Raw genomic sequence first — 144,179 nt, forward strand, 5'->3', positions numbered from 1 at the left:
TTCTTTGTTCATTTGTTCATTTGTTCATTTGTTCATTTGTTCATTTGTTCATTTGTTCATTTGTTCATTTGTTCATTTGTTCATTTGTTCATTTGTTCATTTGTTCATTTGTTCATTTGTTCCTTCGTTCATTTGTTCATTCGTTCATTTGTCTATTCGCTCATTTGTTCATTTGTTCATTCGTTCATTTGTTAAGTTGTTCATTTGTCTATTCGCTCATTTGTTCATTTGTCTATTCGCTCATTTGTTCATTTGTTCATTCGTTCATTCGTTCATTTGTTCATTTGTTCATTTGTTCATTTGTTCATTTGTTCATTTGTTCATTTGTTCATTTGTTCATTTGTACATTTGTTCATTTGTTCATTTGTTCACTTGTTCATTTGTTCATTTGTTCATTTGTTCATTTGTTCATTTGTTCATTTGTTCATTTGTTCATTTGTTCATTTGTTCATTTGTCCATTTGTCCATTTGTTCATTTGTCCATTTGTCCATTTGTCCAATTGTTCATTTGTCCAATTGTTCATTTGTCCATTTGTTCATTTGTTCATTTGTTCACTTGTCGATTTGTTCACTTGTCGATTTGTTCATTTGTTCATTTGTTCATTTGTTCATTTGTTCATTTGTTCATTTGTTCATTTGTTCATTTGTTCATATGTTCATTTGTTCATATGTTCATATGTTCATTTGTTCATTTGTTCATTTGTTCATTTGTCCACTTGTTCATTTGTTCATTTGTTCATTTGTTCGTTTGTTCATTTGTTCATTTGTTCATTTGTTCATTTGTTCATTTGTTCATTTGTTCATTTGTTCATTTGTTCATTTGTCCATTTGTTCATTTGTCCATTTGTTCATTTGTCCATTTGTCCAATTGTTCATTTGTCCATTTGTCCATTTGTCCATTTGTCCATTTGTTCATTTGTTCATTTGTTCATTTGTTCAATTGTTCATTTGTTCATTTGTTCATTTGTTCATTTGTTCATTTGTTCATTTGTCCATTTGTCCATTTGTTCATTTGTCCATTTGTCCAATTGTTCATTTGTCCAATTGTTCATTTGTCCATTTGTCCATTTGTCCATTTGTCCATTTGTCCATTTGTCCATTTGTCCATTTGTCCATTTGTCCATTTGTCCATTTGTCCATTTGTCCATTTGTCCATTTGTTCATTTGTTCATTTGTTCATTCGTTCATTCGTTCATTCGTTCATTCGTTCATTCGTTCATTCCTTCATTTGTTCATTTGTTCATTTCTCCATTTGTTCATTTGTTCATTTGTTCATTTGTTCATTTGTTCATTTGTTCATTTGTTCATTTGTTCATTTGTTCAATTGTTCATTTGTTCATTTGTTCATTTGTTCATTTGTTCATTTGTTCATTTGTTCATTTGTCCATTTGTCCATTTGTTCATTTGTCCATTTGTCCAATTGTTCATTTGTCCAATTGTTCATTTGTCCATTTGTCCATTTGTCCATTTGTCCATTTGTCCATTTGTCCATTTGTCCATTTGTCCATTTGTCCATTTGTCCATTTGTCCATTTGTCCATTTGTTCATTCGTTCATTCGTTCATTCCTTCATTTGTTCATTTGTTCATTTCTTCATTTGTTCATTTGTTCATTTGTTCATTTGTTCATTTGTTCATTTGTACATTTGTTCATTTGTTCATTTGTTCGTTTGTTCATTTGTTCGTTTGTTCATTTGTTAATTTGTTAATTTGTTCATTTGTTCATTTGTTCATTTGTTCATTTGTTCAATTGTTCATTTGTTCATTTGTTCATTTGTTCATTTGTTCATTTGTTCATTTGTTCATTTGTTCATTTGTTCATTTGTTCATTTGTTCATTTGTTCACTTGTTCATTTGTTCATTTGTTCATTTGTTCAATTGATCATTTGTTCATTTGTTCATTTGTTCATTTGTTCATTTGTTCATTTGTTCATTTGATCATTTGTTCATTTGTTCATTTGTTCATTTGTTCATTTGTTCATTTGTTCATTTGTCCATTTGTTCATTTGTTCATTTGTTCATTTGTTCATTTGTTCATTTGTTCATTTGTTCATTTGTTCATTTGTTCATTTGTCCATTTGTTCATTTGTCCATTTGTCCAATTGTTCATTTGTCCATTTGTCCATTTGTCCATTTGTCCATTTGTCCATTTGTCCATTTGTCCATTTGTCCATTTGTCCATTTGTCCATTTGTCCATTTGTCCATTTGTCCATTTGTCCATTTGTTCATTGGTTCATTCGTTCATTCGTTCATTCGTTCATTCGTTCATTCGTTCATTCGTTCATTCGTTCATTTGTTCATTTGTTCATTTGTTCATTTGTTCATTTGTTCATTTGTTCATTTGTACATTTGTTCATATGTCCATTTGTCCATTTGTCCATTTGTCCATTTGTCCATTTGTCCATTTGTTCATTTGTTCATTTGTTCATTGGTTCATTGGTTCATTCGATCATTCGTTCATTCGTTCATTCGTTCATTCGTTCATTCGTTCATTTGTTCATTTGTTCATTTGTTCATTTGTTCATTGGTTCATTTGTTCATTCGTTCATTTGTTCATTTGTTCATTTGTTCATTTGTTCATTGGTTCATTTGTTCATTCGTTCATTTGTTCATTCGTTCATTTGTTCATTTGTTCATTCGTTCATTCGTTCATTCGTTCATTCGTTCATTCGTTCATTCGTTCATTCGTTCATTCGTTCATTCGTTCATTCGTTCATTCGTTCATTCGTTCATTCGTTCATTCGTTCATTCGTTCATTCGTTCATTCGTTCATTCGTTCATTCGTTCATTCGTTCATCCGTTCATTGGTTCATTTGTTCATTCGTTCATTTGTTCATTTGTTCATTTGTTCATATGTTCATTTGTTCATTTGTTCATTTGTTCATTTGTTCATATGTTCATTTGTTCATTTGTTCATTTGTTCATTTGTTCATTTGTTCATTTGTTCATTTGTTCATTTGTTCATTTGTTCATTTGTTCATTTGTTCATTTGTTCATTTGTTCATTTGTTCATTTGTTCATTTGTTCATTTGTTCATTCGTTCATTGGTTCATTGGTTCATTTGTTCATTTGTTCCTTTGTTCATTTGTTCATTTGTTTATTTGTTCATTTGTTCATTTGTTCATTTGTTCATTTGTTCATTTGTTCATTTGTACGATTGTCTATTCGCTCATTTGTTCATTTGTTTATTTGTTCATTTGTTCATTTGTTCAATTGTTCATTTGTTCATTTGTTCATTTGTTCATTTGTTCATTTGTCCATTTGTTCATTTGTTCATTTGTTCATTTGTTCATTTGTTCATTTGTTCATTTGTTCATTTGTACATTTGTTCATTTGTTCATTTGTTCATTTGTTCATTTGATCATTTGTTCATTTGTTCATTTGTTCATTTGTTCATTTGTTCATTTGTTCATTTGTTCATTTGTTCATTTGTTCATTTGTTCATTTGTTCATTTGTTCATTTGTTCATTTGTTCATTTTTTTCATTTGTTCATTTGTTCATTTGTTCATTTGTTCATTTTTTTCATTTGTTCATTTGTTCATTTGTGCGATTGTCTATTCGCTCATTTGTTCATTTGTTCATTTGTTCATTTGTTCATTTGTTCATTTGTTCATTTGAACATTTGTTCATTTGTTCATTTGTTCATTTGTTCATTTGTTCATTTGTTCATTTGTTCATTTGTTCATTTGTTCATTTGTTCATTTGTTCATTTGTTCATTTGTTCATTTGTTCATTTGTTCATTTGTTCATTTGTTCATTTGTTCATTTGTTCATTTGTTCATTTGTTCATTTGTTCATTTGTTCATTTGTTCATTTGTTCATTTGTTCATTTGTTCATTTGTTCATTTGTTCATTTTTTTCATTTGTTCATTTGTTCATTTGTTCATTTGTTCATTTTTTTCATTTGTTCATTTGTTCAATTGTTCATTTGTTCATTTGTTCATTTGTTCATTTGTTCATTTGTTCATTTGTTCATTTGTTCATTTGTTCATTTGTTCATTTGTTCATTTGTTCATTTGTTCATTTGTTCATTTGTTCATTTGTTCATTTGTTCATTTGTTCATTTGTTCAGTCGTTCATTTGTTCCTTCGTTCATTTGTGTATTCGCTCATTTGTTCATTTGTTCATTTGTTTATTTGTTCATTTGTTCATTTGTTCATTTGTTCATTTGTTCAATTGATCATTTGTTCATTTGTTCATTTGTCCATTTGTTCATTTGTTCATTTGTTCATTTGTTCATTTGTTCATTTGTTCATTTGTTCAATAGTTCATTTGTTCATTTGTTCATTTGTTCATTTGTTCATTTGTGCGATTGTCTATTCGCTCATTTGTTCATTTGTTCATTCGTTCAATTGTTCATATGTTCATTTGTTCATTTTTCCATTTGTTCATTTGTTCATTTGTTCATTTGTTCATTTTTCCATCTGTTCATTTGTTCATTTGTTCATTTGTTCATTTGTTCATTTGTTCATTTGTTCATTTGTTCATTTGTTCATTTGTTCATTTGTTCATTTGTTCATTTGTACATTTGTTCATTTGTTCATTTGTTCAATCGTTCATTTGTTCATTTGTTCAGTCGTTCATTTGTCTATTCACTCATTTGTTCATTTGTTCATTTGTTCATTTGTTCATTTGTTCATTTGTTCATTTGTTCATTTGTTCATTTGTTCATTTGTTCATTTGTTCATTTGTTCATTTGTCCATTTGTTCATTTGTTCATTTGTTCATTTGTTCATTTGTTCATTTTTCCATTTGTTCATTTGTTCATTTGTTCATTTGTCTATTCGCTCATTTGTTCATTTGTTCATTCGTTACTTCGTTCATTCGTTCATTTGTTCAATTGTTCATATGTTCATTTGTTCATTTGTACATTTGTTCATTTGTTCATTTGTTCATATGTTCATTTGTTCATTTGTTCATATGTTCATATGTTCATTTGTTCATTTGTTCATTTGTTCATTTGTTCATTTGTTCATTTGTTCATTTGTACATTTGTTCATTTGTTCATTTGTTCAATCGTTCATTTGTTCATTTGTTCAGTCGTTCATTTGTCTATTCACTCATTTGTTCATTTGTTCATTTGTTCATTTGTTCATTTGTTCATTTGTTCATTTGTTCATTTGTTCATTTGTTCATTTGTTCATTTGTTCATTTGTTCATTTGTTCATTTGTCCATTTGTTCATTTGTTCATTTGTTCATTTGTTCATTTGTTCATTTGTTCATTTGATCATTTGTTCATTTGTTCATTTGTTCATTTGTGCGATTGTCTATTCGCTCATTTGTTCATTTGTTAATTCGTTCATTGGTTCTTTTGTTCACTCGTTCATTTGTTCATTTGTTCATTTGTTCATTTGTTCATTTGTTCATTTGTTCATTTGTTCATTTCTTCATTTGCTCATTTGTTCATTTGTTCATTTGTTCTTTGTTCATTTGTTCATTTGTTCATTTGTTCATTTGTTCATTTGTTCATTTGTTCATTTGTTCATTTGTTCATTTGTTCATTTGTTCATTTGTTCATTTGTTCATTTGTTCATTTGTTCCTTCGTTCATTTGTTCATTCGTTCATTTGTCTATTCGCTCATTTGTTCATTTGTTCATTCGTTCATTTGTTAAGTTGTTCATTTGTCTATTCGCTCATTTGTTCATTTGTCTATTCGCTCATTTGTTCATTTGTTGATTCGTTCATTCGTTCATTTGTTCATTTGTTCATTTGTTCATTTGTTCATTTGTTCATTTGTTCATTTGTTCATTTGTACATTTGTTCATTTGTTCATTTGTTCACTTGTTCATTTGTTCATTTGTTCATTTGTTCATTTGTTCATTTGTTCATTTGTTCATTTGTTCATTTGTTCATTTGTTCATTTGTCCATTTGTCCATTTGTTCATTTGTCCATTTGTCCATTTGTCCAATTGTTCATTTGTCCAATTGTTCATTTGTCCATTTGTTCATTTGTTCATTTGTTCACTTGTCGATTTGTTCACTTGTCGATTTGTTCATTTGTTCATTTGTTCATTTGTTCATTTGTTCATTTGTTCATTTGTTCATTTGTTCATTTGTTCATATGTTCATTTGTTCATATGTTCATATGTTCATTTGTTCATTTGTTCATTTGTTCATTTGTCCACTTGTTCATTTGTTCATTTGTTCATTTGTTCGTTTGTTCATTTGTTCATTTGTTCATTTGTTCATTTGTTCATTTGTTCATTTGTTCATTTGTTCATTTGTTCATTTGTCCATTTGTTCATTTGTCCATTTGTTCATTTGTCCATTTGTCCAATTGTTCATTTGTCCATTTGTCCATTTGTCCATTTGTCCATTTGTCCATTTGTCCATTTGTCCATTTGTCCATTTGTCCATTTGTCCATTTGTCCATTTGTCCATTTGTCCATTTGTCCATTTGTCCATTTGTCCATTTGTCCATTTGTCCATTTGTCCATTTGTCCATTTGTTCATTTGTTCATTTGTTCATTGGTTCATTGGTTCATTGGTTCATTCGTTCATTCGTTCATTCGTTCATTCGTTCATTCGTTCATTTGTTCATTTGTTCATTTGTTCATTTGTTCATTTGTTCATTTGTTCATTTGTTCATTTGTTCATTTGCACATTTGTTCATTTGTTCATTTGTGCATTTGTTCATTTGTTCATTTGTTCATTTGTCCAATTGTTCATTTGTCCATTTGTCCATTTGTCCATTTGTCCATTTGTCCATTTGTCCATTTGTCCATTTGTTCATTTGTTCATTTGTTCATTGGTTCATTGGTTCATTCGTTCATTCGTTCATTCGTTCATTCGTTCATTCGTTCCTTTGTTCATTTGTTCATTTGTTCATTTGTTCATTTGTTCATTTGTTCATTTGTTCATTTGTTCATTTGTTCATTTGTTCATTTGTTCAATTGTTCATTTGTTCATTTGTTCATTTGTTCATTTGTTCATTTGTTCATTTGTTCATTTGTTCATTTGTCCATTTGTCCATTTGTTCATTTGTCCATTTGTCCAATTGTTCATTTGTCCAATTGTTCATTTGTCCATTTGTCCATTTGTCCATTTGTCCATTTGTCCATTTGTCCATTTGTCCATTTGTCCATTTGTCCATTTGTCCATTTGTCCATTTGTCCATTTGTTCATTTGTTCATTTGTTCATTCGTTCATTCGTTCATTCGTTCATTCGTTCATTCGTTCATTCCTTCATTTGTTCATTTGTTCATTTCTTCATTTGTTCATTTGTTCATTTGTTCATTTGTTCATTTGTTCATTTGTACATTTGTTCATTTGTTCATTTGTTCGTTTGTTCATTTGTTCGTTTGTTCATTTGTTAATTTGTTAATTTGTTCATTTGTTCATTTGTTCATTTGTTCATTTGTTCAATTGTTCATTTGTTCATTTGTTCATTTGTTCATTTGTTCATTTGTTCATTTGTTCATTTGTTCATTTGTTCATTTGTTCACTTGTTCATTTGTTCATTTGTTCATTTGTTCAATTGATCATTTGTTCATTTGTTCATTTGTTCATTTGTTCATTTGTTCATTTGTTCATTTGTTCATTTGTTCATTTGTACATTTGTTCATTTGTTCATTTGTTCATTTGTTCATTTGTTCATTTGTTCATTTGTTCATTTGTTCATTTGTTCATTTGTTCATTTGTTCATTTTTTCATTTGTTCATTTGTTCATTTGTGCGATTGTCTATTCGCTCATTTGTTCATTTGTTCATTTGTTCATTTGTTCATTTGTTCATTTGTTCATTTGTTCATTTGTTCATTTGTTCATTTGTTCATTTTTCCATTTGTTCATTTGTTCATTTGTTCATTTGTCTATTCGCTCATTTGTTCATTTGTTCATTCGTTACTTCGTTCATTCGTTCATTCGTTCAATTGTTCATATGTTCATTTGTTCATTTGTACATTTGTTCATTTGTTCATTTGTTCATATGTTCATTTGTTCATTTGTTCATATGTTCATATGTTCATTTGTTCATTTGTTCATTTGTTCATTTGTTCATTTGTTCATTTGTACATTTGTTCATTTGTTCATTTGTTCAATCGTTCATTTGTTCATTTGTTCAGTCGTTCATTTGTCTATTCACTCATTTGTTCATTTGTTCATTTGTTCATTTGTTCATTTGTTCATTGGTTCATTTGGTCATTTGTTCATTTGTTCATTTGTTCATTTGTCCATTTGTTCATTTGTTCATTTGTTCATTTGTTCATTTGTTCATTTGTTCATTTGTTCATCTGATCATTTGTTCATTTGTTCATTTGTTCATTTGTGCGATTGTCTATTCGCTCATTTGTTCATTTGTTAATTCGTTCATTGGTTCTTTTGTTCACTCGTTCATTTGTTCATTTGTTCATTTGTTCATTTGTTCATTTGTTCATTTGTTCATTTCTTCATTTCTTCATTTGCTCATTTGTTCATTTGTTCATTTGTTCATTTGTTCATTTGTTCATTTGTTCATTTGTGCGATTGTCTATTCGCTCATTTGTTCATTTGTTTATTTGTTCATTTGTTCATTTGTTCAATTGTTCTTTTGTTCATTTGTTCATTTGTTCAATTGTCCATTTGTTCATTTGTTCATATGATCATTTGTCAATTTGTCCATTTGTTCATTTGTTCATATGTTCATTTGTCCATTTGATCATTTGTTCATTTGTTCATTTGTTCATTTGTTCATTTGTTCATTTGTTCATTTGTTCATTTGTTCATTTGTTCATTTGTTCATTTGTTCATTTGTTCATTTGTTCATTTGTTCATTTGTTCATTCGTTCATTGGTTCATTTGTTCATTTGTTCATTTGTTCATTTGTCTATTCGCTCATTTGTTCATTTGTTCATTTGTTCATTTGTTCACTTGTTCATTTGTTCATTTGTTCATTTGTTCAGTTGTTCAGTTGTTCATTTGTTCAGTTGTTCATTTGTTCATTTGTTCATTTGTTCATTTGTTCATTTGTTCATTTGTTCAATTGTTCAATTGTTCATTTGTTCATTTGTTCATTTGTTCATTTGTTCATTTGTTCATTTGTTCATTTGTTCATTTGTTCATTTGTTCATTTGTTCATTTGTTCATTTATTCATTTGTTCATTTGTTCATTTGTTCATTTGTTCATTTGTTCATTTGTTCATTTGTTCATTTTTTTCATTTGTTCATTTGTTCATTTGTTCATTTGTTCATTTGTGCGATTGTCTATTCGCTCATTTGTTCATTTGTTCATTTGTTCATTTGTTCATTTGTTCATTTGTTCATTTGTTCATTTGTTCATTTGTTCATTTGTTCATTTGTTCATTTGTTCATTTGTTCATTTTTCCATTTGTTCATTTGTTCATTTGTTCATTTGTTCATTTGTTCATTTGTTCATTTGTTCATTCGTTACTTCGTTCATTCGTTCATTCGTTCAATTGTTCATATGTTCATTTGTTCATTTGTACATTTGTTCATTTGTTCATTTGTTCATATGTTCATTTGTTCATTTGTTCATATGTTCATATGTTCATTTGTTCATTTGTTCATTTGTTCATTTGTTCATTTGTTCATTTGTACATTTGTTCATTTGTTCATTTGTTCAATCGTTCATTTGTTCATTTGTTCAGTCGTTCATTTGTCTATTCACTCATTTGTTCATTTGTTCATTTGTTCATTTGTTCATTTGTTCATTTGTTCATTTGTTCATTTGTTCATTTGTTCATTTGTTCATTTGTTCATTTGTTCATTTGTTCATTTGTTCATTTGTTCATTTGTTCATTTGTTCATTTGTTCATTTGTTCATTTGTCCATTTGTTCATTTGTTCATTTGTTCATTTGTTCATTTGTTCATTTGTTCATTTGTTCATTTGATCATTTGTTCATTTGTTCATTTGTTCATTTGTGCGATTGTCTATTCGCTCATTTGTTCATTTGTTAATTCGTTCATTGGTTCTTTTGTTCACTCGTTCATTTGTTCATTTGTTCATTTGTTCATTTGTTCATTTGTTCATTTGTTCATTTCTTCATTTCTTCATTTGCTCATTTGTTCATTTGTTCATTTGTTCATTTGTTCATTTGTTCATTTGTTCATTTGTTCATTTGTGCGATTGTCTATTCGCTCATTTGTTCATTTGTTTATTTGTTCATTTGTTCATTTGTTCAATTGTTCTTTTGTTCATTTGTTCATTTGTTCAATTGTCCATTTGTTCATTTGTTCATATGATCATTTGTCAATTTGTCCATTTGTTCATTTGTTCATATGTTCATTTGTCCATTTGATCATTTGTTCATTTGTTCATTTGTTCATTTGTTCATTTGTTCATTTGTTCATTCGTTCATTGGTTCATTTGTTCATTTGTTCATTTGTTCATTTGTCTATTCGCTCATTTGTTCATTTGTTCATTTGTTCATTTGTTCACTTGTTCATTTGTTCATTTGTTCATTTGTTCAGTTGTTCAGTTGTTCATTTGTTCAGTTGTTCATTTGTTCATTTGTTCATTTGTTCATTTGTTCATTTGTTCAATTGTTCAATTGTTCATTTGTTCATTTGTTCATTTGTTCATTTGTTCATTTGTTCATTTGTTCATTTGTTCATTTGTTCATTTGTTCATTTGTTCATTTGTTCATTTATTCATTTGTTCATTTGTTCATTTGTTCATTTGTTCATTTGTTCATTTGTTCATTTGTTCATTTTTTTCATTTGTTCATTTGTTCATTTGTTCATTTGTTCATTTTTTTCATTTGTTCATTTGTTCATTTGTTCATTTGTGCGATTGTCTATTCGCTCATTTGTTCATTTGTTCATTTGTTCATTTGTTCATTTGTTCATTTGTTCATTTGTTCATTTGTTCATTTGTTCATTTGTTCATTTGTTCATTTGTTCATTTGTTCATTTTTCCATTTGTTCATTTGTTCATTTGTTCATTTGTTCATTTGTTCATTTGTTCATTCGTTACTTCGTTCATTCGTTCATTCGTTCAATTGTTCATATGTTCATTTGTTCATTTGTACATTTGTTCATTTGTTCATTTGTTCATATGTTCATTTGTTCATTTGTTCATATGTTCATATGTTCATTTGTTCATTTGTTCATTTGTTCATTTGTTCATTTGTTCATTTGTACATTTGTTCATTTGTTCATTTGTTCAATCGTTCATTTGTTCATTTGTTCAGTCGTTCATTTGTCTATTCACTCATTTGTTCATTTGTTCATTTGTTCATTTGTTCATTTGTTCATTTGTTCATTTGTTCATTTGTTCATTTGTTCATTTGTTAATTTGTTCATTTGTTCATTTGTTCATTTGTTCATTTGTTCATTTGTTCATTTGTTCATTTGTTCATTTGTCCATTTGTTCATTTGTTCATTTGTTCATTTGTTCATTTGTTCATTTGTTCATTTGTTCATTTGATCATTTGTTCATTTGTTCATTTGTTCATTTGTGCGATTGTCTATTCGCTCATTTGTTCATTTGTTAATTCGTTCATTGGTTCTTTTGTTCACTCGTTCATTTGTTCATTTGTTCATTTGTTCATTTGTTCATTTGTTCATTTGTTCATTTCTTCATTTCTTCATTTGCTCATTTGTTCATTTGTTCATTTGTTCATTTGTTCATTTGTTCATTTGTTCATTTGTTCATTTGTGCGATTGTCTATTCGCTCATTTGTTCATTTGTTTATTTGTTCATTTGTTCATTTGTTCAATTGTTCTTTTGTTCATTTGTTCATTTGTTCAATTGTCCATTTGTTCATTTGTTCATATGATCATTTGTCAATTTGTCCATTTGTTCATTTGTTCATATGTTCATTTGTCCATTTGATCATTTGTTCATTTGTTCATTTGTTCATTTGTTCATTTGTCCATTTGTTCATTTGTTCATTTGTTCATTTGTTCATTTGTTCATTTGTTCATTTGTTCATTTGTTCATTTGTTCATTTGTTCATTTGTTCATTTGTTCATTTGTTCATTTGTTCATTTGTTCATTTGTTCATTTGTTCATTTGATCATTTGTTCATTTGTTCATTTGTTCATTTGTGCGATTGTCTATTCGCTCATTTGTTCATTTGTTAATTCGTTCATTGGTTCTTTTGTTCACTCGTTCATTTGTTCATTTGTTCATTTGTTCATTTGTTCATTTGTTCATTTGTTCATTTCTTCATTTCTTCATTTGCTCATTTGTTCATTTGTTCATTTGTTCATTTGTTCATTTGTTCATTTGTTCACTTGTTCATTTGTTCATTTGATCATTTGTTCATTTGTTCAGTTGTTCAGTTGTTCATTTGTTCATTCGTTCATTCGTTCATTTGTTCATTTGTTCAATTGTTCAATTGTTCATTTGTTCATTTGTTCATTTGTTCATTTGTTCATTTGTTCATTTGTTCATTTGTTCATTTGTTCATTTGTTCATTTGTTCATTTGTTCATTTGTTCATTTGTTCATTTGTTCATTTGTTCATTTGTTCATTTGTTCATTTGTTCAGTCGTTCATTTGTTCCTTCGTTCATTTGTGTATTCGCTCATTTGTTCATTTGTTCATTTGTTTATTTGTTCATTTGTTCATTTGTTCATTTGTTCATTTGTTCAATTGATCATTTGTTCATTTGTTCATTTGTCCATTTGTTCATTTGTTCATTTGTTCATTTGTTCATTTGTTCATTTGTTCATTTGTTCAATAGTTCATTTGTTCATATGTTCATTTGTTTATTTGTTCATTTGTTCATTTGTTCATTTGTTCATTTGTTCATTTGTTCATTTGTTCATTTGTTCATTTGTTCATTTGTGCGATTGTCTATTCGCTCATTTGTTCATTTGTGCGATTGTCTATTCGCTCATTTGTTCATTTGTTTATTAGTTCATTTGTTCATTTCTTCAATTGTTCATTTGTTCATTTGTTCATTTGTTCATTTGTTCATTTGTCCATTTGTTCATTTGTTTATATGTTCATTTGTCAATTTGTCCATTTGTTCATTTGTTCATATGTTCATTTGTCAATTTGTTCATTTGTTCATTTGTTCATTTGTTCATTTGATCATTTGTTCATTTGTTCATTTGTTCATTTGTTCATTTGTCCATTTGTTCATTTGTTCATTTGTTCATTTGTTCATTTGTTCATTTGTTCATTTGTTCATTTGTTCATTTGTTCATTTGTTCATTTGTTCATTTGTTCATTTGTTCATTTGTTCATTCGTTCATTGGTTCATTTGTTCATTTGTTCATTTGTTCATTTGTCTATTCGCTCATTTGTTCATTTGTTCATTTGTTCATTTGTACACTTGTTCATTTGTTCATTTGTTCATTTGTTCAGTTGTTCAGTTGTTCATTTGTTCAGTTGTTGATTTGTTCATTTGTTCATTTGTTCATTTGTTCATTTGTTCATTTGTTCATTTGTTCAAATGTTCAATTGTTCATTTGTTCATTTGTTCATTTGTTCATTTGTTCATTTGTTCATTTGTTCATTTGTTCAATTGTTCATTTATTCATTTGTTCATTTGTTCATTTGTTCATTTGTTCATTTGTTCATTTGTTCATGAGTTCATGAGTTCATTTGTTCGTTTGTTCATTTGTTCAATTGTTCAATTGTTCATTTGTTCATTTGTTCAATTGTTCATTTGTTCATTTGTTCATTTGTTCATTTGTACATTTGTTCATTTGTTCATTTGTTCATTTGTTCTTTTGATCTTTTGTTCATTTGTCCATTTGTTCATTTGTTCATTTGTTCATTTGTCCATTTGTTCATTTGTTCATTCGTTCATTTGTTCATTTGTTCATTCGTTCATTTGTCTATTCGCTCATTTGTTCATTTGTTCATTTGTTCATTTGTTCATTTGTTCATTTGTTCATTTGTTCATTTGTTCCTTCGTTCATTTGTTCATTCGTTCATTTGTCTATTCGCTCATTTGTTCATTTGTTCATTCGTTCCTTTGTCTATTCGCTCATTTGTTCATTTGTTCATTTGTTCATTTGTTCATTTGTTCATTTGTCTATTCGCTCATTTGTTCATTTGTTCGTTTGTTCATTTGTTCACTTGTTCAATTGTTCATTTGTTCATTTGTTCATTTGTTCATTTGTTCATTTGTTCATTTGTTCACTTGTTCATTTGTTCATTTGTTCATTTGTTCATTTGTTCATTTGTTCACTTGTTCATTTGTTCATTTGTTCATTTGATCATTTGTTCATTTGTTCATTTGTTCATTTGTTCATTTGTTCATTTGTTCATTTGTTCATTTGTTCATTTGTTCATTTGTTCATTTGTTCACTTGTTCATTTGTTCATTTGTTCATTTGTTCATTTGTTCAGTTGTTCAGTTGTTCATTTGATCATTTGTTCATTTGTTCATTTGTTCATTTGTTCATTTGTTCAATTGTTCAATTGTTCATTTGGTCATTTGTTCATTTGTTCATTTGTTCATTTGTTCATTTGTTCATTTGTTCATTTGTTCATTTGTTCATTTGTTCATTTGTTCATTTGTTCATTTGTTCATTTGTTCATTTGTTCAGTCGTTCATTTGTTCCTTCGTTCATTTGTGTATTCGCTCATTTGTTCATTTGTTCATTTGTTTATTTGTTCATTTGTTCATTTGTTCATTTGTTCATTTGTTCAATTGATCATTTGTTCATTTGTTCATTTGTCCATTTGTTCATTTGTTCATTTGTTCATTTGTTCATTTGTTCATTTGTTCATTTGTTCATTTGTTCATTTGTTCATTTGTTCATTTGTTCAATAGTTCATTTGTTCATTTGTTCATTTGTTTATTTGTTCATTTGTTCATTTGTTCATTTGTTCATTTGTTCATTTGTTCATTTGTTCATTTGTTCATTTGTTCATTTGTGCGATTGTCTATTCGCTCATTTGTTCATTTGTGCGATTGTCTATTCGCTCATTTGTTCATTTGTTTATTAGTTCATTTGTTCATTTGTTCAATTGTTCATTTGTTCATTTGTTCATTTGTTCATTTGTTCATTTGTCCATTTGTTCATTTGTTTATATGTTCATTTGTCAATTTGTCCATTTGTTCATTTGTTCATATGTTCATTTGTCAATTTGTTCATTTGTTCATTTGTTCATTTGTTCATTTGATCATTTGTTCATTTGTTCATTTGTTCATTTGTTCATTTGTCCACTTGTTCATTTGTTCATTTGTTCATTTGTTCATTTGTTCATTTGTTCATTTGTTCATTTGTTCATTTGTTCATTTGTTCATTTGTTCATTTGTTCATTTGTTCATTTGTTCATTTGTTCATTTGTTCATTTGTTCATTTGTTCATTTGTTCATTTGTTCATTTGTTCATTTGTCCATTTGTTCATTTGTCCATTTGTCCAATTGTTCATTTGTCCATTTGTCCATTTGTCCATTTGTCCATTTGTCCATTTGTCCATTTGTCCATTTGTCCATTTGTCCATTTGTCCATTTGTCCATTTGTTCATTTGTTCATTTGTTCATTTGTTCATTTGTTCATTTGTTCATTTGTTCATTTATTCATTTGTTCATTTGTTCATTTGTTCAGTCGTTCATTTGTTCCTTCGTTCATTTGTGTATTCGCTCATTTGTTCATTTGTTCATTTGTTCATTTGTTCATTTGTTCATTTGTTCATTTGTTCATTTGTTCATTTGTTCATTTGTTCATTTGTTCATTTGTTCATTTGTTCATTTGTTCATTTGTTCATTTGTTCATTTGTTCATTTGTTCATTTGTTCATTTGTTCATTTGTTCATTTGTCCATTTGTTCATTTGTCCATTTGTCCAATTGTTCATTTGTCCATTTGTCCATTTGTCCATTTGTCCATTTGTCCATTTGTCCATTTGTCCATTTGTCCATTTGTCCATTTGTCCATTTGTCCATTTGTTCATTTGTTCATTTGTTCATTTGTTCATTTGTTCATTTGTTCATTTGTTCATTTGTTCATTTGTTCATTTGTTCATTTGTTCATTTGTTCATTTGTTCATTTGTTCATTTGTTCATTTGTTCATTCGTTCATTGGTTCATTTGTTCATTTGTTCATTTGTTCATTTGTCTATTCGCTCATTTGTTCATTTGTTCATTTGTTCATTTGTACACTTGTTCATTTGTTCATTTGTTCATTTGTTCATTTGTTTATTTGTTCATTTGTTCATTTGTTCATTTGTTCATTTGTTCATTTGTTCATTTGTTCATTTGTTCATTTGTTCATTTGTTCATTTGTTCATTTGTTCATTTGTGCGATTGTCTATTCGCTCATTTGTTCATTTGTGCGATTGTCTATTCGCTCATTTGTTCATTTGTTTATTAGTTCATTTGTTCATTTGTTCAATTGTTCATTTGTTCATTTGTTCATTTGTTCATTTGTTCATTTGTCCATTTGTTCATTTGTTTATATGTTCATTTGTCAATTTGTCCATTTGTTCATTTGTTCATATGTTCATTTGTCAATTTGTTCATTTGTTCATTTGTTCATTTGTTCATTTGATCATTTGTTCATTTGTTCATTTGTTCATTTGTTCATTTGTCCACTTGTTCATTTGTTCATTTGTTCATTTGTTCATTTGTTCATTTGTTCATTTGTTCATTTGTTCATTTGTTCATTTGTTCATTTGTTCATTTGTTCATTTGTTCATTTGTTCATTTGTTCATTTGTTCATTTGTTCATTTGTTCATTTGTTCATTTGTTCATTTGTTCATTTGTTCATTTGTTCATTTGTTCATTTGTCCATTTGTTCATTTGTCCATTTGTCCAATTGTTCATTTGTCCATTTGTCCATTTGTCCATTTGTCCATTTGTCCATTTGTCCATTTGTCCATTTGTCCATTTGTCCATTTGTCCATTTGTCCATTTGTTCATTTGTTCATTTGTTCATTTGTTCATTTGTTCATTTGTTCATTTGTTCATTTGTTCATTTGTTCATTTGTTCATTTGTTCATTTGTTCATTTGTTCATTTGTTCATTTGTTCATTTGTTCATTCGTTCATTGGTTCATTTGTTCATTTGTTCATTTGTTCATTTGTCTATTCGCTCATTTGTTCATTTGTTCATTTGTTCATTTGTACACTTGTTCATTTGTTCATTTGTTCATTTGTTCATTTGTTCAGTTGTTCAGTTGTTCATTTGTTCAGTTGTTGATTTGTTCATTTGTTCATTTGTTCATTTGTTCATTTGTTCATTTGTTCAAATGTTCAATTGTTCATTTGTTCATTTGTTCATTTGTTCATTTGTTCATTTGTTCATTTGTTCATTTGTTCATTTGTTCATTTGTTCATTTGTCTATTCGCTCATTTGTTCATTTGTTCGTTTGTTCATTTGTTCACTTGTTCAATTGTTCATTTGTTCATTTGTTCATTTGTTCATTTGTTCACTTGTTCATTTGTTCATTTGTTCATTTGATCATTTGTTCATTTGTTCATTTGTTCATTTGTTCATTTGTTCATTTGTTCATTTGTTCATTTGTTCATTTGTTCATTTGTGCATTTGTTCATTTGTTCATTTGTTCATTTGTTCATTTGTTCATTTGTTCATGAGTTCATGAGTTCATTTGTTCATTTGTTCATTTGTTCAATTGTTCAATTGTTCATTTGTTCAATTGTTCAATTGTTCATTTGTTCATTTGTTCAATTGTTCATTTGTTCATTTGTTCATTTGTACATTTGTTCATTTGTTCATTTGTTCATTTGTTCATTTGTTCATTTGTCCATTTGTTCATTTGTTCATTTGTTCCTTCGTTCATTTGTTCATTCGTTCATTTGTCTATTCGCTCATTTGTTCATTTGTTCATTCGTTCATTTGTCTATTCGCTCATTTGTTCATTTGTTCATTTGTTCATTTGTCTATTCGCTCATTTGTTCATTTGTTCAGTTGTTCATTTGTTCATTTGTTCACTTGTTCATTTGTTCATTTGTTCATTTGTTCATTTGTTCAGTTGTTCAGTTGTTCATTTGTTCATTTGTTCATTTGTTCATTTGTTCATTTGTTCAATTGTTCAATTGTTCATTTGTTCATTTGTTCATTTGTTCATTTGTTCATTTGTTCATTTGTTCATTTGTTCATTTGTTCATTTGTTCATTTGTTCATTTGTTCATTTGTTCATTTGTTCATTTGTTCATTTGTTCATTTGTTCAGTCGTTCATTTGTTCCTTCGTTCATTTGTGTATTCGCTCATTTGTTCATTTGTTCATTTGTTTATTTGTTCATTTGTTCATTTGTTCATTTGTTCATTTGTTCAATTGATCATTTGTTCATTTGTTCATTTGTCCATTTGTTCATTTGTTCATTTGTTCATTTGTTCATTTGTTCATTTGTTCATTTGTTCAATAGTTCATTTGTTCATTTGTTTATTTGTTCATTTGTTCATTTGTTCATTTGTTCATTTGTTCATTTGTTCATTTGTTCATTTGTTCATTTGTTCATTTGTTCATTTGTGCGATTGTCTATTCGCTCATTTGTTCATTTGTGCGATTGTCTATTCGCTCATTTGTTCATTTGTTTATTAGTTCATTTGTTCATTTGTTCAATTGTTCATTTGTTCATTTGTTCATTTGTTCATTTGTTCATTTGTCCATTTGTTCATTTGTTTATATGTTCATTTGTCAATTTGTCCATTTGTTCATTTGTTCATATGTTCATTTGTCAATTTGTTCATTTGTTCATTTGTTCATTTGTTCATTTGATCATTTGTTCATTTGTTCATTTGTTCATTTGTTCATTTGTCCACTTGTTCATTTGTTCATTTGTTCATTTGTTCATTTGTTCATTTGTTCATTTGTTCATTTGTTCATTTGTTCATTTGTTCATTTGTTCATTTGTTCATTTGTTCATTTGTTCATTTGTTCATTTGTTCATTTGTTCATTTGTTCATTTGTTCATTTGTTCATTTGTTCATTTGTTCATTTGTTCATTTGTTCATTTGTCCATTTGTTCATTTGTTCATTTGTTCATTTGTTCATTTGTTCATTTGTTCATTTGTTCATTTGTTCATTTGTTCATTTGTTCACTTGTTCATTTGTTCATTTGTTCATTTGTTCATTTGTTCATTTGTTCATTTGTTCATTTGTTCATTTGTTCATTTGTTCATTTGTTCATTTGTTCATTTGTTCATTTGTTCATTTGTGCGATTGTCTATTCGCTCATTTGTTCATTTGTGCGATTGTCTATTCGCTCATTTGTTCATTTGTTTATTAGTTCATTTGTTCATTTGTTCATTTGTTCATTTGTTCATTTGTCCATTTGTTCATTTGTTTATATGTTCATTTGTCAATTTGTCCATTTGTTCATTTGTTCATATGTTCATTTGTCAATTTGTTCATTTGTTCATTTGTTCATTTGTTCATTTGATCATTTGTTCATTTGTTCATTTGTTCATTTGTTCATTTGTCCATTTGTTCATTTGTTCATTTGTTCATTTGTTCATTTGTTCATTTGTTCATTTGTTCATTTGTTCATTTGTTCATTTGTTCATTTGTTCATTTGTTCATTCGTTCATTGGTTCATTTGTTCATTTGTTCATTTGTTCATTTGTCTATTCGCTCATTTGTTGATTTGTTCATTTGTTCATTTGTACACTTGTTCATTTGTTCATTTGTTCATTTGTTCAGTTGTTCAGTTGTTCATTTGTTCAGTTGTTGATTTGTTCATTTGTTCATTTGTTCATTTGTTCATTTGTTCATTTGTTCATTTGTTCAAATGTTCAATTGTTCATTTGTTCATTTGTTCATTTGTTCATTTGTTCATTTGTTCATTTGTTCATTTGTTCATTTGTTCATTTGTTCATTTGTTCATTTGTTCATTTATTCATTTGTTCATTTGTTCATTTGTTCATTTGTTCATTTGTTCATTTGTTCATTTGTTCATTTGTTCATGAGTTCATGAGTTCATTTGTTCATTTGTTCATTTGTTCAATTGTTCAATTGTTCATTTGTTCATTTGTTCAATTGTTCATTTGTTCATTTGTTCATTTGTTCATTTGTACATTTGTTCATTTGTTCATTTGTTCATTTGTTCTTTTGATCTTTTGTTCATTTGTCCATTTGTTCATTTGTTCATTTGTTCATTTGTTCATTTGTCCATTTGTTCATTTGTTCATTCGTTCATTTGTTCATTTGTTCATTCGTTCATTTGTCTATTCGCTCATTTGTTCATTTGTTCATTTGTTCATTTGTTCATTTGTTCATTTGTTCATTTGTCTATTCGCTCATTTGTTCATTTGTTCATTTGTTCATTTGTTCATTTGTTCATTTGTTCATTTGTTCATTTGTTCATTTGTTCATTTGTTCCTTCGTTCATTTGTTCATTCGTTCATTTGTCTATTCGCTCATTTGTTCATTTGTTCATTCGTTCCTTTGTCTATTCGCTCATTTGTTCATTTGTTCATTTGTTCATTTGTTCATTTGTCTATTCGCTCATTTGTTCATTTGTTCGTTTGTTCATTTGTTCACTTGTTCAATTGTTCATTTGTTCATTTGTTCATTTGTTCATTTGTTCATTTGTTCATTTGTTCACTTGTTCATTTGTTCATTTGTTCATTTGATCATTTGTTCATTTGTTCATTTGTTCATTTGTTCATTTGTTCATTTGTTCATTTGTTCATTTGTTCATTTGTTCATTTGTTCATTTGTTCATTTGTTCATTTGTTCATTTGTTCATTTGTTCATTTGTTCATTTGTTCATGAGTTCATGAGTTCATTTGTTCATTTGTTCATTTGTTCAATTGTTCAATTGTTCATTTGTTCAATTGTTCAATTGTTCATTTGTTCATTTGTTCAATTGTTCATTTGTTCATTTGTTCATTTGTACATTTGTTCATTTGTTCATTTGTTCATTTGTTCATTTGTTCATTTGTCCATTTGTTCATTTGTTCATTTGTTCCTTCGTTCATTTGTTCATTCGTTCATTTGTCTATTCGCTCATTTGTTCATTTGTTCATTCGTTCATTTGTCTATTCGCTCATTTGTTCATTTGTTCATTTGTTCATTTGTTCATTTGTTCATTTGTTCATTTGTCTATTCGCTCATTTGTTCATTTGTTCATTTGTTCATTTGTTCACTTGTTCATTTGTTCATTTGTTCATTTGTTCATTTGTTCAGTTGTTCAGTTGTTCATTTGTTCATTTGTTCATTTGTTCATTTGTTCATTTGTTCAATTGTTCAATTGTTCATTTGTTCATTTGTTCATTTGTTCATTTGTTCATTTGTTCATTTGTTCATTTGTTCATTTGTTCATTTGTTCATTTGTTCATTTGTTCATTTGTTCATTTGTTCATTTGTTCAGTCGTTCATTTGTTCCTTCGTTCATTTGTGTATTCGCTCATTTGTTCATTTGTTCATTTGTTTATTTGTTCATTTGTTCATTTGTTCATTTGTTCATTTGTTCAATTGATCATTTGTTCATTTGTTCATTTGTCCATTTGTTCATTTGTTCATTTGTTCATTTGTTCATTTGTTCATTTGTTCATTTGTTCAATAGTTCATTTGTTCATTTGTTCATTTGTTCATTTGTTCATTTGTGCGATTGTCTATTCGCTCATTTGTTCATTTGTGCGATTGTCTATTCGCTCATTTGTTCATTTGTTTATTAGTTCATTTGTTCATTTGTTCAATTGTTCATTTGTTCATTTGTTCATTTGTTCATTTGTTCATTTGTCCATTTGTTCATTTGTTTATATGTTCATTTGTCAATTTGTCCATTTGTTCATTTGTTCATATGTTCATTTGTCAATTTGTTCATTTGTTCATTTGTTCATTTGTTCATTTGATCATTTGTTCATTTGTTCATTTGTTCATTTGTTCATTTGTCCACTTGTTCATTTGTTCATTTGTTCATTTGTTCATTTGTTCATTTGTTCATTTGTTCATTTGTTCATTTGTTCATTTGTTCATTTGTTCATTTGTTCATTTGTTCATTTGTTCATTTGTTCATTTGTTCATTTGTTCATTTGTTCATTTGTTCATTTGTTCATTTGTTCATTTGTTCATTTGTTCATTTGTTCATTTGTTCATTTGTTCATTTGTCCATTTGTTCATTTGTCCATTTGTCCAATTGTTCATTTGTCCATTTGTCCATTTGTCCATTTGTCCATTTGTCCATTTGTCCATTTGTCCATTTGACCATTTGTCCATTTGTCCATTTGTCCATTTGTCCATTTGTTCATTTGTTCATTTGTTCATTTGTTCATTTGTTCATTTGTTCATTTGTTCATTTGTTCATTTGTTCATTTGTTCATTTGTTCATTTGTTCATTTGTTCATTTGTTCATTTGTTCATTCGTTCATTGGTTCATTTGTTCATTTCTTCATTTGTTCATTTGTCTATTCGCTCATTTGTTCATTTGTTCATTTGTTCATTTGTTCACTTGTTCATTTGTTCATTTGTTCATTTGTTCAGTTGTTCAGTTGTTCATTTGTTCAGTTGTTCATTTGTTCATTTGTTCATTTGTTCATTTGTTCATTTGTTCAATTGTTCAATTGTTCATTTGTTCATTTGTTCATTTGTTCATTTGTTCATTTGTTCATTTGTTCATGAGTTCATGAGTTCATTTGTTCATTTGTTCATTTGTTCAATTGTTCAATTGTTCATTTGTTCATTTGTTCAATTGTTCATTTGTTCATTTGTTCATTTGTTCATTTGTACATTTGTTCATTTGTTCATTTGTTCGTTTGTTCTTTTGATCTTTTGTTCATTTGTCCATTTGTTCATTTGTTCATTTGTTCATTTGTCCATTTGTTCACTTGTTCATTCGTTCATTTGTTCATTTGTTCATTCGTTCATTTGTCTATTCGCTCATTTGTTCATTTGTTCATTTGTTCATTTGTTCATTTGTTCCTTCGTTCATTTGTTCATTCGTTCATTCGTTCATTTGTCTATTCGCTCATTTGTTCATTTGTTCATTCGTTCCTTTGTCTAGTCGCTCATTTGTTCATTTGTTCATTTGTTCATTTGTTCATTTGTCTATTCGCTCATTTGTTCATTTGTTCGTTTGTTCATTTGTTCACTTTTTCAATTGTTCATTTGTTCATTTGTTCATTTGTTCATTTGTTCATTTGTTCATTTGTTCATTTGTTCATTTGTTCATTTGATCATTTGTTCATTTGTTCATTTGTTCATTTGTTCATTTGTTCATTTGTTCATTTGTTCATTTGTTCATTTGTTCATTTGTTCATTTGTTCATTTGTTCATTTGTTCATGAGTACATGAGTTCATTTGTTCATTTGTTCATTTGTTCAATTGTTCAATTGTTCATTTGTTCAATTGTTCATTTGTTCATTTGTTCATTTGTCCATTTGTTCATTTGTCCATTTGTCCAATTGTTCATTTGTCCATTTGTCCATTTGTCCATTTGTCCATTTGTCCATTTGTCCATTTGTCCATTTGTCCATTTGTCCATTTGTCCATTTGTCCATTTGTCCATTTGTCCATTTGTCCATTTGTCCATTTGTCCATTTGTCCATTTGTCCATTTGTCCATTTGTCCATTTGTCCATTTGTTCATTTGTTCATTTGTTCATTGGTTCATTGGTTCATTGGTTCATTGGTTCATTCGTTCATTCGTTCATTCGTTCATTCGTTCATTTGTTCATTTGTTCATTTGTTCATTTGTTCATTTGTTCATTTGTTCATTTGTTCATTTGTTCATTTGTTCATTTGTTCATTTGCACATTTGTTCATTTGTTCATTTGTTCATTTGTTCATTTGTTCATTTGTTCATTTGTTCATTTGTTCATTTGTTCATTTGTTCAATTGTTCATTTGTTCATTTGTTCATTTGTTCATTTGTTCATTTGTTCATTTGTTCATTTGTCCATTTGTCCATTTGTTCATTTGTCCATTTGTCCAATTGTCCATTTGTCCATTTGTCCATTTGTCCATTTGTCCATTTGTCCATTTGTCCATTTGTCCATTTGTCCATTTGTCCATTTGTCCATTTGTCCATTTGTTCATTTGTTCATTCGTTCATTTGTTCATTCGTTCATTCGTTCATTCGTTCATTCGTTCATTCGTTCATTCGTTCATTTGTTCATTTGTTCATTTGTTCATTTGTTCATTTGTTCATTTGTTCATTTGTTCATTTGTTCATTTGTTCATTTGTTCATTTGTTCAATTGTTCATTTGTTCATTTGTTCATTTGTTTATTTGTTCATTTGTTCATTTGTTCATTTGTTCATTTGTTCATTTGTTCATTTGTTCATTTGTGCGATTGTCTATTCGCACATTTGTTCATTTGTTTATTAGTTCATTTGTTCATTTGTTCAATTGTTCATTTGTTCATTTGTTCATTTGTTCATTTGTTCATTTGTTCATTTGTCCATTTGTTCATTTGTTTATATGTTCATTTGTCAATTTGTCCATTTGTTCATTTGTTCATATGTTCATTTGTCAATTTGTTCATTTGTTCATTTGTTCATTTGTTCATTTGTTCATTTGTTCATTTGTTCATTTGTTCATTTGTTCATTTGTTCATTTGTTCATTTGTTCATTTGTTCATTTGTTCATTTGTTCATTTGTTCATTTGTTCATTTGTTCATTTGTTCATTTGTGCATTTGTTCATTTGATCATTTGTTCATTTGTTCATTTGTTCATTTGTCCACTTGTTCATTTGTTCATTTGTTCATTTGTTCATTTGTTCATTTGTTCATTTGTTCATTTGTTCATTTGTTCATTTGTTCATTTGTTCATTTGTTCATTTGTTCATTTGTTCATTTGTTCATTTGTCCATTTGTTCATTTGTCCATTTGTCCAATTGTTCATTTGTCCATTTGTCCATTTGTCCATTTGTCCATTTGTCCATTTGTCCATTTGTCCATTTGTCCATTTGTCCATTTGTCCATTTGTCCATTTGTCCATTTGTTCATTTGATCATTTGTTCATTTGTTCATTTGTTCATATGTTCATTTGTTCGTTTGTTCATTTGTTCATTTGTTCATTTGTTCATTTGTTCATTTGTTCATTTGTTCATTCGTTCATTGGTTCATTTGTTCATTTGTTCATTTGTTCATTTTTCTATTCGCTCATTTGTTCATTTGTTCATTTGTTCATTTGTTCATTTGTTCATTTGTTCATTTGTTCATTTGTTCATTTGTTCATTTGTTCATTTGTTCATTTGTTCATTTGTCCATTTGTCCATCTGTTCATTTGTCCTTTTGTCCATTTGTTCATTTGTTCATTTGTTCATTTGTTCATTTGTTCAATTGTTCATTTGTACATTTGTTCATTTGTTCATTTGTTCATTTGTTCATTTGTTCATTTGTTCATTTGTCCATTTATTCATTTGTTCATTTGTTCATTTGTTCATTTGTACATTTGTTCATTTGTTCATTTGTTCTTTTGTTCTTTTGTTCATTTGTCCATTTGTTCATTTGTCCATTTGTTCATTTGTTCATTTGTTCATTCGTTCATTCGTTCATTCGTTCATTCGTTCATTCGTTCATTTGTTCATTTGTTCATTTGTTCATTTGTTCATTTGTTCATTTGTTCATTTGTTCATTTGTTCCTTCGTTCATTCGTTCCTTCGTTCATTCGTTCATTCGTTCATTCGTTCATTCGTTCATTCGTTCATTCGTTCACTTGTTCATATGTTCATTTGTTCATTTGTTCATTTGTTCATTTGTTCATTTGTTCATTTGTTCATTTGTTCATTTGTTCATTTGTTCATTTGTTCATTTGTTCATTTGTTTATTTGTTCATTTGTCCATTTGTCCATTTGTTCATTTGTCCATTTGTCCATTTGTTCATTTGTTCATTTGTTCATTTGTTCATTTGTTCATTTGTTCATATGTTCATTTGTTCATTTGTTCATTTGTTCATTTGTTCATTTGTTCATTTGTTCATTTGTTCATTTGTTCATTTGTTCATTTGTTCATTTGTTCATTTGTTCATTTGTTCATTTGTTCATTTGTTCATTTGTTCATTTGTACATTTGTTCATTTGTTCATTTGTTCAATCGTTCATTTGTTCATTTGTTCAGTCGTTCATTTGTCTATTCACTCATTTGTTCATTTGTTCATTTGTTCATTTGTTCATTTGTTCATTTGTTCATTTGTTCATTTGTTCATTTGTTCATTTGTTCATTTGTTCATTTGTCCATTTGTTCATTTGTTCATTTGTTCATTTGTTCATTTGTTCATTTGTTCATTTGATCATTTGTTCATTTGTTCATTTGTTCATTTGTGCGATTGTCTATTCGCTCATTTGTTCATTTGTTAATTCGTTCATTGGTTCTTTTGTTCACTCGTTCATTTGTTCATTTGTTCATTTGTTCATTTGTCCATTTGTTCATTTGTTCATTTGTTCATTTGTTCATTTGTTCATTTGTTCATTTGTTCATTTGTTCATTTGTTCATTTGTTCATTTGTTCATTTGTTCATTTGTTCATTTGTTCATTTGTTCATTTGTTCATTTGTTCATTTGTTCATTTGTTCATTTGTTCATTTGTTCATTTGTTCATTTGTTCATTTGTTCATTTGTTCATTTGTTCATTTGTTCAATTGTTCATTTGTTCATTTGTTCATTTGTTCATTTGTTCATTTGTTCATTTGTTCATTTGTTCATTTGTTCATTTGTTCATTTGTTCATTTGTTCTTTCGTTCATTTCTTCAATCGTTCATTTGTTCATTTGTTCATTTGTTCATTTGTTCATTAGTTCATTTGTTCATTTGTTCATTTGTTCATTTGTTCATGTGTTCATTTGTTCATTTGTTCATTTGTTCATTTGTTCATTTGTTCATTTGTTCATTTGTTCATTTGTTCATTTGTTCGTTTTTTAATTTGTTCACTTGTTCATTTGTCCATTTGTTTATTTGTTCACCTGTTCCTTTGTTCATTTGTTCGTTTGTTCATTTTTACATTTGTTCATTTGTTCATTTGTTCATTTGTTCATTTGTTCATTTGTTCATTTGTTCATTTGTTCGTTTGTGCATTTGTTCATTTGATTATTTGTTCATTTGTTCGTTTGTTTATTCGTTCAGTTGTCTATTCGCTCACTAGTTCATTTGTTCATTTGTTCATTTGTTCATTTGTTCATTTGTTCATTTGTTCATTTGTTCATTTGTCCATTTGTCCATTTGTTCATTTGTTCATTTGTTCATTTGTCCATTTGTTCATTTGTTCATTTGTTCATTTGTTCATTTGTTCATTTGTTCATTTGTTCATTTGTTCATTGGTTCATTTGTTCATTTGTTCATTTGTTCATTTGTTCATTTGTTCATTTGTTCATTTGTTCATTTGCTCATTTGTTCATTTGCTCATTTGTTCATTTGCTCATTCGTTCATTTGTTCATTTGTTCATTTGTTCATTTGTTCATTTGTTCATTTGTTCATTTGTTCATTTGTCCATTTGTTCATTTGTCTTTTTGTTCATTTGTTCATTTGTTCATTTGTTCATTTGTTCATTTGTTCATTTGTTCATTTGTTCATTTGTTCATTTGTTCATTTGTTCATTTGCTCATTTGTTCATTTGTTCATTTGTTCATTTGTTCATTTGTTCATTTGCTCATTTGTTCATTTGCTCATTTGTTCATTTGCTCATTTGTTCATTTGTTCATTTGTTCATTTGTTCATTTGTTCATTTGTTCATTTGTTCATTTGTCCATTTGTTCATTTGTTCATTTGTCCATTTGTTCATTTGTACATTTGTTCATTTGTTCATTTGTTCTTTTGTTCTTTTGTTCATTTGTCCATTTGTTCATTTGTTCATTTGTCCATTTGTTCATTTGTTCATTTGTTCATTCGTTCATTCGTTCATTCGTTCATTCGTTCATTCGTTCATTTGTTCATTTGTTCATTTGTTCATTTGTTCATTTGTTCATTTGTTCATTTGTTCATTTGTTCATTTGTTCATTTGTTCATTTGTTCCTTCGTTCATTCGTTCCTTCGTTCATTCGTTCATTCGTTCATTCGTTCATTCGTTCATTCGTTCATTCGTTCACTTGTTCATATGTTCATTTGTTCATTTGTTCATTTGTTCATTTGTTCATTTGTTCATTTGTTCATTTGTTCATTTGTTCATTTGTTCATTTGTTCATTTGTTTATTTGTTCATTTGTCCATTTGTCCATTTGTTCATTTGTCCATTTGTCCATTTGTTCATTTGTTCATTTGTTCATTTGTTCATTTGTTCATTTGTTCATATGTTCATTTGTTCATTTGTTCATTTGTTCATTTGTTAATTTGTTCATTTGTTCATTTGTTCATTTGTTCATTTGTTCATTTGTTCATTTGTTCATTTGTTCATTTGTTCATTTGTTCATTTGTACATTTGTTCATTTGTTCATTTGTTCAATCGTTCATTTGTTCATTTGTTCAGTCGTTCATTTGTCTATTCACTCATTTGTTCATTTGTTCATTTGTTCATTTGTTCATTTGTTCATTTGTTCATTTGTTCATTTGTTCATTTGTTCATTTGTTCATTTGTTCATTTGTCCATTTGTTCATTTGTTCATTTGTTCATTTGTTCATTTGTTCATTTGTTCATTTGATCATTTGTTCATTTGTTCATTTGTTCATTTGTGCGATTGTCTATTCGCTCATTTGTTCATTTGTTAATTCGTTCATTGGTTCTTTTGTTCACTCGTTCATTTGTTCATTTGTTCATTTGTTCATTTGTCCATTTGTTCATTTGTTCATTTGTTCATTTGTTCATTTGTTCATTTGTTCATTTGTTCATTTGTTCATTTGTTCATTTGTTCATTTGTTCATTTGTTCATTTGTTCATTTGTTCATTTGTTCATTTGTTCATTTGTTCATTTGTTCATTTGTTCATTTGTTCATTTGTTCATTTGTTCATTTGTTCATTTGTTCATTTGTTCATTTGTTCAATTGTTCATTTGTTCATTTGTTCATTTGTTCATTTGTTCATTTGTTCATTTGTTCATTTGTTCATTTGTTCATTTGTTCATTTGTTCATTTGTTCTTTCGTTCATTTCTTCAATCGTTCATTTGTTCATTTGTTCATTTGTTCATTAGTTCATTTGTTCATTTGTTCATTTGTTCATTTGTTCATGTGTTCATTTGTTCATTTGTTCATTTGTTCATTTGTTCATTTGTTCATTTGTTCATTTGTTCATTTGTTCATTTGTTCGTTTTTTAATTTGTTCACTTGTTCATTTGTCCATTTGTTTATTTGTTCACCTGTTCCTTTGTTCATTTGTTCGTTTGTTCATTTTTACATTTGTTCATTTGTTCATTTGTTCATTTGTTCATTTGTTCATTTGTTCATTTGTTCATTTGTTCGTTTGTGCATTTGTTCATTTGATTATTTGTTCATTTGTTCGTTTGTTTATTCGTTCAGTTGTCTATTCGCTCACTAGTTCATTTGTTCATTTGTTCATTTGTTCATTTGTTCATTTGTTCATTTGTTCATTTGTTCATTTGTCCATTTGTCCATTTGTTCATTTGTTCATTTGTTCATTTGTCCATTTGTTCATTTGTTCATTTGTTCATTTGTTCATTTGTTCATTTGTTCATTTGTTCATTTGTTCATTGGTTCATTTGTTCATTTGTTCATTTGTTCATTTGTTCATTTGTTCATTTGTTCATTTGTTCATTTGCTCATTTGTTCATTTGCTCATTTGTTCATTTGCTCATTCGTTCATTTGTTCATTTGTTCATTTGTTCATTTGTTCATTTGTTCATTTGTTCATTTGTTCATTTGTCCATTTGTTCATTTGTCTTTTTGTTCATTTGTTCATTTGTTCATTTGTTCATTTGTTCATTTGTTCATTTGTTCATTTGTTCATTTGTTCATTTGTTCATTTGTTCATTTGCTCATTTGTTCATTTGTTCATTTGTTCATTTGTTCATTTGCTCATTTGTTCATTTGCTCATTTGTTCATTTGCTCATTTGTTCATTTGTTCATTTGTTCATTTGTTCATTTGTTCATTTGTTCATTTGTTCATTTGTTCATTTGTTCATTTGTTCATTTGTCCATTTGTTCATTTGTTCATTTGTTCATTTGTTCATTTGTTCATTTGTTCATTTGTTCATTTGTTCATTTGTTCATTTGTTCATTTGTTCATTTGTTCATTTGCTCATTTGTTCATTTGTTCATTTGTTCATTTGTTCATTTGTTCATTTGTTCATTTGTTCATTTGTTCACTTGTTCACTTGTTCATTTGTTCATTTGTTCATTTGTTCAATTGATCATTTGTTCATTCGTTCATTCGTTCATTCTTTCATTCGTTCATTCGTTCATTCGTTCATTCGTTCATTCGTTCATTGGTTCATTTGTTCATTTGTTCATTTGTTTATTTGTACATTTGTTCATTTGTTCATTTGTTCATTTGTTCATTTGTTCATTTGTTCATTTGTTCATTTGTTCATTTGTTCATTTGTTCATTTGTTCATTTGTTCATTTGTTCATTTGTTCATATGTTCATTTGTTCATTTGTTGATTTGTTCATTTGTTCATTTGTTCATATGTTCATTTGTTCATTTGTTCATTTGTTCATTTGTTCATTTGTTCATTTGTTCATTTGTTCATTTGTTCATTTGTTCATTTGTTCATTTGTTCATTTGTTCATTTGTCCATTTGTTCATTTGTTCATTTGTTCATTTGTCCATTTGTTCATTTGTTCATTTGTCCATTTGTTCATTTGTCCATTTGTTCATTTGTTCATTTGTTCATTTGTTCAATTGTCCATTTGTTCATTTGTTCATTTGTTCATTTGATCATTTGTTCATTTGTTCATTTGTTCATTTGTTCATTTGTTCATTTGTTCATTTGTTCATTTGTTCATTTGTTCATTTGTTCATTTGTTCATTTGTTCATTTGTTCATTTGTTCATTTGTTCATTTGTTCATTTGTTCATTTGTTCATTTGTTCATTGGTTCATTGGTTCATTTGTTCCTTCGTTCATTCGTTCCTTCGTTCATTCGTTCATTCGTTCATTCGTTCATTCGTTCATTCGTTCATATGTTCATTTGTTCATTTGTTCATTTGTTCATTTGTTCATTTGTTCATTTGTTCATTTGTTCATTTGTTCATATCTTCATTTGTTCATTCGTTCATTTGTTCATTCGTTCATTTGTTCATTTGTTCATTTGTTCATTTGTTCATTTGTACATTTGTTCATTTGTTCATTTGTTCATTTGTTCATTTGTTCATTTGTTCATTTGTTCATTTGTTCATTTGTTCATTTGTTCATTTGTTCATTTGTTCATTTGTTCATTTGTTCATTTGTTCATTTGTTCATTTGTTCATTCGTTCATTTGTTCATTCGTTCATTTGTTCATTTGTTCATTTGTTCATTTGTTCATTTGTTCATTTGTTCATTTGTTCATTTGTTCATTTGTTCATTCGTTCATTCGTTCATTCGTTCATTCGTTCATTCGTTCATTCGTTCATTCGTTCATTCGTTCATTCGTTCATTCGTTCATTCGTTCATTCGTTCATTCGTTCATTCGTTCATTGGTTCATTTGTTCATTTGTTCATTTGTTCATTTGTTCATTTGTTCATTTGTTCATATGTTCATTTGTTCATTTGTTCATTTGTTCATATGTTCATTTGTTCATTTGTTCATTTGTTCATTTGTTCATTTGTTCATTTGTTCATTTGTTCATTTGTTCATTTGTTCATTTGTTCATTTGTTCATTTGTTCATTTGTTCATTTGTTCATTTGTTCATTTGTTCATTTGTTCATTTGTTCATTTGTTCATTTGTTCATTTGTTCATTTGTTCATTCGTTCATTGGTTCATTGGTTCATTTGTTCATTTGTTCATTTGTTCCTTTGTTCATTTGTTCATTTGTTTATTTGTTCATTTGTTCATTTGTTCATTTGTTCATTTGTACGATTGTCTATTCGCTCATTTGTTCATTTGTTTATTTGTTCATTTGTTCATTTGTTCAATTGTTCATTTGTTCATTTGTTCATTTGTTCATTTGTCCATTTGTTCATTTGTTCATTTGTTCATTTGTCTATTCGCTCATTTGTTCATTTGTTCATTTGTTCATTTGTACATTTGTTCATTTGTTCATTTGTTCATTTGTTCATTTGATCATTTGTTCATTTGTTCATTTGTTCATTTGTTCATTTGTTCATTTGTTCATTTGTTCATTTGTTCATTTGTTCATTTGTTCATTTGTTCATTTGTTCATTTGTTCATTTGTTCATTTGTCCATTTATTCATTTGTTCATTTGTTCATTTGTACATTTGTTCATTTGTTCATTTGTTCATTTGTTCTTTTGTTCTTTTGTTCATTTGTCCATTTGTTCATTTGTTCATTTGTCCATTTGTTCATTCGTTCATTCGTTCATTCGTTCATTCGTTCATTCGTTCATTTGTTCATTTGTTCATTTGTTCTTTGGGTTCATTTGTTCATTTGTTCATTTGTTCCTTCGTTCATTCGTTCCTTCGTTCATTCGTTCATTCGTTCATTCGTTCATTCGTTCATTTGTTCATTTGTTCATTTGTTCATTTGTTCGTTTTTTAATTTGTTCACTAGTTCATTTGTCCATTTGTTTATTTGTTCACCTGTTCCTTTGTTCATTTGTTCGTTTGTTCATTTTTACATTTGCTCATTTGTTCATTTGTTCATTTGTTCATTTGTTCATTTGTTCATTTGTTCGTTTGTGCATTTGTTCATTTGATTATTTGTTCATTTGTTCGTTTGTTTATTCGTTCAGTTGTCTATTCGCTCACTAGTTCATTTGTTCATTTGTTCATTTGTTCATTTGTTCATTTGTCCATTTGTTCATTTGTTCATTTGTTCATTTGTTCATTTGTTCATTTGTTCATTGGTTCATTTGTTCATTTGTTCATTTGTTCATTTGTTCATTTGTTCATTTGTTCATTTGTTCATTTGTTCATTTGTTCATTTGTTCATTTGCTCATTTGTTCATTTGTTCATTTGTTCATTTGTTCATTTGTTCATTTGTTCATTTGTTCATTTGTCCATTTGTTCATTTGTCCATTTGTTCATTTGTTCATTTGTTCATTTGTTCATTTGTTCATTTGTTCATTTGTTCATTTGTTCATTTGTTCATTTGCTCATTTGTTCATTTGTTCATTTGTTCATTTGTTCATTTGTTCATTTGTTCATTTGTTCATTTGTTCATTTGTTCACTTGTTCATTTGTTCATTTGTTCATTTGTTCAATTGATCATTTGTTCATTTGTTCATTTGTTCATTCGTTCATTCGTTCATTCTTTCATTCGTTCATTCGTTCATTCGTTCATTCGTTCATTCGTTCATTGGTTCATTTGTTCATTGGTTCATTTGTTCATTTGTTCATTTGTTTATTTGTACATTTGTTCATTTGTTCATTTGTTCATTTGTTCATTTGTTCATTTGTTCATTTGTTCATTTGTTCATTTGTTCATTTGTTCATTTGTTCATTTGTTCATTTGTTCATTTGTTCATTTGTCCATTTGTTCATTTGTTCATTTGTTCATTCGTTCATTCGTTCATTCGTTCATTCGTTCATTCGTTCATTTGTTCATTTGTTCATTTGTTCATTTGTTCATTTGTTCATTTGTTCCTTCGTTCATTCGTTCCTTCGTTCATTCGTTCATTCGTTCATTCGTTCATTCGTTCATTCGTTCATTTGTTCATTTGTTCATTTGTTCATTTGTTCATTTGTTCATTTGTTCATTTGTTCATTTGTTCATTTGTTCATTGGTTCATTTGTTCATTTGTTCATTTGTTCATTTGTTCATTTGTTCATTTGTTCATTTGTTCATTTGTTCATTTGTTCATTTGCTCATTTGTTCATTTGCTCATTTGTTCATTTGCTCATTTGTTCATTTGTTCATTTGTTCATTTGTTCATTTGTTCATTTGTCCATTTGTTCATTTGTCCATTTGTTCATTTGTTCATTTGTTCATTTGTTCATTTGTTCATTTGTTCATTTGTTCATTTGTTCATTTGTTCATTTGTTCATTTGTTCATTTGCTCATTTGTTCATTTGTTCATTTGTTCATTTGTTCATTTGTTCATTTGTTCATTTGTTCATTTGTTCATTTGCTCATTTGTTCATTTGCTCATTTGTTCATTTGCTCATTTGTTCATTTGTTCATTTGTTCATTTGTTCATTTGTTCATTTGTTCATTTGTTCATTTGTTCATTTGTTCATTTGTCCATTTGTTCATTTGTCCATTTGTTCATTTGCTCATTTGTTCATTTGTTCATTTGTTCATTTGTTCATTTGTTCATTTGTTCATTTGTTCATTTGTTCATTTGTTCATTTGTTCATTTGTTCATTTGCTCATTTGTTCATTTGTTCATTTGTTCATTTGTTCATTTGTTCATTTGTTCATTTGTTCATTTGTTCATTTGTTCACTTGTTCATTTGTTCATTTGTTCATTTGTTCAATTGATCATTTGTTCATTTGTTCATTTGTTCATTCGTTCATTCGTTCATTCTTTCATTCGTTCATTCGTTCATTCGTTCATTCGTTCATTCGTTCATTGGTTCATTTGTTCATTTGTTCATTTGTTTATTTGTACATTTGTTCATTTGTTCATTTGTTCATTTGTTCATTTGTTCATTTGTTCATTTGTTCATTTGTTCATTTGTTCATTTGTTCATTTGTTCATTTGTTCATTTGTTCATTTGTTCATATGTTCATTTGTTCATTTGTTCATTTGTTCATTTGTTCATTTGTTCATTTGTTCATTTGTTCATTTGTTCATATGTTCATTTGTTCATTTGTTCATTTGTTCATTTGTTCGTTTGTTCATTTGTTCATTTGTTCATTTGTTCATTTGTTCATTTGTTCATTTGTCCATTTATTCATTTGTTCATTTGTTCATTTGTTCATTTGTTCATTTGTTCATTTGTCCATTTGTTCATTTGTTCATTTGTTCATTTGTCCATTTGTTCATTTGTTCATTTGTTCATTTGTCCATTTGTTCATTTGTCCATTTGTTCATTTGTTCATTTGTTCATTTGTTCAATTGTCCATTTGTTCATTTGTTCATTTGTTCATTTGATCATTTGTTCATTTGTTCATTTGTTCATTTGTTCATTTGTTCATTTGTTCATTTGTTCATTTGTTCATTTGTTCATTTGTGCATTTGTTCATTTGTTCATTTGTTCATTTGTTCATTTGTTCATTTGTTCATTTGTTCATTTGATCATTTATTCATTTGTTCATTTGTTCATTTGTGCGATTGTCTATTCGCTCATCTGTTCATTTGTTAATTCGTTCATTGGTTCTTTTGTTCACTCGTTCATTTGTTCATTTGTTCATTTGTTCATTTGTTCATTTGTTCATTTCTTCATTTCTTCATTTGCTCATTTGTTCATTTGTTCATTTGTTCATTTGTTCATTTGTTCATTTGTTCATTTGTGCGATTGTCTATTCGCTCATTTGTTCATTTGTTTATTTGTTCATTTGTTCATTTGTTCAATTGTTCTTTTGTTCATTTGTTCAATTGTCCATTTGTTCATTTGTTCATATGATCATTTGTCAATTTGTCCATTTGTTCATTTGTTCATATGTTCATTTGTCCATTTGATCATTTGTTCATTTGTTCATTTGTTCATTTGTTCATTTGTTCATTTGTTCATTTGTTCATTTGTTCATTTGTTCATTTGTTCATTTGTTCATTTGTTCATTTGTTCATTTGTTCATTTGTTCATTTGTTCATTTGTTCATTTGTTCATTTGTTCATTTGTTCATTTGTTCATTTGTTCATTTGTTCATTTGTTCATTTGTTCCTTCGTTCATTCGTTCCTTCGTTCATTCGTTCATTCGTTCATTCGTTCATTCGTTCATTCGTTCAATTGTTCATATGTTCATTTGTTCATTTGTTCATTTGTTCATTTGTTCATTTGTTCATTTGTTCATTTGTTCATTTGTTCATTTGTTCATTTGTTCATTTGTTCATTTGTCCATTTGTCCATTTGTTCATTTGTCCATTTGTCCATTTGTTCATTTGTTCATTTGTTCATTTGTTCATTTGTTCATTTGTTCATATGTTCATTTGTTCATTTGTTCATTTGTTCATTTGTTCATTTGTTCATTTGTTCATTTGTTCATTTGTTCATTTGTTCATTTGTTCATTTGTTCATTTGTTCATTTGTTCATTTGTTCATTTGTTCATTTGTTCATTTGTTCATTTGTACATTTGTTCATTTGTTCATTTGTTCAATCGTTCATTTGTTCATTTGTTCAGTCGTTCATTTGTCTATTCACTCATTTGTTCATTTGTTCATTTGTTCATTTGTGCGATTGTCTATTCGCTCATTTGTTCATTTGTTAATTCGTTCATTGGTTCTTTTGTTCACTCGTTCATTTGTTCATTTGTTCATTTGTTCATTTGTTCATTTGTTCATTTGTTCATTTCTTCATTTCTTCATTTGCTCATTTGTTCATTTGTTCATTTGTTCATTTGTTCATTTGTTCATTTGTTCATTTGTGCGATTGTCTATTCGCTCATTTGTTCATTTGTTTATTTGTTCATTTGTTCATTTGTTCAATTGTTCTTTTGTTCATTTGTTCATTTGTTCAATTGTCCATTTGTTCATTTGTTCATATGATCATTTGTCAATTTGTCCATTTGTTCATTTGTTCATATGTTCATTTGTCCATTTGATCATTTGTTCATTTGTTCATTTGTTCATTTGTTCATTTGTTCATTTGTTCATTTGTTCATTTGTTCATTTGTTCATTTGTCCATTTGTCCATTTGTTCATTTGTCCATTTGTCCAATTGTCCATTTGTCCATTTGTCCATTTGTCCATTTGTCCATTTGTCCATTTGTCCATTTGTCCATTTGTCCATTTGTCCATTTGTCCATTTGTCCATTTGTTCATTTGTTCATTCGTTCATTTGTTCATTCGTTCATTCGTTCATTCGTTCATTCGTTCATTCGTTCATTTGTTCATTTGTTCATTTGTTCATTTGTTCATTTGTTCATTTGTTCATTTGTTCATTTGTTCATTTGTTCATTTGTTCAATTGTTCATTTGTTCATTTGTTCATTTGTTTATTTGTTCATTTGTTCATTTGTTCATTTGTTCATTTGTTCATTTGTTCATTTGTTCATTTGTGCGATTGTCTATTCGCACATTTGTTCATTTGTTTATTAGTTCATTTGTTCATTTGTTCAATTGTTCATTTGTTCATTTGTTCATTTGTTCATTTGTTCATTTGTTCATTTGTCCATTTGTTCATTTGTTTATATGTTCATTTGTCAATTTGTCCATTTGTTCATTTGTTCATATGTTCATTTGTCAATTTGTTCATTTGTTCATTTGTTCATTTGTTCATTTGTTCATTTGTTCATTTGTTCATTTGTTCATTTGTTCATTTGTTCATTTGTTCATTTGTTCATTTGTTCATTTGTTCATTTGTTCATTTGTTCATTTGTTCATTTGTTCATTTGTTCATTTGTTCATTTGTTCATTTGTTCATTTGTTCATTTGTTCATTTGTTCATTTGTTCATTTGTGCATTTGTTCATTTGATCATTTGTTCATTTGTTCATTTGTTCATTTGTCCACTTGTTCATTTGTTCATTTGTTCATTTGTTCATTTGTTCATTTGTTCATTTGTTCATTTGTTCATTTGTTCATTTGTTCATTTGTTCATTTGTTCATTTGTTCATTTGTTCATTTGTCCATTTGTTCATTTGTCCATTTGTCCAATTGTTCATTTGTCCATTTGTCCATTTGTCCATTTGTCCATTTGTCCATTTGTCCATTTGTCCATTTGTCCATTTGTCCATTTGTCCATTTGTCCATTTGTCCATTTGTCCATTTGTTCATTTGATCATTTGTTCATTTGTTCATTTGTTCATATGTTCATTTGTTCGTTTGTTCATTTGTTCATTTGTTCATTTGTTCATTTGTTCATTTGTTCATTTGTTCATTCGTTCATTGGTTCATTTGTTCATTTGTTCATTTGTTCATTTGTCTATTCGCTCATTTGTTCATTTGTTCATTTGTTCATTCGTTCATTGGTTCATTTGTTCATTTGTTCATTTGTTCATTTGTCCATTTGTCCATCTGTTCATTTGTCCTTTTGTCCATTTGTTCATTTGTTCATTTGTTCATTTGTTCAATTGTTCATTTGTACATTTGTTCATTTGTTCATTTGTTCATTTGTTCATTTGTTCATTTGTCCATTTATTCATTTGTTCATTTGTTCATTTGTACATTTGTTCATTTGTTCATTTGTTCTTTTGTTCTTTTGTTCATTTGTCCATTTGTTCATTTGTTCATTTGTCCATTTGTTCATTTGTTCATTTGTTCATTTGTGCGATTGTCTATTCGCTCATTTGTTCATTTGTTAATTCGTTCATTGGTTCTTTTGTTCACTCGTTCATTTGTTCATTTGTTCATTTGTTCATTTGTCCATTTGTTCATTTGTTCATTTGTTCATTTGTTCATTTGTTCATTTGTTCATTTGTTCATTTGTTCATTTGTTCATTTGTTCATTTGTTCATTTGTTCATTTGTTCATTTGTTCATTTGTTCATTTGTTCATTTGTTCATTTGTTCATTTGTTCATTTGTTCATTTGTTCATTTGTTCATTTGTTCATTTGTTCATTTGTTCATTTGTTCATTTGTTCAATTGTTCATTTGTTCATTTGTTCATTTGTTCATTTGTTCATTTGTTCATTTGTTCATTTGTTCATTTGTTCATTTGTTCTTTCGTTCATTTCTTCAATCGTTCATTTGTTCATTTGTTCATTTGTTCATTTGTTCATTAGTTCATTTGTTCATTTGTTCATTTGTTCATTTGTTCACTTGTTCATTTGTTCATTTGTTCATTTGTTCATTTGTTCATTTGTTCATTTGTTCATTTGTTCATTTGTTCATTTGTTCATTTGTTCGTTTTTTAATTTGTTCACTTGTTCATTTGTCCATTTGTTTATTTGTTCACCTGTTCCTTTGTTCATTTGTTCATTTGTTCATTTGTTCGTTTTTTAATTTGTTCACTTGTTCATTTGTCCATTTGTTTATTTGTTCACCTGTTCCTTTGTTCATTTGTTCGTTTGTTCATTTTTACATTTGTTCATTTGTTCATTTGTTCATTTGTTCATTTGTTCATTTGTTCATTTGTTCGTTTGTGCATTTGTTCATTTGATTATTTGTTCATTTGTTCGTTTGTTTATTCGTTCAGTTGTCTATTCGCTCACTAGTTCATTTGTTCATTTGTTCATTTGTTCATTTGTTCATTTGTTCATTTGTTCATTTGTCCATTTGTCCATTTGTTCATTTGTTCATTTGTTCATTTGTCCATTTGTTCATTTGTTCATTTGTTCATTTGTTCATTTGTTCATTTGTTCATTTGTTCATTTGTTCATTGGTTCATTTGTTCATTTGTTCATTTGTTCATTTGTTCATTTGTTCATTTGTTCATTTGTTCATTTGTTCATTTGCTCATTTGTTCATTTGCTCATTTGTTCATTTGCTCATTTGTTCATTTGTTCATTTGTTCATTTGTTCATTTGTTCATTTGTTCATTTGTTCATTTGTCCATTTGTTCATTTGTCCATTTGTTCATTTGTTCATTTGTTCATTTGTTCATTTGTTCATTTGTTCATTTGTTCATTTGTTCATTTGTTCATTTGTTCATTTGTTCATTTGCTCATTTGTTCATTTGTTCATTTGTTCATTTGTTCATTTGTTCATTTGTTCATTTGTTCATTTGCTCATTTGTTCATTTGCTCATTTGTTCATTTGCTCATTTGTTCATTTGTTCATTTGTTCATTTGTTCATTTGTTCATTTGTTCATTTGTTCATTTGTTCATTTGTCCATTTGTTCATTTGTTCATTTGTTCATTTGTTCATTTGTTCATTTGTTCATTTGTTCATTTGTTCATTTGTTCATTTGTTCATTTGTTCATTTGTTCATTTGCTCATTTGTTCATTTGTTCATTTATTCATTTGTTCATTTGTTCATTTGTTCATTTGTTCATTTGTTCACTTGTTCACTTGTTCATTTGTTCATTTGTTCATTTGTTCAATTGATCATTTGTTCATTTGTTCATTTGTTCATTCGTTCATTCGTTCATTCTTTCATTCGTTCATTCGTTCATTCGTTCATTCGTTCATTCGTTCATTGGTTCATTTGTTCATTTGTTCATTTGTTTATTTGTACATTTGTTCATTTGTTCATTTGTTCATTTGTTCATTTGTTCATTTGTTCATTTGTTCATTTGTTCATTTGTTCATTTGTTCATTTGTTCATTTGTTCATTTGTTCATATGTTCATTTGTTCATTTGTTCATTTGTTCATTTGTTCATTTGTTCATATGTTCATTTGTTCATTTGTTCATTTGTTCATTTGTTCATTTGTTCATTTGTTCATTTGTTCATTTGTTCATTTGTTCATTTGTTCATTTGTTCATTTGTTCATTTGTTCATTTGTCCATTTGTTCATTTGTTCATTTGTTCATTTGTCCATTTGTTCATTTGTTCATTTGTCCATTTGTTCATTTGTCCATTTGTTCATTTGTTCATTTGTTCATTTGTTCAATTGTCCATTTGTTCATTTGTTCATTTGTTCATTTGATCATTTGTTCATTTGTTCATTTGTTCATTTGTTCATTTGTTCATTTGTTCATTTGTTCATTTGTTCTTTTGTTCATTTGTTCATTTGTTCATTTGTTCATTTGTTCATATCTTCATTTGTTCATTCGTTCATTTGTTCATTCGTTCATTTGTTCATTTGTTCATTTGTTCATTTGTTCATTTGTACATTTGTTCATTTGTTCATTTGTTCATTTGTTCATTTGTTCATTTGTTCATTTGTTCATTTGTTCATTTGTTCATTTGTTCATTTGTTCATTTGTTCATTTGTTCATTTGTTCATTTGTTCATTTGTTCATTTGTTCATTTGTTCATTCGTTCATTTGTTCATTCGTTCATTTGTTCATTTGTTCATTTGTTCATTTGTTCATTTGTTCATTTGTTCATTTGTTCATTTGTTCATTCGTTCTTTCGTTCATTCGTTCATTCGTTCATTCGTTCATTCGTTCATTCGTTCATTCGTTCATTCGTTCATTCGTTCATTCGTTCATTCGTTCATTCGTTCATTCGTTCATTGGTTCATTTGTTCATTTGTTCATTTGTTCATTTGTTCATTTGTTCATTTGTTCATATGTTCATTTGTTCATTTGTTCATTTGTTCATTTGTTCATATGTTCATTTGTTCATTTGTTCATTTGTTCATTTGTTCATTTGTTCATTTGTTCATTTGTTCATTTGTTCATTTGTTCATTTGTTCATTTGTTCATTTGTTCATTTGTTCATTTGTTCATTTGTTCATTTGTTCATTTGTTCATTTGTTCATTTGTTCATTTGTTCATTTGTTCATTCGTTCATTGGTTCATTGGTTCATTTGTTCATTTGTTCATTTGTTCCTTTGTTCATTTGTTCATTTGTTTATTTGTTCATTTGTTCATTTGTTCATTTGTTCATTTGTACGATTGTCTATTCGCTCATTTGTTCATTTGTTTATTTGTTCATTTGTTCATTTGTTCAATTGTTCATTTGTTCATTTGTTCATTTGTTCATTTGTCCATTTGTTCATTTGTTCATTTGTTCATTTGTCTATTCGCTCATTTGTTCATTTGTTCATTTGTTCATTTGTACATTTGTTCATTTGTTCATTTGTTCATTTGTTCATTTGATCATTTGTTCATTTGTTCATTTGTTCATTTGTTCATTTGTTCATTTGTTCATTTGTTCATTTGTTCATTTGTTCATTTGTTCATTTGTTCATTTGTTCATTTCTTCATTTGTTCATTTGTTCATTTGTTCATTTGTTCATTTGTTCATTTTTTTCATTTGTTCATTTGTTCATTTGTTCATTTTTTTCATTTGTTCATTTGTTCATTTGTGCGATTGTCTATTCGCTCATTTGTTCATTTGTTCATTTGTTCATTTGTTCATTTGTTCATTTGTTCATTTGTTCATTTGTTCATTTGTTCATTTGTTCATTTGTTCATTTGTTCATTTGTTCATTTGTTCATTTTTTTCATTTGTTCATTTGTTCATTTGTTCATTTGTGCGATTGTCTATTCGCTCATTTGTTCATTTGTTCATTTGTTCATTTGTTCATTTGTTCATTTGTTCATTTGTTCATTTTTCCATTTGTTCATTTGTTCATTTGTTCATTTGTTCATTTGTTCATTTGTTCATTTGTTCATTCGTTACTTCGTTCATTCGTTCATTCGTTCAATTGTTCATATGTTCATTTGTTCATTTGTACATTTGTTCATTTGTTCATTTGTTCATATGTTCATTTGTTCATATGTTCATATGTTCATTTGTTCATTTGTTCATTTGTTCATTTGTTCAATTGATCATTTGTTCATTTGTTCATTTGTCCATTTGTTCATTTGTTCATTTGTTCATTTGTTCATTTGTTCATTTGTTCAATTGTTCATTTGTTCATTTGTTTATTTGTTCATTTGTTCATTTGTTCATTTGTTCATTTGTTCATTTGTTCATTTGTGCGATTGTCTATTCGCACATTTGTTCATTTGTTTATTAGTTCATTTGTTCATTTGTTCAATTGTTCATTTGTTCATTTGTCCATTTGTCCATTTGTCCATTTGTCCATTTGTCCATTTGTCTATTCGCTCATTTGTTCATTTGTTCATTTGTTCATTTGTTCATTTGTTCATTTGTTCATTTGTTAATTTGTTCATTTGTTCATTTGTTCATTTGTTCATTTGTTCATTTGTTCATTTGTCCATTTGTCCATTTGTTCATTTGTCCTTTTGTCCATTTGTTCATTTGTTCATTTGTTCATTTGTTCATTTGTTCAATTGTTCATTTGTACATTTGTTCATTTGTTCATTTGTTCATTTGTTCATTTGTTCATTTGTCCATTTATTCATTTGTTCATTTGTTCATTTGTACATTTGTTCATTTGTTCATTTGTTCATTTGTTCTTTTGTTCTTTTGTTCATTTGTCCATTTGTTCATTTGTTCATTTGTCCATTTGTTCATTCGTTCATTCGTTCATTCGTTCATTCGTTCATTCGTTCATTTGTTCATTTGTTCATTTGTTCATTTGTTCATTTGTTCATTTGTTCATTCGTTCCTTCGTTCATTCGTTCCTTCGTTCATTCGTTCATTCGTTCATTCGTTCATTCGTTCATTCGTTCAATTGTTCATATGTTCATTTGTTCATTTGTTCATTTGTTCATTTGTTCATTTGTTCATTTGTTCATTTGTTCATTTGTTCATTTGTTCATTTGTTCATTTGTTCATTTGTTCATTTGTCCATTTGTCCATTTGTTCATTTGTCCATTTGTCCATTTGTTCATTTGTTCATTTGTTCATTTGTTCATTTGTTCATTTGTTCATATGTTCATTTGTTCATTTGTTCATTTGTTCATTTGTTCATTTGTTCATTTGTTCATTTGTTCATTTGTTCATTTGTTCATTTGTTCATTTGTTCATTTGTTCATTTGTTCATTTGTTCATTTGTTCATTTGTTCATTTGTACATTTGTTCATTTGTTCATTTGTTCAATCGTTCATTTGTTCATTTGTTCAGTCGTTCATTTGTCTATTCACTCATTTGTTCATTTGTTCATTTGTTCATTTGTTCATTTGTTCATTTGTTCATTCGTTACTTCGTTCATTCGTTCATTCGTTCAATTGTTCATATGTTCATTTGTTCATTTGTACATTTGTTCATTTGTTCATTTTTTCATATGTTCATTTGTTCATATGTTCATATGTTCATTTGTTCATTTGTTCATTTGTTCATTTGTTCATTTGTTCATTTGAACATTTGTACATTTGTTCATTTGTTCATTTGTTCAATCGTTCATTTGTTCATTTGTTCATTTGTTCATTTGTTCATTTGTTCATTTTTTTCATTTGTTCATTTGTTCATTTGTGCGATTGTCTATTCGCTAATTTGTTCTTTTGTTCATTTGTTCATTTGTTCATTTGTTCATTTTTCCATTTGTTCATTTGTTCACATGATCGTTTGTTCGTTTGTTCATTTGTTCATTCGTTCATTTGCCTATTCGCTCATTTGTTCATTTGTTCATTTGTTCATTTGTTCATTTGTTCCTTCGTTCATTTGTTCATTCGTTCATTTGTCTATTCGCTCATTTGTTCATTTGTTCATTCGTTCATTTGTTCATTTGTTCATTTGTTCATTTGTTCATTTGTTCATTTGTCCATTTGTTCATTTGTTCATTTGTTCATTTGTTCATTTGTTCATTTGTTCATTTGATCATTTGTTCATTTGTTCATTTGTTCATTTGTGCGATTGTCTATTCGCTCATTTGTTCATTTGTTAATTCGTTCATTGGTTCTTTTGTTCACTCGTTCATTTGTTCATTTGTTCATTTGTTCATTTGTTCATTTGTTCATTTGTTCATTTGTTCATTTGTTCATTTGTTCATTTGTTCATTTGTTCATTTGTTCATTTGTTCATTTCTTCATTTCTTCATTTGCTCATTTGTTCATTTGTTCATTTGTTCATTTGTTCATTTGTTCATTTGTGCGATTGTCTATTCGCTCATTTGTTCATTTGTTTATTTGTTCATTTGTTCATTTGTTCAATTGTTCTTTTGTTCATTTGTTCAATTGTCCATTTGTTCATTTGTTCATATGATCATTTGTCAATTTGTCCATTTGTTCATTTGTTCATATGTTCATTTGTCCATTTGATCATTTGTTCATTTGTTCATTTGTTCATTTGTTCATTTGTTCATTTGTTCATTTGTTCATTTGTTCATTTGTTCATTTGTTCATTTGTTCATTTGTTCATTTGTTCATTTGTTCATTTGTTCATTTGTTCATTTGTTCATTTGTTCATTTGTTCATTTGTTCATTTGTTCATTTGTTCATTTGTTCATTTGTTCATTTGTTCATTTGTTCATTTGTTCATTTGTTCATTTGATCATTTGTTCATTTGTTCATTTGTTCATTTGTGCGATTGTCTATTCGCTCATTTGTTCATTTGTTAATTCGTTCATTGGTTCTTTTGTTCATTTGTTCATTTGTTCATTTGTTCATTTGTTCATTTGTCCACTTGTTCATTTGTTCATTTGTTCATTTGTTCATTTGTTCATTTGTTCATTTGTTCATTTGTTCAATTGTTCATTTGTTCATTTGTTCATTTGTTCATTTGTTCATTTGTTCATTTGTTCATTTGTTCATTTGTTCATTTGTTCATTCGTTCATTTGTTCATTTGTTCAGTCGTTCATTTGTTCCTTCGTTCATTTGCCTATTCGCTCATTTGTTCATTTGTTCATTTGCTTATTTGTTCATTTGTTCATTTGTTCATTTGTTCATTTGTTCAATTGATCATTTGTTCATTTGTTCATTTGTCCATTTGTTCATTTGTTCATTTGTTCATTTGTTCATTTGTTCATTTGTTCATTTGTTCATTTGTTCATTTGTTCATTTGTTTATTTGTTCATTTGTTCATTTGTTCATTTGTTCATTTGTTCATTTGTTCATTTGTTCATTTGTGCGATTGTCTATTCGCACATTTGTTCATTTGTTTATTAGTTCATTTGTTCATTTGTTCAATTGTTCATTTGTTCATTTGTTCATTTGTTCATTTGTTCATTTGTTCATTTGTCCATTTGTTCATTTGTTTATATGTTCATTTGTCAATTTGTCCATTTGTTCATTTGTTCATATGTTCATTTGTCAATTTGTTCATTTGTTCATTTGTTCATTTGTTCATTTGTTCATTTGTTCATTTGTTCATTTGTTCATTTGTTCATTTGTTCATTTGTTCATTTGTTCATTTGTTCATTTGTTCATTTGTTCATTTGTTCATTTGTTCATTTGTTCATTTGTTCATTTGTTCATTTGTGCATTTGTTCATTTGATCATTTGTTCATTTGTTCATTTGTTCATTTGTCCACTTGTTCATTTGTTCATTTGTTCATTTGTTCATTTGTTCATTTGTTCATTTGTTCATTTGTTCATTTGTTCATTTGTTCATTTGTTCATTTGTTCATTTGTTCATTTGTTCATTTGTTCATTTGTTCATTTGTCCATTTGTTCATTTGTCCATTTGTCCAATTGTTCATTTGTCCATTTGTCCATTTGTCCATTTGTCCATTTGTCCATTTGTCCAATTGTCCATTTGTCCATTTGTCCATTTGTCCATTTGTCCATTTGTCCATTTGTTCATTTGATCATTTGTTCATTTGTTCATTTGTTCATTTGTTCGTTTGTTCATTTGTTCATTTGTTCATTTGTTCATTAGTTCATTTGTTCATTTGTTCATTCGTTCATTGGTTCATTTGTTCATTTGTTCATTTGTTCATTTGTCTATTCGCTCATTTGTTCATTTGTTCATTTGTTCATTTGTCCACTTGTTCATTTGTTCATTTGTTCATTTGTTCATTTGTTCATTTGTTCATTTGTTCATTTGTTCATTTGTTCATTTGTTCATTTGTTCATTTGTTCATTTGTTCATTTGTTCATTTGTCCATTTGTTCATTTGTCCATTTGTCCATTTGTTCATTTGTCCATTTGTCCAATTGTTCATTTGTCCATTTGTCCATTTGTCCATTTGTCCATTTGTCCATTTGTCCATTTGTCCATTTGTCCATTTGTCCATTTGTCCATTTGTCCATTTGTCCATTTGTCCATTTGTCCATTTGTTCATTTGTTAATTTGTTCATTTGTTCATTTGTTCATTTGTTCATTTGTTCATTTGTTCATTTGTTCATTTGTTCATTTGTTCATTTGTTCATTTGTTAATTTGTTCATTCGTTCATTGGTTCATTTGTTCATTTCTTCATTTGTTCATTTGTCTATTCGCTCATTTGTTCATTTGTTCATTTGTTCATTTGTTCACTTGTTCATTTGTTCATTTGTTCAGTTGTTCAGTTGTTCATTTGTTCAGTTGTTCATTTGTTCATTTGTTCATTTGTTCATTTGTTCATTTGTTCAATTGTTCAATTGTTCATTTGTTCATTTGTTCATTTGTTCATTTGTTCATTTGTTCATGAGTTCATGAGTTCATTTGTTCATTTGTTCATTTGTTCAATTGTTCAATTGTTCATTTGTTCATTTGTTCAATTGTTCATTTGTTCATTTGTTCATTTGTTCATTTGTACATTTGTTCATTTGTTCATTTGTTCGTTTGTTCTTTTGATCTTTTGTTCATTTGTCCATTTGTTCATTTGTTCATTTGTTCATTTGTCCATTTGTTCATTTGTTCATTCGTTCATTTGTTCATTTGTTCATTCGTTCATTTGTCTATTCGCTCATTTGTTCATTTGTTCATTTGTTCATTTGTTCATTTGTTCCTTCGTTCATTTGTTCATTCGTTCATTTGTCCATTCGCTCATTTGTTCATTTGTTCATTCGTTCCTTTGTCTATTCGCTCATTTGTTCATTTGTTCATTTGTTCATTTGTTCATTTGTCTATTCGCTCATTTGTTCATTTGTTCGTTTGTTCATTTGTTCACTTGTTCAATTGTTCATTTGTTCATTTGTTCATTTGTTCATTTGTTCATTTGTTCATTTGTTCATTTGTTCATTTGTTCATTTGTTCATTTGATCATTTGTTCATTTGTTCATTTGTTCATTTGTTCATTTGTTCATTTGTTCATTTGTTCATTTGTTCATTTGTTCATTTGTTCATTTGTTCATTTGTTCATTTGTTCATTTGTTCATTTGTTCATTTGTTCATTTGTTCATTTGTTCATTTGTTCATTTGTTCATTTGTTCATGAGTTCATGAGTTCATGAGTTCATTTGTTCATTTGTTCATTTGTTCATTTGTTCAATTGTTCATTTGTTCAATTGTTCATTTGTTCATTTGTTCATTTGTTCATTTGTCCATTTGTCCATTTGTTCATTTGTTCATTTGTTCATTGGTTCATTGGTTCATTGGTTCATTCGTTCATTCGTTCATTCGTTCATTCGTTCATTTGTCCATTTGTTCATTTGTTCATTTGTTCATTTGTTCATTTGTTCATTTGTTCATTTGTTCATTTGCACATTTGTTCATTTGTCCATTTGTCCATTTGTCCATTTGTCCATTTGTCCATTTGTCCATTTGTCCATTTGTCCATTTGTCCATTTGTCCATTTGTAAATTTGTCCATTTGTCCATTTGTCCATTTGTCCATTTGTTCATTTGTTCATTTGTTCATTGGTTCATTGGTTCATTGGTTCATTGGTTCATTGGTTCATTCGTTCATTAGTTCATTCGTTCATTTGTTCATTTGTTCATTTGTTCATTTGTTCATTTGTTCATTTGTTCATTTGTTCATTTGTTCATTTGTTCATTTGCACATTTGTTCATTTGTTCATTTGTTCATTTGTTCATTTGTTCATTTGTTCATTTGTTCATTTGTTCATTTGTTCAATTGTTCATTTGTTCATTTGTTCATTTGTTCATTTGTTCATTTGTTCATTTGTTCATTTGTCCATTTGTCCATTTGTCCATTTGTCCATTTGTCCAATTGTCCATTTGTCCATTTGTCCATTTGTCCATTTGTCCATTTGTCCATTTGTCCATTTGTCCATTTGTCCATTTGTCCATTTGTCCATTTGTCCATTTGTCCATTTGTCCATTTGTCCATTTGTCCATTTGTCCATTTGTTCATTTGTTCATTTGTTCATTTGTTCATTCGTTCATTCGTTCATTCGTTCATTTGTTCATTCGTTCATTTGTTCATTTGTTCATTTGTTCATTTGTTCATTTGTTCATTTGTTCATTCGTTCATTCGTTCATTCGTTCATTCGTTCATTCGTTCATTCGTTCATTCGTTCATTCGTTCATTCGTTCATTCGTTCATTCGTTCATTCGTTCATTCGTTCATTCGTTCATTCGTTCATTCGTTCATTCGTTCATTCGTTCATTCGTTCATTCGTTCATTCGTTCATTGGTTCATTTGTTCATTTGTTCATTTGTTCATTTGTTCATTTGTTCATTTGTTCATATGTTCATTTGTTCATTTGTTCATTTGTTCATTTGTTCATATGTTCATTTGTTCATTTGTTCATTTGTTCATTTGTTCATTTGTTCATTTGTTCATTTGTTCATTTGTTCATTTGTTCATTTGTTCATTTGTTCATTTGTTCATTTGTTCATTTGTTCATTTGTTCATTCGTTCATTGGTTCATTGGTTCATTTGTTCATTTGTTCATTTGTTCATTTGTTCATTTGTTCAATTGTTCATTTGTTCATTTGTTCATTTGTTCATTTGTTCATTTGTTCATTTGTTCATTTGTTCATTTGTTCATTTGTTCATTTGTTCATTTGTTCATTTGTTCGTTTGTGCATTTGTTCATTTGATTATTTGTTCATTTGTTCGTTTGTTTATTCGTTCAGTTGTCTATTCGCTCACTAGTTCATTTGTTCATTTGTTCATTTGTTCATTTGTTCATTTGTCCATTTGTCCATTTGTTCATTTGTTCATTTGTTCATTTGTTCATTTGTCCATTTGTTCATTTGTTCATTTGTTCATTTGTTCATTTGTTCATTTGTTCATTGGTTCATTTGTTCATTTGTTCATTTGTTCATTTGTTCATTTGTTCATTTGTTCATTTGTTCATTTGTTCATTTGTTCATTTGTTCATTTGTTCATTTGCTCATTTGTTCATTTGCTCATTTGTTCATTTGCTCATTTGTTCATTTGTTCATTTGTTCATTTGTTCATTTGTTCATTTGTTCATTTGTTCATTTGTCCATTTGTTCATTTGTCCATTTGTTCATTTGTTCATTTGTTCATTTGTTCATTTGTTCATTTGTTCATTTGTTCATTTGTTCATTTGTTCATTTGTTCATTTGCTCATTTGTTCATTTGTTCATTTGTTCATTTGTTCATTTGTTCATTTGTTCATTTGTTCATTTGTTCACTTGTTCATTTGTTCATTTGTTCATTTGTTCAATTGATCATTTGTTCATTTGTTCATTTGTTCATTCGTTCATTCGTTCATTCTTTCATTCGTTCATTCGTTCATTCGTTCATTCGTTCATTCGTTCATTGGTTCATTTGTTCATTTGTTCATTTGTTTATTTGTACATTTGTTCATTTGTTCATTTGTTCATTTGTTCATTTGTTCATTTGTTCATTTGTTCATTTGTGCATTTGTTCATTTGTTCATTTGTTCATTTGTTCATATGTTCATTTGTTCATTTGTTCATTTGTTCATTTGTTCATTTGTTCATATGTTCATTTGTTCATTTGTTCATTTGTTCATTTGTTCATTTGTTCATTTGTTCATTTGTTCATTTGTTCATTTGTTCATTTGTTCATTTGTCCATTTGTTCATTTGTTCATTTGTTCATTTGTCCATTTGTTCATTTGTTCATTTGTTCATTTGTCCATTTGTTCATTTGTCCATTTGTTCATTTGTTCATTTGTTCATTTGTTCAATTGTCCATTTGTTCATTTGTTCATTTGTTCATTTGTTCATTTGTTCATTTGTTCATTTGTTCATTTGTTCATTTGTTCATTTGTTCATTTGTTCATTTGTTCATTTGTTCATTTGTTCATTTGTTCCTTCGTTCATTCGTTCCTTCGTTCATTCGTTCATTCGTTCATTCGTTCATTCGTTCATATGTTCATTTGTTCATTTGTTCATTTGTTCATTTGTTCATTTGTTCATTTGTTCATTTGTTCATTTGTTCATTTGTTCATTTGTTCATTTGTTCATTTGTTCATTTGTTCATTTGTTCATATCTTCATTTGTTCATTCGTTCATTCGTTCATTTGTTCATTTGTTCATTTGTTCATTTGTTCATTTGTTCATTTGTACATTTGTTCATTTGTTCATTTGTTCATTTGTTCATTTGTTCATTTGTTCATTTGTTCATTTGTTCATTTGTTCATTTGTTCATTTGTTCATTTGTTCATTTGTTCATTTGTTCATTTGTTCATTTGTTCATTTGTTCATTTGTTCATTTGTTCATTTGTTCATTTGTTCATTTGTTCATTTGTTCATTTGTTCATTCGTTCATTCGTTCATTCGTTCATTTGTTCATTTGTTCATCTGTTCATTTGTTCATTTGTTCATTTGTTCATTTGTTCATTCGTTCATTCGTTCATTCGTTCATTCGTTCATTCGTTCATTCGTTCATTCGTTCATTCGTTCATTCGTTCATTCGTTCATTCGTTCATTCGTTCATTCGTTCATTCGTTCATTCGTTCATTCGTTCATTCGTTCATTCGTTCATTCGTTCATTTGTTCATTTGTTCATTTGTTCATTTGTTCATTTGTTCATATGTTCATTTGTTCATTTGTTCATTTGTTCATTTGTTCATATGTTCATTTGTTCATTTGTTCATTTGTTCATTTGTTCATTTGTTCATTTGTTCATTTGTTCATTTGTTCATTTGTTCATTTGTTCATTTGTTCATTTGTTCATTTGTTCATTTGTACATTTGTTCATTTGTTCATTTGTTCATTCGTTCATTGGTTCATTGGTTCATTTGTTCATTTGTTCATTTGTTCCTTTGTTCATTTGTTCATTTGTTTATTTGTTCATTTGTTCATTTGTTCATTTGTTCATTTGTACGATTGTCTATTCGCTCATTTGTTCATTTGTTTATTTGTTCATTTGTTCATTTGTTCAATTGTTCATTTGTTCATTTGTTCATTTGTTCATTTGTTCATTTGTCCATTTGTTCATTTGTTCATTTGTTCATTTGTCTATTCGCTCATTTGTTCATTTGTTCATTTGTTCATTTGTACATTTGTTCATTTGTTCATTTGTTCATTTGTTCATTTGATCATTTGTTCATTTGTTCATTTGTTCATTTGTTCATTTGTTCATTTGTTCATTTGTTCATTTGTTCATTTGTTCATTTGTTCATTTGTTCATTTGTTCATTTGTTCATTTGTTCATTTGTTCATTTGTTCATTTGTTCATTTGTTCATTTGTTCATTTGTTCATTTGTTCATTTGTTCATTTTTTTCATTTGTTCATTTGTTCATTTGTGCGATTGTCTATTCGCTCATTTGTTCATTTGTTCATTTGTTCATTTGTTCATTTGTTCATTTGTTCATTTGTTCATTTGTTCATTTGTTCATTTGTTCATTTGTTCATTTGTTCATTTGTTCATTTGTTCATTTGTCTATTCACTCATTTGTTCATTTGTTCATTTGTTCATTTGTTCATTTGTTCATTTGTTCATTTGTTCATTTGTTCATTTGTCCATTTGTTCATTTGTTCATTTGTTCATTTGTTCATTTGATCATTTGTTCATTTGTTCATTTGTTCATTTGTTCATTTGTTCATTTGATCATTTGTTCATTTGTTCATTTGTTCATTTGTGCGATTGTCTATTCGCTCATTTGTTCATTTGTTAATTCGTTCATTGGTTCTTTTGTTCACTCGTTCATTTGTTCATTTGTTCATTTGTTCATTTGTTCATTTGTTCATTTGTTCATTTGTTCATTTGTTCATTTGTTCATTTGTTCATTTGTTCATTTTTTTCATTTGTTCATTTGTTCATTTGTGCGATTGTCTATTCGCTAATTTGTTCTTTTGTTCATTTGTTCATTTGTTCATTTGTTCATTTTTCCATTTGTTCATTTGTTCACATGATCGTTTGTTCGTTTGTTCATTTGTTCATTCGTTCATTTGCCTATTCGCTCATTTGTTCATTTGTTCATTTGTTCATTTGTTCATTTGTTCCTTCGTTCATTTGTTCATTCGTTCATTTGTCTATTCGCTCATTTGTTCATTTGTTCATTCGTTCATTTGTCTATTCGCTCATTTGTTCATTTGTTCATTTGTTCATTTGTACATTTGTTCATTTGTTCATTTGTTCATTTGATCATTTGTTCATTTGTTCATTTGTTCATTTGTTCATTTGTTCATTTGTACATTTGTTCATTTGTTCATTTGTTCATTTGTTCATTTGTTCATTTGTTCATTTGTTCATTTGTTCATTTGTTCATTTTTTTTCATTTGTTCATTTGTTCATTTGTGCGATTGTCTATTCGCTCATTTGTTCATTTGTTCATTTGTTCATTTGTTCATTTGTTCATTTGTTCATTTGTTCATTTGTTCATTTGTTCATTTGTTCATTTGTTCATTTGTTCATTTGTTCATTTGTTCATTTGTTCATTTGTTCATTTGTTCATTTGTTCATTTGTTCATTTGTTCATTTGTTCATTCGTTACTTCGTTCATTCGTTCATTCGTTCAATTGTTCATATGTTCATTTGTACATTTGTACATTTGTTCATTTGTTCATTTGTTCATATGTTCATTTGTTCATTTGTTCATATGTTCATATGTTCATTTGTTCATTTGTTCATTTGTTCATTTGTTCATTTGTTCATTTGTACATTTGTTCATTTGTTCATTTGTTCAATCGTTCATTTGTTCATTTGTTCAGTCGTTCATTTGTCTATTCACTCATTTGTTCATTTGTTCATTTGTTCATTTGTTCATTTGTTCATTTGTTCATTTGTTCATTTGTTCATTTGTTCATTTGTTCATTTGTCCATTTGTTCATTTGTTCATTTGTTCATTTGTTCATTTGTTCATTTGTTCATTTGTTCATTTGATCATTTGTTCATTTGTTCATTTGTTCATTTGTGCGATTGTCTATTCGCTCATTTGTTCATTTGTTAATTCGTTCATTGGTTCTTTTGTTCACTCGTTCATTTGTTCATTTGTTCATTTGTTCATTTGTTCATTTGTTCATTTGTTCATTTGTTCATTTCTTCATTTCTTCATTTCTTCATTTGCTCATTTGTTCATTTGTTCATTTGTTCATTTGTTCATTTGTTCATTTGTGCGATTGTCTATTCGCTCATTTGTTCATTTGTTTATTTGTTCATTTGTTCATTTGTTCAATTGTTCTTTTGTTCATTTGTTCAATTGTCCATTTGTTCATTTGTTCATATGATCATTTGTCAATTTGTCCATTTGTTCATTTGTTCATATGTTCATTTGTCCATTTGATCATTTGTTCATTTGTTCATTTGTTCATTTGTTCATTCGTTCATTGGTTCTTTTGTTCACTCGTTCATTTGTTCATTTGTTCATTTGTTCATTTGTTCATTTGTTCATTTGTTCATTTGTTCATTTGTTCATTTGTTCATTTGTTCATTTTTTTCATTTGTTCATTTGTTCATTTGTGCGATTGTCTATTCGCTAATTTGTTCTTTTGTTCATTTGTTCATTTGTTCATATGTTCATTTTTCCATTTGTTCATTTGTTCACATGATCGTTTGTTCGTTTGTTCATTTGTTCATTCGTTCATTTGCCTATTCGCTCATTTGTTCATTTGTTCATTTGTTCATTTGTTCATTTGTTCCTTCGTTCATTTGTTCATTCGTTCATTTGTCTATTCGCTCATTTGTTCATCTGTTCATTCGTTCATTTGTCTATTCGCTCATTTGTTCATTTGTTCATTTGTTCATTTGTACATTTGTTCATTTGTTCATTTGTTCATTTGATCATTTGTTCATTTGTTCATTTGTTCATTTGTTCATTTGTTCATTTGTACATTTGTTCATTTGTTCATTTGTTCATTTGTTCATTTGTTCATTTGTTCATTTGTTCATTTGTTCATTTGTTCATTTTTTTTCATTTGTTCATTTGTTCATTTGTGCGATTGTCTATTCGCTCATTTGTTCATTTGTTCATTTGTTCATTTGTTCATTTGTTCATTTGTTCATTTGTTCATTTGTTCATTTGTTCATTTGTTCATTTGTTCATTTGTTCATTTGTTCATTTGTTCATTTGTTCATTTGTTCATTTGTTCATTTGTTCATTTGTTCATTTGTTCATTTGTTCATTCGTTACTTCGTTCATTCGTTCATTCGTTCAATTGTTCATATGTTCATTTGTACATTTGTACATTTGTTCATTTGTTCATTTGTTCATATGTTCATTTGTTCATTTGTTCATATGTTCATATGTTCATTTGTTCATTTGTTCATTTGTTCATTTGTTCATTTGTTCATTTGTACATTTGTTCATTTGTTCATTTGTTCAATCGTTCATTTGTTCATTTGTTCAGTCGTTCATTTGTCTATTCACTCATTTGTTCATTTGTTCATTTGTTCATTTGTTCATTTGTTCATTTGTTCATTTGTTCATTTGTTCATTTGTTCATTTGTTCATTTGTTCATTTGTTCATTTGTTCATTTGTCCATTTGTTCATTTGTTCATTTGTTCATTTGTTCATTTGTTCATTTGTTCATTTGATCATTTGTTCATTTGTTCATTTGTTCATTTGTGCGATTGTCTATTCGCTCATTTGTTCATTTGTTAATTCGTTCATTGGTTCTTTTGTTCACTCGTTCATTTGTTCATTTGTTCATTTGTTCATTTGTTCATTTGTTCATTTGTTCATTTGTTCATTTGTTCATTTCTTCATTTCTTCATTTGCTCATTTGTTCATTTGTTCATTTGTTCATTTGTTCATTTGTTCATTTGTGCGATTGTCTATTCGCTCATTTGTTCATTTGTTTATTTGTTCATTTGTTCATTTGTTCAATTGTTCTTTTGTTCATTTGTTCAATTGTCCATTTGTTCATTTGTTCATATGATCATTTGTCAATTTGTCCATTTGTTCATTTGTTCATATGTTCATTTGTCCATTTGATCATTTGTTCATTTGTTCATTTGTTCATTTGTTCATTTGTGCATTTGTTCATTTGTTCATTTGTTCATTTGTTCATTTGTTCATTTGTTCATTTGTTCATTTGTTCATTTGTTCATTTGTTCATTTGTTCATTTGTTCATTTGTTCATTTGTTCATTTGTTCATTTGTTCATTTGTTCATTTGTTCATTTGTTCATTTGTTCATTTGTTCATTTGATCATTTGTTCATTTGTTCATTTGTTCATTTGTGCGATTGTCTATTCGCTCATTTGTTCATTTGTTAATTCGTTCATTGGTTCTTTTGTTCATTTGTTCATTTGTTCATTTGTTCATTTGTTCATTTGTCCACTTGTTCATTTGTTCATTTGTTCATTTGTTCATTTGTTCATTTGTTCATTTGTTCATTTGTTCATTTGTTCAATTGTTCATTTGTTCATTTGTTCATTTGTTCATTTGTTCATTTGTTCATTTGTTCATTTGTTCATTTGTTCATTTGTTCATTTGTTCATTCGTTCATTTGTTCATTTGTTCAGTCGTTCATTTGTTCCTTCGTTCATTTGCCTATTCGCTCATTTGTTCATTTGTTCATTTGCTTATTTGTTCATTTGTTCATTTGTTCATTTGTTCATTTGTTCAATTGATCATTTGTTCATTTGTTCATTTGTCCATTTGTTCATTTGTTCATTTGTTCATTTGTTCATTTGTTCATTTGTTCAATTGTTCATTTGTTCATTTGTTCATTTGTTTATTTGTTCATTTGTTCATTTGTTCATTTGTTCATTTGTTCATTTGTTCATTTGTTCATTTGTTCATTTGTGCGATTGTCTATTCGCACATTTGTTCATTTGTTTATTAGTTCATTTGTTCATTTGTTCAATTGTTCATTTGTTCATTTGTTCATTTGTTCATTTGTTCATTTGTTCATTTGTCCATTTGTTCATTTGTTTATATGTTCATTTGTCAATTTGTCCATTTGTTCATTTGTTCATATGTTCATTTGTCAATTTGTTCATTTGTTCATTTGTTCATTTGTTCATTTGTTCATTTGTTCATTTGTTCATTTGTTCATTTGTTCATTTGTTCATTTGTTCATTTGTTCATTTGTTCATTTGTTCATTTGTTCATTTGTTCATTTGTGCATTTGTTCATTTGATCATTTGTTCATTTGTTCATTTGTTCATTTGTCCACTTGTTCATTTGTTCATTTGTTCATTTGTTCATTTGTTCATTTGTTCATTTGTTCATTTGTTCATTTGTTCATTTGTTCATTTGTTCATTTGTTCATTTGTTCATTTGTTCATTTGTTCATTTGTTCATTTGTCCATTTGTTCATTTGTCCATTTGTCCAATTGTTCATTTGTCCATTTGTCCATTTGTCCATTTGTCCATTTGTCCATTTGTCCAATTGTCCATTTGTCCATTTGTCCATTTGTCCATTTGTCCATTTGTCCATTTGTTCATTTGATCATTTGTTCATTTGTTCATTTGTTCATTTGTTCATTTGTTCGTTTGTTCATTTGTTCATTTGTTCATTTGTTCATTAGTTCATTTGTTCATTTGTTCATTCGTTCATTGGTTCATTTGTTCATTTGTTCATTTGTTCATTTGTCTATTCGCTCATTTGTTCATTTGTTCATTTGTCCACTTGTTCATTTGTTCATTTGTTCATTTGTTCATTTGTTCATTTGTTCATTTGTTCATTTGTTCATTTGTTCATTTGTTCATTTGTTCATTTGTTCATTTGTTCATTTGTTCATTTGTCCATTTGTTCATTTGTCCATTTGTCCATTTGTTCATTTGTCCATTTGTCCAATTGTTCATTTGTCCATTTGTCCATTTGTCCATTTGTCCATTTGTCCATTTGTCCATTTGTCCATTTGTCCATTTGTCCATTTGTCCATTTGTCCATTTGTCCATTTGTCCATTTGTCCATTTGCTCATTTGTTAATTTGTTCATTTGTTCATTTGTTCATTTGTTCATTTGTTCATTTGTTCATTTGTTCATTTGTTCATTTGTTCATTTGTTCATTTGTTCATTTGTTCATTCGTTCATTGGTTCATTTGTTCATTTCTTCATTTGTTCATTTGTCTATTCGCTCATTTGTTCATTTGTTCATTTGTTCATTTGTTCACTTGTTCATTTGTTCATTTGTTCATTTGTTCAGTTGTTCAGTTGTTCATTTGTTCAGTTGTTCATTTGTTCATTTGTTCATTTGTTCATTTGTTCATTTGTTCAATTGTTCATTTGTTCATTTGTTCATTTGTTCATTTGTACATTTGTTCATTTGTTCATTTGTTCGTTTGTTCTTTTGATCTTTTGTTCATTTGTCCATTTGTTCATTTGTTCATTTGTTCATTTGTCCATTTGTTCATTTGTTCATTCGTTCATTTGTTCATTTGTTCATTCGTTCATTTGTCTATTCGCTCATTTGTTCATTTGTTCATTTGTTCATTTGTTCATTTGTTCCTTCGTTCATTTGTTCATTCGTTCATTTGTCTATTCGCTCATTTGTTCATTTGTTCATTCGTTCCTTTGTCTATTCGCTCATTTGTTCATTTGTTCATTTGTTCATTTGTTCATTTGTCTATTCGCTCATTTGTTCATTTGTTCGTTTGTTCATTTGTTCACTTGTTCAATTGTTCATTTGTTCATTTGTTCATTTGTTCATTTGTTCATTTGTTCATTTGTTCATTTGTTCATTTGATCATTTGTTCATTTGTTCATTTGTTCATTTGTTCATTTGTTCATTTGTTCATTTGTTCATTTGTTCATTTGTTCATTTGTTCATTTGTTCATTTGTTCATTTGTTCATTTGTTCATTTGTTCATTTGTTCATTTGTTCATTTGTTCATTTGTTCATTTGTTCATTTGTTCATTTGTTCATTTGTTCATTTGTTCATGAGTTCATGAGTTCATGAGTTCATGAGTTCATTTGTTCATTTGTTCATTTGTTCATTTGTTCAATTGTTCATTTGTTCAATTGTTCATTTGTTCATTTGTTCATTTGTTCATTTGTCCATTTATCCATTTGTTCATTTGTTCATTTGTTCATTGGTTCATTGGTTCATTGGTTCATTCGTTCATTCGTTCATTCGTTCATTCGTTCATTTGTCCATTTGTTCATTTGTTCATTTGTTCATTTGTTCATTTGTTCAGTTGTTCATTTGTTCATTTGCACATTTGTTCATTTGTTCATTTGTCCATTTGTCCATTTGTCCATTTGTCCATTTGTCCATTTGTCCATTTGTCCATTTGTCCATTTGTCCATTTGTAAATTTGTCCATTTGTCCATTTGTCCATTTGTCCATTTGTTCATTTGTTCATTTGTTCATTGGTTCATTGGTTCATTGGTTCATTGGTTCATTGGTTCATTCGTTCATTCGTTCATTCGTTCATTTGTTCATTTGTTCATTTGTTCATTTGTTCATTTGTTCATTTGTTCATTTGTTCATTTGTTCATTTGTTCATTTGCACATTTGTTCATTTGTTCATTTGTTCATTTGTTCATTTGTTCATTTGTTCATTTGTTCATTTGTTCATTTGTTCATTTGTTCATTTGTTCAATTGTTCATTTGTTCATTTGTTCATTTGTTCATTTGTTCATTTGTTCATTTGTTCATTTGTCCATTTGTCCATTTGTCCATTTGTCCATTTGTCCAATTGTCCATTTGTCCATTTGTCCATTTGTCCATTTGTCCATTTGTCCATTTGTCCATTTGTCCATTTGTCCATTTGTCCATTTGTCCAATTGTCCATTTGTCCATTTGTCCATTTGTCCATTTGTCCATTTGTCCATTTGTCCATTTGTCCATTTGTCCATTTGTCCATTTGTCCATTTGTCCATTTGTCCATTTGTCCATTTGTCCATTTGTCCATTTGTCCATTTGTTCATTTGTTCATTTGTTCATTTGTTCATTCGTTCATTCGTTCATTCGTTCATTCGTTCATTCGTTCATTCGTTCATTTGTTCATTCGTTCATTTGTTCATTTGTTCATTTGTTCATTTGTTCATTTGTTCATTTGTTCATTTGTTCATTCGTTCATTCGTTCATTCGTTCATTCGTTCATTCGTTCATTCGTTCATTCGTTCATTCGTTCATTCGTTCATTCGTTCATTCGTTCATTCGTTCATTCGTTCATTCGCTCATTCGTTCATTCGTTCATTCGTTCATTCGTTCATTGGTTCATTTGTTCATTTGTTCATATGTTCATTTGTTCATTTGTTCATTTGTTCATTTGTTCATTTGTTCATTTCTTCATTTGTTCATTTGTTCATTTGTTCATTTGTTCATTTGTTCATTTGTTCATTTGTTCATTTTTTCATTTGATCATTTGTTCATTTGTTCATTTGTTCGTTTGTTCATTTGTTCGTTTGTTCATTTGTTCATTTGATCATTTGTTCATTTGTTCATTTGTTCATTTGTTCATTTGTTCATTTGTTCATTTGTTCATTTGTTCATTTGTTCATTTTTTTCATTTGTTCATTTGTTCATTTGTGCGATTGTCTATTCGCTAATTTGTTCTTTTGTTCATTTGTTCATTTGTTCATTTGTTCATTTTTCCATTTGTTCATTTGTTCACTTGATCGTTTGTTCGTTTGTTCATTTGTTCATTCGTTCATTTGCCTATTCGCTCATTTGTTCATTTGTTCATTTGTTCATTTGTTCATTTGTTCCTTCGTTCATTTGTTCATTCGTTCATTTGTCTATTCGCTCATTTGTTCATTTGTTCATTCGTTCATTTGTCTATTCGCTCATTTGTTCATTTGTTCATTTGTTCATTTGTACATTTGTTCATTTGTTCATTTGTTCATTTGTTCATTTGATCATTTGTTCATTTGTTCATTTGTTCATTTGTTCATTTGTTCATTTGTACATTTGTTCATTTGTTCATTTGTTCATTTGTTCATTTGTTCATTTGTTCATTTGTTCATTTGTTCATTTGTTCATTTTTTTTCATTTGTTCATTTGTTCATTTGTGCGATTGTCTATTCGCTCATTTGTTCATTTGTTCATTTGTTCATTTGTTCATTTGTTCATTTGTTCATTTGTTCATTTGTTCATTTGTTCATTTGTTCATTTGTTCATTTTTCCATTTGTTCATTTGTTCATTTGTTCATTTGTTCATTTGTTCATTTGTTCATTTGTTCATTTGTTCATTTGTTCATTCGTTACTTCGTTCATTCGTTCATTCGTTCAATTGTTCATATGTTCATTTGTTCATTTGTACATTTGTTCATTTGTTCATTTGTTCATATGTTCATTTGTTCATTTGTTCATATGTTCATATGTTCATTTGTTCATTTGTTCATTTGTTCATTTGTACATTTGTTCATTTGTTCATTTGTTCAATCGTTCATTTGTTCATTTGTTCAGTCGTTCATTTGTCTATTCACTCATTTGTTCATTTGTTCATTTGTTCATTTGTTCATTTGTTCATTTGTTCATTTGTTCATTTGTTCATTTTTTTCATTTGTTCATTTGTTCATTTGTGCGATTGTCTATTCGCTAATTTGTTCTTTTGTTCATTTGTTCATTTGTTCATTTGTTCATTTTTCCATTTGTTCATTTGTTCACTTGATCGTTTGTTCGTTTGTTCATTTGTTCATTCGTTCATTTGCCTATTCGCTCATTTGTTCATTTGTTCATTTGTTCATTTGTTCATTTGTTCCTTCGTTCATTTGTTCATTCGTTCATTTGTCTATTCGCTCATTTGTTCATTTGTTCATTCGTTCATTTGTCTATTCGCTCATTTGTTCATTTGTTCATTTGTTCATTTGTACATTTGTTCATTTGTTCATTTGTTCATTTGTTCATTTGATCATTTGTTCATTTGTTCATTTGTTCATTTGTTCATTTGTTCATTTGTACATTTGTTCATTTGTTCATTTGTTCATTTGTTCATTTGTTCATTTGTTCATTTGTTCATTTGTTCATTTGTTCATTTTTTTTCATTTGTTCATTTGTTCATTTGTGCGATTGTCTATTCGCTCATTTGTTCATTTGTTCATTTGTTCATTTGTTCATTTGTTCATTTGTTCATTTGTTCATTTGTTCATTTGTTCATTTGTTCATTTGTTCATTTTTCCATTTGTTCATTTGTTCATTTGTTCATTTGTTCATTTGTTCATTTGTTCATTTGTTCATTTGTTCATTTGTTCATTCGTTACTTCGTTCATTCGTTCATTCGTTCAATTGTTCATATGTTCATTTGTTCATTTGTACATTTGTTCATTTGTTCATTTGTTCATATGTTCATTTGTTCATTTGTTCATATGTTCATATGTTCATTTGTTCATTTGTTCATTTGTTCATTTGTACATTTGTTCATTTGTTCATTTGTTCAATCGTTCATTTGTTCATTTGTTCAGTCGTTCATTTGTCTATTCACTCATTTGTTCATTTGTTCATTTGTTCATTTGTTCATTTGTTCATTTGTTCATTTGTTCATTTGATCATTTGTTCATTTGTTCATTTGTTCATTTGTGCGATTGTCTATTCGCTCATTTGTTCATTTGTTAATTCGTTCATTGGTTCTTTTGTTCACTCGTTCATTTGTTCATTTGTTCATTTGTTCATTTGTTCATTTGTTCATTTGTTCATTTGTTCATTTGTTCATTTGTTCATTTCTTCATTTCTTCATTTGCTCATTTGTTCATTTGTTCATTTGTTCATTTGTTCATTTGTTCATTTGTGCGATTGTCTATTCGCTCATTTGTTCATTTGTTTATTTGTTCATTTGTTCATTTGTTCAATTGTTCTTTTGTTCATTTGTTCAATTGTCCATTTGTTCATTTGTTCATATGATCATTTGTCAATTTGTCCATTTGTTCATTTGTTCATATGTTCATTTGTCCATTTGATCATTTGTTCATTTGTTCATTTGTTCATTTGTTCATTTGTTCATTTGTTCATTTGTTCATTTGTTCATTTGTTCATTTGTTCATTTGCTCATTTGATCATTTGTTCATTTGTTCATTTGTTCATTTGTTCATTTGTTCATTTGTTCATTTGTTCATTTGTTCATTTGTTCATTTGTTCATTTGTTCATTTGTTCATTTGTTCATTTGTTCATTTGATCATTTGTTCATTTGTTCATTTGTTCATTTGTGCGATTGTCTATTCGCTCATTTGTTCATTTGTTAATTCGTTCATTGGTTCTTTTGTTCATTTGTTCATTTGTTCATTTGTTCATTTGTTCATTTGTCCACTTGTTCATTTGTTCATTTGTTCATTTGTTCATTTGTTCATTTGTCCACTTGTTCATTTGTTCATTTGTTCATTTGTTCATTTGTTCATTTGTTCATTTGTTCATTTGTTCATTTGTTCATTTGTTCATTTGTTCAATTGTTCATTTGTTCATTTGTTCATTTGTTCATTTGTTCATTTGTTCATTTGTTCATTTGTTCATTTGTTCATTTGTTCATTTGTTCATTCGTTCATTTGTTCATTTGTTCAGTCGTTCATTTGTTCCTTCGTTCATTTGCCTATTCGCTCATTTGTTCATTTGTTCATTTGTTTATTTGTTCATTTGTTCATTTGTTCATTTGTTCATTTGTTCAATTGATCATTTGTTCATTTGTTCATTTGTCCATTTGTTCATTTGTTCATTTGTTCATTTGTTCATTTGTTCATTTGTTCATTTGTTCAATTGTTCATTTGTTCATTTGTTCATTTGTTTATTTGTTCATTTGTTCATTTGTTCATTTGTTCATTTGTTCATTTGTTCATTTGTTCATTTGTGCGATTGTCTATTCGCACATTTGTTCATTTGTTTATTAGTTCATTTGTTCATTTGTTCAATTGTTCATTTGTTCATTTGTTCATTCGTTCATTTGTTCATTTGTCCATTTGTTCATTTGTTTATATGTTCATTTGTCAATTTGTCCATTTGTTCATTTGTTCATATGTTCATTTGTCAATTTGTTCATTTGTTCATTTGTTCATTTGTGCATTTGTTCATTTGTCCATTTGTTCATTTGTTCATATGTTCATTTGTCAATTTGTCCATTTGTTCATTTGTTCATATGTTCATTTGTTCATTTGTTCATTTGTTCATTTGTTCACTTGTTCATTTGTTCATTTGTACATTTGTTCATTTGTTCATTTGTTCATTTGTTCATTTGTTCATTTGTTCATTTGTTCATTTGTTCATTTGTTCATTTGTTCATTTGTTCACTTGTTCATTTGTTCATTTGTTCATTTGTGCGATTGTCTATTCGCTAATTTGTTCTTTTGTTCATTTGTTCATTTGTTCATTTGTTCATTTTTCCATTTGTTCATTTGTTCACTTGATCGTTTGTTCGTTTGTTCATTTGTTCATTCGTTCATTTGCCTATTCGCTCATTTGTTCATTTGTTCATTTGTTCATTTGTTCATTTGTTCCTTCGTTCATTTGTTCATTCGTTCATTTGTCTATTCGCTCATTTGTTCATTTGTTCATTCGTTCATTTGTCTATTCGCTCATTTGTTCATTTGTTCATTTGTTCATTTGTACATTTGTTCATTTGTTCATTTGTTCATTTGTTCATTTGATCATTTGTTCATTTGTTCATTTGTTCATTTGTTCATTTGTTCATTTGTACATTTGTTCATTTGTTCATTTGTTCATTTGTTCATTTGTTCATTTGTTCATTTGTTCATTTGTTCATTTGTTCATTTGTTCATTTGTTCATTTGTTCATTTGTTCATTTGTTCATTTGTTCATTTTTTTTCATTTGTTCATTTGTTCATTTGTGCGATTGTCTATTCGCTCATTTGTTCATTTGTTCATTTGTTCATTTGTTCATTTGTTCATTTGTTCATTTGTTCATTTGTTCATTTGTTCATTTGTTCATTTGTTCATTTGTTCATATGTTCATTTGTTCATTTGTTCATTTGTTCATTTGTTCATTTGTACATTTGTTCATTTGTTCATTTGTTCAATCGTTCATTTGTTCATTTGTTCAGTCGTTCATTTGTCTATTCACTCATTTGTTCATTTGTTCATTTGTTCATTTGTTCATTTGTTCATTTGTTCATTTGTTCATTTGTTCATTTGTTCATTTGTTCATTTGTTCATTTGTTCATTTGTCCATTTGTTCATTTGTTCATTTGTTCATTTGTTCATTTGTTCATTTGTTCATTTGTTCATTTGATCATTTGTTCATTTGTTCATTTGTTCATTTGTGCGATTGTCTATTCGCTCATTTGTTCATTTGTTAATTCGTTCATTGGTTCTTTTGTTCACTCGTTCATTTGTTCATTTGTTCATTTGTTCATTTGTTCATTTGTTCATTTGTTCATTTGTTCATTTGTTCATTTCTTCATTTGCTCATTTGTTCATTTGTTCATTTGTTCATTTGTTCATTTGTGCGATTGTCTATTCGCTCATTTGTTCATTTGTTCATTTGATCATTTGTTCATTTGTTCAATTGTTCTTTTGTTCATTTGTTCAATTGTCCATTTGTTCATTTGTTCATATGATCATTTGTCAATTTGTCCATTTGTTCATTTGTTCATATGTTCATTTGTCCATGTGATCATTTGTTCATTTGTTCATTTGTTCATTTGTTCATTTGTTCATTTGTTCATTTGTTCATTTGTTCATTTGTTCATTTGTTCATTTGTTCATTTGTTCATTTGTTCATTTGTTCATTTGTTCATTTGTTCATTTGTTCATTTGTTCATTTGTTCATTTGTTCATTTGTTCATTTGTTCATTTGTTCATTTGTTCATTTGTTCATTTGATCATTTGTTCATTTGTTCATTTGTTCATTTGTGCGATTGTCTATTCGCTCATTTGTTCATTTGTTAATTCGTTCATTGGTTCTTTTGTTCATTTGTTCATTTGTTCATTTGTTCATTTGTTCATTTGTCCACTTGTTCATTTGTTCATTTGTTCATTTGTTCATTTGTTCATTTGTTCATTTGTTCATTTGTTCATTTGTTCATTTGTTCAATTGTTCATTTGTTCATTTGTTCATTTGTTCATTTGTTCATTTGTTCATTTGTTCATTTGTTCATTTGTTCATTCGTTCATTTGTTCATTTGTTCAGTCGTTCATTTGTTCCTTCGTTCATTTGCCTATTCGCTCATTTGTTCATTTGTTCATTTGTTTATTTGTTCATTTGTTCATTTGTTCATTTGTTCATTTGTTCATTTGTTCAATTGATCATTTGTTCATTTGTTCATTTGTCCATTTGTTCATTTGTTCATTTGTTCATTTGTTCATTTGTTCATTTGTTCATTTGTTCATTTGTTCATTTGTTCAATTGTACATTTGTTCATTTGTTCATTTGTTTATTTGTTCATTTGTTCATTTGTTCATTTGTTCATTTGTTCATTTGTGCGATTGTCTATTCGCACATTTGTTCATTTGTTTATTAGTTCATTTGTTCATTTGTTCAATTGTTCATTTGTTCATTTGTTCATTTGTTCATTTGTTCATTTGTTCATTTGTCCATTTGTTCATTTGTTTATATGTTCATTTGTCAATTTGTCCATTTGTTCATTTGTTCATATGTTCATTTGTCAATTTGTTCATTTGTTCATTTGTTCATTTGTTCATTTGTTCATTTGTTCATTTGTTCATTTGTTCATTTGTTCATTTGTTCATTTGTTCATTTGTTCATTTGTTCATTTGTTCATTTGTTCATTTGTTCATTTGTTCATTTGTGCATTTGTTCATTTGATCATTTGTTCATTTGTTCATTTGTTCATTTGTCCACTTGTTCATTTGTTCATTTGTTCATTTGTTCATTTGTTCATTTGTTCATTTGTTCATTTGTTCATTTGTTCATTTGTTCATTTGTTCATTTGTTCATTTGTTCATTTGTTCATTTGTTCATTTGTCCATTTGTTCATTTGTCCATTTGTCCAATTGTTCATTTGTCCATTTGTCCATTTGTCCATTTGTCCATTTGTCCATTTGTCCATTTGTCCATTTGTCCATTTGTCCATTTGTCCATTTGTCCATTTGTCCATTTGTCCATTTGTTCATTTGATCATTTGTTCATTTGTTCATTTGTTCATTTGTTCATTTGTTCGTTTGTTCATTTGTTCATTTGTTCATTTGTTCATTTGTTCATTTGTTCATTTGTTCATTCGTTCATTGGTTCATTTGTTCATTTGTTCATTTGTTCATTTGTTCATTTGTCTATTCGCTCATTTGTTCATTTGTTCATTTGTTCATTTGTTCATTTGTTCATTTGTTCATTTGTTCATTTGTTCATTTGTTCATTTGTTCATTTGTTCATTTGTTCATTTGTTCATTTGTTCATTTGTTCATTTGTTCATTTGTTCATTTGTTCATTTGTCCATTTGTCCATTTGTTCATTTGTCCTTTTGTCCATTTGTTCATTTGTTCATTTGTTCATTTGTTCATTTGTTCATTTGTTCAATTGTTCATTTGTACATTTGTTCATTTGTTCATTTGTTCATTTGTCCATTTATTCATTTGTTCATTTGTTCATTTGTACATTTGTTCATTTGTTCATTTGTTCTTTTGTTCTTTTGTTCTTTTGTTCATTTGTCCATTTGTTCATTTGTTCATTTGTTCATTTGTTCATTTGTTCATTTGTTCATTCGTTCATTCGTTCATTCGTTCATTCGTTCATTCGTTCATTTGTTCATTTGTTCATTTGTTCATTTGTTCATTTGTTCCTTCGTTCATTCGTTCCTTCGTTCATTCGTTCATTCGTTCATTCGTTCATTCGTTCATTCGTTCATTCGTTCAATTGTTCATATGTTCATTTGTTCATTTGTTCATTTGTTCATTTGTTCATTTGTTCATTTGTTCATTTGTTCATTTGTTCATTTGTTCATTTGTTCATTTGTTCATTTGTCCATTTGTCCATTTGTTCATTTGTCCATTTGTCCATTTGTTCATTTGTTCATTTGTTCATTTGTTCATTTGTTCATTTGTTCATTTGTTCATATGTTCTTTTGTTCATTTGTTCATTTGTTCATTTGTTCATTTGTTCATTTGTTCATTTGTTCATTTGTTCATTTGTTCATTTGTTCATTTGTTCATTTGTTCATTTGTTCATTTGTTCATTTGTTCATTTGTTCATTTGTTCATTTGTTCATTTGTTCATTTGTTCATTTGTGCGATTGTCTATTCGCTCATTTGTTCATTTTTTTATTTGTTCATTTGTTCATTTGATCAATTGTTCTTTTGTTCATTTGTTCAATTGTCCATTTGTTCATTTGTTCATATGATCATTTGTCAATTTGTCCATTTGTTCATTTGTTCATATGTTCATTTGTCCATTTGATCATTTGTTCATTTGTTCATTTGTTCATTTGTTCATTTGTTCATTTGTTCATTTGTTCATTTGTTCATTTGTTCATTTGTTCATTTGTTCATTTGTTCATTTGTTCATTTGTTCATTTGTTCATTTGTTCATTTGTTCATTTGTTCATTTGTTCATTTGTTCATTTGTTCAATTGTTCAATTGTTCATTTGTTCATTTGTTCAATTGTTCATTTATTCATTTGTTCATTTGTACATTTGTTCATTTGTTCATTTGTTCATTTGTTCATTTGTCCATTTGTTCATTTGTTCATTTGTTCCTTCGTTCATTTGTTCATTCGTTCATTTGTCTATTCGCTCATTTGTTCATTTGTTCATTTGTCCATTTGTCCATTTGTTCATTTGTCCTTTTGTCCATTTGTTCATTTGTTCATTTGTTCATTTGTTCATTTGTTCAATTGTTCATTTGTACATTTGTTCATTTGTTCATTTGTTCATTTGTTCATTTGTTCATTTGTCCATTTATTCATTTGTTCATTTGTTCATTTGTACATTTGTTCATTTGTTCATTTGTTCTTTTGTTCTTTTGTTCTTTTGTTCATTTGTCCATTTGTTCATTTGTTCATTTGTCCATTTGTTCATTTGTTCATTTGTTCATTCGTTCATTCGTTCATTCGTTCATTCGTTCATTTGTTCATTTGTTCATTTGTTCATTTGTTCATTTGTTCATTTGTTCATTTGTTCCTTCGTTCATTCGTTCCTTCGTTCATTCGTTCATTCGTTCATTCGTTCATTCGTTCATTCGTTCATTCGTTCAATTGTTCATATGTTCATTTGTTCATTTGTTCATTTGTTCATTTGTTCATTTGTTCATTTGTTCATTTGTTCATTTGTTCATTTGTTCATTTGTTCATTTGTTCATTTGTTCATTTGTTCATTTGTCCATTTGTCCATTTGTTCCTTTGTCCATTTGTTCATTTGTTCATTTGTTCATTTGTTCATTTGTTCATTTGTTCATTTGTTCATATGTTCATTTGTTCATTTGTTCATTTGTTCATTTGTTCATTTGTTCATTTGTTCATTTGTTCATTTGTTCATTTGTTCATTTGTTCATTTGTTCATTTGTTCATTTGTTCATTTGTTCATTTGTTCATTTGTTCATTTGTTCATTTGTTCATTTGTACATTTGTTCATTTGTTCATTTGTTCAATCGTTCATTTGTTCATTTGTTCATTCGTTGATTTGTCTATTCACTCATTTGTTCATTTGTTCATTTGTTCATTTGTTCATTTGTTCATTTGTTCATTTGTTCATTTGTTCATTTGTTCATTTGTTCATTTGTTCATTTGTTCATTTGTTCATTTGTCCATTTGTTCATTTGTTCATTTGTTCATTTGTTCATTTGTTCATTTGTTCATTTGATCATTTGTTCATTTGTTCATTTGTTCATTTGTGCGATTGTCTATTCGCTCATTTGTTCATTTGTTAATTCGTTCATTGGTTCTTTTGTTCACTCGTTCATTTGTTCATTTGTTCATTTGTTCATTTGTTCATTTGTTCATTTCTTCATTTCTTCATTTGCACATTTGTTCATTTGTTCATTTGTTCATTTGTTCATTTGTTCATTTGTTCATTTGTGCGATTGTCTATTCGCTCATTTGTTCATTTGTTTATTTGTTCATTTGTTCATTTGTTCAATTGTTCTTTTGTTCATTTGTTCAATTGTCCATTTGTTCATTTGTTCATATGATCATTTGTCAATTTGTCCATTTGTTCATTTGTTCATATGTTCATTTGTCCATTTGATCATTTGTTCATTTGTTCATTTGTTCATTTGTTCATTTGTTCATTTGTTCATTTGTTCATTTGTTCATTTGTTCATTTGTTCATTTGTTCATTTGTTCATTTGTTCATTTGTTCATTTGTTCATTTGTTCATTTGTTCATTTGTTCATTTGTTCATTTGTTCATTTGTTCATTTGTTCATTTGATCATTTGTTCATTTGTTCATTTGTTCATTTGTGCGATTGTCTATTCGCTCATTTGTTCATTTGTTAATTCGTTCATTGGTTCTTTTGTTCATTTGTTCATTTGTTCATTTGTTCATTTGTCCACTTGTTCATTTGTTCATTTGTTCATTTGTTCATTTGTTCATTTGTTCATTTGTTCATTTGTTCATTTGTTCAATTGTTCATTTGTTCATTTGTCCACTTGTTCATTTGTTCATTTGTTCATTTGTTCATTTGTTCATTTGTTCATTTGTTCATTTGTTCATTTGTTCATTTGTTCATTTGTTCATTTGTTCATTTGATCATTTGTTCATTTGTTCATTTGTTCATTTGTGCGATTGTCTATTCGCTCATTTGTTCATTTGTTAATTCGTTCATTGGTTCTTTTGTTCATTTGTTCATTTGTTCATTTGTTCATTTGTTCATTTGTCCACTTGTTCATTTGTTCATTTGTTCATTTGTTCATTTGTTCATTTGTTCATTTGTTCATTTGTTCATTTGTTCATTTGTTCAATTGTTCATTTGTTCATTTGTTCATTTGTTCATTTGTTCATTTGTTCATTTGTTCATTTGTTCATTTGTTCATTTGTTCATTTGTTCATTCGTTCATTTGTTCATTTGTTCAGTCGTTCATTTGTTCCTTCGTTCATTTGCCTATTCGCTCATTTGTTCATTTGTTCATTTGTTTATTTGTTCATTTGTTCATTTGTTCATTTGTTCATTTGTTCATTTGTTCAATTGATCATTTGTTCATTTGTTCATTTGTCCATTTGTTCATTTGTTCATTTGTTCATTTGTTCATTTGTTCATTTGTTCAATTGTACATTTGTTCATTTGTTCATTTGTTTATTTGATCATTTGTTCATTTGTTCATTTGTTCATTTGTTCATTTGTTCATTTGTTCATTTGTTCATTTGTGCGATTGTCTATTCGCACATTTGTTCATTTGTTTATTAGTTCATTTGTTCATTTGTTCAATTGTTCATTTGTTCATTTGTTCATTTGTTCATTTGTTCATTTGTCCATTTGTTCATTTGTTTATATGTTCATTTGTCAATTTGTCCATTTGTTCATTTGTTCATATGTTCATTTGTCAATTTGTTCATTTGTTCATTTGTTCATTTGTTCATTTGTTCATTTGTTCATTTGTTCATTTGTTCATTTGTTCATTTGTTCATTTGTTCATTTGTTCATTTGTTCATTTGTTCATTTGTTCATTTGTTCATTTGTGCATTTGTTCATTTGATCATTTGTTCATTTGTTCATTTGTTCATTTGTCCACTTGTTCATTTGTTCATTTGTTCATTTGTTCATTTGTTCATTTGTTCATTTGTTCATTTGTTCATTTGTTCATTTGTTCATTTGTTCATTTGTTCATTTGTTCATTTGTTCATTTGTTCATTTGTTCATTTGTTCATTTGTTCATTTGTTCATTTGTCCATTTGTTCATTTGTCCATTTGTCCAATTGTTCATTTGTCCATTTGTCCATTTGTCCATTTGTCCATTTGTCCATTTGTCCATTTGTCCATTTGTCCATTTGTCCATTTGTCCATTTGTCCATTTGTCCATTTGTCCATTTGTTCATTTGATCATTTGTTCATTTGTTCATTTGTTCATTTGTTCATTTGTTCGTTTGTTCATTTGTTCATTTGTTCATTTGTTCATTTGTTCATTTGTTCATTTGTTCATTCGTTCATTGGTTCATTTGTTCATTTGTTCATTTGTTCATTTGTTCATTTGTCTATTCGCTCATTTGTTCATTTGTTCATTTGTTCATTTGTTCATTTGTTCATTTGTTCATTTGTTCATTTGTTCATTTGTTCATTTGTTCATTTGTTCATTTGTTCATTTGTTCATTTGTTCATTTGTTCATTTGTTCATTTGTTCATTTGTTCATTTGTTCATTTGTCCATTTGTCCATTTGTTCATTTGTCCTTTTGTCCATTTGTTCATTTGTTCATTTGTTCATTTGTTCATTTGTTCATTTGTTCAATTGTTCATTTGTTCATTTGTTCATTTGTCCATTTATTCATTTGTTCATTTGTTCATTTGTACATTTGTTCATTTGTTCATTTGTTCTTTTGTTCTTTTGTTCTTTTGTTCATTTGTCCATTTGTTCATTTGTTCATTTGTTCATTTGTTCATTTGTTCATTTGTTCATTTGTTCATTCGTTCATTCGTTCATTCGTTCATTCGTTCATTCGTTCATTTGTTCATTTGTTCATTTGTTCATTTGTTCATTTGTTCCTTCGTTCATTCGTTCCTTCGTTCATTCGTTCATTCGTTCATTCGTTCATTCGTTCATTCGTTCATTCGTTCAATTGTTCATATGTTCATTTGTTCATTTGTTCATTTGTTCATTTGTTCATTTGTTCATTTGTTCATTTGTTCATTTGTTCATTTGTTCATTTGTTCATTTGTTCATTTGTCCATTTGTCCATTTGTTCATTTGTCCATTTGTCCATTTGTTCATTTGTTCATTTGTTCATTTGTTCATTTGTTCATTTGTTCATTTGTTCATATGTTCATTTGTTCATTTGTTCATTTGTTCATTTGTTCATTTGTTCATTTGTTCATTTGTTCATTTGTTCATTTGTTCATTTGTTCATTTGTTCATTTGTTCATTTGTTCATTTGTTCATTTGTTCATTTGTTCATTTGTTCATTTGTTCATTTGTTCATTTGTTCATTTGTTCATTTGTTCATTTGTTCATTTGTGCGATTGTCTATTCGCTCATTTGTTCATTTTTTTATTTGTTCATTTGTTCATTTGTTCATTTGATCAATTGTTCTTTTGTTCATTTGTTCAATTGTCCATTTGTTCATTTGTTCATATGATCATTTGTCAATTTGTCCATTTGTTCATTTGTTCATATGTTCATTTGTCCATTTGATCATTTGTTCATTTGTTCATTTGTTCATTTGTTCATTTGTTCATTTGTTCATTTGTTCATTTGTTCATTTGTTCATTTGTTCATTTGTTCATTTGTTCATTTGTTCATTTGTTCATTTGTTCATTTGTTCATTTGTTCATTTGTTCAATTGTTCAATTGTTCATTTGTTCATTTGTTCAATTGTTCATTTATTCATTTGTTCATTTGTACATTTGTTCATTTGTTCATTTGTTCATTTGTTCATTTGTTCATTTGTCCATTTGTTCATTTGTTCATTTGTTCCTTCGTTCATTTGTTCATTCGTTCATTTGTCTATTCGCTCATTTGTTCATTTGTTCATTTGTCCATTTGTCCATTTGTTCATTTGTCCTTTTGTCCATTTGTTCATTTGTTCATTTGTTCATTTGTTCATTTGTTCAATTATTCATTTGTACATTTGTTCATTTGTTCATTTGTTCATTTGTTCATTTGTTCATTTGTCCATTTATTCATTTGTTCATTTGTTCATTTGTACATTTGTTCATTTGTTCATTTGTTCTTTTGTTCTTTTGTTCTTTTGTTCATTTGTCCATTTGTTCATTTGTTCATTTGTCCATTTGTTCATTTGTTCATTTGTTCATTCGTTCATTCGTTCATTCGTTCATTCGTTCATTTGTTCATTTGTTCATTTGTTCATTTGTTCATTTGTTCATTTGTTCCTTCGTTCATTCGTTCCTTCGTTCATTCGTTCATTCGTTCATTCGTTCATTCGTTCATTCGTTCATTCGTTCAATTGTTCATATGTTCATTTGTTCATTTGTTCATTTGTTCATTTGTTCATTTGTTCATTTGTTCATTTGTTCATTTGTTCATTTGTTCATTTGTTCATTTGTTCATTTGTCTATTCGCTCATTTGTTCATTTGTTCATTTGTTCATTTGTTCATTTGTTCATTTGTTCATTTGTTCATTTGTTCATTTGTTCATTTGTTCATTTGTTCATTTGTCCATTTGTCCATTTGTTCATTTGTCCTTTTGTCCATTTGTTCATTTGTTCATTTGTTCATTTGTTCATTTGTTCAATTGTTCATTTGTACATTTGTTCATTTGTTCATTTGTTCATTTGTTCATTTGTTCATTTGTCCATTTATTCATTTGTTCATTTGTTCATTTGTACATTTGTTCATTTGTTCATTTGTTCATTTGTTCTTTTGTTCTTTTGTTCATTTGTCCATTTGTTCATTTGTTCATTTGTCCATTTGTTCATTCGTTCATTCGTTCATTCGTTCATTCGTTCATTCGTTCATTTGTTCATTTGTTCATTTGTTCATTTGTTCATTTGTTCATTTGTTCATTCGTTCCTTCGTTCATTCGTTCCTTCGTTCATTCGTTCATTCGTTCATTCGTTCATTCGTTCATTCGTTCAATTGTTCATATGTTCATTTGTTCATTTGTTCATTTGTTCATTTGTTCATTTGTTCATTTGTTCATTTGTTCATTTGTTCATTTGTTCATTTGTTCATTTGTTCATTTGTTCATTTGTCCATTTGTCCATTTGTTCATTTGTCCATTTGTCCATTTGTTCATTTGTTCATTTGTTCATTTGTTCATTTGTTCATTTGTTCATATGTTCATTTGTTCATTTGTTCATTTGTTCATTTGTTCATTTGTTCATTTGTTCATTTGTTCATTTGTTCATTTGTTCATTTGTTCATTTGTTCATTTGTTCATTTGTTCATTTGTTCATTTGTTCATTTGTTCATTTGTACATTTGTTCATTTGTTCATTTGTTCAATCGTTCATTTGTTCATTTGTTCAGTCGTTCATTTGTCTATTCACTCATTTGTTCATTTGTTCATTTGTTCATTTGTTCATTTGTTCATTTGTTCATTCGTTACTTCGTTCATTCGTTCATTCGTTCAATTGTTCATATGTTCATTTGTTCATTTGTACATTTGTTCATTTGTTCATTTTTTCATATGTTCATTTGTTCATATGTTCATATGTTCATTTGTTCATTTGTTCATTTGTTCATTTGTTCATTTGTTCATTTGAACATTTGTACATTTGTTCATTTGTTCATTTGTTCAATCGTTCATTTGTTCATTTGTTCATTTGTTCATTTGTTCATTTGTTCATTTTTTTCATTTGTTCATTTGTTCATTTGTGCGATTGTCTATTCGCTAATTTGTTCTTTTGTTCATTTGTTCATTTGTTCATTTGTTCATTTTTCCATTTGTTCATTTGTTCACATGATCGTTTGTTCGTTTGTTCATTTGTTCATTCGTTCATTTGCCTATTCGCTCATTTGTTCATTTGTTCATTTGTTCATTTGTTCATTTGTTCCTTCGTTCATTTGTTCATTCGTTCATTTGTCTATTCGCTCATTTGTTCATTTGTTCATTCGTTCATTTGTTCATTTGTTCATTTGTTCATTTGTTCATTTGTTCATTTGTCCATTTGTTCATTTGTTCATTTGTTCATTTGTTCATTTGTTCATTTGTTCATTTGATCATTTGTTCATTTGTTCATTTGTTCATTTGTGCGATTGTCTATTCGCTCATTTGTTCATTTGTTAATTCGTTCATTGGTTCTTTTGTTCACTCGTTCATTTGTTCATTTGTTCATTTGTTCATTTGTTCATTTGTTCATTTGTTCATTTGTTCATTTGTTCATTTGTTCATTTGTTCATTTGTTCATTTGTTCATTTGTTCATTTCTTCATTTCTTCATTTGCTCATTTGTTCATTTGTTCATTTGTTCATTTGTTCATTTGTTCATTTGTGCGATTGTCTATTCGCTCATTTGTTCATTTGTTTATTTGTTCATTTGTTCATTTGTTCAATTGTTCTTTTGTTCATTTGTTCAATTGTCCATTTGTTCATTTGTTCATATGATCATTTGTCAATTTGTCCATTTGTTCATTTGTTCATATGTTCATTTGTCCATTTGATCATTTGTTCATTTGTTCATTTGTTCATTTGTTCATTTGTTCATTTGTTCATTTGTTCATTTGTTCATTTGTTCATTTGTTCATTTGTTCATTTGTTCATTTGTTCATTTGTTCATTTGTTCATTTGTTCATTTGTTCATTTGTTCATTTGTTCATTTGTTCATTTGTTCATTTGTTCATTTGTTCATTTGTTCATTTGTTCATTTGTTCATTTGATCATTTGTTCATTTGTTCATTTGTTCATTTGTGCGATTGTCTATTCGCTCATTTGTTCATTTGTTAATTCGTTCATTGGTTCTTTTGTTCATTTGTTCATTTGTTCATTTGTTCATTTGTTCATTTGTCCACTTGTTCATTTGTTCATTTGTTCATTTGTTCATTTGTTCATTTGTTCATTTGTTCATTTGTTCAATTGTTCATTTGTTCATTTGTTCATTTGTTCATTTGTTCATTTGTTCATTTGTTCATTTGTTCATTTGTTCATTTGTTCATTCGTTCATTTGTTCATTTGTTCAGTCGTTCATTTGTTCCTTCGTTCATTTGCCTATTCGCTCATTTGTTCATTTGTTCATTTGCTTATTTGTTCATTTGTTCATTTGTTCATTTGTTCATTTGTTCAATTGATCATTTGTTCATTTGTTCATTTGTCCATTTGTTCATTTGTTCATTTGTTCATTTGTTCATTTGTTCATTTGTTCATTTGTTCATTTGTTCATTTGTTCATTTGTTTATTTGTTCATTTGTTCATTTGTTCATTTGTTCATTTGTTCATTTGTTCATTTGTTCATTTGTGCGATTGTCTATTCGCACATTTGTTCATTTGTTTATTAGTTCATTTGTTCATTTGTTCAATTGTTCATTTGTTCATTTGTTCATTTGTTCATTTGTTCATTTGTTCATTTGTCCATTTGTTCATTTGTTTATATGTTCATTTGTCAATTTGTCCATTTGTTCATTTGTTCATATGTTCATTTGTCAATTTGTTCATTTGTTCATTTGTTCATTTGTTCATTTGTTCATTTGTTCATTTGTTCATTTGTTCATTTGTTCATTTGTTCATTTGTTCATTTGTTCATTTGTTCATTTGTTCATTTGTTCATTTGTTCATTTGTTCATTTGTTCATTTGTTCATTTGTGCATTTGTTCATTTGATCATTTGTTCATTTGTTCATTTGTTCATTTGTCCACTTGTTCATTTGTTCATTTGTTCATTTGTTCATTTGTTCATTTGTTCATTTGTTCATTTGTTCATTTGTTCATTTGTTCATTTGTTCATTTGTTCATTTGTTCATTTGTTCATTTGTTCATTTGTTCATTTGTCCATTTGTTCATTTGTCCATTTGTCCAATTGTTCATTTGTCCATTTGTCCATTTGTCCATTTGTCCATTTGTCCATTTGTCCAATTGTCCATTTGTCCATTTGTCCATTTGTCCATTTGTCCATTTGTCCATTTGTTCATTTGATCATTTGTTCATTTGTTCATTTGTTCATTTGTTCGTTTGTTCATTTGTTCATTTGTTCATTTGTTCATTAGTTCATTTGTTCATTTGTTCATTCGTTCATTGGTTCATTTGTTCATTTGTTCATTTGTTCATTTGTCTATTCGCTCATTTGTTCATTTGTTCATTTGTTCATTTGTCCACTTGTTCATTTGTTCATTTGTTCATTTGTTCATTTGTTCATTTGTTCATTTGTTCATTTGTTCATTTGTTCATTTGTTCATTTGTTCATTTGTTCATTTGTTCATTTGTTCATTTGTCCATTTGTTCATTTGTCCATTTGTCCATTTGTTCATTTGTCCATTTGTCCAATTGTTCATTTGTCCATTTGTCCATTTGTCCATTTGTCCATTTGTCCATTTGTCCATTTGTCCATTTGTCCATTTGTCCATTTGTCCATTTGTCCATTTGTCCATTTGTCCATTTGTCCATTTGTTCATTTGTTAATTTGTTCATTTGTTCATTTGTTCATTTGTTCATTTGTTCATTTGTTCATTTGTTCATTTGTTCATTTGTTCATTTGTTCATTTGTTAATTTGTTCATTCGTTCATTGGTTCATTTGTTCATTTCTTCATTTGTTCATTTGTCTATTCGCTCATTTGTTCATTTGTTCATTTGTTCATTTGTTCACTTGTTCATTTGTTCATTTGTTCAGTTGTTCAGTTGTTCATTTGTTCAGTTGTTCATTTGTTCATTTGTTCATTTGTTCATTTGTTCATTTGTTCAATTGTTCAATTGTTCATTTGTTCATTTGTTCATTTGTTCATTTGTTCACTTGTTCATGAGTTCATGAGTTCATTTGTTCATTTGTTCATTTGTTCAATTGTTCAATTGTTCATTTGTTCATTTGTTCAATTGTTCATTTGTTCATTTGTTCATTTGTTCATTTGTACATTTGTTCATTTGTTCATTTGTTCGTTTGTTCTTTTGATCTTTTGTTCATTTGTCCATTTGTTCATTTGTTCATTTGTTCATTTGTCCATTTGTTCATTTGTTCATTCGTTCATTTGTTCATTTGTTCATTCGTTCATTTGTCTATTCGCTCATTTGTTCATTTGTTCATTTGTTCATTTGTTCATTTGTTCCTTCGTTCATTTGTTCATTCGTTCATTTGTCCATTCGCTCATTTGTTCATTTGTTCATTCGTTCCTTTGTCTATTCGCTCATTTGTTCATTTGTTCATTTGTTCATTTGTTCATTTGTCTATTCGCTCATTTGTTCATTTGTTCGTTTGTTCATTTGTTCACTTGTTCAATTGTTCATTTGTTCATTTGTTCATTTGTTCATTTGTTCATTTGTTCATTTGTTCATTTGTTCATTTGTTCATTTGTTCATTTGATCATTTGTTCATTTGTTCATTTGTTCATTTGTTCATTTGTTCATTTGTTCATTTGTTCATTTGTTCATTTGTTCATTTGTTCATTTGTTCAATTGTTCATTTGTTCAATTGTTCATTTGTTCATTTGTTCATTTGTTCATTTGTCCATTTGTCCATTTGTTCATTTGTTCATTTGTTCATTGGTTCATTGGTTCATTGGTTCATTCGTTCATTCGTTCATTCGTTCATTCGTTCATTTGTCCATTTGTTCATTTGTTCATTTGTTCATTTGTTCATTTGTTCATTTGTTCATTTGTTCATTTGCACATTTGTTCATTTGTCCATTTGTCCATTTGTCCATTTGTCCATTTGTCCATTTGTCCATTTGTCCATTTGTCCATTTGTCCATTTGTCCATTTGTAAATTTGTCCATTTGTCCATTTGTCCATTTGTCCATTTGTTCATTTGTTCATTTGTTCATTGGTTCATTGGTTCATTGGTTCATTGGTTCATTGGTTCATTCGTTCATTAGTTCATTCGTTCATTTGTTCATTTGTTCATTTGTTCATTTGTTCATTTGTTCATTTGTTCATTTGTTCATTTGTTCATTTGTTCATTTGCACATTTGTTCATTTGTTCATTTGTTCATTTGTTCATTTGTTCATTTGTTCATTTGTTCATTTGTTCATTTGTTCAATTGTTCATTTGTTCATTTGTTCATTTGTTCATTTGTTCATTTGTTCATTTGTTCATTTGTCCATTTGTCCATTTGTCCATTTGTCCATTTGTCCAATTGTCCATTTGTCCATTTGTCCATTTGTCCATTTGTCCATTTGTCCATTTGTCCATTTGTCCATTTGTCCATTTGTCCATTTGTCCATTTGTCCATTTGTCCATTTGTCCATTTGTCCATTTGTCCATTTGTTCATTTGTTCATTTGTTCATTTGTTCATTCGTTCATTCGTTCATTCGTTCATTTGTTCATTCGTTCATTTGTTCATTTGTTCATTTGTTCATTTGTTCATTTGTTCATTTGTTCATTCGTTCATTCGTTCATTCGTTCATTCGTTCATTCGTTCATTCGTTCATTCGTTCATTCGTTCATTCGTTCATTCGTTCATTCGTTCATTCGTTCATTCGTTCATTCGTTCATTCGTTCATTCGTTCATTCGTTCATTCGTTCATTCGTTCATTCGTTCATTCGTTCATTGGTTCATTTGTTCATTTGTTCATTTGTTCATTTGTTCATTTGTTCATTTGTTCATATGTTCATTTGTTCATTTGTTCATTTGTTCATTTGTTCATATGTTCATTTGTTCATTTGTTCATTTGTTCATTTGTTCATTTGTTCATTTGTTCATTTGTTCATTTGTTCATTTGTTCATTTGTTCATTTGTTCATTTGTTCATTTGTTCATTCGTTCATTGGTTCATTGGTTCATTTGTTCATTTGTTCATTTGTTCATTTGTTCATTTGTTCAATTGTTCATTTGTTCATTTGTTCATTTGTTCATTTGTTCATTTGTTCATTTGTTCATTTGTTCATTTGTTCATTTGTTCATTTGTTCATTTGTTCATTTGTTCGTTTGTGCATTTGTTCATTTGATTATTTGTTCATTTGTTCGTTTGTTTATTCGTTCAGTTGTCTATTCGCTCACTAGTTCATTTGTTCATTTGTTCATTTGTTCATTTGTTCATTTGTCCATTTGTCCATTTGTTCATTTGTTCATTTGTTCATTTGTTCATTTGTCCATTTGTTCATTTGTTCATTTGTTCATTTGTTCATTTGTTCATTTGTTCATTGGTTCATTTGTTCATTTGTTCATTTGTTCATTTGTTCATTTGTTCATTTGTTCATTTGTTCATTTGTTCATTTGTTCATTTGTTCATTTGCTCATTTGTTCATTTGCTCATTTGTTCATTTGCTCATTTGTTCATTTGTTCATTTGTTCATTTGTTCATTTGTTCATTTGTTCATTTGTTCATTTGTCCATTTGTTCATTTGTCCATTTGTTCATTTGTTCATTTGTTCATTTGTTCATTTGTTCATTTGTTCATTTGTTCATTTGTTCATTTGTTCATTTGTTCATTTGTTCATTTGTTCATTTGTTCATTTGTTCATTTGTCTATTCACTCATTTGTTCATTTGTTCATTTGTTCATTTGTTCATTTGTTCATTTGTTCATTTGTTCATTTGTTCATTTGTCCATTTGTTCATTTGTTCATTTGTTCATTTGTTCATTTGATCATTTGTTCATTTGTTCATTTGTTCATTTGTTCATTTGTTCGTTTGATCATTTGTTCATTTGTTCATTTGTTCATTTGTGCGATTGTCTATTCGCTCATTTGTTCATTTGTTAATTCGTTCATTGGTTCTTTTGTTCACTCGTTCATTTGTTCATTTGTTCATTTGTTCATTTGTTCATTTGTTCATTTGTTCATTTGTTCATTTGTTCATTTGTTCATTTGTTCATTTGTTCATTTTTTTCATTTGTTCATTTGTTCATTTGTGCGATTGTCTATTCGCTAATTTGTTCTTTTGTTCATTTGTTCATTTGTTCATTTGTTCATTTTTCCATTTGTTCATTTGTTCACATGATCGTTTGTTCGTTTGTTCATTTGTTCATTCGTTCATTTGCCTATTCGCTCATTTGTTCATTTGTTCATTTGTTCATTTGTTCATTTGTTCCTTCGTTCATTTGTTCATTCGTTCATTTGTCTATTCGCTCATTTGTTCATTTGTTCATTCGTTCATTTGTCTATTCGCTCATTTGTTCATTTGTTCATTTGTTCATTTGTACATTTGTTCATTTGTTCATTTGTTCATTTGATCATTTGTTCATTTGTTCATTTGTTCATTTGTTCATTTGTTCATTTGTACATTTGTTCATTTGTTCATTTGTTCATTTGTTCATTTGTTCATTTGTTCATTTGTTGATTTGTTCATTTGTTCATTTTTTTTCATTTGTTCATTTGTTCATTTGTGCGATTGTCTATTCGCTCATTTGTTCATTTGTTCATTTGTTCATTTGTTCATTTGTTCATTTGTTCATTTGTTCATTTGTTCATTTGTTCATTTGTTCATTTGTTCATTTGTTCATTTGTTCATTTGTTCATTTGTTCATTTGTTCATTTGTTCATTTGTTCATTTGTTCATTTGTTCATTTGTTCATTTGTTCATTTGTTCATTCGTTACTTCGTTCATTCGTTCATTCGTTCAATTGTTCATATGTTCATTTGTACATTTGTACATTTGTTCATTTGTTCATTTGTTCATATGTTCATTTGTTCATTTGTTCATATGTTCATATGTTCATTTGTTCATTTGTTCATTTGTTCATTTGTTCATTTGTTCATTTGTACATTTGTTCATTTGTTCATTTGTTCAATCGTTCATTTGTTCATTTGTTCAGTCGTTCATTTGTCTATTCACTCATTTGTTCATTTGTTCATTTGTTCATTTGTTCATTTGTTCATTTGTTCATTTGTTCATTTGTTCATTTGTTCATTTGTTCATTTGTCCATTTGTTCATTTGTTCATTTGTTCATTTGTTCATTTGTTCATTTGTTCATTTGTTCATTTGATCATTTGTTCATTTGTTCATTTGTTCATTTGTGCGATTGTCTATTCGCTCATTTGTTCATTTGTTAATTCGTTCATTGGTTCTTTTGTTCACTCGTTCATTTGTTCATTTGTTCATTTGTTCATTTGTTCATTTGTTCATTTGTTCATTTGTTCATTTCTTCATTTCTTCATTTCTTCATTTGCTCATTTGTTCATTTGTTCATTTGTTCATTTGTTCATTTGTTCATTTGTGCGATTGTCTATTCGCTCATTTGTTCATTTGTTTATTTGTTCATTTGTTCATTTGTTCAATTGTTCTTTTGTTCATTTGTTCAATTGTCCATTTGTTCATTTGTTCATATGATCATTTGTCAATTTGTCCATTTGTTCATTTGTTCATATGTTCATTTGTCCATTTGATCATTTGTTCATTTGTTCATTTGTTCATTTGTTCATTCGTTCATTGGTTCTTTTGTTCACTCGTTCATTTGTTCATTTGTTCATTTGTTCATTTGTTCATTTGTTCATTTGTTCATTTGTTCATTTGTTCATTTGTTCATTTGTTCATTTTTTTCATTTGTTCATTTGTTCATTTGTTCATTTGTCTATTCGCTCATTTGTTCATTTGTTCATTTGTTCATTTGTACATTTGTTCATTTGTTCATTTGTTCATTTGTTCATTTGATCATTTGTTCATTTGTTCATTTGTTCATTTGTTCATTTGTTCATTTGTTCATTTGTTCATTTGTTCATTTGTTCATTTGTTCATTTGTTCATTTGTTCATTTGTTCATTTGTTCATTTGTTCATTTGTTCATTTGTTCATTTGTTCATTTGTTCATTTGTTCATTTGTTCATTTTTTTCATTTGTTCATTTGTTCATTTGTGCGATTGTCTATTCGCTCATTTGTTCATTTGTTCATTTGTTCATTTGTTCATTTGTTCATTTGTTCATTTGTTCATTTGTTCATTTGTTCATTTGTTCATTTGATCATTTGTTCATTTGTTCATTTGTTCATTTGTGCGATTGTCTATTCGCTCATTTGTTCATTTGTTAATTCGTTCATTGGTTCTTTTGTTCACTCGTTCATTTGTTCATTTGTTCATTTGTTCATTTGTTCATTTGTTCATTTGTTCATTTGTTCATTTCTTCATTTCTTCATTTCTTCATTTGCTCATTTGTTCATTTGTTCATTTGTTCATTTGTTCATTTGTTCATTTGTGCGATTGTCTATTCGCTCATTTGTTCATTTGTTTATTTGTTCATTTGTTCATTTGTTCAATTGTTCTTTTGTTCATTTGTTCAATTGTCCATTTGTTCATTTGTTCATATGATCATTTGTCAATTTGTCCATTTGTTCATTTGTTCATATGTTCATTTGTCCATTTGATCATTTGTTCATTTGTTCATTTGTTCATTTGTTCATTCGTTCATTGGTTCTTTTGTTCACTCGTTCATTTGTTCATTTGTTCATTTGTTCATTTGTTCATTTGTTCATTTGTTCATTTGTTCATTTGTTCATTTGTTCATTTGTTCATTTTTTTCATTTGTTCATTTGTTCATTTGTTCATTTGTCTATTCGCTCATTTGTTCATTTGTTCATTTGTTCATTTGTACATTTGTTCATTTGTTCATTTGTTCATTTGTTCATTTGATCATTTGTTCATTTGTTCATTTGTTCATTTGTTCATTTGTTCATTTGTTCATTTGTTCATTTGTTCATTTGTTCATTTGTTCATTTGTTCATTTGTTCATTTGTTCATTTGTTCATTTGTTCATTTGTTCATTTGTTCATTTGTTCATTTGTTCATTTGTTCATTTGTTCATTTGTTCATTTTTTTCATTTGTTCATTTGTTCATTTGTGCGATTGTCTATTCGCTCATTTGTTCATTTGTTCATTTGTTCATTTGTTCATTTGTTCATTTGTTCATTTGTTCATTTGTTCATTTGTTCATTTGTTCATTTGTTCATTTGTTCATTTGTCTATTCACTCATTTGTTCATTTGTTCATTTGTTCATTTGTTCATTTGTTCATTTGTTCATTTGTTCATTTGTTCATTTGTCCATTTGTTCATTTGTTCATTTGTTCATTTGTTCATTTGATCATTTGTTCATTTGTTCATTTGTTCATTTGTTCATTTGTTCGTTTGATCATTTGTTCATTTGTTCATTTGTTCATTTGTGCGATTGTCTATTCGCTCATTTGTTCATTTGTTAATTCGTTCATTGGTTCTTTTGTTCACTCGTTCATTTGTTCATTTGTTCATTTGTTCATTTGTTCATTTGTTCATTTGTTCATTTGTTCATTTGTTCATTTGTTCATTTGTTCATTTTTTTCATTTGTTCATTTGTTCATTTGTGCGATTGTCTATTCGCTAATTTGTTCTTTTGTTCATTTGTTCATTTGTTCATTTGTTCATTTTTCCATTTGTTCATTTGTTCACATGATCGTTTGTTCGTTTGTTCATTTGTTCATTCGTTCATTTGCCTATTCGCTCATTTGTTCATTTGTTCATTTGTTCATTTGTTCATTTGTTCCTTCGTTCATTTGTTCATTCGTTCATTTGTCTATTCGCTCATTTGTTCATTTGTTCATTCGTTCATTTGTCTATTCGCTCATTTGTTCATTTGTTCATTTGTTCATTTGTACATTTGTTCATTTGTTCATTTGTTCATTTGATCATTTGTTCATTTGTTCATTTGTTCATTTGTTCATTTGTTCATTTGTACATTTGTTCATTTGTTCATTTGTTCATTTGTTCATTTGTTCATTTGTTCATTTGTTCATTTGTTCATTTGTTCATTTTTTTTCATTTGTTCATTTGTTCATTTGTGCGATTGTCTATTCGCTCATTTGTTCATTTGTTCATTTGTTCATTTGTTCATTTGTTCATTTGTTCATTTGTTCATTTGTTCATTTGTTCATTTGTTCATTTGTTCATTTGTTCATTTGTTCATTTGTTCATTTGTTCATTTGTTCATTTGTTCATTTGTTCATTTGTTCATTTGTTCATTTGTTCATTTGTTCATTTGTTCATTCGTTACTTCGTTCATTCGTTCATTCGTTCAATTGTTCATATGTTCATTTGTACATTTGTACATTTGTTCATTTGTTCATTTGTTCATATGTTCATTTGTTCATTTGTTCATATGTTCATATGTTCATTTGTTCATTTGTTCATTTGTTCATTTGTTCATTTGTTCATTTGTACATTTGTTCATTTGTTCATTTGTTCAATCGTTCATTTGTTCATTTGTTCAGTCGTTCATTTGTCTATTCACTCATTTGTTCATTTGTTCATTTGTTCATTTGTTCATTTGTTCATTTGTTCATTTGTTCATTTGTTCATTTGTTCATTTGTTCATTTGTCCATTTGTTCATTTGTTCATTTGTTCATTTGTTCATTTGTTCATTTGTTCATTTGTTCATTTGATCATTTGTTCATTTGTTCATTTGTTCATTTGTGCGATTGTCTATTCGCTCATTTGTTCATTTGTTAATTCGTTCATTGGTTCTTTTGTTCACTCGTTCATTTGTTCATTTGTTCATTTGTTCATTTGTTCATTTGTTCATTTGTTCATTTGTTCATTTCTTCATTTCTTCATTTCTTCATTTGCTCATTTGTTCATTTGTTCATTTGTTCATTTGTTCATTTGTTCATTTGTGCGATTGTCTATTCGCTCATTTGTTCATTTGTTTATTTGTTCATTTGTTCATTTGTTCAATTGTTCTTTTGTTCATTTGTTCAATTGTCCATTTGTTCATTTGTTCATATGATCATTTGTCAATTTGTCCATTTGTTCATTTGTTCATATGTTCATTTGTCCATTTGATCATTTGTTCATTTGTTCATTTGTTCATTTGTTCATTCGTTCATTGGTTCTTTTGTTCACTCGTTCATTTGTTCATTTGTTCATTTGTTCATTTGTTCATTTGTTCATTTGTTCATTTGTTCATTTGTTCATTTGTTCATTTGTTCATTTTTTTCATTTGTTCATTTGTTCATTTGTGCGATTGTCTATTCGCTAATTTGTTCTTTTGTTCATTTGTTCATTTGTTCATATGTTCATTTTTCCATTTGTTCATTTGTTCACATGATCGTTTGTTCGTTTGTTCATTTGTTCATTCGTTCATTTGCCTATTCGCTCATTTGTTCATTTGTTCATTTGTTCATTTGTTCATTTGTTCCTTCGTTCATTTGTTCATTCGTTCATTTGTCTATTCGCTCATTTGTTCATTTGTTCATTCGTTCATTTGTCTATTCGCTCATTTGTTCATTTGTTCATTTGTTCATTTGTACATTTGTTCATTTGTTCATTTGTTCATTTGATCATTTGTTCATTTGTTCATTTGTTCATTTGTTCATTTGTTCATTTGTACATTTGTTCATTTGTTCATTTGTTCATTTGTTCATTTGTTCATTTGTTCATTTGTTCATTTGTTCATTTGTTCATTTTTTTTCATTTGTTCATTTGTTCATTTGTGCGATTGTCTATTCGCTCATTTGTTCATTTGTTCATTTGTTCATTTGTTCATTTGTTCATTTGTTCATTTGTTCATTTGTTCATTTGTTCATTTGTTCATTTGTTCATTTGTTCATTTGTTCATTTGTTCATTTGTTCATTTGTTCATTTGTTCATTTGTTCATTTGTTCATTTGTTCATTTGTTCATTCGTTACTTCGTTCATTCGTTCATTCGTTCAATTGTTCATATGTTCATTTGTACATTTGTACATTTGTTCATTTGTTCATTTGTTCATATGTTCATTTGTTCATTTGTTCATATGTTCATATGTTCATTTGTTCATTTGTTCATTTGTTCATTTGTTCATTTGTTCATTTGTACATTTGTTCATTTGTTCATTTGTTCAATCGTTCATTTGTTCATTTGTTCAGTCGTTCATTTGTCTATTCACTCATTTGTTCATTTGTTCATTTGTTCATTTGTTCATTTGTTCATTTGTTCATTTGTTCATTTGTTCATTTGTTCATTTGTTCATTTGTTCATTTGTTCATTTGTTCATTTGTCCATTTGTTCATTTGTTCATTTGTTCATTTGTTCATTTGTTCATTTGTTCATTTGATCATTTGTTCATTTGTTCATTTGTTCATTTGTGCGATTGTCTATTCGCTCATTTGTTCATTTGTTAATTCGTTCATTGGTTCTTTTGTTCACTCGTTCATTTGTTCATTTGTTCATTTGTTCATTTGTTCATTTGTTCATTTGTTCATTTGTTCATTTGTTCATTTCTTCATTTCTTCATTTGCTCATTTGTTCATTTGTTCATTTGTTCATTTGTTCATTTGTTCATTTGTGCGATTGTCTATTCGCTCATTTGTTCATTTGTTTATTTGTTCATTTGTTCATTTGTTCAATTGTTCTTTTGTTCATTTGTTCAATTGTCCATTTGTTCATTTGTTCATATGATCATTTGTCAATTTGTCCATTTGTTCATTTGATCATATGTTCATTTGTCCATTTGATCATTTGTTCATTTGTTCATTTGTTCATTTGTTCATTTGTGCATTTGTTCATTTGTTCATTTGTTCATTTGTTCATTTGTTCATTTGTTCATTTGTTCATTTGTTCATTTGTTCATTTGTTCATTTGTTCATTTGTTCATTTGTTCATTTGTTCATTTGTTCATTTGTTCATTTGTTCATTTGTTCATTTGTTCATTTGTTCATTTGTTCATTTGTTCATTTGATCATTTGTTCATTTGTTCATTTGTTCATTTGTGCGATTGTCTATTCGCTCATTTGTTCATTTGTTAATTCGTTCATTGGTTCTTTTGTTCATTTGTTCATTTGTTCATTTGTTCATTTGTTCATTTGTCCACTTGTTCATTTGTTCATTTGTTCATTTGTTCATTTGTTCATTTGTTCATTTGTTCATTTGTTCATTTGTTCAATTGTTCATTTGTTCATTTGTTCATTTGTTCATTTGTTCATTTGTTCATTTGTTCATTTGTTCATTTGTTCATTTGTTCATTTGTTCATTCGTTCATTTGTTCATTTGTTCAGTCGTTCATTTGTTCCTTCGTTCATTTGCCTATTCGCTCATTTGTTCATTTGTTCATTTGCTTATTTGTTCATTTGTTCATTTGTTCATTTGTTCATTTGTTCAATTGATCATTTGTTCATTTGTTCATTTGTCCATTTGTTCATTTGTTCATTTGTTCATTTGTTCATTTGTTCATTTGTTCAATTGTTCATTTGTTCATTTGTTCATTTGTTTATTTGTTCATTTGTTCATTTGTTCATTTGTTCATTTGTTCATTTGTTCATTTGTTCATTTGTTCATTTGTGCGATTGTCTATTCGCACATTTGTTCATTTGTTTATTAGTTCATTTGTTCATTTGTTCAATTGTTCATTTGTTCATTTGTTCATTTGTTCATTTGTTCATTTGTTCATTTGTCCATTTGTTCATTTGTTTATATGTTCATTTGTCAATTTGTCCATTTGTTCATTTGTTCATATGTTCATTTGTCAATTTGTTCATTTGTTCATTTGTTCATTTGTTCATTTGTTCATTTGTTCATTTGTTCATTTGTTCATTTGTTCATTTGTTCATTTGTTCATTTGTTCATTTGTTCATTTGTTCATTTGTTCATTTGTTCATTTGTTCATTTGTTCATTTGTGCATTTGTTCATTTGATCATTTGTTCATTTGTTCATTTGTTCATTTGTCCACTTGTTCATTTGTTCATTTGTTCATTTGTTCATTTGTTCATTTGTTCATTTGTTCATTTGTTCATTTGTTCATTTGTTCATTTGTTCATTTGTTCATTTGTTCATTTGTTCATTTGTTCATTTGTTCATTTGTCCATTTGTTCATTTGTCCATTTGTCCAATTGTTCATTTGTCCATTTGTCCATTTGTCCATTTGTCCATTTGTCCATTTGTCCAATTGTCCATTTGTCCATTTGTCCATTTGTTCATTTGATCATTTGTTCATTTGTTCATTTGTTCATTTGTTCATTTGTTCGTTTGTTCATTTGTTCATTTGTTCATTTGTTCATTAGTTCATTTGTTCATTTGTTCATTCGTTCATTGGTTCATTTGTTCATTTGTTCATTTGTTCATTTGTCTATTCGCTCATTTGTTCATTTGTTCATTTGTCCACTTGTTCATTTGTTCATTTGTTCATTTGTTCATTTGTTCATTTGTTCATTTGTTCATTTGTTCATTTGTTCATTTGTTCATTTGTTCATTTGTTCATTTGTTCATTTGTTCATTTGTCCATTTGTTCATTTGTCCATTTGTCCATTTGTTCATTTGTCCATTTGTCCAATTGTTCATTTGTCCATTTGTCCATTTGTCCATTTGTCCATTTGTCCATTTGTCCATTTGTCCATTTGTCCATTTGTCCATTTGTCCATTTGTCCATTTGTCCATTTGTCCATTTGTCCATTTGTCCATTTGCTCATTTGTTAATTTGTTCATTTGTTCATTTGTTCATTTGTTCATTTGTTCATTTGTTCATTTGTTCATTTGTTCATTTGTTCATTTGTTCATTTGTTCATTTGTTCATTTGTTCATTTGTTCATTCGTTCATTGGTTCATTTGTTCATTTCTTCATTTGTTCATTTGTCTATTCGCTCATTTGTTCATTTGTTCATTTGTTCATTTGTTCACTTGTTCATTTGTTCATTTGTTCATTTGTTCAGTTGTTCAGTTGTTCATTTGTTCAGTTGTTCATTTGTTCATTTGTTCATTTGTTCATTTGTTCATTTGTTCAATTGTTCATTTGTTCATTTGTTCATTTGTTCATTTGTACATTTGTTCATTTGTTCATTTGTTCGTTTGTTCTTTTGATCTTTTGTTCATTTGTCCATTTGTTCATTTGTTCATTTGTTCATTTGTCCATTTGTTCATTTGTTCATTCGTTCATTTGTTCATTTGTTCATTCGTTCATTTGTCTATTCGCTCATTTGTTCATTTGTTCATTTGTTCATTTGTTCATTTGTTCCTTCGTTCATTTGTTCATTCGTTCATTTGTCTATTCGCTCATTTGTTCATTTGTTCATTCGTTCCTTTGTCTATTCGCTCATTTGTTCATTTGTTCATTTGTTCATTTGTTCATTTGTCTATTCGCTCATTTGTTCATTTGTTCGTTTGTTCATTTGTTCACTTGTTCAATTGTTCATTTGTTCATTTGTTCATTTGTTCATTTGTTCATTTGTTCATTTGTTCATTTGTTCATTTGATCATTTGTTCATTTGTTCATTTGTTCATTTGTTCATTTGTTCATTTGTTCATTTGTTCATTTGTTCATTTGTTCATTTGTTCATTTGTTCATTTGTTCATTTGTTCATTTGTTCATTTGTTCATTTGTTCATTTGTTCATTTGTTCATTTGTTCATTTGTTCATTTGTTCATTTGTTCATTTGTTCATTTGTTCATTTGTTCATGAGTTCATGAGTTCATGAGTTGATGAGTTCATTTGTTCATTTGTTCATTTGTTCATTTGTTCAATTGTTCATTTGTTCAATTGTTCATTTGTTCATTTGTTCATTTGTTCATTTGTCCATTTATCCATTTGTTCATTTGTTCATTTGTTCATTGGTTCATTGGTTCATTGGTTCATTCGTTCATTCGTTCATTCGTTCATTCGTTCATTTGTCCATTTGTTCATTTGTTCATTTGTTCATTTGTTCATTTGTTCAGTTGTTCATTTGTTCATTTGCACATTTGTTCATTTGTTCATTTGTCCATTTGTCCATTTGTCCATTTGTCCATTTGTCCATTTGTCCATTTGTCCATTTGTCCATTTGTCCATTTGTAAATTTGTCCATTTGTCCATTTGTCCATTTGTCCATTTGTTCATTTGTTCATTTGTTCATTGGTTCATTGGTTCATTGGTTCATTGGTTCATTGGTTCATTCGTTCATTCGTTCATTCGTTCATTTGTTCATTTGTTCATTTGTTCATTTGTTCATTTGTTCATTTGTTCATTTGTTCATTTGTTCATTTGTTCATTTGCACATTTGTTCATTTGTTCATTTGTTCATTTGTTCATTTGTTCATTTGTTCATTTGTTCATTTGTTCATTTGTTCATTTGTTCATTTGTTCAATTGTTCATTTGTTCATTTGTTCATTTGTTCATTTGTTCATTTGTTCATTTGTTCATTTGTCCATTTGTCCATTTGTCCATTTGTCCATTTGTCCAATTGTCCATTTGTCCATTTGTCCATTTGTCCATTTGTCCATTTGTCCATTTGTCCATTTGTCCATTTGTCCATTTGTCCATTTGTCCAATTGTCCATTTGTCCATTTGTCCATTTGTCCATTTGTCCATTTGTCCATTTGTCCATTTGTCCATTTGTCCATTTGTCCATTTGTCCATTTGTCCATTTGTCCATTTGTCCATTTGTCCATTTGTCCATTTGTCCATTTGTTCATTTGTTCATTTGTTCATTTGTTCATTCGTTCATTCGTTCATTCGTTCATTCGTTCATTCGTTCATTCGTTCATTTGTTCATTCGTTCATTTGTTCATTTGTTCATTTGTTCATTTGTTCATTTGTTCATTTGTTCATTTGTTCATTCGTTCATTCGTTCATTCGTTCATTCGTTCATTCGTTCATTCGTTCATTCGTTCATTCGTTCATTCGTTCATTCGTTCATTCGTTCATTCGTTCATTCGTTCATTCGCTCATTCGTTCATTCGTTCATTCGTTCATTCGTTCATTGGTTCATTTGTTCATTTGTTCATATGTTCATTTGTTCATTTGTTCATTTGTTCATTTGTTCATTTGTTCATTTCTTCATTTGTTCATTTGTTCATTTGTTCATTTGTTCATTTGTTCATTTGTTCATTTGTTCATTTTTTCATTTGATCATTTGTTCATTTGTTCATTTGTTCGTTTGTTCATTTGTTCATTTGTTCATTTGTTCATTTGTTCATTTGTTCATTTGTTCATTTGTTCATTTGTTCATTTGTTCATTTGTTCATTTGTTCATTTTTTTCATTTGTTCATTTGTTCATTTGTGCGATTGTCTATTCGCTAATTTGTTCTTTTGTTCATTTGTTCATTTGTTCATTTGTTCATTTTTCCATTTGTTCATTTGTTCACTTGATCGTTTGTTCGTTTGTTCATTTGTTCATTCGTTCATTTGCCTATTCGCTCATTTGTTCATTTGTTCATTTGTTCATTTGTTCATTTGTTCATTTGTTCCTTCGTTCATTTGTTCATTCGTTCATTTGTCTATTCGCTCATTTGTTCATTTGTTCATTCGTTCATTTGTCTATTCGCTCATTTGTTCATTTGTTCATTTGTTCATTTGTACATTTGTTCATTTGTTCATTTGTTCATTTGTTCATTTGATCATTTGTTCATTTGTTCATTTGTTCATTTGTTCATTTGTTCATTTGTACATTTGTTCATTTGTTCATTTGTTCATTTGTTCATTTGTTCATTTGTTCATTTGTTCATTTGTTCATTTGTTCATTTTTTTTCATTTGTTCATTTGTTCATTTGTGCGATTGTCTATTCGCTCATTTGTTCATTTGTTCATTTGTTCATTTGTTCATTTGTTCATTTGTTCATTTGTTCATTTGTTCATTTGTTCATTTGTTCATTTGTTCATTTTTCCATTTGTTCATTTGTTCATTTGTTCATTTGTTCATTTGTTCATTTGTTCATTTGTTCATTTGTTCATTTGTTCATTCGTTACTTCGTTCATTCGTTCATTCGTTCAATTGTTCATATGTTCATTTGTTCATTTGTACATTTGTTCATTTGTTCATTTGTTCATATGTTCATTTGTTCATTTGTTCATATGTTCATATGTTCATTTGTTCATTTGTTCATTTGTTCATTTGTACATTTGTTCATTTGTTCATTTGTTCAATCGTTCATTTGTTCATTTGTTCAGTCGTTCATTTGTCTATTCACTCATTTGTTCATTTGTTCATTTGTTCATTTGTTCATTTGTTCATTTGTTCATTTGTTCATTTGATCATTTGTTCATTTGTTCATTTGTTCATTTGTGCGATTGTCTATTCGCTCATTTGTTCATTTGTTAATTCGTTCATTGGTTCTTTTGTTCACTCGTTCATTTGTTCATTTGTTCATTTGTTCATTTGTTCATTTGTTCATTTGTTCATTTGTTCATTTGTTCATTTGTTCATTTCTTCATTTCTTCATTTGCTCATTTGTTCATTTGTTCATTTGTTCATTTGTTCATTTGTTCATTTGTGCGATTGTCTATTCGCTCATTTGTTCATTTGTTTATTTGTTCATTTGTTCATTTGTTCAATTGTTCTTTTGTTCATTTGTTCAATTGTCCATTTGTTCATTTGTTCATATGATCATTTGTCAATTTGTCCATTTGTTCATTTGTTCATATGTTCATTTGTCCATTTGATCATTTGTTCATTTGTTCATTTGTTCATTTGTTCATTTGTTCATTTGTTCATTTGTTCATTTGTTCATTTGTTCATTTGTTCATTTGCTCATTTGATCATTTGTTCATTTGTTCATTTGTTCATTTGTTCATTTGTTCATTTGTTCATTTGTTCATTTGTTCATTTGTTCATTTGTTCATTTGTTCATTTGTTCATTTGTTCATTTGATCATTTGTTCATTTGTTCATTTGTTCATTTGTGCGATTGTCTATTCGCTCATTTGTTCATTTGTTAATTCGTTCATTGGTTCTTTTGTTCATTTGTTCATTTGTTCATTTGTTCATTTGTTCATTTGTCCACTTGTTCATTTGTTCATTTGTTCATTTGTTCATTTGTTCATTTGTCCACTTGTTCATTTGTTCATTTGTTCATTTGTTCATTTGTTCATTTGTTCATTTGTTCATTTGTTCATTTGTTCATTTGTTCATTTGTTCAATTGTTCATTTGTTCATTTGTTCATTTGTTCATTTGTTCATTTGTTCATTTGTTCATTTGTTCATTTGTTCATTTGTTCATTTGTTCATTCGTTCATTTGTTCATTTGTTCAGTCGTTCATTTGTTCCTTCGTTCATTTGCCTATTCGCTCATTTGTTCATTTGTTCATTTGTTTATTTGTTCATTTGTTCATTTGTTCATTTGTTCATTTGTTCAATTGATCATTTGTTCATTTGTTCATTTGTCCATTTGTTCATTTGTTCATTTGTTCATTTGTTCATTTGTTCATTTGTTCATTTGTTCAATTGTTCATTTGTTCATTTGTTCATTTGTTTATTTGTTCATTTGTTCATTTGTTCATTTGTTCATTTGTTCATTTGTTCATTTGTTCATTTGTGCGATTGTCTATTCGCACATTTGTTCATTTGTTTATTAGTTCATTTGTTCATTTGTTCAATTGTTCATTTGTTCATTTGTTCATTCGTTCATTTGTTCATTTGTCCATTTGTTCATTTGTTTATATGTTCATTTGTCAATTTGTCCATTTGTTCATTTGTTCATATGTTCATTTGTCAATTTGTTCATTTGTTCATTTGTTCATTTGTGCAATTGTTCATTTGTCCATTTGTTCATTTGTTCATATGTTCATTTGTCAATTTGTCCATTTGTTCATTTGTTCATATGTTCATTTGTTCATTTGTTCATTTGTTCATTTGTTCACTTGTTCATTTGTTCATTTGTACATTTGTTCATTTGTTCATTTGTTCATTTGTTCATTTGTTCATTTGTTCATTTGTTCATTTGTTCATTTGTTCATTTGTTCATTTGTTCACTTGTTCATTTGTTCATTTGTTCATTTGTGCGATTGTCTATTCGCTAATTTGTTCTTTTGTTCATTTGTTCATTTGTTCATTTGTTCATTTTTCCATTTGTTCATTTGTTCACTTGATCGTTTGTTCGTTTGTTCATTTGTTCATTCGTTCATTTGCCTATTCGCTCATTTGTTCATTTGTTCATTTGTTCATTTGTTCATTTGTTCCTTCGTTCATTTGTTCATTCGTTCATTTGTCTATTCGCTCATTTGTTCATTTGTTCATTCGTTCATTTGTCTATTCGCTCATTTGTTCATTTGTTCATTTGTTCATTTGTACATTTGTTCATTTGTTCATTTGTTCATTTGTTCATTTGATCATTTGTTCATTTGTTCATTTGTTCATTTGTTCATTTGTTCATTTGTACATTTGTTCATTTGTTCATTTGTTCATTTGTTCATTTGTTCATTTGTTCATTTGTTCATTTGTTCATTTGTTCATTTGTTCATTTGTTCATTTGTTCATTTGTTCATTTGTTCATTTGTTCATTTTTTTTCATTTGTTCATTTGTTCATTTGTGCGATTGTCTATTCGCTCATTTGTTCATTTGTTCATTTGTTCATTTGTTCATTTGTTCATTTGTTCATTTGTTCATTTGTTCATTTGTTCATTTGTTCATTTGTTCATTTGTTCATATGTTCATTTGTTCATTTGTTCATTTGTTCATTTGTTCATTTGTACATTTGTTCATTTGTTCATTTGTTCAATCGTTCATTTGTTCATTTGTTCAGTCGTTCATTTGTCTATTCACTCATTTGTTCATTTGTTCATTTGTTCATTTGTTCATTTGTTCATTTGTTCATTTGTTCATTTGTTCATTTGTTCATTTGTTCATTTGTTCATTTGTTCATTTGTCCATTTGTTCATTTGTTCATTTGTTCATTTGTTCATTTGTTCATTTGTTCATTTGTTCATTTGATCATTTGTTCATTTGTTCATTTGTTCATTTGTGCGATTGTCTATTCGCTCATTTGTTCATTTGTTAATTCGTTCATTGGTTCTTTTGTTCACTCGTTCATTTGTTCATTTGTTCATTTGTTCATTTGTTCATTTGTTCATTTGTTCATTTCTTCATTTGCTCATTTGTTCATTTGTTCATTTGTTCATTTGTTCATTTGTGCGATTGTCTATTCGCTCATTTGTTCATTTGTTCATTTGATCATTTGTTCATTTGTTCAATTGTTCTTTTGTTCATTTGTTCAATTGTCCATTTGTTCATTTGTTCATATGATCATTTGTCAATTTGTCCATTTGTTCATTTGTTCATATGTTCATTTGTCCATGTGATCATTTGTTCATTTGTTCATTTGTTCATTTGTTCATTTGTTCATTTGTTCATTTGTTCATTTGTTCATTTGTTCATTTGTTCATTTGTTCATTTGTTCATTTGTTCATTTGTTCATTTGTTCATTTGTTCATTTGTTCATTTGTTCATTTGTTCATTTGTTCATTTGTTCATTTGTTCATTTGTTCATTTGTTCATTTGTTCATTTGATCATTTGTTCATTTGTTCATTTGTTCATTTGTGCGATTGTCTATTCGCTCATTTGTTCATTTGTTAATTCGTTCATTGGTTCTTTTGTTCATTTGTTCATTTGTTCATTTGTTCATTTGTTCATTTGTCCACTTGTTCATTTGTTCATTTGTTCATTTGTTCATTTGTTCATTTGTTCATTTGTTCATTTGTTCATTTGTTCATTTGTTCAATTGTTCATTTGTTCATTTGTTCATTTGTTCATTTGTTCATTTGTTCATTTGTTCATTTGTTCATTTGTTCATTCGTTCATTTGTTCATTTGTTCAGTCGTTCATTTGTTCCTTCGTTCATTTGCCTATTCGCTCATTTGTTCATTTGTTCATTTGTTTATTTGTTCATTTGTTCATTTGTTCATTTGTTCATTTGTTCATTTGTTCAATTGATCATTTGTTCATTTGTTCATTTGTCCATTTGTTCATTTGTTCATTTGTTCATTTGTTCATTTGTTCAATTGTACATTTGTTCATTTGTTCATTTGTTCATTTGTTCATTTGTTCATTTGTTCATTTGTTCATTTGTTCATTTGTTCATTTGTTCATTTGTTCATTTGTTCATTCGTTCATTGGTTCATTTGTTCATTTGTTCATTTGTTCATTTGTTCATTTGTTCATTTGTTCATTTGTTCATTTGTTCATTTGTTCATTTGTTCATTTGTTCATTTGTTCATTTGTTCACTTGTTCATTTGTTCATTTGTTCATTTGTGCGATTGTCTATTCGCTAATTTGTTCTTTTGTTCATTTGTTCATTTGTTCATTTGTTCATTTTTCCATTTGTTCATTTGTTCACTTGATCGTTTGTTCGTTTGTTCATTTGTTCATTCGTTCATTTGCCTATTCGCTCATTTGTTCATTTGTTCATTTGTTCATTTGTTCATTTGTTCCTTCGTTCATTTGTTCATTCGTTCATTTGTCTATTCGCTCATTTGTTCATTTGTTCATTCGTTCATTTGTCTATTCGCTCATTTGTTCATTTGTTCATTTGTTCATTTGTACATTTGTTCATTTGTTCATTTGTTCATTTGTTCATTTGATCATTTGTTCATTTGTTCATTTGTTCATTTGTTCATTTGTTCATTTGTACATTTGTTCATTTGTTCATTTGTTCATTTGTTCATTTGTTCATTTGTTCATTTGTTCATTTGTTCATTTGTTCATTTGTTCATTTGTTCATTTGTTCATTTGTTCATTTGTTCATTTGTTCATTTTTTTTCATTTGTTCATTTGTTCATTTGTGCGATTGTCTATTCGCTCATTTGTTCATTTGTTCATTTGTTCATTTGTTCATTTGTTCATTTGTTCATTTGTTCATTTGTTCATTTGTTCATTTGTTCATTTGTTCATTTGTTCATATGTTCATTTGTTCATTTGTTCATTTGTTCATTTGTTCATTTGTACATTTGTTCATTTGTTCATTTGTTCAATCGTTCATTTGTTCATTTGTTCAGTCGTTCATTTGTCTATTCACTCATTTGTTCATTTGTTCATTTGTTCATTTGTTCATTTGTTCATTTGTTCATTTGTTCATTTGTTCATTTGTTCATTTGTTCATTTGTTCATTTGTTCATTTGTCCATTTGTTCATTTGTTCATTTGTTCATTTGTTCATTTGTTCATTTGTTCATTTGTTCATTTGATCATTTGTTCATTTGTTCATTTGTTCATTTGTGCGATTGTCTATTCGCTCATTTGTTCATTTGTTAATTCGTTCATTGGTTCTTTTGTTCACTCGTTCATTTGTTCATTTGTTCATTTGTTCATTTGTTCATTTGTTCATTTGTTCATTTCTTCATTTGCTCATTTGTTCATTTGTTCATTTGTTCATTTGTTCATTTGTGCGATTGTCTATTCGCTCATTTGTTCATTTGTTCATTTGATCATTTGTTCATTTGTTCAATTGTTCTTTTGTTCATTTGTTCAATTGTCCATTTGTTCATTTGTTCATATGATCATTTGTCAATTTGTCCATTTGTTCATTTGTTCATATGTTCATTTGTCCATGTGATCATTTGTTCATTTGTTCATTTGTTCATTTGTTCATTTGTTCATTTGTTCATTTGTTCATTTGTTCATTTGTTCATTTGTTCATTTGTTCATTTGTTCATTTGTTCATTTGTTCATTTGTTCATTTGTTCATTTGTTCATTTGTTCATTTGTTCATTTGTTCATTTGTTCATTTGTTCATTTGTTCATTTGTTCATTTGTTCATTTGATCATTTGTTCATTTGTTCATTTGTTCATTTGTGCGATTGTCTATTCGCTCATTTGTTCATTTGTTAATTCGTTCATTGGTTCTTTTGTTCATTTGTTCATTTGTTCATTTGTTCATTTGTTCATTTGTCCACTTGTTCATTTGTTCATTTGTTCATTTGTTCATTTGTTCATTTGTTCATTTGTTCATTTGTTCATTTGTTCATTTGTTCAATTGTTCATTTGTTCATTTGTTCATTTGTTCATTTGTTCATTTGTTCATTTGTTCATTTGTTCATTTGTTCATTCGTTCATTTGTTCATTTGTTCAGTCGTTCATTTGTTCCTTCGTTCATTTGCCTATTCGCTCATTTGTTCATTTGTTCATTTGTTTATTTGTTCATTTGTTCATTTGTTCATTTGTTCATTTGTTCATTTGTTCAATTGATCATTTGTTCATTTGTTCATTTGTCCATTTGTTCATTTGTTCATTTGTTCATTTGTTCATTTGTTCATTTGTTCATTTGTTCATTTGTTCAATTGTACATTTGTTCATTTGTTCATTTGTTTATTTGTTCATTTGTTCATTTGTTCATTTGTTCATTTGTTCATTTGTGCGATTGTCTATTCGCACATTTGTTCATTTGTTTATTAGTTCATTTGTTCATTTGTTCAATTGTTCATTTGTTCATTTGTTCATTTGTTCATTTGTTCATTTGTCCATTTGTTCATTTGTTTATATGTTCATTTGTCAATTTGTCCATTTGTTCATTTGTTCATATGTTCATTTGTCAATTTGTTCATTTGTTCATTTGTTCATTTGTTCATTTGTTCATTTGTTCATTTGTTCATTTGTTCATTTGTTCATTTGTTCATTTGTTCATTTGTTCATTTGTTCATTTGTTCATTTGTTCATTTGTTCATTTGTTCATTTGTGCATTTGTTCATTTGATCATTTGTTCATTTGTTCATTTGTTCATTTGTCCACTTGTTCATTTGTTCATTTGTTCATTTGTTCATTTGTTCATTTGTTCATTTGTTCATTTGTTCATTTGTTCATTTGTTCATTTGTTCATTTGTTCATTTGTTCATTTGTTCATTTGTTCATTTGTCCATTTGTTCATTTGTCCATTTGTCCAATTGTTCATTTGTCCATTTGTCCATTTGTCCATTTGTCCATTTGTCCATTTGTCCATTTGTCCATTTGTCCATTTGTCCATTTGTCCATTTGTCCATTTGTCCATTTGTCCATTTGTTCATTTGATCATTTGTTCATTTGTTCATTTGTTCATTTGTTCATTTGTTCGTTTGTTCATTTGTTCATTTGTTCATTTGTTCATTTGTTCATTTGTTCATTTGTTCATTCGTTCATTGGTTCATTTGTTCATTTGTTCATTTGTTCATTTGTTCATTTGTCTATTCGCTCATTTGTTCATTTGTTCATTTGTTCATTTGTTCATTTGTTCATTTGTTCATTTGTTCATTTGTTCATTTGTTCATTTGTTCATTTGTTCATTTGTTCATTTGTTCATTTGTTCATTTGTTCATTTGTTCATTTGTTCATTTGTTCATTTGTCCATTTGTCCATTTGTTCATTTGTCCTTTTGTCCATTTGTTCATTTGTTCATTTGTTCATTTGTTCATTTGTTCATTTGTTCAATTGTTCATTTGTACATTTGTTCATTTGTTCATTTGTTCATTTGTCCATTTATTCATTTGTTCATTTGTTCATTTGTACATTTGTTCATTTGTTCATTTGTTCTTTTGTTCTTTTGTTCTTTTGTTCATTTGTCCATTTGTTCATTTGTTCATTTGTTCATTTGTTCATTTGTTCATTTGTTCATTCGTTCATTCGTTCATTCGTTCATTCGTTCATTCGTTCATTTGTTCATTTGTTCATTTGTTCATTTGTTCATTTGTTCATTTGTTCCTTCGTTCATTCGTTCCTTCGTTCATTCGTTCATTCGTTCATTCGTTCATTCGTTCATTCGTTCATTCGTTCAATTGTTCATATGTTCATTTGTTCATTTGTTCATTTGTTCATTTGTTCATTTGTTCATTTGTTCATTTGTTCATTTGTTCATTTGTTCATTTGTTCATTTGTTCATTTGTCCATTTGTCCATTTGTTCATTTGTCCATTTGTCCATTTGTTCATTTGTTCATTTGTTCATTTGTTCATTTGTTCATTTGTTCATTTGTTCATATGTTCTTTTGTTCATTTGTTCATTTGTTCATTTGTTCATTTGTTCATTTGTTCATTTGTTCATTTGTTCATTTGTTCATTTGTTCATTTGTTCATTTGTTCATTTGTTCATTTGTTCATTTGTTCATTTGTTCATTTGTTCATTTGTTCATTTGTTCATTTGTTCATTTGTGCGATTGTCTATTCGCTCATTTGTTCATTTTTTTATTTGTTCATTTGTTCATTTGATCAATTGTTCTTTTGTTCATTTGTTCAATTGTCCATTTGTTCATTTGTTCATATGATCATTTGTCAATTTGTCCATTTGTTCATTTGTTCATATGTTCATTTGTCCATTTGATCATTTGTTCATTTGTTCATTTGTTCATTTGTTCATTTGTTCATTTGTTCATTTGTTCATTTGTTCATTTGTTCATTTGTTCATTTGTTCATTTGTTCATTTGTTCATTTGTTCATTTGTTCATTTGTTCATTTGTTCATTTGTTCATTTGTTCATTTGTTCAATTGTTCAATTGTTCATTTGTTCATTTGTTCAATTGTTCATTTATTCATTTGTTCATTTGTACATTTGTTCATTTGTTCATTTGTTCATTTGTTCATTTGTCCATTTGTTCATTTGTTCATTTGTTCCTTCGTTCATTTGTTCATTCGTTCATTTGTCTATTCGCTCATTTGTTCATTTGTTCATTTGTCCATTTGTCCATTTGTTCATTTGTCCTTTTGTCCATTTGTTCATTTGTTCATTTGTTCATTTGTTCATTTGTTCAATTGTTCATTTGTACATTTGTTCATTTGTTCATTTGTTCATTTGTTCATTTGTTCATTTGTCCATTTATTCATTTGTTCATTTGTTCATTTGTACATTTGTTCATTTGTTCATTTGTTCTTTTGTTCTTTTGTTCTTTTGTTCATTTGTCCATTTGTTCATTTGTTCATTTGTCCATTTGTTCATTTGTTCATTTGTTCATTCGTTCATTCGTTCATTCGTTCATTCGTTCATTTGTTCATTTGTTCATTTGTTCATTTGTTCATTTGTTCATTTGTTCATTTGTTCCTTCGTTCATTCGTTCCTTCGTTCATTCGTTCATTCGTTCATTCGTTCATTCGTTCATTCGTTCATTCGTTCAATTGTTCATATGTTCATTTGTTCATTTGTTCATTTGTTCATTTGTTCATTTGTTCATTTGTTCATTTGTTCATTTGTTCATTTGTTCATTTGTTCATTTGTTCATTTGTTCATTTGTTCATTTGTCCATTTGTCCATTTGTTCCTTTGTCCATTTGTTCATTTGTTCATTTGTTCATTTGTTCATTTGTTCATTTGTTCATTTGTTCATATGTTCATTTGTTCATTTGTTCATTTGTTCATTTGTTCATTTGTTCATTTGTTCATTTGTTCATTTGTTCATTTGTTCATTTGTTCATTTGTTCATTTGTTCATTTGTTCATTTGTTCATTTGTTCATTTGTTCATTTGTTCATATGTTCATTTGTTCATTTGTTCATTTGTTCATTTGTTCATTTGTACATTTGTTCATTTGTTCATTTGTTCAATCGTTCATTTGTTCATTTGTTCAGTCGTTCATTTGTCTATTCACTCATTTGTTCATTTGTTCATTTGTTCATTTGTTCATTTGTTCATTTGTTCATTTGTTCATTTGTTCATTTGTTCATTTGTTCATTTGTTCATTTGTTCATTTGTCCATTTGTTCATTTGTTCATTTGTTCATTTGTTCATTTGTTCATTTGTTCATTTGTTCATTTGATCATTTGTTCATTTGTTCATTTGTTCATTTGTGCGATTGTCTATTCGCTCATTTGTTCATTTGTTAATTCGTTCATTGGTTCTTTTGTTCACTCGTTCATTTGTTCATTTGTTCATTTGTTCATTTGTTCATTTGTTCATTTGTTCATTTGTTCATTTGTTCATTTCTTCATTTGCTCATTTGTTCATTTGTTCATTTGTTCATTTGTTCATTTGTGCGATTGTCTATTCGCTCATTTGTTCATTTGTTCATTTGATCATTTGTTCATTTGTTCAATTGTTCTTTTGTTCATTTGTTCAATTGTCCATTTGTTCATTTGTTCATATGATCATTTGTCAATTTGTCCATTTGTTCATTTGTTCATATGTTCATTTGTCCATGTGATCATTTGTTCATTTGTTCATTTGTTCATTTGTTCATTTGTTCATTTGTTCATTTGTTCATTTGTTCATTTGTTCATTTGTTCATTTGTTCATTTGTTCATTTGTTCATTTGTTCATTTGTTCATTTGTTCATTTGTTCATTTGTTCATTTGTTCATTTGTTCATTTGTTCATTTGTTCATTTGTTCATTTGTTCATTTGTTCATTTGATCATTTGTTCATTTGTTCATTTGTTCATTTGTGCGATTGTCTATTCGCTCATTTGTTCATTTGTTAATTCGTTCATTGGTTCTTTTGTTCATTTGTTCATTTGTTCATTTGTTCATTTGTTCATTTGTCCACTTGTTCATTTGTTCATTTGTTCATTTGTTCATTTGTTCATTTGTTCATTTGTTCATTTGTTCATTTGTTCATTTGTTCAATTGTTCATTTGTTCATTTGTTCATTTGTTCATTTGTTCATTTGTTCATTTGTTCATTTGTTCATTTGTTCATTCGTTCATTTGTTCATTTGTTCAGTCGTTCATTTGTTCCTTCGTTCATTTGCCTATTCGCTCATTTGTTCATTTGTTCATTTGTTTATTTGTTCATTTGTTCATTTGTTCATTTGTTCATTTGTTCATTTGTTCAATTGATCATTTGTTCATTTGTTCATTTGTCCATTTGTTCATTTGTTCATTTGTTCATTTGTTCATTTGTTCATTTGTTCATTTGTTCATTTGTTCAATTGTACATTTGTTCATTTGTTCATTTGTTTATTTGTTCATTTGTTCATTTGTTCATTTGTTCATTTGTTCATTTGTGCGATTGTCTATTCGCACATTTGTTCATTTGTTTATTAGTTCATTTGTTCATTTGTTCAATTGTTCATTTGTTCATTTGTTCATTTGTTCATTTGTTCATTTGTCCATTTGTTCATTTGTTTATATGTTCATTTGTCAATTTGTCCATTTGTTCATTTGTTCATATGTTCATTTGTCAATTTGTTCATTTGTTCATTTGTTCATTTGTTCATTTGTTCATTTGTTCATTTGTTCATTTGTTCATTTGTTCATTTGTTCATTTGTTCATTTGTTCATTTGTTCATTTGTTCATTTGTTCATTTGTTCATTTGTTCATTTGTGCATTTGTTCATTTGATCATTTGTTCATTTGTTCATTTGTTCATTTGTCCACTTGTTCATTTGTTCATTTGTTCATTTGTTCATTTGTTCATTTGTTCATTTGTTCATTTGTTCATTTGTTCATTTGTTCATTTGTTCATTTGTTCATTTGTTCATTTGTTCATTTGTTCATTTGTCCATTTGTTCATTTGTCCATTTGTCCAATTGTTCATTTGTCCATTTGTCCATTTGTCCATTTGTCCATTTGTCCATTTGTCCATTTGTCCATTTGTCCATTTGTCCATTTGTCCATTTGTCCATTTGTCCATTTGTCCATTTGTTCATTTGATCATTTGTTCATTTGTTCATTTGTTCATTTGTTCATTTGTTCGTTTGTTCATTTGTTCATTTGTTCATTTGTTCATTTGTTCATTTGTTCATTTGTTCATTCGTTCATTGGTTCATTTGTTCATTTGTTCATTTGTTCATTTGTTCATTTGTCTATTCGCTCATTTGTTCATTTGTTCATTTGTTCATTTGTTCATTTGTTCATTTGTTCATTTGTTCATTTGTTCATTTGTTCATTTGTTCATTTGTTCATTTGTTCATTTGTTCATTTGTTCATTTGTTCATTTGTTCATTTGTTCATTTGTTCATTTGTCCATTTGTCCATTTGTTCATTTGTCCTTTTGTCCATTTGTTCATTTGTTCATTTGTTCATTTGTTCATTTGTTCATTTGTTCAATTGTTCATTTGTACATTTGTTCATTTGTTCATTTGTTCATTTGTCCATTTATTCATTTGTTCATTTGTTCATTTGTACATTTGTTCATTTGTTCATTTGTTCTTTTGTTCTTTTGTTCTTTTGTTCATTTGTCCATTTGTTCATTTGTTCATTTGTTCATTTGTTCATTTGTTCATTTGTTCATTCGTTCATTCGTTCATTCGTTCATTCGTTCATTCGTTCATTTGTTCATTTGTTCATTTGTTCATTTGTTCATTTGTTCATTTGTTCCTTCGTTCATTCGTTCCTTCGTTCATTCGTTCATTCGTTCATTCGTTCATTCGTTCATTCGTTCATTCGTTCAATTGTTCATATGTTCATTTGTTCATTTGTTCATTTGTTCATTTGTTCATTTGTTCATTTGTTCATTTGTTCATTTGTTCATTTGTTCATTTGTTCATTTGTTCATTTGTCCATTTGTCCATTTGTTCATTTGTCCATTTGTCCATTTGTTCATTTGTTCATTTGTTCATTTGTTCATTTGTTCATTTGTTCATTTGTTCATATGTTCTTTTGTTCATTTGTTCATTTGTTCATTTGTTCATTTGTTCATTTGTTCATTTGTTCATTTGTTCATTTGTTCATTTGTTCATTTGTTCATTTGTTCATTTGTTCATTTGTTCATTTGTTCATTTGTTCATTTGTTCATTTGTTCATTTGTTCATTTGTTCATTTGTGCGATTGTCTATTCGCTCATTTGTTCATTTTTTTATTTGTTCATTTGTTCATTTGATCAATTGTTCTTTTGTTCATTTGTTCAATTGTCCATTTGTTCATTTGTTCATATGATCATTTGTCAATTTGTCCATTTGTTCATTTGTTCATATGTTCATTTGTCCATTTGATCATTTGTTCATTTGTTCATTTGTTCATTTGTTCATTTGTTCATTTGTTCATTTGTTCATTTGTTCATTTGTTCATTTGTTCATTTGTTCATTTGTTCATTTGTTCATTTGTTCATTTGTTCATTTGTTCATTTGTTCATTTGTTCATTTGTTCATTTGTTCAATTGTTCAATTGTTCATTTGTTCATTTGTTCAATTGTTCATTTATTCATTTGTTCATTTGTACATTTGTTCATTTGTTCATTTGTTCATTTGTTCATTTGTCCATTTGTTCATTTGTTCATTTGTTCCTTCGTTCATTTGTTCATTCGTTCATTTGTCTATTCGCTCATTTGTTCATTTGTTCATTTGTCCATTTGTCCATTTGTTCATTTGTCCTTTTGTCCATTTGTTCATTTGTTCATTTGTTCATTTGTTCATTTGTTCAATTGTTCATTTGTACATTTGTTCATTTGTTCATTTGTTCATTTGTTCATTTGTTCATTTGTCCATTTATTCATTTGTTCATTTGTTCATTTGTACATTTGTTCATTTGTTCATTTGTTCTTTTGTTCTTTTGTTCTTTTGTTCATTTGTCCATTTGTTCATTTGTTCATTTGTCCATTTGTTCATTTGTTCATTTGTTCATTCGTTCATTCGTTCATTCGTTCATTCGTTCATTTGTTCATTTGTTCATTTGTTCATTTGTTCATTTGTTCATTTGTTCATTTGTTCCTTCGTTCATTCGTTCCTTCGTTCATTCGTTCATTCGTTCATTCGTTCATTCGTTCATTCGTTCATTCGTTCAATTGTTCATATGTTCATTTGTTCATTTGTTCATTTGTTCATTTGTTCATTTGTTCATTTGTTCATTTGTTCATTTGTTCATTTGTTCATTTGTTCATTTGTTCATTTGTTCATTTGTTCATTTGTCCATTTGTCCATTTGTTCCTTTGTCCATTTGTTCATTTGTTCATTTGTTCATTTGTTCATTTGTTCATTTGTTCATTTGTTCATATGTTCATTTGTTCATTTGTTCATTTGTTCATTTGTTCATTTGTTCATTTGTTCATTTGTTCATTTGTTCATTTGTTCATTTGTTCATTTGTTCATTTGTTCATTTGTTCATTTGTTCATTTGTTCATTTGTTCATTTGTTCATTTGTACATTTGTTCATTTGTTCATTTGTTCAATCGTTCATTTGTTCATTTGTTCATTCGTTGATTTGTCTATTCACTCATTTGTTCATTTGTTCATTTGTTCATTTGTTCATTTGTTCATTTGTTCATTTGTTCATTTGTTCATTTGTTCATTTGTTCATTTGTTCATTTGTTCATTTGTTCATTTGTCCATTTGTTCATTTGTTCATTTGTTCATTTGTTCATTTGTTCATTTGTTCATTTGATCATTTGTTCATTTGTTCATTTGTTCATTTGTGCGATTGTCTATTCGCTCATTTGTTCATTTGTTAATTCGTTCATTGGTTCTTTTGTTCACTCGTTCATTTGTTCATTTGTTCATTTGTTCATTTGTTCATTTGTTCATTTCTTCATTTCTTCATTTGCACATTTGTTCATTTGTTCATTTGTTCATTTGTTCATTTGTTCATTTGTTCATTTGTGCGATTGTCTATTCGCTCATTTGTTCATTTGTTTATTTGTTCATTTGTTCATTTGTTCAATTGTTCTTTTGTTCATTTGTTCAATTGTCCATTTGTTCATTTGTTCATATGATCATTTGTCAATTTGTCCATTTGTTCATTTGTTCATATGTTCATTTGTCCATTTGATCATTTGTTCATTTGTTCATTTGTTCATTTGTTCATTTGTTCATTTGTTCATTTGTTCATTTGTTCATTTGTTCATTTGTTCATTTGTTCATTTGTTCATTTGTTCATTTGTTCATTTGTTCATTTGTTCATTTGTTCATTTGTTCATTTGTTCATTTGTTCATTTGATCATTTGTTCATTTGTTCATTTGTTCATTTGTGCGATTGTCTATTCGCTCATTTGTTCATTTGTTAATTCGTTCATTGGTTCTTTTGTTCATTTGTTCATTTGTTCATTTGTTCATTTGTCCACTTGTTCATTTGTTCATTTGTTCATTTGTTCATTTGTTCATTTGTTCATTTGTTCATTTGTTCATTTGTTCAATTGTTCATTTGTTCATTTGTCCACTTGTTCATTTGTTCATTTGTTCATTTGTTCATTTGTTCTTTTGTCCACTTGTTCATTTGTTCATTTGTTCATTTGTTCATTTGTTCATTTGTTCATTTGTTCATTTGTTCAATTGTTCATTTGTTCATTTGTTCATTTGTTCATTTGTTCATTTGTTCATTTGTTCATTTGTTCATTTGTTCATTTGTTCATTTGTTCATTCGTTCATTTGTTCATTTGTTCAGTCGTTCATTTGTTCCTTCGTTCATTTGCCTATTCGCTCATTTGTTCATTTGTTCATTTGTTTATTTGTTCATTTGTTCATTTGTTCATTTGTTCATTTGTTCAATTGATCATTTGTTCATTTGTTCATTTGTCCATTTGTTCATTTGTTCATTTGTTCATTTGTTCATTTGTTCATTTGTTCATTTGTTCAATTGTTCATTTGTTCATTTGTTCATTTGTTTATTTGTTCATTTGTTCATTTGTTCATTTGTTCATTTGTTCATTTGTTCATTTGTTCATTTGTTCATTTGTTCATTTGTGCGATTGTCTATTCGCACATTTGTTCATTTGTTTATTAGTTCATTTGTTCATTTGTTCAATTGTTCATTTGTTCATTTGTTCATTCGTTCATTTGTTCATTTGTCCATTTGTTCATTTGTTTATATGTTCATTTGTCAATTTGTCCATTTGTTCATTTGTTCATATGTTCATTTGTCAATTTGTTCATTTGTTCATTTGTTCATTTGTGCATTTGTTCATTTGTCCATTTGTTCATTTGTTCATATGTTCATTTGTCAATTTGTCCATTTGTTCATTTGTTCATATGTTCATTTGTTCATTTGTTCATTTGTTCATTTGTTCACTTGTTCATTTGTTCATTTGTACATTTGTTCATTTGTTCATTTGTTCATTTGTTCATTTGTTCATTTGTTCATTTGTTCATTTGTTCATTTGTTCATTTGTTCATTTGTTCATTTGTTCACTTGTTCATTTGTTCATTTGTTCATTTGTGCGATTGTCTATTCGCTAATTTGTTCTTTTGTTCATTTGTTCATTTGTTCATTTGTTCATTTTTCCATTTGTTCATTTGTTCACTTGATCGTTTGTTCGTTTGTTCATTTGTTCATTCGTTCATTTGCCTATTCGCTCATTTGTTCATTTGTTCATTTGTTCATTTGTTCATTTGTTCCTTCGTTCATTTGTTCATTCGTTCATTTGTCTATTCGCTCATTTGTTCATTTGTTCATTCGTTCATTTGTCTATTCGCTCATTTGTTCATTTGTTCATTTGTTCATTTGTTCATTTGTTCATTTGTTCATTTGTTCATTTGTTCATTTGTTCATTTTTTTTCATTTGTTCATTTGTTCATTTGTGCGATTGTCTATTCGCTCATTTGTTCATTTGTTCATTTGTTCATTTGTTCATTTGTTCATTTGTTCATTTGTTCATTTGTTCATTTGTTCATTTGTTCATTTGTTCATTTGTTCATTTGTTCATTTGTTCATTTGTTCATTTGTTCATTTTTTTTCATTTGTTCATTTGTTCATTTGTGCGATTGTCTATTCGCTCATTTGTTCATTTGTTCATTTGTTCATTTGTTCATTTGTTCATTTGTTCATTTGTTCATTTGTTCATTTGTTCATTTGTTCATTTGTTCATTTGTTCATATGTTCATTTGTTCATTTGTTCATTTGTTCATTTGTTCATTTGTACATTTGTTCATTTGTTCATTTGTTCAATCGTTCATTTGTTCATTTGTTCAGTCGTTCATTTGTCTATTCACTCATTTGTTCATTTGTTCATTTGTTCATTTGTTCATTTGTTCATTTGTTCATTTGTTCATTTGTTCATTTGTTCATTTGTTCATTTGTTCATTTGTCCATTTGTTCATTTGTTCATTTGTTCATTTGTTCATTTGTTCATTTGTTCATTTGTTCATTTGATCATTTGTTCATTTGTTCATTTGTTCATTTGTGCGATTGTCTATTCGTTCATTTGTTCATTTGTTAATTCGTTCATTGGTTCTTTTGTTCACTCGTTCATTTGTTCATTTGTTCATTTGTTCATTTGTTCATTTGTTCATTTGTTCATTTGTTCATTTGTTCATTTCTTCATTTGCTCATTTGTTCATTTGTTCATTTGTTCATTTGTTCATTTGTTCATTTGTGCGATTGTCTATTCGCTCATTTGTTCATTTGTTTATTTGTTCATTTGTTCATTTGTTCAATTGTTCTTTTGTTCATTTGTTCAATTGTCCATTTGTTCATTTGTTCATATGATCATTTGTCAATTTGTCCTTTTGTTCATTTGTTCATATGTTCATTTGTCCATGTGATCATTTGTTCATTTGTTCATTTGTTCATTTGTTCATTTGTTCATTTGTTCATTTGTTCATTTGTTCATTTGTTCATTTGTTCATTTGTTCATTTGTTCATTTGTTCATTTGTTCATTTGTTCATTTGTTCATTTGTTCATTTGTTCATTTGTTCATTTGTTCATTTGTTCATTTGTTCATTTGTTCATTTGTTCATTTGTTCATTTGTTCATTTGTTCATTTGTTCATTTGTTCATTTGTTCATTTGTTCATTTGATCATTTGTTCATTTGTTCATTTGTTCATTTGTGCGATTGTCTATTCGCTCATTTGTTCATTTGTTAATTCGTTCATTGGTTCTTTTGTTCATTTGTTCATTTGTTCATTTGTTCATTTGTTCATTTGTCCACTTGTTCATTTGTTCATTTGTTCATTTGTTCATTTGTTCATTTGTTCATTTGTTCATTTGTTCATTTGTTCATTTGTTCAATTGTTCATTTGTTCATTTGTTCATTTGTTCATTTGTTCATTTGTTCATTTGTTCATTTGTTCATTTGTTCATTTGTTCATTTGTTCATTCGTTCATTTGTTCATTTGTTCAGTCGTTCATTTGTTCCTTCGTTCATTTGCCTATTCGCTCATTTGTTCATTTGTTCATTTGTTTATTTGTTCATTTGTTCATTTGTTCATTTGTTCATTTGTTCATTTGTTCAATTGATCATTTGTTCATTTGTTCATTTGTCCATTTGTTCATTTGTTCATTTGTTCATTTGTTCATTTGTTCATTTGTTCAATTGTACATTTGTTCATTTGTTCATTTGTTTATTTGATCATTTGTTCATTTGTTCATTTGTTCATTTGTTCATTTGTTCATTTGTTCATTTGTTCATTTGTGCGATTGTCTATTCGCACATTTGTTCATTTGTTTATTAGTTCATTTGTTCATTTGTTCAATTGTTCATTTGTTCATTTGTTCATTTGTTCATTTGTTCATTTGTCCATTTGTTCATTTGTTTATATGTTCATTTGTCAATTTGTCCATTTGTTCATTTGTTCATATGTTCATTTGTCAATTTGTTCATTTGTTCATTTGTTCATTTGTTCATTTGTTCATTTGTTCATTTGTTCATTTGTTCATTTGTTCATTTGTTCATTTGTTCATTTGTTCATTTGTTCATTTGTTCATTTGTTCATTTGTTCATTTGTGCATTTGTTCATTTGATCATTTGTTCATTTGTTCATTTGTTCATTTGTCCACTTGTTCATTTGTTCATTTGTTCATTTGTTCATTTGTTCATTTGTTCATTTGTTCATTTGTTCATTTGTTCATTTGTTCATTTGTTCATTTGTTCATTTGTTCATTTGTTCATTTGTTCATTTGTTCATTTGTTCATTTGTCCATTTGTTCATTTGTCCATTTGTCCAATTGTTCATTTGTCCATTTGTCCATTTGTCCATTTGTCCATTTGTCCATTTGTCCATTTGTCCATTTGTCCATTTGTCCATTTGTCCATTTGTCCATTTGTCCATTTGTCCATTTGTCCATTTGTCCATTTGTTCATTTGATCATTTGTTCATTTGTTCATTTGTTCATTTGTTCATTTGTTCGTTTGTTCATTTGTTCATTTGTTCATTTGTTCATTTGTTCATTTGTTCATTTGTTCATTCGTTCATTGGTTCATTTGTTCATTTGTTCATTTGTTCATTTGTTCATTTGTCTATTCGCTCATTTGTTCATTTGTTCATTTGTTCATTTGTTCATTTGTTCATTTGTTCATTTGTTCATTTGTTCATTTGTTCATTTGTTCATTTGTTCATTTGTTCATTTGTTCATTTGTTCATTTGTTCATTTGTTCATTTGTTCATTTGTTCATTTGTTCATTTGTTCATTTGTTCATTTGTCCATTTGTCCATTTGTTCATTTGTCCTTTTGTCCATTTGTTCATTTGTTCATTTGTTCATTTGTTCATTTGTTCATTTGTTCAATTGTTCATTTGTTCATTTGTTCATTTGTCCATTTATTCATTTGTTCATTTGTTCATTTGTACATTTGTTCATTTGTTCATTTGTTCTTTTGTTCTTTTGTTCTTTTGTTCATTTGTCCATTTGTTCATTTGTTCATTTGTTCATTTGTTCATTTGTTCATTTGTTCATTTGTTCATTCGTTCATTCGTTCATTCGTTCATTCGTTCATTCGTTCATTTGTTCATTTGTTCATTTGTTCATTTGTTCATTTGTTCATTTGTTCCTTCGTTCATTCGTTCCTTCGTTCATTCGTTCATTCGTTCATTCGTTCATTCGTTCATTCGTTCATTCGTTCAATTGTTCATATGTTCATTTGTTCATTTGTTCATTTGTTCATTTGTTCATTTGTTCATTTGTTCATTTGTTCATTTGTTCATTTGTTCATTTGTTCATTTGTTCATTTGTCCATTTGTCCATTTGTTCATTTGTCCATTTGTCCATTTGTTCATTTGTTCATTTGTTCATTTGTTCATTTGTTCATTTGTTCATTTGTTCATATGTTCATTTGTTCATTTGTTCATTTGTTCATTTGTTCATTTGTTCATTTGTTCATTTGTTCATTTGTTCATTTGTTCATTTGTTCATTTGTTCATTTGTTCATTTGTTCATTTGTTCATTTGTTCATTTGTTCATTTGTTCATTTGTTCATTTGTTCATTTGTTCATTTGTTCATTTGTTCATTTGTGCGATTGTCTATTCGCTCATTTGTTCATTTTTTTATTTGTTCATTTGTTCATTTGTTCATTTGATCAATTGTTCTTTTGTTCATTTGTTCAATTGTCCATTTGTTCATTTGTTCATATGATCATTTGTCAATTTGTCCATTTGTTCATTTGTTCATATGTTCATTTGTCCATTTGATCATTTGTTCATTTGTTCATTTGTTCATTTGTTCATTTGTTCATTTGTTCATTTGTTCATTTGTTCATTTGTTCATTTGTTCATTTGTTCATTTGTTCATTTGTTCATTTGTTCATTTGTTCATTTGTTCATTTGTTCATTTGTTCATTTGTTCAATTGTTCAATTGTTCATTTGTTCATTTGTTCAATTGTTCATTTATTCATTTGTTCATTTGTACATTTGTTCATTTGTTCATTTGTTCATTTGTTCATTTGTTCATTTGTCCATTTGTTCATTTGTTCATTTGTTCCTTCGTTCATTTGTTCATTCGTTCATTTGTCTATTCGCTCATTTGTTCATTTGTTCATTTGTCCATTTGTCCATTTGTTCATTTGTCCTTTTGTCCATTTGTTCATTTGTTCATTTGTTCATTTGTTCATTTGTTCAATTATTCATTTGTACATTTGTTCATTTGTTCATTTGTTCATTTGTTCATTTGTTCATTTGTCCATTTATTCATTTGTTCATTTGTTCATTTGTACATTTGTTCATTTGTTCATTTGTTCTTTTGTTCTTTTGTTCTTTTGTTCATTTGTCCATTTGTTCATTTGTTCATTTGTCCATTTGTTCATTTGTTCATTTGTTCATTCGTTCATTCGTTCATTCGTTCATTCGTTCATTTGTTCATTTGTTCATTTGTTCATTTGTTCATTTGTTCATTTGTTCATTTGTTCCTTCGTTCATTCGTTCCTTCGTTCATTCGTTCATTCGTTCATTCGTTCATTCGTTCATTCGTTCATTCGTTCAATTGTTCATATGTTCATTTGTTCATTTGTTCATTTGTTCATTTGTTCATTTGTTCATTTGTTCATTTGTTCATTTGTTCATTTGTTCATTTGTTCATTTGTTCATTTGTCCATTTGTCCATTTGTTCATTTGTCCATTTGTTCATTTGTTCATTTGTTCATTTGTTCATTTGTTCATTTGTTCATTTGTTCATATGTTCATTTGTTCATTTGTTCATTTGTTCATTTGTTCATTTGTTCATTTGTTCATTTGTTCATTTGTTCATTTGTTCATTTGTTCATTTGTTCATTTGTTCATTTGTTCATTTGTTCATTTGTTCATTTGTACATTTGTTCATTTGTTCATTTGTTCAATCGTTCATTTGTTCATTTGTTCATTCGTTGATTTGTCTATTCACTCATTTGTTCATTTGTTCATTTGTTCATTTGTTCATTTGTTCATTTGTTCATTTGTTCATTTGTTCATTTGTTCATTTGTTCATTTGTTCATTTGTTCATTTGTTCATTTGTTCATTTGTCCATTTGTTCATTTGTTCATTTGTTCATTTGTTCATTTGTTCATTTGTTCATTTGATCATTTGTTCATTTGTTCATTTGTTCATTTGTGCGATTGTCTATTCGCTCATTTGTTCATTTGTTAATTCGTTCATTGGTTCTTTTGTTCACTCGTTCATTTGTTCATTTGTTCATTTGTTCATTTGTTCATTTGTTCATTTCTTCATTTCTTCATTTGCTCATTTGTTCATTTGTTCATTTGTTCATTTGTTCATTTGTTCATTTGTTCATTTGTGCGATTGTCTATTCGCTCATTTGTTCATTTGTTTATTTGTTCATTTGTTCATTTGTTCAATTGTTCTTTTGTTCATTTGTTCAATTGTCCATTTGTTCATTTGTTCATATGATCATTTGTCAATTTGTCCATTTGTTCATTTGTTCATATGTTCATTTGTCCATTTGATCATTTGTTCATTTGTTCATTTGTTCATTTGTTCATTTGTTCATTTGTTCATTTGTTCATTTGTTCATTTGTTCATTTGTTCATTTGTTCATTTGTTCATTTGTTCATTTGTTCATTTGTTCATTTGTTCATTTGTTCATTTGTTCATTTGTTCATTTGATCATTTGTTCATTTGTTCATTTGTTCATTTGTGCGATTGTCTATTCGCTCATTTGTTCATTTGTTAATTCGTTCATTGGTTCTTTTGTTCATTTGTTCATTTGTTCATTTGTTCATTTGTCCACTTGTTCATTTGTTCATTTGTTCATTTGTTCATTTGTTCATTTGTTCATTTGTTCATTTGTTCATTTGTTCAATTGTTCATTTGTTCATTTGTTCATTTGTTCATTTGTTCATTTGTTCATTCGTTCATTTGTTCATTTGTTCATTCGTTCATTTGTTCATTTGTTCAGTCGTTCATTTGTTCCTTCGTTCATTTGCCTATTCGCTCATTTGTTCATTTGTTCATTTGTTTATTTGTTCATTTGTTCATTTGTTCATTTGTTCATTTGTTCAATTGATCATTTGTTCATTTGTTCATTTGTCGATTTGTTCATTTGTTCATTTGTTCATTTGTTCATTTGTTCATTTGTTCATTTGTTCAATTGTTCATTTGTTCATTTGTTCATTTGTTTATTTGTTCATTTGTTCATTTGTTCATTTGTTCATTTGTTCATTTGTTCATTTGTTCATTTGTGCGATTGTCTATTCGCACATTTGTTCATTTGTTTATTAGTTCATTTGTTCATTTGTTCAATTGTTCATTTGTTCATTTGTTCATTTGTTCATTTGTTCATTTGTCCATTTGTTCATTTGTTTATATGTTCATTTGTCAATTTGTCCATTTGTTCATTTGTTCATATGTTCATTTGTCAATTTGTTCATTTGTTCATTTGTTCATTTGTTCATTTGTTCATTTGTTCATTTGTTCATTTGTTCATTTGTTCATTTGTTCATTTGTTCATTTGTTCATTTGTTCATTTGTTCATTTGTTCATTTGTTCATTTGTTCATTTGTGCATTTGTTCATTTGATCATTTGTTCATTTGTTCATTTGTTCATTTGTCCACTTGTTCATTTGTTCATTTGTTCATTTGTTCATTTGTTCATTTGTTCATTTGTTCATTTGTTCATTTGTTCATTTGTTCATTTGTTCATTTGTTCATTTGTTCATTTGTTCATTTGTTCATTTGTTCATTTGTCCATTTGTTCATTTGTCTATTTGTCCAATTGTTCATTTGTCCATTTGTCCATTTGTCCATTTGTCCATTTGTCCATTTGTCCATTTGTCCATTTGTCCATTTGTCCATTTGTCCATTTGTCCATTTGTCCATTTGTCCATTTGTCCATTTGTTCATTTGTTCATTTGTTCATTTGTTCATTTGTTCATTTGTTCATTTGTTCATTTGTTCATTTGTTCATTTGTTCATTTGTTCATTTGTTCATTTGTTCATTTGTTCATTTGTTCATTTGTTCATTTGTTCATTTGTTCATTTGTTCACTTGTTCATTTGTTTATTTGTTCATTTGTTCATTTGTTCATTTGTTCATTTGTTCATTTGTTCATTTGTTCATTTGTGCGATTGTCTATTCGCACATTTGTTCATTTGTTTATTAGTTCATTTGTTCATTTGTTCAATTGTTCATTTGTTCATTTGTTCATTTGTTCATTTGTTCATTTGTTCATTTGTCCATTTGTTCATTTGTTTATATGTTCATTTGTCAATTTGTCCATTTGTTCATTTGTTCATATGTTCATTTGTCAATTTGTTCATTTGTTCATTTGTTCATTTGTTCATTTGTTCATTTGTTCATTTGTTCATTTGTTCATTTGTTCATTTGTTCATTTGTTCATTTGTTCATTTGTTCATTTGTTCATTTGTGCATTTGTTCATTTGATCATTTGTTCATTTGTTCATTTGTTCATTTGTCCACTTGTTCATTTGTTCATTTGTTCATTTGTTCATTTGTTCATTTGTTCATTTGTTCATTTGTTCATTTGTTCATTTGTTCATTTGTTCATTTGTTCATTTGTTCATTTGTTCATTTGTTCATTTGTTCATTTGTCCATTTGTTCATTTGTCCATTTGTCCAATTGTTCATTTGTCCATTTGTCCATTTGTCCATTTGTCCATTTGTCCATTTGTCCATTTGTCCATTTGTCCATTTGTCCATTTGTCCATTTGTCCATTTGTTCATTTGATCATTTGTTCATTTGTTCATTTGTTCATTTGTTCATTTGTTCGTTTGTTCATTTGTTCATTTGTTCATTTGTTCATTTGTTCATTTGTTCATTCGTTCATTGGTTCATTTGTTCATTTGTTCATTTGTTCATTTGTCTATTCGCTCATTTGTTCATTTGTTCATTTGTTCATTTGTTCATTTGTTCATTTGTTCATTTGTTCATTTGTTCATTTGTTCATTTGTTCATTTGTTCATTTGTTCATTTGTTCATTTGTTCATTTGTTCATTTGTTCATTTGTTCATTTGTCCATTTGTCCATTTGTTCATTTGTCCTTTTGTCCATTTGTTCATTTGTTCATTTGTTCATTTGTTCATTTGTTCATTTGTTCAATTGTTCATTTGTACATTTGTTCATTTGTTCATTTGTTCATTTGTCCATTTATTCATTTGTTCATTTGTTCATTTGTACATTTGTTCATTTGTTCATTTGTTCTTTTGTTCTTTTGTTCATTTGTCCATTTGTTCATTTGTTCATTTGTCCATTTGTTCATTTGTTCATTTGTTCATTCGTTCATTCGTTCATTCGTTCATTCGTTCATTCGTTCATTTGTTCATTTGTTCATTTGTTCATTTGTTCATTTGTTCGTTTGTTCATTTGTTCCTTCGTTCATTCGTTCCTTCGTTCATTCGTTCATTCGTTCATTCGTTCATTCGTTCATTCGTTCATTCGTTCAATTGTTCATATGTTCATTTGTTCATTTGTTCATTTGTTCATTTGTTCATTTGTTCATTTGTTCATTTGTTCATTTGTTCATTTGTCCATTTGTTCATTTGTCCATTTGTCCATTTGTTCATTTGTCCATTTGTCCATTTGTTCATTTGTTCATTTGTTCATTTGTTCATTTGTTCATATGTTCATTTGTTCATTTGTTCATTTGTTCATTTGTTCATTTGTTCATTTGTTCATTTGTTCATTTGTTCATTTGTTCATTTGTTCATTTGTTCATTTGTTCATTTGTTCATTTGTTCATTTGTTCATTTGTTCATTTGTTCATTTGTTCATTTGTTCATTTGTTCATTTGTTCATTTGTTCATTTGTTCATTTGTACATTTGTTCATTTGTTCATTTGTTCAATCGTTCATTTGTTCATTTGTTCAGTCGTTCATTTGTCTATTCACTCATTTGTTCATTTGTTCATTTGTTCATTTGTTCATTTGTTCATTTGTTCATTTGTTCATTTGTTCATTTGTTCATTTGTTCATTTGTTCATTTGTCCATTTGTTCATTTGTTCATTTGTTCATTTGTTCATTTGTTCATTTGTTCATTTGATCATTTGTTCATTTGTACATTTGTTCATTTGTGCGATTGTCTATTCGCTCATTTGTTCATTTGTTAATTCGTTCATTGGTTCTTTTGTTCACTCGTTCATTTGTTCATTTGTTCATTTGTTCATTTGTTCATTTGTTCATTTGTTCATTTGTTCATTTCTTCATTTCTTCATTTGCTCATTTGTTCATTTGTTCATTTGTTCATTTGTTCATTTGTTCATTTGTGCGATTGTCTATTCGCTCATTTGTTCATTTGTTTATTTGTTCATTTGTTCATTTGATCAATTGTTCTTTTGTTCATTTGTTCAATTGTCCATTTGTTCATTTGTTCATATGATCATTTGTCAATTTGTCCATTTGTTCATTTGTTCATATGTTCATTTGTCCATTTGATCATTTGTTCATTTGTTCATTTGTTCATTTGTCCATTTGATCATTTGTTCATTTGTTCATTTGTTCATTTGTTCATTTGTTCATTTGTTCATTTGTTCATTTGTTCATTTGTTCATTTGTTCATTTGTTCATTTGTTCATTTGTTCATTTGTTCATTTGTTCATTTGTTCAATTGTTCAATTGTTCATTTGTTCATTTGTTCAATTGTTCATTTATTCATTTGTTCATTTGTACATTTGTTCATTTTTTCATTTGTTCATTTGTTCATTTGTTCATTTGTCCATTTGTTCATTTGTTCATTTGTTCCTTCGTTCATTTGTTCATTCGTTCATTTGTCTATTCGCTCATTTGTTCATTTGTTCATTTGTCCATTTGTCCATTTGTTCATTTGTCCTTTTGTCCATTTGTTCATTTGTTCATTTGTTCATTTGTTCATTTGTTCATTTGTCCATTTATTCATTTCTTCATTTGTTCATTTGTACATTTGTTCATTTGTTCATTTGTTCTTTTGTTCTTTTGTTCTTTTGTTCATTTGTCCATTTGTTCATTTGTCCTTTTGTCCATTTGTTCATTCGTTCATTCGTTCATTTGTCCATTTGTTCATTTGTTCATATGTTCATTTGTTCATTTGTTCATTTGTTCATTTGTTCATTTGTTCATTTGTCCATTTGTTCATTCGTTCATTTGCCTATTCTCTCATTTGTTCATTTGTTCATTTGTTCAATTGTTCATTTGTTCATTTGTTCATTTGTTCATTTGTCCATTTGTTCATTTGTTCATATGTTCATTTGTCAATTTGTCCATTTGTTCATTTGTTCATATGTTCATTTGTCAATTTGTTCATTTGTTCATTTGTTCATTTGTTCATTTCTTCATTTGTTCATTTGTTCATTTGTTCATTTGTTCATTTGTTCACTTGTTCACTTGTTCACTTGTTCATTTGTTCATTTGTACATTTGTTCATTTGTTCATTTGTTCATTTGTTCATTTGTTCATTTGTTCATTTGTTCATTTGTTCACTTGTTCATTTGTTCATTTGTCCATTTGTCCATTTGTCCATTTGTCCATTTGTTCATTTGTTCATTTGTTCATTTGTTCATTTGTTCATTAGTTCATTAGTTCATTTGTTCATTTGTTCATTTGTTCATTTGTTCATTTGTTCATTTGTTCATTTGTTCATTTGTTCATTTGTTCATTTGTTCATTTGTTCATTTGTTCATTTGTTCATTTGTTCATTTGTTCATTTGTTCATTTGTTCATTTGTTCATTTGTTCATTTGTTCATTTGTTCATTTGTTCATTTGTTCATTTGTTCATTTGTTCATTTGTTCATTTGTTCATTTGTTCATTTGTTCATTTGTTCATTTGTTCATTTGTTCATTTGTTCATTTGTTTTCAGTTGTTCATTTGTTCATTTGTTCATTTGTACATTTGTTCATTTGTTCATTTGTTCATTTGTTCATTTGTTCATTTGTTCATTTGTTCATTTGTTCATTTGTTCATTTGTTCATTTGTTCATTTGTTCATTTGTTCATTTGTTCATTTGTTCATTTGTTCATTTGTTCATTTGTTCATTTGTTCATTTGTTCATTTGTTCATTCGTTCATTTGTTCATTTGTGCGATTGTCTATTCGCTCATTTGTCCATTTGTTCATTTGATCATTTGTTCATTTGCTCATTTGTTCACTTGTTCACTTGCTCATTTGTTCATTTCTTCATTTCTTCATTTGTTCATTTGTTCATTTGTTCATTTGTTCATTTGTTCATTTGTTCATTTGTTCATTTGTTCATTTGTTCATTTGTTCATTTGTTCATTTGTTCATTTGTTCATTTGTCCATTTGTCCATTTGTTCATTTGTCCATTTGTCCATTTGTTCATTTGTTCATTTGTTCATTTGTTCATTTGTTCATTTGTTCATTTGTTCATTTGTTCATTTGTTCATTTGTTCATTTGTTCATTTGTTCATTTGTTCATTTGTTCATTTGTTCATTTGTTCATTTGTTCATTTGTTCATTTGTTCATTAGTTCATTTGTTCATTTGTTCATTTGTTCATTTGTCCATTTGTCCATTTGTCCATTTGTCCATTTGTCCATTTGTCCATTTGTCCATTTGTCCATTTGTTCATTTGTTCATTTGTTCATTTGTTCATTTGTTCATTTGTTCATTTGTTCGATTGTTCATTTGTTCATTTGTTCATTTGTGCATTTGTTCATTTGTTCATTTGTTCATTTGTTCATTTGTTCATTTGTTCATTTGTTCATTTGTTCATTTGTTCATTTTTTCATTTGTTCATTCGTTCATTCGTTCATTCGTTCATTCGTTCATTCGTTCATTCGTTCATTCGTTCATTTGTTCATTTGTTCATTTGTTCCTTCGTTCATTCGTTCCTTCGTTCATTCGTTCATTCGTTCATTCGTTCAATTGTCCATTTGTCCATTTGTTCATTTGTTCATTTGTTCATTTGTTCATTTGTTCATTTGTTCATTTGTTCATTTGTTCATTTGTTCATTTGTTCATTTGTTCATTTGTTTTCAGTTGTTCATTTGTTCATTTGTTCATTTGTACATTTGTTCATTTGTTCATTTGTTCATTTGTTCATTTGTTCATTTGTTCATTTGTTCATTTGTTCATTTGTTCATTTGTTCATTTGTTCATTTGTTCATTTGTTCATTTGTTCATTTGTTCATTTGTTCATTCGTTCATTTGTTCATTTGTGCGATTGTCTATTCGCTCATTTGTCCATTTGTTCATTTGATCATTTGTTCATTTGCTCATTTGTTCATTCGTTCATTTGTTCATTCGTTCATTTGTTCATTCGTTCATTTGTTCATTCGTTCATTTGTTCATTTGTTCATTTGTTCATTTGTTCATTTGTTCATTTGTTCATTTGTTCATTTGTTCATTTGTTCATTTGTTCATTTGTTCATTCGTTCATTTGTTCATTTGTGCGATTGTCTATTCGCTCATTTGTCCATTTGTTCATTTGATCATTTGTTCATTTGCTCATTTGTTCATTCGTTCATTTGTTCATTCGTTCATTTGTTCATTCGTTCATTTGTTCATTCGTTCATTTGTTCATTCGTTCATTCGTTCATTTGTTCATTTGTTCATTTGTTCATTTGTTCATTTGTTCATTTGTTCATTTGTTCATTTGTTCATTTGTCCATTTATTCATTTGTTCATTTGTTCATTTGTTCATTTGTTCATTTGTTCATTTGTTCATTTGTTCATTTGTTCATTCGTTCATTTGTTCATTCGTTCAGTTGTCATTTGTTCAGTTGTTCAGTTGTTCATTTGTTCATTTGTTCATTTGTTCATTTGTTCATTTGTTCATTTGTTCATTTGTTCATTTGTTCATTTGTTCAATTGTTCAATTGTTCATTTGTTCATTTGTTCATGAGTTCTTGAGTTCATTTGTTCATTTGTTCATTTGTTCAATTGTTCAATTGTTCATTTGTTCATTTTTTCATTTGTTCATTTGTTCACTTGTTCATTTGTTCACTTGTTCATTTGTTCATTTGTTCATTCGTTCATTTGTTCATTCGTTCATTTGTTCATTCGTTCCTTTGTTCATTTGTTCATTTGTTCATTTGTTCATTTGTTCATTTGTTCATTTGTTCATTTGTTCATTTGTTCATTTGTTCATTTGTTCATTTGTTCATTTGTTCATTTGTTCATTCGTTCATTTGTTCATTTGTGCGATTGTCTATTCGCTCATTTGTTCATTTGTTCATTTGATCATTTGTTCATTTGCTCATTTGTTCACTTGTTCACTTGCTCATTTGTTCGTTTGTTCATTTGTTCATTTGTTCATTTGTTCATTTGTTCATTTGTTCATTTGTTCATTTGTTCATTTGATCATTTGTTCATTTGTTCATTTGTTCATTTGTTCATTTGTTCATTTGTTCATTTGTTCATTTGTTCATTTGTTCATTTGTTCATTTGTTCATTTGTTCATTTGTTCATTTGTTCATTTGTTCATTTGTTCATTTGTACATTTGTTCATTTGTTCATTCGTTCATTTGTTCATTTGTTCATTTGTTCATTTGTTCATTTGTTCATTTGTTCATTTGTTCATTTGTCTATTCGCTTATTTGTTCATTTGTTCATTTGTCTATTCGCTCATTTGTTCATTTGTTCATTTGTTCATTTGTTCACTTGTTCATTTGTTCATTTGTTCATTTGTTCATTTGTTCATTTGTTCAATTGTTCAATTGTTCATTTGTTCATTTGTTCATTTGTTCATTTGTTCATTTGTTCATTTGTTCATTTGTTCATTTGTTCATTTGTTCATTTGTTCATTTGTTCATGATTTCATGAGTTCATTTGTTCATTTGTTCATTTGTTCAATTGTTCAATTGTTCATTTGTTCATTTGTTCATTTGTTCATTTGTTCATTCGTTCATTTGTGCGATTGTCTATTCGCTCATTTGTTCATTTGTTAATTCGTTCATTGGTTCTTTTGTTCATTCGTTCATTTGTTCATTTGTTCATTTGTTCATTTGTTCATTTGTTCATTTGTTCATTTGTTCATTTGTTCATTTGTTCATTTGTTCATTTGTTCGTTTGTTCATATGTTCATTTGTTCATTTGTTCATTTGTTCATTTGTTCATTTGTTCATTTGTTCATTTGTTCATTTGTTCATTTGTTCATTTGTTCATTTGTTCATTTGTTCATTTGTTCATTTGTTCATTTGTTCATTTGTACATTTGTTCATTCGTTCATTTGTCCATTCGTTCAGTTGTTCATTTGTTCAGTTGTTCATTTGTTCATATGTTCATTTGTTCATATGTTCATTTGTTCATTTGTTCATTTGTTCATTTGTTCATTTGTTCATTTGTTCATTTGTTCATTTGTTCATTTGTTCATTTGTTCATTTGTTCATTTGTTCATTTGTACATTTGTTCATTCGTTCATTTGTCCATTCGTTCAGTTGTTCATTTGTTCAGTTGTTCATTTGTTCATATGTTTATTTGTTCATATGTTCATTTGTTCATTTGTTCATTTGTTCATTTGTTCATTTGTTCATTTGTTCATTTGTTCATTTGTTCATTTGTTCATTTGTTCATTCGTTCATTTGCCTATTCTCTCATTTGTTCATTTGTTCCTTCGTTCATTTGTTCATTTGTTCATTTGTTCATTTGTACATTTGTTCATTTGTTCATTTGTTCATTTGTTCATTTGTTCATTTGTTCATTTGTTCATTTGTTCATTTGTTCATTTGTACATTTGTTCATTTGTTCATTTGTTCATTTGTTCATTTGTTCATTTGTTCATTTGTTCATTTGTTCATTTGTTCATTTGTTCATTTGTTCATTTGTTCATTTGTTCATTTGTTCATTTGTTCATTTGTTCATTTGTTCATTTGTTCATTCGTTCATTTGTTCATTCGTTCATTTGTTCATTCGTTCATTTGTTCATTCGTTCATTTGTTCATTCGTTCATTTGTTCATTCGTTCATTCGTTCATTTGTTCATTTGTTCATTTGTTCATTTGTTCATTTGTTCATTTGTTCATTTGTTCATTTGTTCATTTGTTCATTTGTTCATTTGTTCAATTGTTCATTTGTTCATTTGTCCATTTATTCATTTGTTCATTTGTTCATTTGTTCATTTGTTCATTTGTTCATTTGTTCATTCGTTCATTTGTTCATTCGTTCAGTTGTCATTTGTTCAGTTGTTCAGTTGTTCATTTGTTCATTTGTTCATTTGTTCATTTGTTCATTTGTTCATTTGTTCATTTGTTCATTTGTTCATTTGTTCATTTGTTCAATTGTTCAATTGTTCATTTGTTCATTTGTTCATTTGTTCATTTGTTCATTTGTTCATTTGTTCATTTGTTCATTTGTTCATGAGTTCATGAGTTCATTTGTTCATTTGTTCATTTGTTCAATTGTTCAATTGTTCATTTGTTCATTTGTTCATTTGTTCATTTGTTCACTTGTTCATTTGTTCACTTGTTCATTTGTTCATTTGTTCATTCGTTCATTTGTTCATTCGTTCATTTGTTCATTCGTTCATTTGTTCATTCGTTCCTTTGTTCATTTGTTCATTTGTTCATTTGTTCATTTGTTCATTTGTTCATTTGTTCATTTGTTCATTTGTTCATTTGTTCATTCGTTCATTTGTTCATTTGTGCGATTGTCTATTCGCTCATTTGTTCATTTGTTCATTTGATCATTTGTTCATTTGCTCATTTGTTCACTTGTTCACTTGCTCATTTGTTCGTTTGTTCATTTCTTCATTTCTTCATTTGTTCATTTGTTCATTTGTTCATTTGTTCATTTGTTCATTTGTTCATTTGTTCATTTGATCATTTGTTCATTTGTTCATTTGTTCATTTGTTCATTTGTTCATTTGTTCATTTGTTCATTTGTTCATTTGTTCATTTGTTCATTTGTACATTTGTTCATTTGTTCATTCGTTCATTTGTTCATTTGTTCATTTGATCATTTGTTCATTTGTTCATTTGTTCATTTGTTCCTTCGTTCATTTGTCTATTCGCTCATTTGCTCATTTGTTCATTCGTTCATTTGTTCATTTGTGCGATTGTCTATTCGCTCATTTGTTCATTTGTTCATTTGATCATTTGTTCATTTGTTCATTTGTTCATTTGTTCATTTGTTCATTTGTTCATTTGTTCATTTGTTCATTTGTACATTTGTTCATTTGTTCATTCGTTCATTTGTTCATTTGTTCATTTGATCATTTGTTCATTTGTTCATTTGTTCATTTGTTCATTTGTTCCTTCGTTCATTTGTCTATTCGCTCATTTGCTCATTTGTTCATTCGTTCATTTGTTCATTTGTGCGATTGTCTATTCGCTCATTTGTTCATTTGTTCATTTGATCATTTGTTCATTTGTTCATTTGTTCATTTGTTCATTTGTTTATTTGTTCATTTGTTCATTTGTTCATTTGTTCATTTGTTCATTTGTGCGATTGTCTATTCGCTCATTTGTTCATTTGTTCATTTGTTCATTGGTTCTTTTGTTCATTCGTTCATTTGTTCATTTGTTCATTTGTTCATTTGTTCATTTGTTCATTTGTTCATTTGTTAATTTGTTCGTTTGTTCATATGTTCATTTGTTCATTTGTTCATTTGTTCATTTGTTCATTTGTTCATTTGTTCATTTGTTCATTTGTTCATTTGTTCATTTGTTCATTTGTACATTTGTTCATTCGTTCATTTGTCCATTCGTTCAGTTGTTCATTTGTTCAGTTGTTCATTTGTTCATATGTTCATTTGTTCATATGTTCATTTGTTCATTTGTTCATTTGTTCATTTGTTCATTTGTTCATTTGTTCATTTGTTCATTTGTTCATTTGTTCATTTGTTCATTTGTCCATTTGTTCATTCGTTCATTTGCCTATTCTCTCATTTGTTCATTTGTTCATTTGTTCAATTGTTCATTTGTTCATTTGTTCATTTGTTCATTTGTCCATTTGTTCATTTGTTCATATGTTCATTTGTCAATTTGTCCATTTGTTCATTTGTTCATATGTTCATTTGTCAATTTGTTCATTTGTTCATTTGTTCATTTGTTCATTTGTTCATTTGTTCATTTGTTCATTTGTTCATTTGTTCATTTGTTCATTTGTTCATTTGTTCATTTGTGCATTTGTTCATTTGTTCATTTGTTCATTTGTCCACTTGTTCATTTGTTCATTTGTTCATTTGTTCATTTGTTCATTTGTTCATTTGTTCATTTGTTCATTTGTCCAATTGTTCATTTGTTCATTTGTTCATTTGTCCATTTGTCCATTTGTCCATTTGTCCATTTGTCCATTTATCCATTTGTCCATTTGTCCATTTGACCATTTGTCCATTTGTCCATTTGTCCATTTGTCCATTTGTCCATTTGTCCATTTGTCCATTTGTCCATTTGTTCATTTGTTCATTTGTTCATTTGTTCATTTGTTCATTTGTTCATTCGTTCATTCGTTCATTTGTTCATTTGTTCATTTGTTCATTTGTTCGATTGTTCATTTGTTCATTTGTTCATTTGTGCATTTGTTCATTTGTCCATTTGTTCATTTGTTCATATGTTCATTTGTCAATTTGTCCATTTGTTCATTTGTTCATATGTTCATTTGTTCATTTGTTCATTTGTTCATTTGTTCACTTGTTCATTTGTTCATTTGTACATTTGTTCATTTGTTCATTTGTTCATTTGTTCATTTGTTCATTTGTTCATTTGTTCATTTGTTCATTTGTTCATTTGTTCATTTGTTCACTTGTTCATTTGTTCACTTGTTCATTTGTTCATTTGTACATTTGTTCATTTGTTCATTTGTTCATTTGTTCATTTGTTCATTTGTTCATTTGTTCATTTGTTCATTTGTTCATTTGTTCATTTGTCCATTTGTCCATTTGTCCATTTGTCCATTTGTCCATTTGTTCATTTGTTCATTTGTTCATTTGTTCATTTGTTCATTTGTTCATTAGTTCATTAGTTCATTTGTTCATTTGTTCATTTGTTCATTTGTTCATTTGTTCATTTGTTCATTTGTTCATTTGTTCATTTGTTCATTTGTTCATTTGTTCATTTGTTCATTTGTTCATTTGTTCATTTGTTCATTTGTTCATTTGTTCATTTGTTCATTTGTTCATTTGTTCATTTGTTCATTTGTTCATTTGTTCATTTGTTCATTTGTTCATTTGTTCATTTGTTTTCAGTTGTTCATTTGTTCATTTGTTCATTTGTACATTTGTTCATTTGTTCATTTGTTCATTTGTTCATTTGTTCATTTGTTCATTTGTTCATTTGTTCATTTGTTCATTTGTTCATTTGTTCATTTGTTCATTTGTTCATTTGTTCATTTGTTCATTCGTTCATTTGTTCATTTGTGCGATTGTCTATTCGCTCATTTGTCCATTTGTTCATTTGATCATTTGTTCATTTGCTCATTTGTTCACTTGTTCACTTGCTCATTTGTTCGTTTGTTCATTTCTTCATTTCTTCATTTGTTCATTTGTTCATTTCTTCATTTGTTCATTTGTTCATTTGTTCATTTGATCATTTGTTCATTTGTTCATTTGTTCATTTGTTCATTTGTTCATTTGTTCATTTGTTCATTTGTTCATTTGTTCATTTGTTCATTTGTACATTTGTTCATTTGTTCATTCGTTCATTCGTTCCTTCGTTCATTCGTTCATTCGTTCATTCGTTCATTCGTTCATTCGTTCATTCGTTCATTCGTTCATTCGTTCAATTGTTCATATGTTCATTCGTTCAATTGTTCATATGTTCATATGTTCATTTGTTCATTTGTTCATTTGTTCATTTGTTCATTTGTTCATTTGTTCATTTGTTCATTTGTTCATTTGTTCATTTGTTCATTTGTCCATTTGTCCATTTGTTCATTTGTCCATTTGTCCATTTGTTCATTTGTTCATTTGTTCATTTGTTCATTTGTTCATTTGTTCATTTGTTCATTTGTTCATTTGTTCATTTGTTCATTTGTTCATTTGTTCATTTGTTCATTTGTTCATTTGTTCATTTGTTCATTTGTTCATTTGTTCATTTGTTCATTTGTTCATTTGTTCATTTGTTCATTTGTTCATTTGTTCATTTGTTCATTTGTTCATTTGTTCATTTGTTCATTTGTTCATTTGTTCATTTGTTCATTTGTTCATTTGTTCATTAGTTCATTTGTTCATTTGTTCATTTGTTCATTTGTTCATTTGTTCATTTGTCCATTTGTCCATTTGTCCATTTGTTCATTTGTCCATTTGTTCATTTGTCCAATTGTTCATTTGTTCATTTGTCCATTTGTCCATTTGTCCATTTGTCCATTTGTCCATTTGTCCATTTGTCCATTTGTCCATTTGTCCATTTGTTCATTTGTTCATTTGTTCATTTGTTCATTTGTTCATTTGTTCATTTGTTCATTTGTTCATTTGTCCATTTGTCCATTTGTCCATTTGTCCATTTGTCCATTTGTTCATTTGTTCATTTGTTCATTTGTTCATTTGTTCATTTGTTCATTTGTTCATTTTTTCATTTGTTCATTCGTTCATTCGTTCATTCGTTCATTCGTTCATTCGTTCATTCGTTCATTCGTTCATTTGTTCATTTGTTCATTTGTTCCTTCGTTCATTCGTTCCTTCGTTCATTCGTTCATTCGTTCATTCGTTCATTCGTTCATTCGTTCATTCGTTCAATTGTTCATATGTTCATTCGTTCAATTGTTCATATGTTCATTTGTTCATTTGTTCATTTGTTCATTTGTTCATTTGTTCATTTGTCCATTTGTTCATTTGTCCATTTGTCCATTTGTTCATTTGTCCATTTGTTCATTTGTTCATTTGTTCATTTGTTCATATGTTCATTTGTTCATTTGTTCATTTGTTCATTTGTTCATTTGTTCATTTGTTCATTTGTTCATTTGTCAATTTGTCCATTTGTTCATTTGTCCATTTGTTCATTTGTCCAATTGTTCATTTGTTCATTTGTTCATTTGTTCATTTGCCCATTTGTCCATTTGTCCATTTGTCCATTTGTCCATTTGTCCATTTGTTCATTTGTTCATTTGTTCATTTGTTCATTTGTTCATTTGTTCATTTGTCCATTTGTCCATTTGTCCATTTGTCCATTTGTTCATTTGTTCAATTGTTCATTTGTTCATTTGTTCATTCGTTCATTTGTTCATTCGTTCATTCGTTCATTCGTTCATTCGTTCATTCGTTCATTCGTTCATTCGTTCATTTGTTCATTTGTTCATTTGTTCATTTGTTCATTTGTTCCTTCGTTCATTCGTTCCTTCGTTCATTCGTTCATTCGTTCATTCGTTCATTCGTTCATTCGTTCAATTGTTCATATGTTCATTTGTTCATTTGTTCATTTGTTCATTTGTTCATTTGTTCATTTGTTCATTTGTCTATTCGCTTATTTGTTCATTTGTTCATTTGTCTATTCGCTCATTTGTTCATTTGTTCATTTGTTCATTTGTTCACTTGTTCATTTGTTCATTTGTTCATTTGTACATTTGTTCATTTGTTCATTTGTTCATTTGTTCATTTGATCATTTGTTCATTTGTTCATTTGTTCATTTGTGCGATGGTCTATTCACTCACTTGTTCATTTGTTAATTCGTTCATTGGTTCTTTTGTTCATTCGTTCATTTGTTCATTTGGTCATTTGTTCATTTGTTCATTTGTTCATTTGTTCATTTGTTCATTTCTTCATTTGTTCATTTGTTCATTTGTTCATTTGTTCATTTGTTCATTTGTTCATTTGCTCATTCGTTCATTTGCCTATTCTCTCATTTGTTCATTTGTTCATTTGTTCATTTGTTCATTTGTTCATTTGTTCATTTGTTCCTTCGTTCCTTCGTTCATTTGTCTATTCGCTCATTTGTTCATTTGTTCATTTGTTCATTTGTTCATTTGTGCGATTGTCTATTCGCTCATTTGTTCATTTGTTCATTTGATCATTTGCTCATTTGCTCATTTGTTCACTTGTTCACTTGCACATTTGTTCGTTTGTTCATTTCTTCATTTGTTCATTTGTTCATTTGTTCATTTGTTCATTTGTTCATTTGTTCATTTGATCATTTGTTCATTTGTTCATTTGTTCACTTGTTCATTTGATCATTTGTTCATTTGTTCATTTGTTCATTTGTTCATTTGTTCATTTGTTCATTTGTTCATTTGTCCATTTGTTCATTTGTTCATTTGTTCATTTGTTCATTTGTTCATTTGTTCATTTGTTCATTTGATCATTTGTTCATTTGTTCATTTATTCATTTGTGCGATTGTCTATTCACTCATTTGTTCATTTGTTAATTCGTTCATTGGTTCTTTTGTTCATTCGTTCATTTGTTCATTTGGTCATTTGTTCATTTGTTCATTTGTTCATTTGTTCATTTCTTCATTTGTTCATTTGTTCATTTGTTCATTTGTTCATTTGTTCATTTGTTCATTTGTTCATTTGTTCATTCGTTCATTTGCCTATTCTCTCATTTGTTCATTTGTTCATTTGTTCATTTGTTCCTTCGTTCATTTGTCTATTCGCTCATTTGTTCATTTGTTCATTCGTTCAATTGTTCATTTGTGCGTTTGTCTATTCGCTCATTTGTTCATTTGTTCATTTGATCATTTGTTCATTTGCTCATTTGTTCACTTGTTCACTTGCACATTTGTTCGTTTGTTCATTTCTTCATTTCTTCATTTGATCATTTGTTCATTTGTTCATTTGTTCATTTTTTCATTTGTTCATTTGATTATTTGTTCATTTGTTCATTTGTTCATTTGTTCATTTGTTCATTTGTTCATTTGTTCATTTGTTCATTTGTTCATTTGTTCATTTGTTCATTTGATCATTTGTTCATTTGTTCATTTGTTCATTTGTTCATTTGTTCATTTGATCATTTGTTCATTTGTTCATTTGTTCATTTGTTCATTTGTTCATTTGTTCATTTGTTCATTTGTTCATTTGTTCATTTGTTCATTTGTTCATTTGTTCATTTGTTCATTTGTTCATTTGTTCATTTGTACATTTGTTCATTTGTTCATTTGTTCATTTGTTCATTTGTTCATTTGTTCATTTGTGCGATTGTCTATTCGCTCATTTGTTCATTTGTTAATTCGTTCATTGGTTCTTTTGTTCATTCGTTCATTTGTTCATTTGTTCATTTGTTCATTTGTTCATTTGTTCATTTGTTCATTTGTTCATTTGTTCATTTGTTCATTTGTTCATTTGTTCATTTGTTCATTTGTTCATTTGTTCATTTGTTCATTTGTTCATTTGTTCATTTGTTCATTTGTTCATTTGTTCATTTGAACATTTGTTCATTTGTTCATTTGTTCATTTGTTCATTTGTTCATTTGTTCATTTGATCATTTGTTCATTTGTTCATTTGTTCATTTGTTCATTTGTTCATTTGTTCATTTGTTCATTTGTTCATTTGTTCATTTGTTCATTTGTTCATTAGTTCATTTGTACATTTGTTCATTTGTTCATTTGTTCATTTGTTCATTTGTTCATTTGTTCATTTGTTCATTTGTTCATTTGTTCATTTGTTCATTTGTTCATTTGTTCATTTGTTCATTTGTTCATTTGTTCATTTGTTCATTTGTTAATTTGTTCATTTGTGCGATTGTCTATTCGCTCATTTGTTCATTTGTTAATTCGTTCATTGGTTCTTTTGTTCATTCGTTCATTTGTACATTTGTTCATTTGTTCATTTGTTCATTTGTTCATTTGTTCATTTGTTCATTTGTTCATTTGTTCATTTGTTCATTTGTTCATTTGTTCACTTGTTCATTTGTTCATTTGTTCATTTGTTCATTTGTTCATTTGTTCATTTGTCCATTTGTCCATTTGTCCATTTGTCCATTTGTTCATTTGTTCATTTGTTCATTTGTTCATTTGTTCATTTGTTCATTAGTTCATTAGTTCATTTGTTCATTTGTTCATTTGTTCATTTGTTCATTTGTTCATTTGTTCATTTGTTCATTTGTTCATTTGTTCATTTGTTCATTTGTTCATTTGTTCATTTGTTCATTTGTTCATTTGTTCATTTGTTCATTTGTTCATTTGTTCATTTGTTCATTTGTTCATTTGTTCATTTGTTCATTTGTTCATTTGTTCATTTGTTCATTTGTTCATTTGTTCATTTGTTCATTTGAACATTTGTTCATTTGTTCATTTGTTCATTTGTTCATTAGATCATTTGTTCATTTGTTCATTTGTTCATTTGTTCATTTGTTCATTTGTTCATTTGTTCATTTGTTCATTTGTTCATTTGTTCATTTGTTCATTAGTTAATTTGTACATTTGTTCATTTGTTCATTTGTTCATTTGTTCATTTGTTCATTTGTTCATTTGTTCATTTGTTCATTTGTTCATTTGTTCATTTGTTCATTTGTTCATTTGTTCATTTGTTAATTTGTTCATTTGTGCGATTGTCTATTCGCTCATTTGTTCATTTGTTAATTCGTTCATTGGTTCTTTTGTTCGTTCGTTCATTTGTACATTTGTTCATTTGTTCATTTGTTCATTTGTTCATTTGTTCATTTGTTCATTTGTTCATTTGTTCATTTGTTCATTTGTTCATTTGTTCACTTGTTCATTTGTTCACTTGTTCATTTGTTCATTTGTACATTTGTTCATTTGTTCATTTGTTCATTTGTTCATTTGTTCATTTGTTCATTTGTTCATTTGTTCATTTGTTCATTTGTCCATTTGTCCATTTGTCCATTTGTCCATTTGTTCATTTGTTCATTTGTTCATTTGTTCATTTGTTCATTTGTTCATTAGTTCATTAGTTCATTTGTTCATTTGTTCATTTGTTCATTTGTTCATTTGTTCATTTGTTCATTTGTTCATTTGTTCATTTGTTCATTTGTTCATTTGTTCATTTGTTCATTTGTTCATTTGTTCATTTGTTCATTTGTTCATTTGTTCATTTGTTCATTTGTTCATTTGTACATTTGTTCATTTGTTCATTTGTTCACTTGTTCATTTGTTCATTTGTTCATTTGTTCATTTGTTCATTTGTTCATTTGTTCATTTGTTCATTTGTTCATTTGTTCATTTGTTCATTTGTTCATTTGTTCATTTGTTCATTTGTTCATTTGTTCATTTGTTCATTTGTTCATTTGTTCATTTGTTCATTTGTTCATTCGTTCATTTGTTCATTTGTGCGATTGTCTATTCGCTCATTTGTCCATTTGTTCATTTGATCATTTGTTCATTTGCTCATTTGTTCATTCGTTCATTTGTTCATTCGTTCATTTGTTCATTCGTTCATTTGTTCATTCGTTCATTTGTTCATTCGTTCATTCGTTCATTTGTTCATTTGTTCATTTGTTCATTTGTTCATTTGTTCATTTGTTCATTTGTTCATTTGTTCATTTGTTCATTTGTTCATTTGATCATTTGTTCATTTGTTCATTTGTTCATTTGTTCATTTGTTCATTTGTTCATTTGTTCATTTGTTCATTTGTTCATTAGTTCATTTGTACATTTGTTCATATGTTCATTTGTTCATTTGTTCATTTGTTCATTTGTTCATTTGTCAATTTGTCCATTTGTTCATTTGTTCATATGTTCATTTGTCAATTTGTTCATTTGATCATTTGTTCATTTGTTCATTTGTTCATTTGTCAATTTGTTCATTTGTTCATTTGTTCATTTGTTCATTTGTTCATTTGTTCATTTGTTCATTTGTTCATTTGTTCATTTGTTCATTTGTTCATTTGTGCATTTGTTCATTTGTTCATTTGTTCATTTGTTCATTTGTTCATTTGTTCATTTGTTCATTCGTTCATTTGCCTATTCTCGCATTTGTTCATTTGTTCATTTGTTCAATTGTTCATTTGTACATTTGTTCATTTGTTCATTTGTTCATTTGTCCATTTGTTCATCTGTTCATATGTTCATTTGTCCATTTGTTCATTTGTTCATATGTTCATTTGTCAATTTGTTCATTTGTTCATTTGTTCATTTGTTCATTTGTTCATTTGTGCATTTGTTCATTTGTTCATTTGTTCATTTGTCCACTTGTTCATTTGTTCATTTGTTCATTTGTCCACTTGTTCATTTGTTCATTTGTTCATTTGTTCATTTGTTCATTTGTTCATTTGTTCATTTGTTCATTTGTTCATTTGTTCATTTGTTCATTTGTTCATTTGTTCATTTGTTCATTTGTTCATTTGTTCATTTGTTCATTTGTTCATTTGTTCATTTGTTCATTTGTCCATTTGTCCAATTGTTCATTTGTTCATTTGTTCATTTGTCCATTTGTCCATTTGTCCATTTGTCCATTTGTCCATTTATCCATTTGTCCATTTGTCCATTTGACCATTTGTCCATTTGTCCATTTGTCCATTTGTCCATTTGTCCATTTGTCCATTTGTCCATTTGTTCATTTGTTCATTTGTTCATTTGTTCATTTGTTCATTCGTTCATTCGTTCATTTGTTCATTTGTTCATTTGTTCATTTGTTCATTTGTTCGATTGTTCATTTGTTCATTTGTTCATTTGTTCATTTGTTCATTTGTGCATTTGTTCATTTGTCCATTTGTTCATTTGTTCATATATTCATTTGTCAATTTGTCCATTTGTTCATTTGTTCATATGTTCATTTGTTCATTTGTTCATTTGTTCATTTGTTCATTTGTTCATTTGTTCATTTGTTCATTTGTTCATTTGTTCATTTGTTCATTTGTTCATTTGTTCATTTGTTCATTTGTTCATTTGTTCATTTGTTCATTTGTTCATTTGTTCATTTGTTCATTTGTACATTTGTTCATTTGTTCATTTGTTCATTTGTTCATTTGTTCATTTGTTCATTTGTTCATTTGTTCATTTGTTCATTTGTTCATTTGTTCATTTGTTCATTTGTTCATTTGTTCATTTGTTCATTTGTTCATTTGTTCATTTGTTCATTTGTTCATTTGTTCATTCGTTCATTTGTTCATTTGTGCGATTGTCTATTCGCTCATTTGTCCATTTGTTCATTTGATCATTTGTTCATTTGCTCATTTGTTCATTCGTTCATTTGTTCATTCGTTCATTTGTTCATTCGTTCATTTGTTCATTCGTTCATTTGTTCATTCGTTCATTCGTTCATTTGTTCATTTGTTCATTTGTTCATTTGTTCATTTGTTCATTTGTTCATTTGTTCATTTGTTCATTTGATCATTTGTTCATTTGTTCATTTGTTCATTTGTTCATTTGTTCATTTGTTCATTTGTTCATTTGTTCATTTGTTCATTAGTTCATTTGTACATTTGTTCATTTGTTCATTTGTTCATTTGTTCATTTGTTCCTTTGTTCATTTGTCAATTTGTCCATTTGTTCATTTGTTCATATGTTCATTTGTCAATTTGTTCATTTGATCATTTGTTCATTTGTTCATTTGTTCATTTGTCAATTTGTTCATTTGTTCATTTGTTCATTTGTTCATTTGTTCATTTGTTCATTTGTTCATTCGTTCATTTGTTCATTCGTTCATTTGTTCATTCGTTCATTCGTTCATTTGTTCATTTGTTCATTTGTTCATTTGTTCATTTGTTCATTTGTTCATTTGTTCATTTGTTCATTTGTTCATTTGTTCATTTGATCATTTGTTCATTTGTTCATTTGTTCATTTGTTCATTTGTTCATTTGTTCATTTGTTCATTTGTTCATTTGTTCATTAGTTCATTTGTACATTTGTTCATTTGTTCATTTGTTCATTTGTTCATTTGTTCATTTGTTCATTTGTCAATTTGTCCATTTGTTCATTTGTTCATATGTTCATTTGTCAATTTGTTCATTTGATCATTTGTTCATTTGTTCATTTGTTCATTTGTCAATTTGTTCATTTGTTCATTTGTTCATTTGTTCATTTGTTCATTTGTTCATTTGTTCATTTGTTCATTTGTTCATTTGTTCATTTGTTCATTTGTGCATTTGTTCATTTGTTCATTTGTTCATTTGTTCATTTGTTCATTTGTTCATTTGTTCATTTGTTCATTCGTTCATTTGCCTATTCTCGCATTTGTTCATTTGTTCATTTGTTCAATTGTTCATTTGTACATTTGTTCATTTGTTCATTTGTTCATTTGTCCATTTGTTCATCTGTTCATATGTTCATTTGTCAATTTGTCCATTTGTTCATTTGTTCATATGTTCATTTGTCAATTTGTTCATTTGTTCATTTGTTCATTTGTTCATTTGTTCATTTGTCAATTTGTCCATTTGTTCATTTGTTCATATGTTCATTTGTCAATTTGTTCATTTGATCATTTGTTCATTTGTTCATTTGTTCATTTGTCAATTTGTTCATTTGTTCATTTGTTCATTTGTTCATTTGTTCATTTGTTCATTTGTTCATTTGTTCATTTGTTCATTTGTGCATTTGTTCATTTGTTCATTTGTTCATTTGTTCATTTGTTCATTTGTTCATTTGTTCATTTGTTCATTCGTTCATTTGCCTATTCTCGCATTTGTTCATTTGTTCATTTGTTCAATTGTTCATTTGTACATTTGTTCATTTGTTCATTTGTTCATTTGTCCATTTGTTCATCTGTTCATATGTTCATTTGTCAATTTGTCCATTTGTTCATTTGTTCATATGTTCATTTGTCAATTTGTTCATTTGTTCATTTGTTCATTTGTTCATTTGTTCATTTGTTCATTTGTTCATTTGTTCATTTGTTCATTTGTGCATTTGTTCATTTGTTCATTTGTTCATTTGTCCACTTGTTCATTTGTTCATTTGTTCATTTGTTCATTTGTTCATTTGTTCATTTGTTCATTTGTTCATTTGTTCATTTGTTCATTTGTTCATTTGTTCATTTGTTCATTTGTTCATTTGTTCATTTGTTCATTTGTTCATTTGTTCATTTGTTCATTTGTTCATTTGTTCATTTGTTCATTTGTCCATTTGTCCAATTGTTCATTTGTTCATTTGTTCATTTGTCCATTTGTCCATTTGTCCATTTGTCCATTTGTCCATTTATCCATTTGTCCATTTGTCCATTTGACCATTTGTCCATTTGTCCATTTGTCCATTTGTCCATTTGTCCATTTGTCCATTTGTCCATTTGTTCATTTGTTCATTTGTTCATTTGTTCATTTGTTCATTCGTTCATTCGTTCATTTGTTCATTTGTTCATTTGTTCATTTGTTCATTTGTTCATTTGTTCATTTGTTCATTTGTTCATTTGTTCATTTGTTCATTTGTTCATTTGTTCATTTGTTCATTTGTTCATTTGTTCATTTGTTCATTTGTCCATTTGTCCTATTGTTCATTTGTTCATTTGTTCATTTGTCCATTTGTCCATTTGTCCATTTGTCCATTTGTCCATTTATCCATTTGTCCATTTGTCCATTTGACCATTTGTCCATTTGTCCATTTGTCCATTTGTCCATTTGTCCATTTGTCCATTTGTCCATTTGTTCATTTGTTCATTTGTTCATTTGTTCATTTGTTCATTCGTTCATTCGTTCATTTGTTCATTTGTTCATTTGTTCATTTGTTCATTTGTTCGATTGTTCATTTGTTCATTTGTTCATTTGTGCATTTGTTCATTTGTCCATTTGTTCATTTGTTCATATATTCATTTGTCAATTTGTCCATTTGTTCATTTGTTCATATGTTCATTTGTTCATTTGTTCATTTGTTCATTTGTTCATTTGTTCATTTGTTCATTTGTTCATTTGTTCATTTGTTCATTTGTTCATTTGTTCATTTGTTCATTTGTTCATTTGTTCATTTGTTCATTTGTTCATTTGTTCATTTGTTCATTTGTTCATTTATTCATTTGTACATTTGTTCATTTGTTCATTTGTTCATTTGTTCATTTGTTCATTTGTTCATTTGTTCATTTGTTCATTTGTTCATTTGTTCATTTGTTCATTTGTTCATTTGTTCATTTGTTCATTTGTTCATTTGTTCATTTGTTCATTTGTTCATTCGTTCATTTGTTCATTTGTGCGATTGTCTATTCGCTCATTTGTCCATTTGTTCATTTGATCATTTGTTCATTTGCTCATTTGTTCATTCGTTCATTTGTTCATTCGTTCATTTGTTCATTCGTTCATTTGTTCATTCGTTCATTCGTTCATTTGTTCATTTGTTCATTTGTTCATTTGTTCATTTGTTCATTTGTTCATTTGTTCATTTGTTCATTTGATCATTTGTTCATTTGTTCATTTGTTCATTTGTTCATTTGTTCATTTGTTCATTTGTTCATTTGTTCATTTGTTCATTAGTTCATTTGTACATTTGTTCATTTGTTCATTTGTTCATTTGTTCATTTGTTCCTTTGTTCATTTGTCAATTTGTCCATTTGTTCATTTGTTCATATGTTCATTTGTCAATTTGTTCATTTGATCATTTGTTCATTTGTTCATTTGTTCATTTGATCATTTGTTCATTTGTTCATTTGTTCATTTGTTCATTTGTTCATTTGTTCATTTGTTCATTTGTTCATTTGTTCATTTGTTCATTTGTTCATTTGTTCATTTGTTCATTTGTTCATTTGTTCATTTGTTCATTTGTTCATTTGTTCATTTGTTCATTTGTTCATTTGTTCATTTGTTCATTCGTTCATTTGTTCATTTGTGCGATTGTCTATTCGCTCATTTGTCCATTTGTTCATTTGATCATTTGTTCATTTGCTCATTTGTTCATTCGTTCATTTGTTCATTCGTTCATTTGTTCATTCGTTCATTTGTTCATTCGTTCATTTGTTCATTCGTTCATTCGTTCATTTGTTCATTTGTTCATTTGTTCATTTGTTCATTTGTTCATTTGTTCATTTGTTCATTTGTTCATTTGATCATTTGTTCATTTGTTCATTTGTTCATTTGTTCATTTGTTCATTTGTTCATTTGTTCATTTGTTCATTTGTTCATTAGTTCATTTGTACATTTGTTCATTTGTTCATTTGTTCATTTGTTCATTTGTTCCTTTGTTCATTTGTCAATTTGTCCATTTGTTCATTTGTTCATATGTTCATTTGTCAATTTGTTCATTTGATCATTTGTTCATTTGTTCATTTGTTCATTTGTCAATTTGTTCATTTGTTCATTTGTTCATTTGTTCATTTGTTCATTTGTTCATTTGTTCATTCGTTCATTTGTTCATTCGTTCATTTGTTCATTCGTTCATTCGTTCATTTGTTCATTTGTTCATTTGTTCATTTGTTCATTTGTTCATTTGTTCATTTGTTCATTTGTTCATTTGTTCATTTGTTCATTTGATCATTTGTTCATTTGTTCATTTGTTCATTTGTTCATTTGTTCATTTGTTCATTTGTTCATTTGTTCATTTGTTCATTAGTTCATTTGTACATTTGTTCATTTGTTCATTTGTTCATTTGTTCATTTGTTCATTTGTTCATTTGTCAATTTGTCCATTTGTTCATTTGTTCATATGTTCATTTGTCAATTTGTTCATTTGATCATTTGTTCATTTGTTCATTTGTTCATTTGTCAATTTGTTCATTTGTTCATTTGTTCATTTGTTCATTTGTTCATTTGTTCATTTGTTCATTTGTTCATTTGTTCATTTGTTCATTTGTGCATTTGTTCATTTGTTCATTTGTTCATTTGTTCATTTGTTCATTTGTTCATTTGTTCATTCGTTCATTTGCCTATTCTCGCATTTGTTCATTTGTTCATTTGTTCAATTGTTCATTTGTACATTTGTTCATTTGTTCATTTGTTCATTTGTCCATTTGTTCATCTGTTCATATGTTCATTTGTCAATTTGTCCATTTGTTCATTTGTTCATATGTTCATTTGTCAATTTGTTCATTTGTTCATTTGTTCATTTGTTCATTTGTTCATTTGTTCATTTGTTCATTTGTTCATTTGTTCATTTGTGCATTTGTTCATTTGTTCATTTGTTCATTTGTCCACTTGTTCATTTGTTCATTTGTTCATTTGTTCATTTGTTCATTTGTTCATTTGTTCATTTGTTCATTTGTTCATTTGTTCATTTGTTCATTTGTTCATTTGTTCATTTGTTCATTTGTTCATTTGTTCATTTGTTCATTTGTTCATTTGTTCATTTGTTCATTTGTTCATTTGTTCATTTGTCCATTTGTCCAATTGTTCATTTGTTCATTTGTTCATTTGTCCATTTGTCCATTTGTCCATTTGTCCATTTGTCCATTTATCCATTTGTCCATTTGTCCATTTGACCATTTGTCCATTTGTCCATTTGTCCATTTGTCCATTTGTCCATTTGTCCATTTGTCCATTTGTTCATTTGTTCATTTGTTCATTTGTTCATTTGTTCATTCGTTCATTCGTTCATTTGTTCATTTGTTCATTTGTTCATTTGTTCATTTGTTCATTTGTTCATTTGTTCATTTGTTCATTTGTTCATTTGTTCATTTGTTCATTTGTTCATTTGTTCATTTGTTCATTTGTTCATTTGTCCATTTGTCCAATTGTTCATTTGTTCATTTGTTCATTTGTCCATTTGTCCATTTGTCCATTTGTCCATTTGTCCATTTATCCATTTGTCCATTTGTCCATTTGACCATTTGTCCATTTGTCCATTTGTCCATTTGTCCATTTGTCCATTTGTCCATTTGTCCATTTGTTCATTTGTTCATTTGTTCATTTGTTCATTTGTTCATTCGTTCATTCGTTCATTTGTTCATTTGTTCATTTGTTCATTTGTTCATTTGTTCGATTGTTCATTTGTTCATTTGTTCATTTGTGCATTTGTTCATTTGTCCATTTGTTCATTTGTTCATATATTCATTTGTCAATTTGTCCATTTGTTCATTTGTTCATATGTTCATTTGTTCATTTGTTCATTTGTTCATTTGTTCATTTGTTCATTTGTTCATTTGTTCATTTGTTCATTTGTTCATTTGTTCATTTGTTCATTTGTTCATTTGTTCATTTGTTCATTTGTTCATTTGTTCATTTGTTCATTTGTTCATTTGTTCATTTGTTCATTTGTTCATTTGTACATTTGTTCATTTGTTCATTTGTTCATTTGTCCATTTGTTCATTTGTTCATTTGTTCATTTGTTCATTTGTTCATTTGTTCATTTGTTCATTTGTTCATTTGTTCATTTGTTCATTTGTTCATTTGTTCATTTGTTCATTTGTTCATTTGTTCATTTGTTCATTTGTTCATTTGTTCATTCGTTCATTTGTTCATTTGTGCGATTGTCTATTCGCTCATTTGTCCATTTGTTCATTTGATCATTTGTTCATTTGCTCATTTGTTCATTCGTTCATTTGTTCATTCGTTCATTTGTTCATTCGTTCATTTGTTCATTCGTTCATTTGTTCATTCGTTCATTCGTTCATTTGTTCATTTGTTCATTTGTTCATTTGTTCATTTGTTCATTTGTTCATTTGTTCATTTGATCATTTGTTCATTTGTTCATTTGTTCATTTGTTCATTTGTTCATTTGTTCATTTGTTCATTTGTTCATTTTTTCATTAGTTCATTTGTACATTGTTCATTTGTTCATTTGTTCATTTGTTCATTTGTTCCTTTGTTCATTTGTCAATTTGTCCATTTGTTCATTTGTTCATATGTTCATTTGTCAATTTGTTCATTTGATCATTTGTTCATTTGTTCATTTGTTCATTTGTCAATTTGTTCATTTGTTCATTTGTTCATTTGTTCATTTGTTCATTTGTTCATTTGTGCATTTGTTCATTTGTTCATTTGTTCATTTGTTCATTTGTTCATTTGTTCATTTGTTCATTCGTTCATTTGCCTATTCTCGCATTTGTTCATTTGTTCATTTGTTCAATTGTTCATTTGTACATTTGTTCATTTGTTCATTTGTGCATTTGTTCATTTGTTCATTTGTTCATTTGTTCATTTGTTCATTTGTTCATTTGTTCATTCGTTCATTTGCCTATTCTCGCATTTGTTCATTTGTTCATTTGTTCAATTGTTCATTTGTACATTTGTTCATTTGTTCATTTGTTCATTTGTCCATTTGTTCATTTGTTCATATGTTCATTTGTCAATTTGTCCATTTGTTCATTTGTTCATATGTTCATTTGTCAATTTGTTCATTTGTTCATTTGTTCATTTGTTCATTTGTTCATTTGTTCATTTGTTCATTTGTTCATTTGTTCATTTGTGCATTTGTTCATTTGTTCATTTGTTCATTTGTCCACTTGTTCATTTGTTCATTTGTTCATTTGTTCATTTGTTCATTTGTTCATTTGTTCATTTGTTCATTTGTTCATTTGTTCATTTGTTCATTTGTTCATTTGTTCATTTGTTCATTTGTTCATTTGTTCATTTGTTCATTTGTTCATTTGTTCATTTGTTCATTTGTTCATTTGTTCATTTGTCCATTTGTCCAATTGTTCATTTGTTCATTTGTTCATTTGTCCATTTGTCCATTTGTCCATTTGTCCATTTGTCCATTTATCCATTTGTCCATTTGTCCATTTGACCATTTGTCCATTTGTCCATTTGTCCATTTGTCCATTTGTCCATTTGTCCATTTGTCCATTTGTTCATTTGTTCATTTGTTCATTTGTTCATTTGTTCATTCGTTCATTCGTTCATTTGTTCATTTGTTCATTTGTTCATTTGTTCATTTGTTCGATTGTTCATTTGTTCATTTGTTCATTTGTGCATTTGTTCATTTGTCCATTTGTTCATTTGTTCATATGTTCATTTGTCAATTTGTCCATTTGTTCATTTGTTCATATGTTCATTTGTTCATTTGTTCATTTGTTCATTTGTTCACTTGTTCATTTGTTCATTTGTACATTTGTTCATTTGTTCATTTGTTCATTTGTTCATTTGTTCATTTGTTCATTTGTTCATTTGTTCATTTGTTCATTTGTTCATTTGTTCACTTGTTCATTTGTTCACTTGTTCATTTGTTCATTTGTACATTTGTTCATTTGTTCATTTGTTCATTTGTTCATTTGTTCATTTGTTCATTTGTTCATTTGTTCATTTGTTCATTTGTTCATTTGTTCATTTGTCCATTTGTCCATTTGTCCATTTGTCCATTTGTTCATTTGTTCATTTGTTCATTTGTTCATTTGTTCATTTGTTCATTAGTTCATTAGTTCATTTGTTCATTTGTTCATTTGTTCATTTTATTCATTTGTTCATTTGTTCATTTGTTCATTTGTTCCTTTGTTCATTTGTTCATTTGTTCATTTGTTCATTTGTTCATTTGTTCATTTGTTCATTTGTTCATTTGTTTTCAGTTGTTCATTTGTTCATTTGTTCATTTGTACATTTGTTCATTTGTTCATTTGTTCATTTGTACATTTGTTCATTTGTTCATTTGTTCATTTGTTCATTTGTTCATTTGTTCATTTGTTCATTTGTTCATTTGTTCATTTGTTCATTCGTTCATTTGTTCATTTGTGCGATTGTCTATTCGCTCATTTGTCCATTTGTTCATTTGATCATTTGTTCATTTGCTCATTTGTTCACTTGTTCACTTGCTCATTTGTTCGTTTGTTCATTTCTTCATTTCTTCATTTGTTCATTTGTTCATTTGTTCATTTGTTCATTTGTTCATTTGATCATTTGTTCATTTGTTCATTTGTTCATTTGTTCATTTGTTCATTTGTTCATTTGTTCATTTGTCCACTTGTTCATTTGTTCATTTGTTCATTTGTTCATTTGTTCATTTGTTCATTTGTTCATTTGTTCATTTGTTCATTTGTTCATTTGTTCATTTGTTCATTTGTTCATTTGTTCATTTGTTCATTTGTTCATTTGTCCATTTGTTCATTTGTCCATTTGTCCAATTGTTCATTTGTCCATTTGTCCATTTGTCCATTTGTCCATTTGTCCATTTGTCCATTTGTCCATTTGTCCATTTGTCCATTTGTCCATTTGTCCATTTGTCCATTTGTTCATTTGATCATTTGTTCATTTGTTCATTTGTTCATTTGTTCATTTGTTCGTTTGTTCATTTGTTCATTTGTTCATTTGTTCATTTGTTCATTTGTTCATTTGTTCATTCGTTCATTGGTTCATTTGTTCATTTGTTCATTTGTTCATTTGTCTATTCGCTCATTGGTTCTTTTGTTCATTTGTTCATTTGTTCATTTGTTCATTTGTCCACTTGTTCATTTGTTCATTTGTTCATTTGTTCATTTGTTCATTTGTTCATTTGTTCATTTGTTCATTTGTTCAATTGTTCATTTGTTCATTTGTTCATTTGTTCATTTGTTCATTTGTTCATTCGTTCATTTGTTCATTTGTTCATTCGTTCATTTGTTCATTTGTTCAGTCGTTCATTTGTTCCTTCGTTCATTTGCCTATTCGCTCATTTGTTCATTTGTTCATTTGTTTATTTGTTC

This window comes from Megalopta genalis, chromosome 9, assembly GCF_051020955.1.
Source record: "Megalopta genalis isolate 19385.01 chromosome 9, iyMegGena1_principal, whole genome shotgun sequence".
Classification (NCBI taxonomy): domain Eukaryota; kingdom Metazoa; phylum Arthropoda; class Insecta; order Hymenoptera; family Halictidae; genus Megalopta; species Megalopta genalis.